Here is a 144179-nt window from a genome sequence, read left to right as displayed (position 1 = left end):
TAGCCCTTTAAGGATTGTTTTAAGGTAGGATTTGGTTACAGCTCCGCAGGACCTTGAGAAACCAGATCCATTAAACCTCATGTAAACTGGGCACCTTAGGCTGGACCATAAGCTAAAACATCACCACTATAGTGTTTTAAAGAGATGAACAGGATTCATTTCTTTAAATGCCAAGTTTGCTAGCTTAAATTTATGATGTACTGGTAAATATTTAATTTTTATACATAGACCTAAAATACAATTTTTAAATGAAATTAGTGATTTTTATTATAACCAACAGATATTAGAAGTTAATCTGGGGTTATGAAAACAGCTTCATAACTGGACTCTATTATCAAACATGAGGCTAAGATGTATATATGTAACCGATTTTGCCTAATTTGTACATTAGTACTGTAATATGTCTGGTAGATTGTTACACTTAATGCTCGCTAATAAATTGCATTTCCCTCTACCTCTGGGACTCGCACTGGATAATGGCACATTGGCAAACACATGCAAGCAGAAGCCTGTAAAGTACTTGCAGATCTGGGCTTGCCCTCTGTCACTGCTGAGAACCCTTCCACTACCACGTGGAAAATCCCAGGCAAACCTGCTGGAAACAAGTGCTCCAGCCAACAGCCAGCACTTATCTCCAGACATGTGACTGAGGCATGCTACAACAACCAGCCTCCAGCTTACCTGCTTGCTGGACGTAGCTTCATGAACTAGTATATGCAAATGCCTAAACTTCTTGCCTCACAGAATTGTGGGCTAACTAAGACTATGTTTTAAGCCACTGAATTCTGGAGTAGTTTGTTACCCAGCAAAGGATAATTCAAACAGTACATAAAAAATAAGGAGGACTAACTGCTGTAATAAACAGACTCCTAAGTACATAATGGCTTAAATACAATAGAAGTTTATTTACCATTCATATAAACAGTTCAAGGAGGTTTCAGATTGGTGCAGGGGGTTTTGTTGCATTCATTCGCTCAGGGACCCAGGCTGTCAGTTTTGGCCATCTTCAATGTGTGGTTTCCAAGATCATCTCAAGCACTGTAAACCGGATAGCAGCAGAGAGAGCACAGAGGACAGCAAATGGGAAGTTTTACAGGACCCAGTCAAGAAACAGGACATCTCTTTTCTATTCACATTTCACAGGTAGAATCCAATCATGTGACCGAGCCTAGCTGCACCAGTCTAGTTGTATGCCCAGGAAGATGAGGAAATAGTTTGATGAACAAGTCATAGTTTGTTGCTTGTTGGCTTTTTAGTAAATAAAAATCATGTCAGAACCAGCACGGCATAGTGGGGACACAGGCTGAGGGTTTAGAAAGATCTGGGCAGGACTGCAGTTCAATCCTTATCAACTGTGTAACCTGAGCCAATTACCTAATATATGTAAATCCTCAATTTATCATCTACAAGATAGGGAAATAACTGTCTTTAATAGGTTTTTGTGAGGATTAAAAGTAAAGTACTTGGTAGAGTGGCACATTATAGGCATTCAATAATTTCATAGCTATTAGCATTATTGTTGTAACTAAACTGAATGGTACGAGAAATCAAAGAGTATGGAGAGAGAGTTAACAGTGAGCTATTCAGATAGCAGTATTAGTCATGACACTTCCAAGTGTAAGTCATGAAAGGCCAAGTGTTATCAAAAAAAGAGGGAATTTATCAAAAAAATAGAAAGATAGGGTGTGGCTCTCAACATCAAAGGAAAACTTGCCTAACTGGAACATCTTCGAGGACTTCAGAGACTGAAACTCTTCTCCTTTTTCATATTAAATGCCACTTACATATCTTTGCTTCATTCTCTCCAATGATAGACACACTGTTTACATGTTTCAACAGCCTCCAGAATTGCTAATTTAAAAATGTGTGATAACAGAAATACCATTTGACCCAGGAATTCCACTCCTAGGAATTTACCCTAAGAATGCAGCAGCCCAGTTTGAAAAAGACATATGCACCCCTATGTTTATCGCAGCACTATTTACAATAGCCAAGAAATGGAAGCAACCTAAGTGTCCATCAGTAGATGAATGGATAAAGAAGATGTGGTACATATACACAATGGAATATTATTCAGCCATAAGAAGAAAACAAATCCTACCATTTGCAACAACAGGGATGGAGCTAGAGGGTATTATGCTCAGTGAAATAAGCCAGGTGGAGAAAGACAAGTACCAAATGATTTCACTCATCTGTGGAGTGTAAGAACCAAGAAAAAACTAAAGGAACAAAACAGCAACAGACTCACAGAACCCAAGAATGGACTAACAGTTACCAAAGGGAAAGGGACTGGGGAGGATGGGTGGGAAGAGAGGGATAAAGGAAAAAAGGGGCATTAGGATTAGCACACATAATGTGGGGGGCACGGGGAAGGCAGTATAGCACAGAGAAGATAAGTAGTGACTCTATAGCACCTTACTATGCTGATGGACAGTGACTGTATTGGGGTATGTGGTGGGGACTTGATAACGGGGGAATCTAGTAACCACAATGTTGCTCATCCAATTGTATATTAGTGATACCAAAATTTAAAAAGTGTGATTATGTTATTGTGGTTATTATTTTTAAAGAGCCTCTACCTTTTACATACAGTGCTTAGAGATGAAATTATATCAAGGGTTTTGCTTTAAGGTAGTACATTTTAAATACACTTGGGGAAGGGAAGGGAAGAGCACAGATGATAAACGTCAGCTTAAGTTGATAATTGCTAAAGTTAGGGGATGGCTACATGGGAGTTCACAGTAAGTTCTCCCTACATTTGTGCCCATTTGGAAATTTCCCCTAAACAAACAAAGGAAAACAAAAGCCAAGGCTGACCTCATCTTGGCTTAGAGATTCAGAAGCAGAGGGATTGACTTGATTGGCCCATCTTACATCATATTTTTTAGCTGATTTTCTGCTTTGGCAAAATGTTATGTAACTAAAATGGATCCACTGTCATGATCAACATTATCATCCATTTGGCTGCAGTCTTCCTGGATTCTGAGAGAAATGGCTAAAGTGATATGCAGAAAATCAGGACTTGACTCAACAACTTTTTCTTGACTTACTGATTGCTATAACACTTTCCCTTCTCTCCTCACATTGCATCACCTTAAGAAAGGCAGAGCTATTTTGGCACTGTTTTCATGTTTATGGAGTCCCAGGAGAGAAGAGATCAGAGAAAAACTCATGAGGACAGCAAAAATTACGGATCTGCTTTCTAGTGCTGGAGACAAGCTTTCAGAATAGTCACATGTGTATTGAGGGTATCTGACCAGAATATCCAGTACATAAGAGAGCTCTGGTCAGAAGCACAAAGTAGGAGAAAGAGGCTGAGAACTAGTTACTATTTCTTTCTCATTAAGATTTATTTTCTGAAAGGAAAAAAAATCAATTTCTCTTTATTACACTCAAAATGTGCATAGGTTTTGTAATCATGTTCTAAGAATTGGTTGATCTGATCTGTTATACTAATCACATTACAAATAAGGACCAAGGAGAAAGACATTAATAACGTTAGAAAAAAGTGTAGAGATACAGGGAGCAAGTTTCCTGGCCACAATCTAGTACTCTGTCCAAAGAGTAGTATATGAGGAATCTAACCTTTACAATTAAAATCTTTGCTAATCAGTCTCAGTACTCAAATCATGTTGTATCCAAATCAGATTTTTAATTTTCACAAATGTGGTTAATTGTCTTTTCCAAAGATGGACACCATACTATATCCCATTCCACATGACTTTTTTTTTTTTCACTACCATTGACATTCTTCCACCAGGTAGTGGGGTGTGACAGTGACAGCCCCAGCTGAGGCCCTAACCAACAGCCCCCAGCCACCCCCAGAGGAGAGATGGGCCTTCAGCTGCCTCCAGCCCCAACCCACTGAGTCTATCAGCTCCATCTGGTACTGCATGGAACAGAGATGAGCTGTCCCTGCTAATCCCAGCCAAAATTGCAGATTTGTCTATAAAATAAATGATGGTTGTTATCTTAAGCCACTAATTTAGGGATACTTTATACGTAGCAAAAATAACTTAAAAAATAAATATGACATTACTTAATTAGGAAAGCTTTTGACTTTCTGTATGCAGTGGAATGGATAAGTAAAATGTTGAATGAATATGACTAAAATGGAATATTTTGAAGCACTCATAAAGGGTGAAATAGATTTATATATAGCAGTATAGATTTCAAACACATACAGTGCAAAAATAATCAGAATGATATACAATAAACATACATTTTAAAAACACACTCAAAGCAACTCTCTATATTTTTCAAAGATTCATAGAATCTAATTAATATATAGATGGTAGAATAGAAGGTCATGTATTAAATATACTAGGGTATATGTCTATGGGAGTGGGAATGGGGAAATGGAGAAAATAATTATAAAAGAACCACCACCACAAACAAGAGAGTACTGTTATGTTATATAATTACTAAACTTAATTCACATTTCTTTCTGGGCACTTAGCTAAAATTTACTTCCCAGCCTCTTGTGCAATTAAGTGAGACCACATGATGTCATTCTAACCAATGGAATATAGGCAAGAGTGATATATGCTCTCTCCAGGCCAGGCCCTCAGAAAGGGAAAATGGTGTGGGCAGCTAATAGAAAGGCTGCAACATTCCATTCCCATGAATATAAACAGTAATCACAATGTATCAACAATGAGTAAGCAAGGCAACTCTGTGACCAGAGTGGAACAAGACAGAACACAACCACCCCGTGAGCATGTCTGACGCTAGAGTCAGACAAAACACTGCAACCATAAAAGTAATTATATGCCTCCCCGATTCTAACATGAATGATTGGTTTTTGCTTGCTCGCTAGTGGTAACTCTATCTCTGCTCTAAACTTACTGCCTCCTAGATAAAATTACCAAGGTACACAATTACTGAATAGCCCCAACTTCATGATAGCCCCCAAATCACTACTGGCCTCTACTTCTGTTAACCCTTCTTTCACCCAGCACAGTCCAAACCTAGTGCTTCCTCCAATCCTCTTCTAAGGATGCTCCTTGGTTCCTCAGCTAGCTGAAGAAACCATATTCTGCTTGACCTCAGCTGTGTTCATGGTGGTCTTGGTTGGTGAGCTCTGACCAAAGTGGGGCTTCCTGAGATTGGCTTAGACCTTTCCCTGCCACAAACTATGACCCTCGACTAGGAAATGGTGTGCAAACCTCAAACTCTAAATCTACATACTCTTAAGGCCACCCTTTCCAAGACAACAGCTGAATGTGAGCTCCAGATAATCTGTTGAGCCCTTCAGTGTTAGATTTAGATTTGGTTCCTAGGACTTTTGAATTCTGATCAGTTTGTACTGTTCCTTGAAGTTTGGCTTCTAAGCATTTAGGTCAGCATTCCTATTATCTGTCTAGCTGTCTACTCTTACTCCTCTATAAGAGAAAAGCCTAGTGAGGGACACAGACCAAACATATGCTCAACAAGGCTTGTTCTGATGGCTGACGAGCTCAGAACATGTCATCTCATCAAACCTGCATCCTTGGAACAAACTTTGTCTTGGGTCATTGTTATTAGTTTGTTAGAGCTGCCACAACAAATTACCACAAACTGGGTGGCTTAAAACAATAGAAACTGGCCACCATCATGAATGACACAGTAACTATCCGGACCAGGAAGTTCATGACCAATTGACTACTGCAGCGGAAACAGATGGTCATTGATGTCCTTCACTCTGGGAAGGCAACCAGACCTAAGACAGAAATTCGGGAAAAACTAGCCAAAATATACAAGACCACATCAGATGTCATCTTTGTATTTGGTTTCAGAACCCATTTTGGTGGTGGCAAGACAACTGGCTTTGGCATGATTTATGATTCTTTGGATTATGCAAAGAAAAATGAACCCAAACATAGACTTGCCAGACATGGACTGTATGAGAAGAAATAGACTTCGAAAAAACAATGGAAGGAACATAAGAACAGAATGAAGAAAGTGAGGGGGACTGCAAAGGCCAACGTTGGTGCTGGCAACGTGAGCTGGAGATTGGACAACAGAAGGAGTAAAGATTCTGCAGTGACTTTATCTGTGGTGATTGTGCAGATTTTTCATGAAGATTAATAAACTTGAGAACTTAAAAAATAAAACAAAAAAACAATAGAAACTGATTTTCTCACAATTCTGGACACCAGAAGTCTGAAATCAAGTTGGCAGCAGGACCATGCTCATTCTGAAGGCTCCAGGGAAGAATTCTTCCTAACTTCTGGTGGTTGCTGAAATTTAGTGTTCCTTGGCTTGTAGGTGCAGTACTCCAATCTCTGCCTCTGTCATTATGAGGCCTACCTCCCTGTGTGCATGTCTCTGTCTCCAAATCTCCCTTTCCTTATAAAGGCACCAGCCACTGGATTAAGGGCCCACCCTAATCCCAGAATGCCATCATTTTAACTTGATCCTTTTCCCAAATAATGTCACATTCACAATACGCATAATTTTTTGGAAGACACAATTCAACCCAGAAAAGTTAACTTTGAAGAAACTTTAAGAATTACTTTCTTTAGTTGTATCTTCCTGGAGCGTTTTGTTTTTGTTTTTGTTTTTGTTTTAAATGCATCCTCGTTAGCAACAGCTGGCCCTTGGCCAGATTCTGGAGACATGTAGTTCCATAAGCACATCAAGGCAAGGATCTCCTGAGGTCTTTTTAGTCTAAGTCTGCATTCCCTTCAGACCAAATACCTTTTCCTTCACCGTATCCTGTTAATGTTGCTAAGTCATGCACAGATCTTTCCAAGTGGCATACTTTCATCATGGACAATTAGGTACTTCAGTGATCACTTTGGAGAAATTTGACATGAGTAACATTGTTCATTTGATAGGCACTTTAGCATAAAAAGGAAATAAAATCTCTACTATCCAGTGGTCTGTTTCTACATTCCACCTGAAGTAGTATAATTTTGATACTGGTAGACTATGATCAATTAATTATGCAAATGTAGAATAACCACTAAAAAAATTATATGAAGATATATATATATATTAACACTATAAATAAATCTAAATGGAATACTAAAAAATGTTCAAGTAACTAAGCAGAAGATAGGAAAGATCAATGAAGAACAGAAAGAATAAATAGAAAACAATTAAAATGGCAGGTAGAAATCCTAACATACAAGTAATTATATTAATTGTAAATAGTCTATACAAATGAATTAAAAGATTGGCACAATGGATAAAAAAGCATTTTTCTGTCTACAAGAAAGAAAAAGAGACAAAATTACCAATATTAGGAATGGGAAGATATCATGACAGACCTACCAGACATTAAAGGGATAATAAGGGAATACTACAAATAATTCTATGCTCATAAATACAACTTAGATGAAATCAATCATTTCCTCAAAAGTTATGAACTATCAAAACTCACCAAAACTGAAATAGATAAACTGAACAGTCTCATAACTACAAAATAAATTGAATCAATAGTTAAAACCTTTTGATAAAGAAATCTCTAGGCCACATGGCTTCATTGCTGAATTGTACCAAACATTGAAAGAATAAATAACAGTACTTTTACACCATTTCTTCCAGGAAACAGAAGAGAAAGGAACACTGATAACTGAGTTTTTCAGGATCACAAGATGTAAGCCTACATAGAAAAATCAACTGTAGTCCTATACACTAGCAACAAACATATCCACAAAATTTAAAAACACATAACCACTTATAATTGCTCTAAAAAATAAAAATAGAGAAACCTATTGTGCTTATGGATTGAGAAACGTTTCTACATATTGAAGATGTCAATCCTCCCCAAATTGATCTGTAGGCTTAATGCAATTTTTTATCAAAATCACTGAAGATTTTGAACTCCATCTAACCCATAAAATTCTCTCCTATGTATGGAAACTGTTTCTAAATTTGTATGGAAATACAAAAACAAACAGAAAACAAAGCAAAAGTTGGTGGAATCACACTACTCGGTTTTCTAACAGTTAACATACAGCTATTGTAATCAAGACAATGTGTGTGATAACAGTGGAGGAGGAGATACACAGATCAACTGAAAAGAATGCTAGAAGTAACTCACCCAAGTACAGCCAACCAACTGATTTTGATAAAAGGGCAAAAAGCAAGTCAAAGAGAAAAGATTTTTTTTCAACAAAAGATGTTAGACTAGCTGTACATTCTTAGGTGTAAAAATGAACTTTGACTTAAACCTATCTGATACAAAAATTTCCTGAAAGTGAATCATAGAACTAAATGTGAAAAGTAAAATATATCCTAGAAGACAACATAGGAGAGAATTTTATGGGTTAGGTGGAGTTCTTAGATGTGACACCAAAAGCAAGATCCATCAAAGAAAAATACCAATGGAATTGAACTTTATCAAAAGCAAATCTTTTGCTCTGAGAGACCCTGTTAACAGAATGAAAATACAAGATACAGACTGGTAGAAATATTTGTAATTCACAATTCTGACATGGGATCTATATTCAGAACTCCCTAAATATAAAAGGAGGAAAACAAAAAAATTCAACTAGAAAATGTGCAAGACTTAGGCACTTCACCAAAGGGGATATTCAAGTGGTAAATAAGCACATGAAAAGATGTTCAACATCATTAGCTACTGGAAAATTCAAATTAAAGCCACAATGATATAACCACCATCTACCTACTACTAGAAAGGCATTAAAAAACCCACACTACCTACTGCTAGTGAGGATATATAGAGCAACTAGCTATCTCACACATTGCTGGTGGGAATATAATATGGTACAGCTACTCTGGAAAAGAGTTTGTCAGATTCTTATTAAATTAAACATAGACTTACCTTAAGACTCAGCAATTGTATTTTTGGGTATTTATCCTAGAGAAATAAAAACATATGTCCATATAAAAATCTGTACATGAATGTTTATAGTAGCTGTATTTGTAAAAAATAAAAACTGGAAACAATCAAATTGTTCACAAAATGTGAGTGAATAAAACTATAGTATATCCATATAATGGAATGTTACTCAACAATAAAAGGGAAGAAACTACTGATACATGCAACATGTTGCCTTCAAGGTCATTATGCTGAGTTTTAAAAAAAGCCAGTTTCAAAAGTTATATATGATTCTATTTATTTAACATTGTTGAAATGACAAAATCATAGTGATGAACAGATCAGTGGTTGCCAATTACAACTATGGTGAAGGTATGATTATTATAAAAAGGCTAGAAAAGGGTTTCTTTGTGGTGATGGAGAAGTTCTGTATTCTGAATGTTGTGGTAGTTACAGGAATCTATATATGTGATAAAATTTCATGGAACTACACATTGTTTAAAATGCATATAAAACTGATAAAATTTGATAAGGTCTGTAATTTAAAGTATTTTACCAATGTCAATTTCTTGGTTTGTTAAGGAGCTATGGTTATATAAGATCTTAACTTTGGGGCATCTGGGGAATGCTGGTTGAAGATACACAGGAATTCTTGGTACCATTTTTGCAATTCCATGTTGAGTATAAAATTATTATAAAATACAGCTAAAAAATTGGGAGGACAGTCTTCTAAGTACAATCCAGATTTGAAAACTTTCCTGAAAGACTCTTTACCTATAAAATATGAAAAATTTTTAATCTGCCTCACTTGTAGATCTGCCTGTTTCACACTTACCTTTTTACCTTTCCTCTCCCTTCCTTCCTCTTCTATCTTCAGAACTATCCATACTAACTTCAAATACCTTAGAATTACAACCTCCATATGAAGAGGTCCCTAATATTTCCTAACATGTCAACTTCAATCCTGGTCACATTCAGATCTTTGTGCCATTGTTAAGGACTTCCCAAATGCCACTTTGGCCAGTATACTCTAAACCTGCTTTACCTCTATCAAGCAGTTCTTCCTTTCATGGGTCCAAAAGATGCAAAAACTTGATATTATAAACAAAAAGTTCTCTGGAAACTTACACTCTAGCCAAAAAGATGAAGAACTAGAAGACTTTGATAAAAAAGATGATCCGCATGGAACTGTGGCATCCAAATTCCAATGATACCCTTAGTCCAACAAGGTGAATTATCTCTGATGGAAGGACAGAAACAAACCTTTCAAACTGACACAGGTTGCACTATATACAAGTCCTACAACTGCTTCTCTAATCATGAAATTATATTTGTCAGAATCATAAAATTATCAGGTGGGTTAACTTACTCCCTGTCTGATCTGCTTACTGCTGGTCCCCTCTATTTCCTGCCCCTGCAATTCTCCTTCCCTTTCTCTTGGAAGAACTTTAGAAATTAATCAAAAATCAAAAATTAACCAGAAAGTACTCTTTTACATATCATCCAGCCCAGATAAAATACAAGTGATTTTTCTTAAAGTCTTAAACTTTATACATACTGGCTCTTTAAATTTTTCTTGCTAAAACTAATACAGGAGAAAAACATAACTGTTTGAATAATGGCCCTGGTTACTTGGTTATAAGATCCAAGAGGAAGGAAAGTGAAAGCTTTTGACATTATATAAATTCGGAGTTTATGAATACAGAGGTTCATCATATATGAGAATTAGAGTTAAACTACAAGAGAATTCATGCAATATTCCTAATCATATCGCTTTGGAAAACTGGAACAATTTTACTTAAAAAACAGCTCTAGGTCTTCTCACTGATCTACCTTCAATGTAAAAATAATGTTAATGCAAAGTGCTAGTTTGTGCAAGACTTGGATTTAATGTTCTTATGATCTGAACTTTTGAAATCTTACATTGGTTTTATTGGTCAAGTTGACTTAGTCATGTGTAATTATTGTGCTACAAACCATAAGGACTTAGTTTATAAACTGAAATTGTAGTTTTCAGTTCTATAGTTAACTTTAACAATTTAGGTTAATAAACTGAGTTAACAAATAATCTTGAGACACCTTGGTAATTTCTAAGAAAAAAGATATAAAATCTTGATTGCTTAACATGGTTTTAATTTATGTTTGGCTTCTATTTTTATTATAGAATGACTGAAGAGTAGCTGAGTGCGAATACCTTTGAACACTATTTATTCTTGCCACCCATATGTAAGATACAAAATGGGTAGCCATGGAGAAAAAAATTTAAACAGATTTGGTGTTCTGGATTTAAAGGAAATAAAATGGGTTATTTTGGTTAAAGTAGGAACTAATAAAATGATTACATAATAAAGTTACAAAATAATGTATCTCAAACATATGAGATATTGATTGTGGCTTACCTTTTATAAAGGGAACTTAATTTTGTTTAGATGGTAAACAGTATAATATATATGTTTGTTTAATACATTCATAAAGGTAATTTTAAAGCTAAATTAAAACCTTAAATTTATATTTACATATTTACAGTTGTCTAAACAAATAAGAAGGAATCCTTAACTGCAAATCATCATTTGGAGGATATAATAGTCAAATTAAAATTCGAATTTTTCTTCTATAAAATGACCCAATTCATTTTCTGCCCAGATATGTTTCTTTTTAAAAATACATTATTGTGGATTTCTAGCTCAAGATGGCAGCATGAGTAGGGTGGCAGAAATCTCCCAAAACCATATATATTTTTGAAAATACAACAAATACAACTATTCTTAAAAGAGAGACCAGAGGATACAGTACAACAGCCAGGCTACATCTACATCTATGAGAACTCAGCATCTCATGAAGGGGTTAAGATACAAAGCCGTGACCTGGCGGGACCTGAGCACTCCCCTCACCCCAGCTCACTGGCAGGAGGAAAGGAGTTGGAGTGGGGAGGGAGTGGGAGCACAGGACTGCTAAATAACCAGCCCTAGTAATCTGCACCAGGAGCACAGACACACATTGCATGGTGTGCTGGATATTAGAGAAACGGAAGGGTAGGGTCTGAGATGGACACTGCGAGAGGATCCCTACAGCTGGCTCCCCTGGGACAAAAGAAAAGTGGGTGATTTTTAAAAGTCTTAAAGGGACAAGGGCTCAACAGCTGAAGAGAATCTTCCCAGAACACTCAGCCCAGCAGGCTGGGAATCTTGAGGAATTTTGGGCCTCCTTAACCCCTGGCGGGTAAAGCAGCCCCGAAGCCCCTCACGCCGATAAGCAGCCTGCCATTCATTCCCCCTGGCCAGCACTACAAGCAAACTAGCTGACTCACCACAGCTGCGGAGCAGCCGGAAAGAGGCCCTGCCTAGAGCAACCACACAGAGTAGCCTCCCAGAGCACAGTTAACCGGGACAGGCAGCGGAAGCTGCAGCAAGGTCCAGAAGGCAGGAAGGGGCACCGTTCTCACAGGAGAACACACCCGGCTGACTGTGAATTCCCGCAGCACTCTAGGCTAGCCTGAGGGTGGCCCTGCCCACAGCAGCTCAGGAGATTGTCCCAGAGTCTGCACCCGGTGTGTGCATAACCAGCACAGGCAGCGGAAGCTGGAGCAAGGTCTGGAAGGCATGAAGGGGCACCATTCTCGCAGGAGAACCTGGTGCAGCTGCAACCCCCCACAGTGCTCTAGGCTAGCCCGAGGGTGGACCTGCCCACTGCAGCTCAGAATATTGTCCCAGAGTCTGCTCTGGTGTGTGGGTGGACTGGCACAGGCAGCAGAAGCCAGGTCAAGGTCCAGAAGGCATGAAGGGGTACTGTTCTCTCAGGACAACACACCTGGTGTGGCTGCAACCCCCTGCAGCATTCTAGGCTAGCCTGAGGGCGGCCCTGCCCACGGCAGCTCAGGAGACTGTCCCAGAGTCTGCTCCCAGTGTGCGGGTAACTGGCACAGGCAGTGGGGAAGGGAAGGTGACCAACAAGCAGGAAGGGACTTTGTTCTCCCAGCTGAAACATGTGCCACCTGCCTGCGACCACTTCTATCACCTGAAAAGGCAGAAGAATCTCGTCCAGTCAAAAATTACTCAGAAAACCCCAGAGACAGGGCCTGGTGAGATAGATAAAACCAATCTTCCTGAAAAAGAATTCAAAATAAAAGTCATAACCATGCTTATGGACCTGCAGAGAAATATGCAAGAGCTAAGGGATGAAGTCCAGAGGGAGATAACAGAAATGAAACAATGGATAGAAGAGCTTAAGAGCAGACTGGATGAGATGCAAGAGACTGTTAATGGAATAGAAATCAAAGAACAGGAATACAGAGAAGCTGAGGCAGAGAGAGATGAAAGGATCTCTAGGAATAAAAGAATATTAAGAGAACTGTGTGACCAATCCAAGCGGAACAATATTCACATTATAGGGGTACCAGAAGAAGAAGAAGAGAGAAAAAGGGATAGAAAGTGTATTTGAAGAAATAATTGCTGAAAACTTCCCCAAGCTACGGAAGAAAATAGTCTCTCAGACAGTGGAAGCCCACAGATCTCCCAACCCAAGGGACCCAAGGAGGTCAACACCAAGATGTATAATAATTAAAATGGCAAAGATCAAAGACAAGAAGAGAGTATTAAAGAGAGCCAGAGAGGGAAAAAAGATCACCTACAAAGGAAAACCCATCAGGCTATCATCAGACTTCTCAACAGAAACCTTACAGGCCAGAAGAGAATGGCATGATATATTTAATGCAATGAAACAGAAGAGCCTTGAACCAAGAATACTATATCCAGCACGATTATCATTTAAATTTGATGAAGGGATTAAACAATTTCCAGAAATTCTTTAAATAAATAAAATTGAGAAGAACAAAACAATAGAAAAAATCAATAAAACCAAGCAAAAGTTGAGGAAATTTGCCTCCCACAAACCACCTCTACAGGGTATTTTAAAGGGACTGTTCTAGATGGAAGCACTCCTAAGACTAAATAGATGTCACCAGAGAAAATAAAATCACAGCAAAGAAAGCAGACCAACCAAATAGTAACTAAAGGCAAAAAATAAAATCAACTATCCATAAAAACAGTCAAAGGAAACACAAAAGAGTTCAGAATAAAACACCTAACATATAAAGAATGGAGGAGGAATAATAAGAAAAGAGACAAATAAAGAATCATCAGACTGTGTTTATAATAGCTCAATAAGAAAGTTAAGTTAGACAGTGAGCTAGTAAAGAAGCTACCCTTGAACCTTTGGTAACTACGAATCCAAAGCCTGCAATGGTAAAAAGTACATATCTATCGATAATCACCCTAAATGTAAATGGACTGAATGCACCAATCAAAAGACACAGAGTAATAGAACGGACAAAAAAGCAAGACCCATCTATATGTTGCTTACGAGAGATTCACCTCAAACACAAAGATATACACAGATTAAAAGTAAAGGGATGGAAAAAGATATTTCATGCAAACAACAGGGAGAAAAAAGCAGGTGTTGCAGTACTTATATCAGGCAAAACAGACATCAAAACAAAGAAAGTAACGAGATAAAGAAGGCCATTACATAATGATAAAGGGGGCAGTCCAACAAGAGGATATAACCATTACAAATATATATGCACCCAACACAGGGACACCGACACATGTGAAACAAATACTGACAGAATTAAAGGAGGAAATAGAATGCGATGCATTCATTTTAGGAGACTTCAACACACCACTCACACCAAAGGACAGATCAACCAGACAGAAAATAAGTAAGGACACAGAGGCACTGAATAATACACTAGAACAGATGGACCTAATAGGCATTTACAGAACTCTACACCCAAAAGCAGCAGGATACACATTCTTCGCAAGTGCACATGGAACATTTTACAGAATAGACCACATACTAGGCCACAAAAAGAGCCTCAGTAAATTCACAAAGATTGAAATTCTACCAACCAACTTCTCAGACCACAAAGGTATAAAACTAGAAATAAATTATACAAAGAAAACAAAAAGGCTCACAAACACATGGAGGCTTAACAACACGCTCCTAAATAATCAATGACCAAATTAAAATAGAGATCAAGCAATATATGGAGACAAATGACAATAGCAGCACAAAGACCCAACTCCTGTAGGATGCAGTGAAGGCAGTTCTAAGAGGAAAGTATATTGCAATCCAGGCCTATTAAAAGAAGGAAGAACAATCCCAAATGAATAGTCTAAAGTCACAATTATTGAAACTGGAAAAAGAAGAATAAATGAAGCCCAAAGTCTGCAGGAGGAGGGACATAATAAAGATCAGAGAAGAAATAAATAAAATTGAGAAGAATAAAACAATAGAAAAAAATCAATGAGACCAAGAGCTGGTTCTTTGAGAAAATAAACAAAATAAATAACCCCCTAGCCAGAATTATTAAGTGAAAAAGAGAATCTACACACATAAACAGAATCAGAAATGAGAAAGGAAAAATCAAGACAGGCCCCACAGAAATACAAAGAATTATTAGAGAATACTATGAAAATCTTATGTGTTAACAAGCTGGAAAACCTAGAAGAAATGGACAACTTCCTAGAAAAATACAACCTTCCAAGACTGACCAAGGAAGAAACAGAAAATCTAAACAAACCAATTACGAGCAAAGAAAATGAAGCGGTAATCAAAAAACTACCCAGAACAAAACCACCGGGTTAGAGGGATTCACTGCTGAATTTTACCAGACATATAGGAAAGACATAATACCCATTCTCCTTAAAGTTTTCCAAAAAATAGAAAAGGAGGGAATACTTTCAAACTCATTATATGAAGCCAGCATTGCTCTAATACCAAAACCAGACAAAGACACCACAAAAAAAGAAAATTACAGACCAATATCCCTGATGAACGTAGATGCAAAAATACTCAACAAAATATTAGCAAACCAAATTCAAAAATACATCAAAAGGATCATACACCATGACCAAATGGGATTCATACCAGGGATGCAAGGACGGTACAACATTCAAAAATCCATCAACATCATCCACCACATCAACAAAAAGAAGGACAAAAACCACATGATCATCTCCATAGATGCTAAAAAAGCATTCGACAAAATTCAACATCCATTCAAGATAAAAACTCTCAACAAAATGGGTATAGAGGGTAAGTACCTCAACATAATAAAGGGTATATACGAAAAAACCCACAGCCAATATCATACTTAACAGCAAGAAGCTGAAAGCTTTTCACCTAAAATCGGGAACAAGACAGGGATGCCCACTCTCCCCACTATTATTCAACATAGTACTGGAGGTGCTAGCCATGGCAATCAGGCAAAACAAAGAAATACAAGGAATCCAGATTGGTAAAGAAGTCAAACTGTCACTATTTGCAGATGACATTATATTGTACATAAAAAACCCTAAAGACTCCACTCCAAAACTACTAGAATATCTGAATTCAGCAAAGTTGCAGGATACAAAATTAATACACAGAAATCTGTTGCTGTCCTATACACTAATGATGAGCTAGCAGAAAGATAAATCAGGAAAACAATTCCATCCACAATCACATCAAAAAGAATAAAATACCTAGGAATAAATCTAACCAAAGAAGTGGACCCTGAAAACTACAAGACACTCTTAAAAGAAATTAAAGAGGACACTAACAAATGGAAACTCATGCCATGCTCTTGGGTAGGAAGAATTAATATTGTCAAAATGGCCATTCTGCCTAAAGCAATCTACAGATTCAATATAATCCCTATCAAAATACTGACAGCATTCTTCAACGAACTGGAACAAATACTTCTAAAATTCATATGGAACCACAAAAGACCCCAAAAGCAAACACAGTCTTGAAAAGGAAGAATAAAGGGGGGGGATCTCGCTCCCCAACTTCAAGCTCTACTACAAAAGCCACAGTAATCAAGACAATTTGGTACTGGCACAAGAACAGACCCAGAGACCAGTGGAACAGAATAGAGAGTCCAGATATTAACCCAACCATATACGGTCAATTAATATACAATAAAGGAACCATGGATATACAATGGGGAAATGACAGTCTCTTCACCAGCTGGTGTTGGCAAAACTGGACAGCTACATGTAAGAGAATGATACTGGATCACTGTCTTACCCCATACACAAAAGTAAATTCAAAATGGATCAAAGACCTGAATGTAAGTCATGAAACCACAAAACTCTCAGAAAAAAACATAGGCAAAAATCTCTTGGACATAAACACGAGCAGCTTCTTCATGAACATATCTCCCTGGGCAAGGGAAACAAAAGCAAAGATGAACAAGTGGGACTATATGAAGCTGAAAAGCTTCTGTACAGCAAAGGACACCATCAGTAGAACAAAAAGGTACCCTACAGTATGGGAGAATATATTCATAAATGACATATCCGATAAAGGATTGACATCCAAAATATATAAAGAGCTCACACACCTCAACAAACAAAAAGCAAACAATCCAATTAAAAAATGGGCAGAGAATTTGAACAGACACTTCTCCAAAGAAGAAATTCAGATGGCCAACAGGCAAATGAAAAGATGCTCCACATCGTTTGTCATCAGAGAAATGCAAAGTAAAACCACAATGAGATATCACCTCACACCAGTAAGGATGGCCACCATCCAAAAGACAAACAACAACAAATGTTGGCGAGGATGTGGAGAAAGGGGAACCCTCCTACACTGCTGGTGGGAATGTAAATTAGTTCAACCATTGTGGAAAGCAGTATGGAGGTTCCTCAAAAAACTCAAAATAGACATACCATTTGACCCAGGAATTCCACTCCTAGGAATTTACCCTAAGAATGCAGCAGCCCAGTTTGAAAAAGACATATGCACCCCTATGTTTATCACAGCACTATTTACAATAGCCAAGAAATGGAAGCAACCTAAGTGTCCATAAGTAGATGAATGGATAAAGAAGATGCGGTACATATATACAATGGAATATTATTCAGCCATAAGAAGAAAACAAATCCTACCATTTGCAACAACATGGATGGAGCTAGAGGGTATTATGCTCAGTGAAATAAGCTAGGTGGAGAAAGACAAGTATCAAATTATTTCACTCATATGTGGAGTATAAGAACAAAGAAAAAAACTGAAGGAACAAAACAGCAGCAGACTCACAGAACCCAAGAATGGACTAACAGTTACCAAAGGGAAAGGGACTGGGGAGGATGGGTGGGAAGGGAGGGACAAGGTTTGAAAGGGGCATTACAATTAGCAGACATAATGTAGTGGGTGGGGGCACGGGGAGAACTGTATAACACAGAGAAGACAAGCAGTGATTCTACAGCATCTTACTACACTGATGGACAGTGACTGTAATGGGGTATGTGGTGGGGACTTGATGATGGGGGGAGTCTAGTAACCATAATGTGGCTCATGTAATTGTAGATTAATGATACCAAAAAAAAAAATTTGAAAAAAATACATTATTGTGAAATCTCTATACTTTGGTGTACTCTTGAATTATTTTAACCCAAAGTTCCTTCCTTTTGAAAAAATTAATTATAACCATCATCGCTTATTGTTGTTTTTACATTATTAACCTGTAAAAATTTATTGCATATAGAGACTTCTTATGTTTATATATTGTCCCCTTGTCAGTCTTATTTGCTTTTCTCAGTTTGAGAATAATAAAACTACCAATATACCAGTATGTCTTTTACAAATAAATGATCTTTGGCTAGACTGGCATGGCTACAAGGTAACCTGTGATTTGCTTCTTTACCTTATAAAATAAATAGAAATAACTTGTTTGGTACTTCAAATTTTAACTAACTTAAAACAGCATTTTTCAAACACAGTTAAAAACTGACAAACTCTAAAAAGAATTTTTTAAAGTGATTTAATATCAAAGAAAAAATTACCTTTGAGTCTTGATGAAATAGACCCGTCCAGGAGATCTTAAGCTCTTGAGACTTAAAAATCCCGCAGAAGTGATGATCTTCAGGTGAAGACTGCTGACTCAAGACCCTCAGATTAAAGAGATGATGATGCAAAGCAGACAGTTTCTACCCAACATGGCAGAACAAGGTTAGTTTTCTGATTGTCTCGGATTTTCTTTTTTCTGCTCTACTGCTAATCTTGTTATTGTACTTTGGTGCCCCCTAGCAATCACCTATGGTTCCACAGAATGCTTTTACATATTGTCCCTGTTGTATTTTCATTCTCCCATCTTCTCTGTGATGTAACAACACACAAAATTCTTGTGTTTATCTCAACACATAGCTACCACTCTAAATCTCACTGACTGCTAGATTGTTTTCATCTCCCACCTGACCTCACTGGCAAAAATTGAACAGCTGTTAGTTTATGTATTTCAGACAGCAGGTCCCTTCTGATATTTTAATTTTTCTCACTTTTATTAACCCCAACCTTCCCTCTTTTAAAAATTGGAAATCACAGTAGTACAAACGTTACAGGCTCATTAGCAGTGGGAACAGATACTGGGGCTATGCTTGTGGCAATGTCAGTCTGTTCTCTTCACACTCAGCCTGATTTGGAAGAACTCTACCTTCTTCAGGGAAATCTGCTTGCCTTAAAGGATAAGTGGTTGGCTCCTGCCTAATGTGATGAGTGTAATTTACATTCCCAATGTAGTCGACTCCCAACCTTGTTTTCAACCAAACTTACTTTCATCCTTCAAGCAACATACCACAATTGTGGGACACAGCTAAAGCAGGGCATAGAGGAAAATTTATACTTTCTATATGAACTCTTTAAAAAAATAAAAGTGGAAGAAACATTGCCCAATTCTTAATGAGCCTTCTATTACTCTGATACTAAACCAAAGAAAACAATAAGAAAAGTGCCAAGAAAACTGCAAGAAATCTACAGACCATCCTTCATGGACATAGAAACAAAAAAAATCCTCAGCTAAATATTAGCAAATTGAGTCCAGAAATATATAAACATTGGTTCAACATTTAAAAATCAATGAAATTCATATCAGCAGATTAAAGAAAAATCATATTACCATGATTTTATGCATTCCTGTCACATGTACAAGGAATGTGGTGAGAATGAAAAACTGTATGACCATGGATAAAGCATTTAATAAAATTCAATTCATTCAGAAGAAATCCTCTTATGAAGTAGGAACAGAAAGCAACTCCCTCAATTTTATAAAGGGTATCTAAAAAAAACCTTACAGTTAACACAAACTTTATAGTCAAAGTCTTAATGCTTTCCCTGTAAGTTCAAGAACAAGCTAAGTTCTCAGCTGTTAGGACTTCCATTCACATCACACTGGAGAGTCTAGATGATTTAATAAGAGAAAAGGAAAGAAGGAACAATAAAGAAGAGAAAAGAAAAAAGAAAACAAGAAGTAAATAAAAGGTACATAGTTTAGAAAGAAATAAGTGACTTCTATTTGTGGATAGTATGATAACCTATACAAAAATGCCAAAGAATCTAAAAAAAAGCTACTAGAATAAGTGAGTTTAAGACAATCATAGCATGCAAAGTCAATGTACAAAAATCTATTGTTTTTATACAATAGCTGTAAACTGGAAATTTAAAATTTAAGAACAGTACCATTTACAGTAACACTAAAACCATGAAATATCTAGGTATAAATCTATCAAATTATGTGCAAGATTCATATGCTGAAAACTATAAAATAGTGAAGACATTTAAAAAAACTGAAATAAATGGAGAGATACTGTGTTCAATGGAGGGGAGAGTCAATATTTGATAAGACTATAAAAATTGATCTATAGGCTCAATGTAACCCCAATGAAAATCCCAGCAAATTTTTGCAGTAACTGACAAGCTGATTCTAAATGTATATGGAAAAGCAAGGAAACCAGAAAGACTAAAATATTTTTTAAAAATAAAAAAGAATAAAGTTGGAGGACTCACCCCACCTAATTTCAAGACTTACTACAAAGCACAGAGCTACAGTCACCAAGACAGTGTGGTAGTGGGGAAGGGCAGAAACAGGAAGAATAAAGAAACCAGAAATAAACCCACAAGTATATATACAGATCACAGATTTCTGACAAGATATAATCAGCGAAAGAACAGTCTTTTTAACAATCAGTGCTGGAATAACTGGATATACATATATATGCAAAGGAGAAAGGACCTCAACCCAATACTCTGCACCATTATTAAAATTTTAATTAGAAATGAATCAGACTAAATACAACACCTAAATCTTCTAGAACATGTGTCAGCAAACTAAGGTTCATGGGCCAAATCTTACCTGTTACCTGTTGTTACAATGATAATTTTCCTGGAACACCCACTCATTTATGCATTGGTATGGCTCCTTTCATGGTACACCAGAGAGACCCTACAGCCTGCAAGGTTTAAAATAATTACTCTCTAGCCCTTTACAGAAAAAGACTGAATGTTACCTAAGGAGCATGTATGTGGCTAACAAGTCTCTAGAATGAGCCACTGACATTCAGTGAGAGCTTAAAGAGAGAACAATGTGCACTATACTGAACCACTGTCGTCACTTGTACTACATTCCCTCTTATTTGAATATACATGTTAACTTTACAGATTTAACGTATAAAGTGAAATACATTTAACATTTCTCTTAACCAAGGATTTTAAGTGTCAGGATGCTGAGAGAAGCTTTTGATAGATAAGAACCCCTGGTCAATAAGGGATTTATAGAAAACACATGCAACAGGCACAACCTGAGAAGGAAGTAGCCAAGCACGGAGACAGTAAAGGACCATCCCAGTAGATGTTCTCCAGTGTTTCTAGAACAGTCTCTGTTCTAGTTATTGCTATGGAACAAACCATCCCAAATTTAATGGCATAAAGCAACAATAATCATATCACTCAGGTAGGTAGTTCTTACCCAGGGTCTCTTGTATGGTTGCAGTCAGATTAGCAGCTATTAGTTGGACAGCAACTGGAGCTGGAGACACCTAGAAGGCTTCCGCACAGCATGGAAACCTGGTTACACAAGGAATTTTCCTGAGGAAGGCAAGCAGAAGCTGTATTGCCTTTCCTAACCAAGAGTTGCAGTCATACAGCATCACTTCAGAAGCTGCATTAAGAAACAGGTTACTAGGGCCAGTCTATACTTGAGGAGTGAAATTGGTTATTACCACTTAATGGAAGAAATATTAAAGAATTTGTGGACATGATTTAAAACCAGCATAGTCCACCCTCTGGTTTAAAAACTACCAGGCAGACTCAGACAAGCATATAAATAATGATAATAAAAAGGCATTAGGCTAAGTGTGATGAAGTATTTACAAATTATTGAGGGGGGAGGGTTTACAATAGGTTAGCACAATCAGAAGCAGTTTTCTCTAAGAAAGGGCATTTTGAAAGGCCTTTTAGAAATGGTAGAATGCTCAAAAGCAAAAGTGTGAGGGAGAAATAATCTAAACATTCATTCCCTTAGATTGCTACAAAGGTCTGCAGAGAGAATATCAAATTTGACTGGGGCTTACGGTCTATAGTTAAAAGGTGTATGTGGTTAAAAATAAGAGTTCGGTTATAAAGTATCTCAAATCTGAGGTGTTAAAAGCTCCAAAGCATAATCCGGTGAGGTTTAAATGGGGCCTTATTCTCAACTACTAAGTGCCTAAACAAAACTAACTAGAAATTTAGCCCTGGAAACTCACCAAATTGACCTACAACTTAGGAGCTATTCACCCTCACTGATCTTGATGTGTCCAATCTGCCTTTGGAGATACAGGGGGGCTCCCAAGATCCTGGGTACACCTGTCCTCTCTCATTAGTTTAACCTATAGGCATCCCATGACCGATCAAGCAACCTATTTACCTTAAGACAGTGGCACTGATTGACTCCATTAAGACAAAAAAGGGTTTGATGGTTCTGATACCAACTATTTCCTAGATGAACATCTTATCAACCTTTGCCTTTATAACCTCTATATAAACTCCTGCTGGTATAGTCTCAAATTCTGTAGCCACGAATTCCGCTATTTTTAATTGTAATTTCAGAATAGTCACCTATCAATTATTTGCCCTTGGGCATCAAATCACATAACCTTCCCAGGATTCCTCATCTATGAAGATGAAGGTGAAAATCCCTTTCTGACTGTTGTGGTTAAGGATTAAATGCGCCAAGTATGCTAAGCAAGATGGTGGACAAATAGTGTCCCAAGATAGGAACTATCATTTTTATTAGCATAATCTCGTGACACAAAATCCTGATAAAAGAACTATCAAAGGGCTGAATATATGAATAGCTTATTAATAATTTTAATTTTATTATTATTAGGTGTGGTCAACCTATGCTCCTAGATTAGACTCCAGTTTCATGTTATATTGAACTATATTGCTTTTTAAATTTTTATTAATCAATTATTTTAAGGTATTATTGATATACACTCTTATGAAGGTTTCACATGAAAAAACAATGTGGTTACTGCATTCACCCGTTAACATGTCCCCCCCATGCCTCACTGTAGTCACTGCTCATCAGTGTAGTAAGATGGCACAGAGTCACTATTTGCTTTCTCTGTGCTACACTGTCTTTCACCTGACCCCCCCACACCATGTGCCAATCATAATACTCCTGAATCCCCTTCTCCTTCCCTCCCCACCACCCTCCCCCAAACTTCCCCTTGGTAAGCGCTAGTCCCTTCTTGAAATCTGTGACTCTGTTGCTGTTCCTTCAGTTTTGCTTCATTGTTATACTCCACAAATGAAGGAAATTATTTGGTACTTGTCTTTCTCCGCCTGGCTTATTTCACTGAGCATAAGATCCTCCAGTTCCATCCATGTTGTTGTAAATTGTAAAATTTGTTTCTTTCTTTTGACTGAGTAGTATTCCATTGTGTATAAGTACCACTTCTTCTTTATCCATTCATCTACTGATGGACACTTAGGTTGCTTCCATTTCTTGGCTATTGTAAATAGTGCTGTGATAAACATAGGGGTGCATATTCTTTTTGAATCTGAGAAATTATATTCTTTGGGTAAATTCCTAGAAGTGGAATTCCCAGGTCAAATGGTATTTCTATTTTTAGTTTTTTGAGGAACCTCCATATTGCTTTCCACAATGGTTGAACTAGCTTACATTCCACCAGCAGTGTAGGAGGGTTCCCCTTTCTCCACATCCTCACCAGCCTTTGTTGTTCCTAGTCTTTTCACTACTGGCTACCCTAACTGGTGTGAGGTGATAGCTCATTGTGGTTTTTATTTGCATTTCCCTGATAATTAGTGATGTGGAGCATCTTTTCATGTGCCTGTTGGCCATCTGAATTTCTTCTTTGTAGAATTGTCTGTCCATATCCTCTGCCCATTTTTTAATCGGGTTATTTGCTTTTTGATTGTTGAGGCATGTGAGTTCTTTATATATTTTGAATGTTAACCCCTTGTCAGATATGTTGTTTACAAATATATTCTCCCATACTGTAGGATGCCTTTTTGTTCGGCTGATTGTGTCCTTTGCTGTATGGAAGCTTCTAAGTTTGATGCAATCCCATGTGTTCATTTTTGCTTGTTTCCCTTGCTTGACGAGATGCATTCAGAAAAAAGTTGCTCATGTTTATATTCAGATTTTTGCCTGTTATCTTCTAAGAGTTTTATGGTTTCATGACTTACATTCAGGTCTTCGATCCATTTTGAGTTTAGTTTTGTGTATGGGTTTAGACAATAATCCAGTTTCATTGTCTTGCATGTAGCTGTCCAGTTTTGCCGACATCATTTGTTGAAGAGGCTGTCATTTCCCCATTGTATATCCATGGCTCCTTTATCATCTATTAATTGACCATATATAGTTGGTTTTATATCTGGGCTCTCTAGTCTGTTCCACTGGTCTGTGGGTCTGTTCTTGTGCCAATACCAAATTGTCTTGATTACTGCAGCTTTCTAGTAGACCTTGAAGTCAGGGAGCATAATACCACAGCTTTATTCTTCCTTTTCAGGATTGCTTTGGCTATTCAGGGTCTTTTGTGGTTCCATATGAATTTTAGAATTATTTTCTCTAGTTCGTTGAAGAATGCTGTCGGTATTTTGATAGGGATTGCATTGAATCTGTAGATTGCTTTAGGCAGGATGGTCATTTTGCCAATATTAATTCTTCCTATCCATGAGCATGGGATGTTTCCATTTATTGGTATCTTCTTTGATTTCTCTCATGAGTGTCTTATAGTTTTCAAAGTATAGGTCTTTCACTTCCTTGGTTAGGTTTATTCCTATGTATTTTATTCTTTTTGATGTGATTGTGGATGGAATTGTTTTCCTGATTTCTCTTTCTGTTAGTTCATCATTAATGTATAGGAATGCAACAGATTTCTGTGTATTAACTTTGTATCCTGCAACGTTGCTGAATTCAGATATTAGATCTAGTAGTTTTGGAGTGGAGTCTTCAGGTTTTATGTTCAATATCATGTCATCTGCAAACAGTGACAGTTTAACTTCTTCTTTACCAACCTAGATGCCTTTTATTTCTTTCTGTTGTCTGAAGGCAGTGGCAAGGACCTCCAGAACTATGTTGAATAAAAGTGGAGAGAGTGGGCATCCTTGTCTTGTTCCCAATCTTAAAGGAAAGCCTTTCAGCTTCTTGCTGTTAAGTATGATGTTGGCTGTGGATTTTTCATATATGGCCTTTATTATGCTGAGGTACTTGCCATATACACCCATTTTCTTGAGAGTTTTTAAATCATGAATGGATGTTGAATTTTGCCAAATGCTATTTTGGCATCTATGGAGATGATCATGCAGTTTTTGTCCTTGTTTTTGTTGATGTGGTGGATGATGCTGATGGATTTTCTAATTGTGTACCATCCTTGCATGCCTGGAATAAATCCTACTTGATCATGATGGATGATCTTTCTGAAGTATTTTTGAATTCGAATTATGAGTATTTGTTGAGTATTTTTGCATCTATGTTCATCAGGGATATTGGTCTTTAATTTTCTTTTTTTGTGGTGTCTTTGCCTAGTTTTGGTATTAGGGTGTTGCTGGCCCCATAGAATGAGTTTGGAAGTATTCCTTCCTCTTCCACTTTTTGGATAATTTTAAGGAGGTTGGATATTATATTAGATCTTCACTAAATCTTTGATAAAATTCAACAGTGAAGCCATCTGGTCCAGGAATTTTGTTCTTAGGTAGTATTTTGATTACCAATTCAATTTTGTTGCTAGCAATTGGTCTGTTCAAATTTTCTGTTTCTTTCTGGGTCAGTCTTGGAAGGTTGTATTTTTCTAGAAAGTTGTCCATTTCTTCTAGGTTATCCAGTTTGTTAGCATATAATTTTTCATAGTATTCTCTCATAATTCTTTGTATTTCTGTGGTGTCCATAGTGATTTTTCCTTTCTCATTTCTGGTTCTGGTTATGTGTGTAGACTCTTTTTCTTCTTGATATGTCTGGCTAGGGGTTTATATATTTTGTTTATTTTCTCAAAGAACCAGTTCCTGCTTTCATTGCTTCTACTGTTTTATTCTTCTCAATTTTATTTCTGCTCTAATCTTTATTATGTCCCTCCTTCTACTAACTTTAGGCCTCATTTGTTCTTTTCCTTGTTTCATTGTGAGTTTAGACTGTTCATATGGGATTGTTCTTCTTTCCTGAGGCAGACCTGTATTGCAATATACTTCCCTCTTAGCACCACCTTCTCTGTAACCCACAGATTTTTTGCATTGTTGAATTATTGTTTTCATTTGTCTCCATATATAGCTTGATCTCTGTTTTTATTTGGTCATTGATCCATTGGGTATTTAGGAGCATGTTGTTAAGCCTCCATTTATTTGTAGGCACTTTCATTTTCTTTGTGTAATTTATTTCTAGTTTCATACTTTTGTGATCTGAGAAGCTAGTTAGTACAATTTCAATCTTTTTGAATTTACTGAGGCTGTTTTGTGGCCTTTTATATGATCTAATCTTGAAAATGTTCCATGTGCACTTGAGAAGAATGTGTATCCTGCTGCTTTTGGGTGGAAAGTTCTGTAGATGTCTGTTAGGTCCATCTGTTCTAATGTGTTGTTCAATGCCTGTGTCTCCTTATTTTCTGTCTGGTTGATTTGTCCTTTGGAGTGAGTGGAGTGTTGAAGTCTCCTAGAATGAATGCATTGTATTCTATTTCTCCTTTTAATTGTTAGTATTTGTTTCACATATGTAGGTGATCCTGTGTTGGGTGCATAGATATTTATAATGTCCTCTTTTTGGATTGACCCCTTTATCATTATGTAATGCCCATCTTTGTCTTTTGTGACTTTCTTTGTTTTAAAGTTTATTTTGTCTGATACAAGTACTGCAACACCTGCTTTTTTCTCCCTTTTAGTTGCATGAAATATCTTTTTCCATCCCTTCACTCTTAGTCTGTGTTTGTCTTTGGGCTTAAAGTGAGTCTCTTGTAGGCAGCATATAGTTGGGTCTTGTTTTTTGATCCATTCAGTGACTCTACGTTCTTTTGATTGGTGTATTTAGACCATTTACATTTAGGGTGATTATGGATAGGTATGTACCTTTTTGCCATTGCAGGCTTTAGATTTATGGTTATCAAAGGTTCTAGGGTAACTTCCTTCTTCCTTACTATCTAAGAATCTAACTTAACTCACTTTGTATGCTATTACAAACACAATCTGAAGGTTCTTTTTTTCCCCCTCTTCTTTTTTTCCTCCCCCATTCTTTTTTTTTGGTATCATTAATCTACAATTATATGAGGAACATTGTTTACCTGGCTCCCCCCTTCACCAAGTCCCCCCCACACACCCCATTACAGTCACTGTCCATCAGCGTAAGATGCTGTAGAATCACTACTCGTCTTCTGTGTGTTGCACAGCCCTCCCCATGCCCACCCCACATTATACATGCTAGTCGTAATGCCCCCTTTCTTCTTCCCCACCCTTATCCCTCCCTTACCATCCATTCTCCCCAGTCCCTTTCCCTTTGGCAACAACATGGATGGAGCTAGAGGGTATTATGCTCAGTGAAATAAGCCAGGTTGAGAAAGACAAGTACCAAATGATTTCACTCATATGTGGAGTATAAAAACAAAGAAAAACTGAAGGAACAAAACAGCAGCAGAATCCAGGACCCACGAATGGATTCCTCCATTTTTTATATATTAGGTATCATATTCTGTACTCTTTGACTATCCCTTTTTATTATCTCTGGTGACACCTATTTAATCTTAGGAACACTTCCATCTATAGCAGTCCCTCCAAAATACACTGTAGAGATGGTTTGTGGGAGATAAATTCTCTCAGCTTTTGCTTATCTGGAAATTTGTTTAATCCCTCCAAATTTAAATAATCTTGCCAAAGTATTCTTGGTTCGAGGCCCTTCTGTTTCATTGCATTAAATATATCACGCTACTCCCTTCTGGCCTATAAGGTTTCTGCTGAGAAGTCTGATGATAGCCTGATGGGTTTTCCTTTTGTATGTGATCTTATTTCTCTCTGGCTGTTTTTAATACTCTGTCCTTATCCTTGATCTTTGCCATTTTAATTATTATATGTCTTGGTGTTGTCCTCCATGGGTCCCTTGTGTTGGGAGATCTGTGCACCTCCATGGCCTGAGAGACTATCTCTTTCCCCAGATTGGGGAAGTTTTCAGGAATTACTTCCTCAAAGTGACTTTTTATCCCTTTTTCTCTTTCTTCTTCTTCTGGTATCCCTATACTATGAATATTGTTCTGTTTGGATTGGCCACAGAGTTCTCTCAGTATTCTTTCTTTCCTAAAGATCCTTTTTTCACTCTGTGCATCAGCTTCTTTGTATTCCTCTTCCCTAATTCCTATTTCATTTATCATCTCCTCCACTGTACCTAATATTTTAATACCCTCCATTGTGCTCTTCAATGATTGGATCCCCATCCTAAATTCTTTCCTGAGTTTTTGAATATTTTCTGTACCTCCATGAGCATGTTCATGATTTCATTTTGAAATCTCTTTCAGGAAGATTTATTCAGTCTCACTCAGTTCTTTCTCTGGTGTTGAGATTTTGCTTTGAATCAGGTTCCTTTGACATTTCATATTTGTATGTGGCACCCTTTAGTGCCCAGAAACTCTACTCCCTGGAGCTGCTCAGCTGCTGGAGCTATGTCGGGGGTTGCAGGAGAGTGCTGCTGGTCCCTGGGGTGATGAAAGAGCTTTTACCTGTTTCCTGGCTGTTATGTCTGTCTCCATTGCCAGAACCAGTGGGCAGAATACACAGGTGTAAGTCTCTATGCTTTGTGTTTGTAGCTGCCATAGGCGGGGCTTCCCTCTGGCTGGCCTGACACCAGGCGGCTGCCAGTTTCTCAGCCAGGTGCAGGCTAATCAGGAGGCAGACACAGCAGGCTGTGTATGATTGTGGGGGACCTGAGAGCTGTATAGCTAGCCAGAGGGATGGAGCGCCTGAAGATCGCTTAAGTTCCCAACCTGCTGGGCAGAGTGCACCCGGACAATTTTGTCTACCTGTCCTTTCTCCTGAGCAGTAAGCTCTGTGCAATCCTTTCCCCTTTAGTAGCCCTCTTGCTGTTAGGAAGTCTGTCAGACTGCCTCCTCAGCTCAGCTGGATAAGAATTTCTGTTTTCCACAAGCAGCTGGAATCTCCATCTCTCCAGGTATTCTGCCTGTCTTAGCTTTCCAACCCCACTAATCACCAGAGCACCACGCAATGTACATTCATGCTCCCAAAGCAGATATCCATGGCTAGGTGTTCAGCAGTCCCAGTCCTCCACTCCCTCCCCACTCTGTTTCTCTTCCTCCTGCTGGTGAGCTGGGGTGGGGGAAGGGCTTGGGTTCCACTGGGTCACAGCTTTGGCACGTTACCCTGTTCCATGAGGTCTGCTGTTTTCTCCAGGTGTACACAGTCTGGTGCAGTCTTCTTTCTGGTTGCTCTTTCAGGATTGGTTGTATTAAATATATTTTCATTTTATATGTGGTTTTGTGAGGAGGTCTCTGTCTCACCTCTCATGCTGCCATCTTTAAATCTCTGCTGCTTTCTTTTTATTATTTCAGCGATATTAGTGCATTTATCTCACACAACAATTCAACAGAGGTTAACACACTGAAAAATAACCTCAATGATATATTTTTAAATATTTAGTCATTGACTTAAGTATAGGCTATTTTGTGCTAGAATTTGTTCTAGGTTCTAGGTATGTATCAATGAGTAAAACAGAAAAGATCCCTGATTTCATGAAGTCTGCATTCTGGAGGGAGAAACAATTAGTAAACAAACAGGGTAAGGTCAGACAGTGATAAGTGCTATGAATAAAATTAAACAAGTAGATAACAGAACAATGGGTGTTGTCTTCATTAGACAGTGATTATAGTCTACTTCATAAAAACAGGGTGGTCAGAGACAGCCTATCTTAGGAAGTGACATCTACACAGAGTTCTGAACATTGAGAAAGAGCCAACCATGTGAAGATCTGGAGGAATAGCATAAATATTGTATATTAAAAAATTGTGTCTCATTATTAATTCTTATTCCAGGATTGGCACAATAGGACTTAAGAAGCTTAAACAGTTGACTTTCTAAAAATAAAGCACAATCCACTGCTAAGACACTTATTTCTCAAATATACTGTGCAGAATATTAAGTTCTGTAATTTTTTTAAGTTGCCTAAGACTAAATATTTAAACATTAAAAAAAACTATATATAAAAGTATATTTGTATGTATATATGTATCAAAATATTTATATAAAAATGAATACTTACATAAACTTAAAATTAGTTAAAATCCTAAATGCGACCACAAAGGTCAACAACATAAAGCAAAAATTGATAAATGTAGTTTTTAACAAAAAGGTGAAAGTGATGAACAGAAAAAACACAAAATAAACATAAGGAAAATCACTGCCACAAATAAGATTCATAGACAAATGACAAACTGAAGAGCACATTTGCTATATTAAAGATTAATAGCTATAACATTTTAAAATATCTTAAAATATGCTACTAAGGAAAAAAAACAAAAACAGGCAATACTCATAAATAATTCACAAAGAAATACAAGTGGCCAGGACACTCATGAAGAAATGTTCAACTACAGTCACAATGAAAGGAATGGTAATGAAAATGGATTTTTTGCAAGAATAGCAAAGATGAAAAAATAGTGACTCAGTTTTGCCCTAAGTACAGAGAAATTTGAATTCACATGTCCTACTGGTGGGAGTGTAAGTTAGAAACAACTTAAAACTTCAGTCAAAGTGTTAGTGAAATTATAAATACTTCAATAATAGTATGAGGCTACCATCAAAACTATGAAGTAGATTTGTATTTAATGACAAAGGTATTTATGATATACTGTTGAATATGCAGGCTGAAAGAAAAAACATAGTTTGATACAATTTATGTAAAATTATGCACAAATTGATAAGTGGAAGTATGTTCACTAGTATTTACAGTGGTTATCAATAAACAGTGGGATTTAAGGTAATATTACTTTTTCTTTGCTTTATAATTGTCCCAAAGGAAGACTTTTAAAAAGGTGTACTAATGGCTAGCAATTCAAATACTTAACAGCAACCATCAACATGGTTTGAATTCTCACTTTGCTAAGCAAGGGGAAGTGCAGTACAGTATTTATGAAAATTGCATAAAGCCAAGACTGTGGTCAACTCTAATAGTGGAACAATTCTCAACTGAGGACTTTCCTATCATTTGTATTACACCATCATTTACTATATGGAAAAATGTAAAGTTACCCTAATACTTACAAAGTGGCATTACTTAATCTTTAGGTCATGTGCCATGGAAAACTTCCTACATTTCTAAGCCAAGAATACTTACCAGTTTCAAAATATATTAAAAATATATAGTTATCAAGACTGTGTGGTACTGGCATAAGGATATATATATATATATATATATATATATATATATCAGTGGGAGAAAATTAAAGAGTTGACAAAAAAAACCATACATTTATAGTCAACTGATTTTCAACATGGAAGACAAGATACTTCAATGGGCGAAAGAATCACTTTTTTCAACAAACAGTGCTAAAACAACTGGATATCCACATGCAAAAGAGCAAAGTTGGACCCCTCTACCTCATAATACCCACAAAAATTAACTCTGAATGGATACAGACCTAAATGTAAGGACTATAATTATACAACTCTTTGTCTTCCACTCTTATATATAATCTTCATAATTTTGGATGAGGCAACAGTTTCTTAAATGACAAGTAAAGCACAAGCAATCAGCCAAAGGAAAGAAAAAGCAGATGTGCTGGACTTCAAGGGAGAAAATATTTGCAAATCATACATACGATAAGGGTCTAGGATCCAGAATATGTAAAAGAATTCTTGAAATTTAACAAAATGATCATTTAAAAATGGGGAAAGGATTTGAACAGACATTTCTCCAAAGAAGATATACAAATGTCCAACAAGTCCATGAAAGACACTTAACAGAATTAGTTAGGGAAATGCAAATCAAAGCCATAATGAGGTATCACTTCACAGCCACTAGGATGGCTATATTAAAACAAAAAACTAACAATAACAAGTGTTGGTGAGGATGTGGAGAAATTAGAACCTTTATATATCTCTGGTGGGATTGTAAAATGGGGCAGCTACTTTGGAAAAAAGGTTAGCAGTTTTAAGAAAGTTAAATATAGAATTGCCATATGTATGACCCAGCAATTTTACTACTGGGTACAAACCCAAAGTAATTCAAAGCATGTTCACAAAAAGACTTGTACACAAATGCTCATAGAAGCATTAAGATATCAGATAGTGGTGGTGATTGCACAACCTTATGAATATACTAAAAACACTTAATTGTACACTTGGAAATGGTGGATTTTATGGTATGTGAATTATATCTCAACTTAAAATGTTTAAAAAAGAATGATGGCAAACTTCTTGTCTGAGACTACATGAGATGGAAGATAATGGAGCAGTATCTTTAAAGCACTAAAATAAAATAAAAATTACAATATAAAATTCTAAGGCTAGCAAAAATTTTCCAAAACTGCAAGCTACGACTTCAAGACTTACTATAAATCTACAGTAATCAAGGCAGTGTAATATTGGCATAAATATAGACATATAGGTCAATGGAATAAAACAGCCCAGAAACAGAACCAGTTACTGATCTTCAACAGAGATGCCAAGTTAATTCAATAGGGTAAAGACAGTTGCCTCAACAAATGATCTTGAATAAACTAGAGAGTTATGTGGATAAACATGAACCTCAGTATTTACATTCATAATACATATAAGTTAACTTAAATTGTATCACAGATCTAACTGTAAGAGCTTTAAGAGAAAATCTTTATGATTTTCTATGAGGCAAGGACTTCTTAGATGGGGCACAGAAAGTGTGAAAATGAAAAAAAAAATCAGTAAGTTGGACTTCATCAAAATGTTAAACTTTTGCTCTTTCAAAGACACTATTAAGAAAAAGGTAAGCCACTGACTGAAAGCATCTGCAAACATGTATCTGATAGAAGACATAAAAAGCTCTTACAACTCAGTAAGATGAAACACAACCCAATAAAAAAATGGGCAGCCCTGTGAGACATATTTTCTAATGGCATATTTTCTCCCCACAAAGTTAACAAAACTGTTAAAACAATAATTTCAGAACTTTGGAAATTGACCTAAGGCATACAGGAAGATGAGAAACATTCACTGACGAAAACCTACTTAACCTTAGTAAAAACAGTTGGAGTCTGGCATTTTAGCCTGGAGCAGCTACCTTCTACCGCTCACTGCTTCCCCACATACAATCCCCCAACAACTTCCGAAGTTCTGTGGCACTGCAGTTCTACCAGTGGGGCAGGCTGTGAGGACCTGTGGCCTTCGTGCTGGAGGGGGGTGAACTGATTTGGAGTAAAATGTGGGAAAAACTCATGCTCAAGGTTGTTGTAGGAAACACTATCAATCTAGGTGGCAATTAAGGAAGGCCAATGCTTCCCTGTAGCTAGCCTGAGGTTGAGATACCGATTGTGGCAAGAAACATAAACAGCAACAAAAATTTAAGTTATCTGGGGATTAGATAACAGTGACTGAGCCTCCAACATATCCTGGGATGGGATGGTATGTATGTCTGCATGCATATAACCCAGCAATTATACTTTTAAGTACTTACCAAGACAAATGAAAAATACTATGTTCACAAAGACTTGAAGGTGAATGCTCACAGAAGCATTATTTGTAATAGCCAAAAAAGTAGAAATAATCCAAATTTCCATTAACTGGTGAATGAACAAATTGGTATATCCATACAATAGAACAGTATTCAGCAAAAATAAGAATTATTAATACATGGGTGAACCTCAGAAACACCATTAGGTGAGAGAAGCCAGATGCAAAAGACCATTATTTTGTATGATCCCGTTTATATGAAATATCCACAAAAGGGAAATTATGGTCAGAGAATGCACATTAGTAGTTGCCTAGGACTGGAGGAGGGGGAAATGGGGAGTGATTGCTAACAATATGAAGTTTATTTATGGTGATAAATATTCTAATATTAGACAATGTTGAGGACTGCACACCTCTGTAAATATACTAAAAACCATGGAATTATATCTTTACATGCTGGATCTTATGGTATATAAACTGTACCTAAACAAAACTTCAACAAAGACACAGGAATGGCAAACGGGCATGTAAAAAGATACTTAATGTTATTAGTGGTTAGGTAAATTCAAATTAAACATGAGATATCACTACATACCCACTATAAAAATTTTTTAAATTGACAACATCAAGTATTGACAATAATGCAGCAAAACCCTCATGCACTGCTGGTAGGAATGTGAAATGGTACGTACCATCACTCTGGAAAACAGTTGGCAGTATCTTATAGAGTCAAAACAAGTATTAACCATACAAATCTGTAATTCCACTCCATACAAATTCCAAAATGTATTTATTCAACAGAAATGAAATCACATGTTCACATAAAGATTTATATATAAATGTTCACAGCCACTTTATTCATAATAACCCCAAACTAGAAATAGCCCAGATGTCCACCACTAGGAGAATGGATAGCCAACTGTAGTTATAGTCATACAATGGAATGCTACTCAGCAATAAAACACTGATGCAAGCAACACTGATGCCTCTCACAGATACCCTGAGCAAAACAAGCCTTACACAAATAAAGTATACACCTATTTCTAATCTAATAGTGGCACAAAGCAGCTCAGTGGCTGCCTGGGACTGAGGATGGATGGGTGGGAACTGACTACGAAGGGCTTGAGGAAATTTTTTGGGGTGATGGAAACATTCTCTATCTTGGTTGTGGTGGTGATAGTTACACAGGCATATATGTATCCAAACTCATCAGTTTGTACACTTAAAATGGATGTTTTTTAATATACACTTAAAATGGATGTTTTTTAATATAATAAGTAAATTATAACTTATTAGAGTTGCTTTTTAAAAATGTAAAGGAAAAAATTTTATTAGAAATATAATATCACTCTTCAGGAAAAAGGCCTCTCAAAAATGGAAATTAGTTAACAAATCTGTGTCTGGCATCTCCACTGCAGTCCTAGTTTGTAGTACTTTCATCTGTTTTCACCTTTGTTTTAGCAGTATTGTCACATTCCAGGGTCTGGCACAAGTATACAACTGCACAAATGGAGTATTTTCTGATGATTTTAATTATCTAATGCCTTGAAAGATCTGACACAAATGCTTACTTAAGAACTAGGTTTCACACACCCATGTTATTTATGTATTTGCCATGCAATTCCTGATTATCAACTTTTGCTAGGAATACTGAACCATAAGCTCCCTAAGAACAGAAACTATCTTTTTTTCTTTCCCACCAGTGTACATACACTGTCTCATACAGTATCTTACATACAGCAAATGTTCAATAAATATGTGCTAACTGAATGAACCAACACTTCAGTTCCCCCTGCACTCTATTCAGTTAACTCCCATACATTCTTCTTCAGAGTGAGAAGGCTTCTAAAGATTACCAATATAACTCTAAGAATGAAAACCAGACTACAGTTACTCCCATACCGTTTCCCACATGGCTTTCTAGTGATTGATGGGATTTAACAGAATGTTACTTTTGAACTATTAACTGCTACACTTCTCATTCCTTGATTCTTGGTTGCTTATGGCAACTTGCTCAGTGACTGACTGGCAGTTGAGGCTTCAGTAGGGAGAGGCAGTGAGGATAACACAAAGACATCGTTGCTTAATTCTGAGTCTCAAAATTGAGTTTTTTAAAGCTAGAGACAAAAGCCTGAAAGCCACAGCTTTTGATTTGTCCAAGCTATGTGCTGGAGGCAGAAAGGGCTTTCAGGAATCTACAAATTTTTGCTGTGCAAATCAAGCATATGAGTCTGGCCGAATCAGGCAGTTTATTCTATGAACCACAGAGCTGGGAAGAACACATAATGATACAGGAGAAGTTTTCTCATTCAAAAATAGCCAAGAGTTTAATCAAGCAGGGAAGAGAATTGGAGGGGATGTAAGCTAGAGCTTAGTTGCAGAGGTCTGAGACATGCTTGGCACTGGCCTCCCCAAAGGCTGACACCCTATTCTGGGTGTGTGTGAGAAAACCCCAAATAAAAGTTGTACACTGGCTATACAACAGGATCAGATCACAGTGATTCACTCAGGATCTCTGGCGTGGGGTCAAGGCTTTAAAAGCTGCCTCTGCCTTCCTTTCCTACCTCCTGAGTTGGCTGAATCTTTATTGACAGGTATTGAGAATCACTGGCTTATGGGGACCCAAAAGCAGAAGAGTACAATATCTGTCTTCCCGTGATGTACCCATCCTTGTAGACAAACTCCTCAGCAATCCCTCTCCGACTCCTTTCAACAGTGGGCTTCAGCACAGAATCCCCACAAAAACTAGGGAGCATCTTGCTGAAGACAGCTTTCACTTGACTACTGATCACTCTCAAGCTAGATTTTGAAGATTCTCAGTTTGTGAATGAGGGTCTGGTGGACAAATTTAGCAGTTTAGGCAGGGGTGTGGTGAAATACTGCTAGAAGGTCTGAAACTGAAGAAACTATCCCCGCAGGGAACACCTCAGACTAATGCTACTCATCAGCACTGCTCACAATTCCTGCTGCTCATTTGGCTAAAACTCCACAAACATACAACTACAGAACTGACTGGTTATTCAGAGCCTATGTGTCCTCACCAAAAAATTGTAATCACAACAAAAGCCAGTGATATCTGTGAAAGCACATGAAGATTCATTAGGCCATCAAGTTTTCCAAGGTATTTCCAGCCCTTTACACTGAAAAATTCAGAAACTTGGCCTCAATTTAGTAACAACATTGGACCAGCCTGATCATGATAGTAGCTAAATTAACTTTGAGAGACCCAGACTTCAAAAAATTTCAGGTAACGATAGATTGAAGTGGGAACCAACCTCCCAGAGTCATCTAGATCTGTGTCCAGTATGGTAGCTATTGGTCATGTATTACTCAAGTGCGTAAAATGTGAATAAAGATGTGCTTATAAATATGAAGTATACACCAGATTTCAAAGACTGAAAAAAAAAAGACATAAAAATCTCTCATTGATAATTTTTATACTGATTACATGCTAAAATGATAATAACTTGGCTATTTAAATACCCTCAGAAGGCTTTTAGCCTTTCCAATGTTTGAGTTCCAATAATGAATGAACTATATGCCATTTGACTTCCTTAATGGATATCCTCTGAATATTTAGATAATGAATACACTTAACAATTACAAATTTAACATTTCAATTATTAATGAGCAACTCTGAAAGGCTCATGACATACAGTTATTTGATATTTTTCTGAAATACAAATTTACATTAGTAACACTGTGCAGTTTGTCATCAGTTACCCAGCTCCTAAATGTTAAGCCAATCAGAAAGCATTTAAATGACAATCTGACCTTCTTAGGAAGATAATTTTTGGTCATGTACTTTTTAAATCTCATAAAATAATGAACATTCAATTCAAAAGTTCACTGAAAAGAACCACAGAAATAAGGCACTACATGGGGGATTTTAACAACTTCATCTTATAATTACAACACCATTAAGGTACTACAGAAAAATTGTTTTTCTACATCTTATGTGGGAAATCAAATCTTAAATCATGTGGTGATACTTATGAATATAAGGTTTTTTGACATTTTAGGACAATTCCCTTTTGGGTGTTCAGTTTCCATTATTCCCACAGGACTTGTTTTGTAGGAATTCCTGGTCTAGGAAGTTTCAAATTATCTACAGGGGCACCGCTGCACAATGTGGAGAAACTTGTGAAAGCTTGATTGGTTCCCATATAATTAGGGAATCTGAGGAGAACCGACTCAACTCCTTGACCTAATACAAGGATATCCTAAGGTTTCTTCTGCTGCTTCTTCAGAAACTAAATGTAAGCTTATCAATCCTCATTTTCTGTCCTTCACTAAACGAAGATCATGATGCAGACAGCAGCAACCCATAGCCTTCCAGGAACTGACAGGCCTCTCTGGCCCTCCTCTTTGCCTGGCCTGCCCCAGCAGCAGCAGCCACCAGGACAACAGGGTTCATCCTCTTGTCTGTTTGCTTCTACAAAGACTCTGCTTCCAACAGTAGCAGCTCACTTCTGTTGTGAAAGTGTAAGAAGACTGGTATAATGAAAGGGTATGGGACAAATGAACCAGAGAAAACCTGAAGAATGCTTCAGAGTGTATCTCAGCACTTCACCGAAAAAGCCTGGGAAAGCATGGCCCCATTGCCACAGGCATCTGAGTTTCAGGGGGGATGGGGGCAGTGATGGAAGAGGTCCAACTCAACCAACCTAGACATGGCTCATTAGCTCAGTGCTAATTCATCACACACTTATTGACTCTGCTGACAGTGTTGGCAACATCTGTGTCTCGACAAATCCTGGCCTCTTAATGGCTACACACATATACTATTCACTTTCTCACAACTTGCCAACTATTCCTGTCTGGCTTCTGTTTCAAGGCTCTGCCACAAGTTTAAGATTTAATTCCTTCATGTTAGAATTAGTGTTCTTTATCTGTATTTTCCAGGAGATAGTTCTGGCATAATCAGCTTCCTCAGGTAGAGATTATACTGTCCTTAAGATTCAACCCTATAAAATCTGGGAAGAGTACAACTCCCCAGAAAAGTTTTGGTCTTGTCTTTCATCCCTTATATCTAAATGATTACCAAGATGGCTTAATTCTACTTTCTGATCTTTAAGTTCTTCCACCTTTGCTTTCCCTATTGACATTGCTTTAGTTTTGTCCCTCATCACTTTGCCTAAATTACAGTAAATATTCTAAGAGGTCTTTCTGCCCTCTATAGTCTCATCCCTCTCTAATCTGAAGGGTAGATCTGATTATCTTTTTTCCTGTTTAAAATCATCCATAATTTGGCACACACATCCCTTCATGATATGTCACCTGTTTACCTCTCCAGACATAACAACTCTCCAAGAATGTCATACTTACTCGTGTGATGCTTTCTGCCTTGGCGATACCCTTCCCAAATGTGCTACTCCACATGTCCTTTTCTCCATGTCTCTTACAGCTATGATCTATTAGTTCTTAAAGACTTACTTAATCATCGTTTTGACTCATCTGAGTTTAACAACCCTCCTCACTACCTCCACTATACCGGGTATACATCTATCACTTGTGTGTTTGTTTACTTGTTTGCTTCACCCACTGAAGACTAAGTTCCTAGAGGTCATCTATCCTTGATTTGTATACTCTTGGTTCCTAACAGTCCACAGAACCCAGTAATGCTTAATATATATATATAATTGCTGAACTAGTAAATCTGTAGATATTAGCAAGAGGGAAGATCAGAATCCACAAGGTTCACTATTATACTTAGGCTTCTTGAACACATCAGTGAAGGTCTAAGACACTACTCCAATACTTCATAAGAATAACAAAAATTATTTATTTATAGATGGGCACAAATATTTTTATTGTTTATAATAACTGCTAACATTATTAAATGCTTACTATGTCTCTGTTGTATATAGGTACTTTCCCATTTAATCCTCACAACAACCTTGAGGTAGGTAGCAGTATTACCTCTTTGTACAGGCAAAGGCAAGGCACAGAGAAGCGTCTCACAAATGTCACAGAGATGGCAAAACCAGGCAGGCTGGTCCCAGAACCCATGCTTAATTAACACTATGCTAAAAAATCCAATACCCCTTAGCAACATGAAAACTGCCTTCAAAAGACTAATTATTCCCCTTTTTAAAATATAATGGAATGCTAGTAAATACAATCTAGATTTTAGAAGTTATGACTGCACACTGACAGACCATCACTCCCCAAAACTTGATAGCTCTCCAATCACATTTCAATTACAAAACTTACAAATGGGTTTTATACTGGTAATTTATAAGTACATCTTTACTTATGATTAAGATAATGAAGAAAGCTATCTTTTTTCATAATTCTCCAGTTTTATTGTAATGCACTGTCAATGTCTAATCAGAAGGGTGGCTATGACAAAGTTCCTTGAAAGCATTCTTCTTTTATTTTCTACTTCTAAATAATGGGAAAATTTGGCAAGATCATTTGGAAGTTTTATTTATTAAAATATCAACAATGAATTATTCCATTTAGGTTTAGAACATACTAACACAAGTTGTTTCTAATACATTTTCTGTATTTCTTATGATTGACACTTTTGTTACCTTATTTAACAGGAAAATATTTTCTAATAGGGGAAATTATGAACAAAGCAACAGAGGTAAATATCTATTATTACCATGATTTTTCAAACAGAGAAATTCATATAGTCTCTGCAAAGAAATAAAATGTAATGGACTGCTTTAAGAAAAATTAGTATCACCATCAAATTCCGAAATCTCTTTCATAGCTCCCTACAGGATCTGCTCAATGTTTATTATATGCACACAGGTGCTTGAAATGCTATTAACAAGTGAAGTAACCTTTTCAAGATGCTGGTACCAGGTTCACTGGTAACAGAGTCCCAGCAGAACTGTGAGTCTATAAAGACAAGTCATCAGTACCTATCAGTCTCAGTATGATTGAGGGAAGACATTAGAATTTAGTAATAAGATAAATCAGTCACTTCTGGTTCTAAGATTTGGGGGGGCTTGACAGATGCCTCACCATCCAGGGCAGAGCTAAGCAGCACAGTGTTGGTTAATAAATAATAATCACTTTAAAAAATTTCATTTATATCTGGGATGTGAGTTTATGCCATGCTGCTTGCTCTTTGCCTCTCTATAAACAAACAATCAACAATCTCTGTTATTAGCCACTGGTCTAAAATTAATGATGGCTCAAATATTTGAAAATATGCCAACTCTCCAAATATAGTAATGCTGCCCTTTCAACTGAAACTTACTATCAACATATCTGGTTTTCTTCGATGGCTTTTACTTCCCAAAGAGAATCAGCTGACTTAAAAGAGCAGGTATTTCCCATTCAATACAGGAATTTTGTGATCTGAAAAGAATATTCAGTTTCTTTGTTTAAGCACAGCCTTCACAGAATATGGTACTCAAAGTATTATCTGAGTAAATTATTACCAAAAAAGCTGTTCCTGCATAAGAATCACTACTAGGAGTATACAAAGTAACAATTTCTTCTAAAGAAATGTAGCAATTCAGTTTGAGAATGAAAAGAGCTGGGTAGAGAAGAAAAGTAGACAGTAAAACATAATTTAACTATCGTTATTCACAATATAGCAAATTAAAAAATCAGAAGTTACATACTTCAGAAAAAAAGGGAAATGGGCAAAAGACAAAATATTGGTATTCTAGAATTTTTTTTTGAACTTAGAAACTATCTCTACTGTAAACAGGGACATTTCACATATAACCACCCATTGTCAATATGTATGGGAGTTCACCCAGGATAAACCAAATTGTAAGAAAATGAGCTAGACAACTTCCTGCAACTAACAAATTTACTGGTATTTAAAAAGCAATATTTACCTCTACCACGTTTACAAAGTTCCCAATAATGTGATTTAGATGGAAACTTCTCTGTGAAGAGTAAGATGATTTTGATACTATTATCAATGCATAATGTGGATGTCAATCAGATGGTAAATTCAATTATTTTTAAATTTTAAAGACGTTTCATGCTTTATTCAGATGTAGCTTATTGTTAGAAATTTCCCTTCTTCAACACTACAAGTTAGTAAATAAAATTAGGTAATATTTACATTGAATTTACAGTCTTGTTTATTTAAAAGAATATCCCTTAGTCTTGCTATATTAAATGATTTTGCTCTTAAACTTCACTATACCTAAATTTAGAAAGTAAAGTAAGCTTTGGAAAGGAATCTGTCACTTTCACTAGCTCATTTAAACTGAAACCTTTTCAAAATACATATTGCAAATAAGCTGAGGGTGCTCCTCAGGCATTTTTGGGCTACATTCTAATACAATGTTTAGTGGGTGAAAACTAAAATAACTGTGTAACATTTAAAGAAAATATAAGACTTGCACTAAGAAACCAAAACCTATATAGTATGCAACAGTTAACAAGACTATTTAAATGTTTCAGCTACCACAAAAAAAGGTTGTAAAAATCATTATTTATATTTCAATTATAAAACACTGCTCTTAAAACATAATGTGTACCTGATTTATAATCACATATGAAAAACACAGATAAGACTATATACTTAGTCTAATTTGTACAGCAAAGAGTCAAAAGTAAGAGCATAATTTTACTATCTCTTATACAATCTGGCACACACACACAAAAAAAGACGAGGAGTCAAAATTGGCAATAAATCCATTATGAAGAGTGGCACAAAGTGAAATTTCAGAACATACTGCTTTCTATATACTCAAGGGTGATCTTATTTCAAAAAAGTATTTACAAAGATTCTAGAAAGCTATAGCCAACCTGATAACCTAGGCTTTCAATCCTTATCTCCATAATATTCAGTTGTCAGTAGTTTCAGCTATACATTTAAATATCTAATGTGATTTTATATCCTACTTACACTATTCAGTGTCTGCATATAGATTTACAAATATGTAAGTGACATTATATAGAATATTACACTTACAACATTTTCTGGAAGTGTAACTTTGAAAAAAAACTGGATCATCTGGGATTTAAAAATATTTTCTTTTAAAAATTCTAAATTCTTTTTAGGAAGTCATTTAATGGAGACTGAATTAAAGTAAAAAATGCTAACTTCTATAAATTTGAAAAGGGATTGCTATAAGTAGATTTAAGTAAATACTGTTCTAGACAAATATAATAATCAAGGAGCACTTTACACTAACTGACAAACACTGAACTTTCTTTGAAATCACAAGAGCTTCTGTTTCAGCAACTGCAGCACAGAACATTAATGACAAGCAGGCTAAGTGAGCAAGTGTGTGAGAAGTATGGTACAGGACAAAAAAGGAAAGGTGAACTTAAGCCAACCACGTTTTTAAAAGTCTATGAGTAAATTTTATCAGAAAACCAACTTCCAGGAGAATACTAACAGTTAGCTACCACAGCTATAGTAAATCTTTTCCTTTAGGAATGGAAGACAACATAATAATTCTAATCACAACAATATACTAGTAGTAGGAAAAATGAATGATTCACATTGTAAGAGGTGTAGAGTGTGTGTGTGTGTGTGTGTGTGTGTGAAAGCTTACAAAAGTGAAATGTGAAATAAAATGGATTCATATTAACATTTCATGATAACAAAAAAAAATTTAAGAAAAGAATATTTTCCTTGAGGAAGAGTATTTTCCATAACTGGTTAAAAAAGCACCTGTGAGACCGTGCTGTCAGCTGTTATAATGGAGGTTTTGGATTTTTATCAATTGCAGCATAAAAAAAGGCATTTCACAGCATAACTTCAGGGAAAATGTTATCTAGTCTAGAATTACACAGAAAGCAATTAAAAACTTTAAATTGGTAATACATACATTTTTCTGGGTAGCAGCAGTTGCTCCTGTATGCACCGTTTTAAAAAATAACAAAACAGAAGCAATAGAATAGGGAAAAATTTAAGAGTAAAAGTAGCAGCATTAAATAGAAAAGCAAATGTTTAAATATATTAAAGAAAGCTTAAAATAAGGGAACAGTACTGTGCAACTTTCAACTATACCAAATAAAGTGCACTGCTTAAATGTTTACTGATAACATTTTCCCTATATTGAAAACATGAAATCTACTTATTGGTATTTTTGATATTAAAAAAAAAAAGACATTCACTATTGTAGCCCTGATAGCTGTCTTCCAGTATTTTTTAACCATTCAGATGTATTTTGTGGAATATTTATTCACATAATTTTGTTTAATACATTTCTTTCTACATAAACTGAATTTAAAAGTATAACATTTTCAATTACAATAATAACACATTAATAAATTATAAATTAACAAAATCTTCATATTTGCTTTAAAAAAATCATTTATGAAAGGCTAACCTCCAAATTATCTGGAAAATTGAAGATGCAAATTATTATAAATCTGGCATCCCAATTAAATTCTGATCTTTAAAAGTATATAAAATGTACCTCAAATTATTCCAAGTTCCACTCAAGAAAATTTTCTTTTACCCTTTCCATAAGTTATTAAATTTACAACCTGCTAAACATTTTACCCAAACATGGGAAAACTGTCTGGAGATGCAAAACACAATAAAATAATTACATGAAAAGAACAAAAATACCCGTTAAAACAACGTTATTGTAGCTGGCAGCAATTAAAATTGGTAATTCATGTATTTTTTTTAAAAGTTGCATAGCTGCAAGATGATTCATTGCTGATTAACTGTGGAGCAGTTTTACTTAAGAAGAAACAACATATTTAAATAAATAGCAATTCAGTAGACAATCCTGGATTTAATTAATTAAAATGTAATTATGTAACTTGATTTACTCTTTGGACTGCATCCTGATAATCCTAAAACTTTAAGATATTAACATATTTCAGCTTTCCTATGCAGAAGTCTATTTTCCACTCTTAGGGGAAAAAAAAAAAGAACTTGAGATCATAGCCTACATTTCAGAGAATGTTTTACTGCTTGATTACATTTCTTGGTTTCACATTGAAGACTTTATAAGAAGTAAATTATGTGGGTCCTCAATTTAGGAATAGGTGAATGCAGAAATATCATGTTGGGGAAAATAGAGACCCCAAACAAAAAAACAAATCAAAACACAAGTAGTTGCACAGCTCTAAAGAACTTAAAAATCAACTTTTAGATCAGTTAACTTTGGCATCTCCGAGAGTTTATCAGTATTACCTATGTAGATGACTGTTAAGGGATGTGCAGCATTTTCAAACTCCCTGTGTGTCCTTTATATGCATGTTTGGTACAATGTGTTCTGTAGCAATTGTCCTCTCTTCAGCAGAATTTATTTTGTTGTAAGATTGTCCATCTCTGCTTTACCAAGTCTCACAGAACTCAAGATTTCTGGCTGAGTATTCCTGCGTTTTTGTTTGTTTTTCCAGAGACAGATCTTCATATCCTCTTGGTTTTTCAAGCATCTTGAAAAGACAAGAAAACCTGTGAAAACATAGATATTACGAAGGTTAAGCAAGTGGTCTATAATCAGAATACAAATAAAAACATCCATTTCCCCAGAAATATTTTTTTAGTGACTGTAAATTTTCATACATTTACTAACTCAAAAACTCCTAAAATCAGTGTTCTGCAAAAGAATCAATTAAAGCTTACAATAGATACAAAAAATAGCCACTATATAACAGTCACTAGCCCTTCACAATAAAGATGACACTGAAGTACAGAAAACACACACATATAATTTACTAATTTCTCCCCAAATGTCTAAAAACCTCAAATTGAAAATTAAACTACTACCTACCTAAGTCCTTAGATATTCATATATCGCTACTTGGGGCCAACTTTCAAATTCCTATGCTGAAGAATATCAGAAATGCTGCATTTGCTACTGCATTTTTTTTTTTGTTAATGTTTTAACAATACTAATTCCTCTTCATACCCATATACTTCTGAGACAGCAAAAGGGATAAGAAATATTTATCATTTGACAAATAAAAGCAGTCAGAACAGAACAAAAATGTGAAAGACTAAAGATATTCCAGTCTATACATTCTTGAAAATGACTGAAGACCCATAGAGCAGACTCCATAGATTGTGATTTCTGAGGGCAGCTGCTCCTAAACTCAGGTTCTATATACAAAAATAAATAAAAAGATAATACTGATACATAAGGTAAAGAAACTGAAATACTGTTTAAGACCAACACACATACATATTGACCTCTGAGATGAGATGAATGTTTCACATATCCCATCCCTAGTTTGACACTGAAGGGAAATTTTAGCCAATTGGGCCATGAAATAAAAAGCTGTAAAATTCTACCTCACACGAACAAGTTTATTGACTCCAGCAAAAGACAAATTTTACCCATAGGTGGAAAATTGTGCCATATTACTTTGATAAATAAAATACTAAGATAAAAATTTCATTTTATTAGCACTGGTTTTTAGAACTTCCCTAAAAATACGACTTGACTCTATAGCATCTTACAATGCTGATGGACTGTGATTACAATGGGGTGTGGTGGTGGGGTCTTGATAATATGGGTGAATGTAGTAACCACAATGTTGCTCATGTGAAACTTTGATAAGATTGTCTATCAATGATACCTTAATAAAAAGAATTAGAAAAAAAAATATTATAGTTTCAGCCAGTTTTAATTTATTGGCCATGGCACTGAAGACATTCCAAAGCATTCCCCTCCATAAAAAAAAAAAAATCTTTTTCACAATGAAATGAAAGCATATGTGCTCATATACTCAAAATACCACTCTAACACCACACTTTCCTTACACAGCCATCTTATCCCAATTCATATTTCAAAAGTGTCAAGATACGATCTGAATAACCTCACAGTAAAAGGTTTGAAAGCTGACAGTCTTCTAGTATCTAGAGTTTACCAAGGCTTTCACATTTCACATGCCATGACTCAACTGTTATTATGACAGAGGTCTCAATGTTAAAGTTTTTACTTCAGTTACTATAGCTACTATTCAATTATCTAAAATGTCCTTCATCAATATTCTAATCTGCTATTAAATTATCCTCATTAAGAGCAACAGAATTCCCTGTGTTTATTATCTCAATACCTCAAATTTAAGACCAGGAGTTACTGAAATAAAAGGAAGTGGGAGACAGCACTAGACTAGACCTCAGGGCTATTATCTGCTCTAGTTCCCTGCCTTCGGTCTTAGCCATTCAGAAAAGACTGCCATCTGTTACTGTCTTGAATCTCTGAACACAAAGACTCTGATTCCTGAAACAATTCCAGGATTGGCTAAAATGTTGACGTAAAAACCCAATGCTTTATATAATTTCTGCAAGACTTCTCAAAAAAGCTTTTCATATATATGAAGAAAGCAATTAACTATTTTTTCAAAGGCAAATGATGTATTTAATTCACTTCGTGGAACATAAAAAGCAATACTCAAGTTGAGGTTATCATTCAATTCACTGTACATTTTCAGATAATGCAGAATCATGAATAAGCTATATTAGAGCAGAACAAACACTGTATTTGGTTTAAAATTCACTTTTTTTCTTTTTGTCTACTATACAGAGAGAGGTACTGCATTATATGCCAAGGATACAAAGATCAAAGATTAAACTGAATGAATGAACCCATGAAGCAGTTATTTGAATAAAATGCTCCTACTTAATAACAGCAGAGTAGCTAACATGGACAGTGTTTGGAGCCAGAATGGATGGGTTCAAGTCCCACCTCTACCAAGGATCGAGCTATGTGACCTTAACAAGTTTCTTAACCTCTTTATCACTTAATTTCCTCATCTGCAAAATAGAAATGGTGAGTTCTGAGCTCAAAGGGTTGTTTTAATAATCAGGTGAGTTATTAAAAGATGTACAACTAAAAAATATATATATATATATATATTTTCAGTGTTAAAAAAAAAAAGATGTACAACTCTTAGAACAATGCCTGGCCATAATGATGGAATATAAATGCTAACTACTGATTATAATTACAGTATTATATTGCACTACCTAAGACCATACCTGGAAGTATGGATAAGAATATGAAATTTGATTTTGTTTGCTAAAGATGTTGGACTGTTGATACAACTTGCTTCTTAAAGTTATGGAACTTCATTACTCTGACCCTCAAGTTTCTCACTGGTAAAGTGGGATCATGACATTGTACTTCATGGTTTTTTTAAGGTATTAAACTAAAATTAAACAGTCTAATGTGTTTTAGAGTACCAAAAATGTAAAAGTTACTCAATATGTGCCTCTCTTCAGGAATCAAGAAAGCTGTTCTTCACCTTTTTTATGTGTGTTTTCAATACAGAAATCTAACACATCTGGAATACACACACACACACAACCCCCTTGATGAATAAATGAATGAATAAAAATGGTGGCTGAGAATGTATAATTCAGTTAACACTTTAAAAAGTAATTAGAACATGAAAATTACCTGAAACAGGAAGCTGATGCTTAATCTGAAGGGTGCTCAGGGCAAGATCTATTTACTTCAAACCATTCATCTATGCAGCTAGGAAAGAACAAAAACAGAAAAATTCAAACACGTTTAGTTAGATATGACAGTCATAATAAAAATGCTTAACTTTAATATATCTTCACAGAAAAATAATTCAGTATTTTAAATGATCACATTTGGCATATATAAGTGAAAGATAAGGACATGTTCATTGCATTATGATTATTCTAAGCAGTTAAGAAAATAATCTTTGCAAAATTATGCTATGAAGTACTTTAAACAGATCAACCATTACCAAAAGAAGTTACCAAAAAGTTTAATCAGAACAACCACTACTCTTTACCAATATTCAAAATTAAATGACAAAGCTGGACAGATATTTTTCTTCAAAATAGTTATTCATTTATGCAAATATCAATCTGTTTACACCACCTGTCAATGAAATAAAAAATAGCCTTTAAATGTAATTCTTGATAATACTGCATCATTTTCAAAGACCATATTTATATGTATTATTTTAATTCTATCCTGTTCTGTAATACATATACTTACAAAATTCTATTTGCACTTATAAACTATTTCCTGACTTCCTAGAAATTAAGTATCAGGGTGCATATAATTATCCTGATTGTAGATCTGTACTGTCCAATGCAGTACAAATCACATGTGGCTATTTAAATCCATTAAGATTAAATGAAAGAAACAGTCACCCTAGCCACATTTCCAGTGCTCAAAAGCCACATGGCTAATGGCTATTTTACAAGACAGCATAAAGAACATGTCCATCATCACCAGGGTCTTTTCCAAAACCCCAGACCCTTTTCACATAAATTGCTATCAATAGACATTATTTAAATATTATATTCCCTTGTCCCAACTCCAGAAAGTTCTACTTCACTGTGATAAATGATAAACCTGTCTTATCATTTGTATGAGTCTTTATAAACTTTTTTTATAAATGACAAAGGCCTTTAAAAGGTTAAGTAACTTGCCCAATAGCAAGGAAATTACCCAAGGATTCAAACTGTTGAACATTCTCATTGTTGACACATGACAAATTTCCATATGCTACAAAAACTAGAAGGTTTGGCTATTATGGTGAAGGGAGAAATTTAATATTTATCATTCTCATATCCTGACAGGAAGGTACGGAAGTTAAAAATGGACAAAATTAAAAGGAAATAAAATATCCAATCCACACGACATTCTTTCACATACCTAAAAAACAATCTTTCAATCTGTTTTCAACTAGTCAGTTTGTCTATATAGATTTATTGTAACTACTAATACTGGATTTATTTTTGCTTCTTTATTTTGAACTATTTACTGTTTTCTCTCTGCATTCCCTCACTCCTAACCCCTGCCTTTAAATAAAATTCCACCTTATTCCTTTTATTGACTTAAAAGTTACAGTTTTCTATTCTTTTGTAGTTATCCTAATTTTTTTACCTACTTTTTCTTTTATCTTAAACTGCCTTTTGCTTGAAACTTTATGACAAACCAGACAGGCTTTGGAGTCAATCAGACATAGCTGGAATCTCAGCTCTTCTGTTTACTAGCCATGTGGCCTTGGAGAGATTCCCTCTGGTCCCTCAGCTTATTTCCCCAATTGTAAAATGGTATCTTTACAAGGTTTAGATGAGAAAACCTATTTAAAAGGCTATGGACAATACCTGGGTCACAGCAAATGTTAACAAGTTAAGTACAATTTTGGATACAAACAGATGTGGGTTTAAATCTTAGTTCTAGCAGGAAAACAGGCCATTAATTTTTAAGAAATGGGGGGGGAGGGGGATTTCAATGAAGAAACCTTTTCAGCCCTAACTATAATGTTTGAAACTTTGAGAAAGATCTTTTACTCTAACATCAACTTGGTTAATGTAAACTTACCCTTTATGATATATGCATAGACAAGGCAGTCGTGCTATAGTATCTCCCTGCTGCAATTCTTCAAGGCATATTGCACATTCCCCAGCATCTTTACTCAGTACATCCTCTGGGAAAAGAGAGAATGAATTCAGGACAATAAACTGAAAGAAGAATTACATGAATGCTAATTTACAAAGAGTGGTAATTGGCACATTTTGTCAGAAATACATAAAATTCAGCACCCATATTTAAAATATTACTCATATAACTCATTGAATAATGTTTACCTTTACTTACGGTGTCTCATTTCCATCTACATTTCACTGAGTCATTATAGTAAGCAAGAACAGTACAGAATCCTCCAACTTGCAAAGGACTTCACTATAAAATTTTATCAGAAGTCAGTTATTTGTAACACGGAATTCATTTTCCTTCTCCTACTATGATTAGCATTATTAATTAAGTGCCCAAGATAGTTCAAAAGTTTAAAGTGTAACATGGCTGAAAAGATGTGAAAATGCTGTAATTTTTAAAATTGTAAAAAAAAAAAAAATTGGGTTAAGTTATAGAAATCACCCTGAATACAGAACTTTTTAAAAAATCTGCTTAACTCAAGAAAATACAATAAGGCAAAGCTTTTGTGTAGATTCTGAAGAAGACTTTAAGGAAACCTGACATTAGATGCAACAATTCTTCTCAACCCTTTTCCATGACAATATCAAACCTACTCCAGGGAGCAATTAGAGTGGCTTCCAAAGAGCTCTGCAGGATGTGCTGTTTAAAATACTCTGAAGGTAAAACTCTTTATAAAGCCAAAATTCCTTTTGGGGAAGGGAAAAAAAAAGGTTCTCTCAAGTTTTTTTGTATTGAAATTTTAATTTAAATTATATTTTATTAATACTAAATTTTAATTTTTAAAAGGATCATGTCAAAAATAGAGTATGTTAGCTAGAGATGCTTTAGACTCTTGAAATAAGGATTAACTAAAACATGCCATTAGTGCAAAGTATGGAGTAACTGTTGAAGGGCATACATTCACAGTAAGTTCAGAGAATGGAAAGCTAAAGCAGGACATGTAATATGAATTTATACCACAAATAAATAAATTATTGTTTTGGGAAATAAAAATCACATACGCTAAAGAGGAAAGGCTGCACCAATCTCCACATAAATGCCCAAAGAGCAAGGTAGAGACATTTTCTAAAACGAAGTATCTGTCTGGTAGTACCATACCTCTCATAAAAACCAACCCATGTAATTGTGCATGTATCTATAATACCTTCCGGTAGAAAAATTCACTGCATTAAGAAGTAGCTCCTCCTTTAGTTACTCATTTTGAGGCAGTGCCTTAAGAAGAAACACAGACTCTATTTGGTCTATTGAAGGGAAGGTACCAGCAGACAATTTACAGAAAGGCTGGAGGGGGTAACGGAAACTTCCGCAGAAAAAGGAAGGGCGTGGGGAAGAAGGATTTATAGTTTTGAAACCTTGGGAATATGGTTGAGGTGATTTTAGCTAACTACTGGGGAGCTCAAAAGATAATGTATCACAATCAGAGACTTAACCAGAACAAGATCTCTAGACAAGTTAAGGTGGGTAAATGTAAAATGTACCTTAAGAACCCCTCAAATGCTAATCCCCCATTTTTCTTTTCTTGACCCTGGAGGTTCCACCCACTATCCCCACGTCACCCACCCCCACTCTGACTCAAGTCTTTCTTCCTTTTCTTGATCTTCATTTTTCTCTAATTGTCTGGATAGCTTTCAACACAGCTTTACATTCAACTGCTTCCCTAACTAGTTCATAAGTGTACTGGAACCCACAAAATGGAGGCTACCCCGTGGCCCTGCCCACATCACAAATCTAAACCTAAATCAGCCTGTACTTACAGAAACCCCTCCCCTCACTGTCAAGGAAGCCTAAGGCCAACCACAACCCTCCAACTATAGCTTCAGCTAGAGCATCTGGATGTGGTGAACAGGACCTGCTAGCTTAAAAAAAAAAAAAATCCCTGGCCTCATGGCTTATCACGCCCGACTTCCATGTTTGTCTTCTAATCGTCTATATAACTTGCTCTTGCCCCAAATCCCTGCTTGCTAGGCACTGTACTCTGCCAATCCATGGGCTGTTTTCCCTCCAAGAAAGAACATCAAACTCATTAATACATTGTTTTAGTTTTGTCATTTAACACTAGGATGATAACAGTGAGAACAAAAAGAAAAGGATCTGATGGAAACACTGAATGATACAGAATTCCAAATACAGTATATTCTCACTACTTACATTTTTTTCACCAAAAAGATATGCCACATCTTAACAATGGATCTAGGTTCCACAAACACACTTTAAAAAATAAACTACTTTTTATCATGTCTAAGACATCAATGATTCTAACATGCACCACTAGCTTTATATACCATAAGAAAAAAATGCTATTAAATTATGACACAAATCAATGTTAAGATGCATCTCTTTTTTCAGAGCTGTTAAAGTATGAAAAAGTGTGTCTTAGAATTGATAAAGGTATCACATTTTCTACCTTCTGGAATATATTAACAATATATATAGATTTAAGCCTTAATTAACCATGAAAATCTCAATTATCATAAATTAAGAAAATGAGATTGACCAGCTTTTAAAAAATAAAAGTACTGCTACAATTTTTGCCATAAGTCTATTTAACAGATTCTCAGTATCAAATGAAAATAAGTAGAAATCTTAAGTACAGGCTTCTGAATGCATTATTCAGAGAAAAATAACTGTCTTATAATACTTTTATGCTGACCTATGACTACCAAGTCTCATTTCTTTACTGCAATTGGTTTTTAAAAATCTTTTAAGTGGGAAAATTTCAATTATATTAAAAGGCCTTGGTTTTATCCTGTTTATAAGAAAATTTATTTACAGTACAACAAACACAAATCCAAACTGCATATAATTAACAGAATGATATACATTTAAGAATATTATGCTTTGCAGTACTGTAAAAAGGTACACCTGTAAACAAGAACATCCCAAAAACATTGATATAACACTTTAATAAGCAGCAACCAATATCCATTGTAAACAGCTTCTAGAGAAATATCTCTGCTCAGAAAGTTAAAAGTTACTGTTAACACAGCCACTGCTCAACTGCATTTTGAGTTAAAAGACAGTTCACTCTTACTACAAAACCTCAGTTACTGCCTCAAATAGAAAATGTTTAATTTTCAAATGTGAAAGTCTTATTTACTATAGAATCTGGCTTTGTAGGTTTGAAGATATTTTTTCTTTCTGAAAATTCACTATGCAATTTGATTGATTTTTCCTGGCCTGGGAATTTCCTCAGAGTATTTCCCTACTACCCTACTACCCACCCCATTACGACACTATCCTTTCATTCAAAGAAAAGTTCTGAGGCTCAGTAATGTGATACACTCAGAGTCAAACAGGACCTGAAAATAACCACTGAAATTCAAGACACTGAAACACCTTCAAGACAGTTGGGAAAAGATTATTAAATATCTTGAGCCAATCAACTGAAAACATTAAGATACTACCTACAGGCAATAACGAGTCAAAGCTTTAGGACTGGAACAGACTGAGGGAAGACTACTAACTAACCAATACGGACTATTAGAGCAGCAGAAAAGAGAACACTAATAGATTTAAATACCACTAATTGGCCAGTCTGGATTCCCTCTCTGCCTAAGTACTTAACAACTGAGAAACCCTCAAGAATGTGAACTGGAGACTAAACGTGTTGTGTTTTCAAAAGTGTAAACATCTGTAACAGTAAACAATGGGCACCAGCATCACTTGGGTATATATTCTGTCTCAATAATAAAAAAAATTACATATACCTGAACTCATCCCTAGAGATATATGAAATATACACTTGCCTCAGAAACACAATTGCTACCAAGGGAACTGCATGTTAAAGTAGAAGGATCATAAGATTTAAAGTTTAAAATTTCTACTTAAAACTTCCATTCTCACTATTAGCTATGTAACCTTCAAAATGTTGGTCGACCCTGAATTTCCTTTTACTCTTCCTTAATATTAATAAGAGTACTCAAATTATAGAGGTGAAATTTTAAATAAGTGAAAAATACAAGTTACAAAAACACTATTCAAAATAGTAGTTTATATTATCATCATCAGAAAGTACTTTATAGACTTCCCCAAAATCAGAGTCAGTCATTTTTCTATTTTTTTTCCTTCCTATTTTGGTATTCTAGTTGTTTCAACTTTTCAAAATGTCATAAATACCCCCATGGCTACCAGACACTTTACATGGTTATTACTGACCAGTCACTTTTAGAGACCAATTAGATAGATGCCAAGCTGGGAATCACTCCACGCAGATGATACTCAATTTGTAAATGCCTGTCTTCATTCCACATTTAAAAGTATTATAAATGTCAATGCTTTTAGATGTATGTAAGTCTTTTATTAATCCTATGAGGTGACTAATGTTACCTCCATTTTATACATAAGGAAACTGAGGCTCAAATGAGTTAAATAACTTACCAGAAGTTACTAAACTAGTAAGTCCTAGGGTCAGGAGGTAAAATTAGGCTAAGTCCTTTTCACATTTCATGAATTTTGCTAGAAGAAACAATTCCACTTTAAAATAGCACAAATACTGAAGCAAATTAACTGTTTCAGCCAACTTAAATTAGAAATATTCAAGATGGGATGGCTATTAATTTAGAGGAGTTATGCCCAGGATGGGTCATGTGCTTTATCCTCTGGAGTTACTGAACTGTTTTAAAAATTAGTATCAAAAATGAGCTTACCCTTTACTGTTTACTTCCCTCTGCTAGGTAGGGAAAACAGTCCTAACAGACTTCTCTGTGATGACAGAAAATTTTTTATCCATGCTGTCCAAAAACGGTAGTTACTAGCCACATATAGCCTAAAAACAGTACTTGAAATGTAGCCAGTGAAACTGAGAAACTGAATTTTTTAAAATTTTATTTTGGTAAAATATGAAACCTTAAAATATATAGTAGATAAGAAACACACATTTTATAAACTAATTTAAAACTTCTGTAAATTGATATTTCACTTACAGTCTCAAGCTCTTAATTTGCATTGCCCCCTCCCCCAAAATACTTAAAATCCAAGCAGCCAAATAAGCAAAATTAAAATATTTAGCAAGTACAAGAACAAATCCATATAGTTATTGCAGATCAAGACAACATGAAAAAAGCAGACAGCCAAAATCCTTTTGGAAAAAAAAGAACAGTAGCAAGTAAGACCAAATTTGTTAGAGGCAGCCAAGAAAACTCCATGCGAAAATTTCATAATCATCATAACTTTATTTTCAGACCAAGCATCCAAAAAGGTATATGATCTTTTCAGCAAAATACAATGCCAAGCACTATTATGGATCAGGCATTTTACCTGAAGACTTATTTTTTGTTCTTGCACCCTCAATGATAGCAGTAGAAAACAAAAGCAGCTGAAATGTGAAATAATCCCTAGAAAAATCAAGAATTAAAAAAATTCATAACATTAGTAAGAAGCAATTACTCAAAGAATGAAAAAGTGGGGCTCACAGGTTTACTAATAAATACTTTCAGATATAGTTCTCTCCAATGGGCTTAAAAGAAGTTAACATAAATATTCTAGATTATAGATCCATAAACTGTTTTTCTACTCAACATTATAAGGGGAATTAGAAATGATATTTAACAGAAGGAAACTACCATTGTCACTGTAAGATAAATATACCAATAAACACATGGGAATAACCTTTATTAGGCTGTCTAAAACTCAAAGTTCCTGATCAATGTTGGTTAACTTCTACCATTTTTATAAACATTACTCTGGTTCAACTAGTAATTACTGGTTTCCTCTGTCTAGATGCTACTGAGAATTACTGCATCAATGCTTTTTTAAAATATAACTGAGGATTTACTAAACACATAGCCACTTTTCATCTGAATTGATAGAAACAATTTAAAATTAAGACTAATTCTTCAAAAGGAGACAGAACTTGTGACTCTTCTGATGACTCTGAAGGAGTATTTTGGAAACTGATGTTTGGTGTACTCTCCAAGAAAATACAAGCGGAACAAAATGAAACTCAAACTATAAATTCTAAAAACTAAAATAACAAAAGGAACACTAATTCAATACTTACAGACTTAGCTTTCTTGGGCCTTTCTGTTCCTAATTTGACTAAAAAGCTAGCTCATGATTAAGTATTTTATAAATTAGGTACCCAACCAGCTGCAAGAAGTCATACAAGTCACCTAAAAAATTATTAAATTATGAAATTATTCCCTAATTTTCAAATTAAAATAACTTTCCTATGCCCTATCCTTGTCACAGATTAACAAGCCAAAATTTAAAACCAATTACATTAATGTGCTAAACTCTAAACAACTACTTTCCTAAATGAGATGTTCACATTAAAAAGTAAAGATTTTTAAACTAAATATATACAAAAATAGGATATACTTTAAACTAAAGTATGAGGTTCATTTGTTTTTTTGAATCACTGGAGAAAGGAAATACCAGTCCTAAAAAACTCAAAAAGGCTGATTTTCAAATATAATTATTGTATACTTTTAAAATTAGATATATTAAATTATAATTTGGTTCTTCACAGCAATAAAAAAGGAGTCAAGCAATCTAGGTAAAATGATGGTGAAAAAAAGTGTTACTTATAGACAGTTCAAGGTTCAAATTCCAACTCCTCAAATTTAGGAATACAGTCGGGAATACCTACCTCAAAGGGTAGTGGTAAGACTTAAGTAAGATAAAGCCTGTTAAATATCTAGCATGGTACCTGACAAGGAGCAGGCATGTTCAGAATACTACCTATGTGATTACTGGCAAGAAAGACTCTTCCTCTGAGTTTGTTTTCTCCAATCTAAAGAAATGATGAAACCTGCTATACCTGTCTCTTAAGATTGTTCTGAAGAACTAATGAGATAAGGCAAATGAAGGCAGTATCATGGAAAAAGAACAGGCTTGGACTCTGAACAATGCACAAACCTCTATTTCACCTTCATTTTCTTCAAATAGACTGCAGGTCATAATACCTGTATTTCATGGTTTTTAATATGAATAATTAAAAATGCCAACTTAGATGGTATTACCTCATGCAACAATACATATTATGTCGGATCTATCATCATGAACTAGGATTCTATCACTTTGTTAGAATGAATTGGAGGAGTATTATAATGTGTATGTCTATTGCTTTTATTGATTGAGGCTGAAGTGTAATGGTCTTTCCCTTCTGCTTCCTCCTAAGGCTGTAAGATAATTAGCAGACTACTGATAAACATTGTACAAGGGTCACAAACTCAAATGCCTAAAGGGGGATAGCCAGAAAATGTTCAAGTAGCAGTTCATCTTTCTAACTATTTTATAAGAAAAACAAGTTCAGTTGTGGCAATAAATGTCGACTGAAATGGCCTTGGTTTAATAGGTAATTAGTAGGGATTAATAGGTAATCTGACAAACTGGTGAATGCAGTTCTATCTAAAAGGGGCAGTTGTTTCTATAGCAGAATGCCATGTGAGAAGGCCCAGTGTGGCCAGATACATATTTAAATCAGCTGCAAATTCAGGTTTTTAAGTGAAATTTCTCGTTCTCAAAATATTAACTCAAAAAGCATTTTTGATACTGTGTATGACAAACAAATAATGTCTTTGCCAATACATTGCAACCTCCATACTAAAAGAATTGTAAACATACACGGAACCCTGTATGTTTAGCTTATTCAGCACGTAGCACAGTGTTTTGCACACAATAAGTACTTGATAAATATTTTTTGAACAGCTAATGAAGCAAGAGATTGCAGGTGACAAAAATACCAAACAACAATGAACAGCCAATGGACAAAGAAAAAGCCCCAAAGCCAGAGGGTTGCTGCTTCACTGACTTGGGCACTTTGCAGTTTGGTGACTCAACTGAGCTCCAATCTTTTTTTTTTTTTTTTTTTAAGTGTACTGACCTCTTTATCCAAGAGAGCCACATTAGTCAATCAACCAGAAAACACAGACTATATCCAAGTTTGCCAACAAATACTTACAAGTTGATTAGTATGTACAAGTATTAAAAGTATGTATGCACAGGAAAGGTATTTACAATGTCCACTCCTTACATAATAGAAGAAAGTGTGAAACTCCCGTGTATCTGGAAAAAGCAAGCTGAGAACCAGCAGTTCTGACAATAACAGTCATGTAAAAATTAACAACTGAGACTTGTTCATTGATCCCCCTTTACCCTGCTACTAAACTACTAAAATAACAAACTAGTTGTTGGATAAAATTACTAGAGAATCTAAATCTATATTCTAAATCTAGAGTCATCTGAAACTTCAGGTAATGAAACTATATGAGTATTAAGAAGTGCAAGTTGAATGGTTTTTAAGAAAAATTGTTCTAAGGAAAGGGAAAATACTGACTCTGGAAAGATTTATTTCTTTTTAATGGACCTGCTCAAGGTCCCAATCCTTAAGTTGCCCAGACAGTCAGCAGTACGTGAATGAATCCCAGTGGGACAAGGGCTACCAGTCAGAAGGCTACTCTCATACTGAAAAGCACCCAAAAGGTGCTGAGGAACTAGGCTGAGGATACAACTCCCCCTGCACCTAAAACGGGGAAACTTCTTTCTTTACACCTTCAAAAAAGGCTTCAGTGTGTGCCCAATCTAATGACTACTAGGCTCAGAAGAGAAAAATATCTTGCGTTGTATATTCTATTTGAGAACGAAACAATATGACATCTATTTGTGTTGAGATCTTCATGTTACCTAAGTGCTGACATCATAAAACAAAGAAAGGTCATAAAGCTATTTAAGTACACATAGCAATGTGAATGAAGGCGAACCAGGCTGAAAACTGACATGATACCTCCTGTGTGTCACAACCAATGAATGGAAAGAAGAGAGGGAAGGAAGGGTGATGGGTGGTGATTTTACAAGTTCCTAGAACCAAACAGCATAATTTTCTTATATTTCAGAGGAAGGAAAAAAGAAAGGTTACTTCAAAAAACCAAATTAGTAATCTAGAATAAATATAAGTAATTCTAAAAAAACCCAAAAAATCATGAATGAAAACATAAGGCAGAGAAGACAAATCCAGGAGCTCTAATATCGAAATTACAAGAATCACAAGAAAACGGAACAGAGAAATATATAATAAATATTAGAAGAAAATAATCCCTGTGCTGCCCAGAAACTTGAGTCTTAGACTGAAAGGATGCATGAAATCTCAAACAGGATTAGAGAGGGGAGTAGGGTAGAAAAACACTTAAATAGATGCATCCTGAGGAAAACAAGTAAAATTTCCAACATTCAAAAAAAGAAATCAACCTGTAAAGCTTCCAAATGGAAAGAACAGGTAACTTAAAATGAAAAAACAGTGAGGTCCAACCAGTCCTCCTCATCTATACTACCACAATCTAGAGGGTAGAAAAATCTTGCAGAATTAAAGGAAAAATAGATAACTGAAATAAAAATATCTTATATTTAGCCAAGATAGTATTCATATGTGAAGACTAACAAAAAAGCATTCAGACATCCAAGAACTCATTAATTATATGAGCCATGAAAGCCTTTCTTAGGAAATTATTCATGGAAATGTAACAAAAGAAAATTAAACCTAGAACAAAAATTTCAGTATACAGAAAAAATGAAGAGTATAAAAAACAGCAGTGAGCAATTAAACATGGTAAGTGAAGTTTAAATCTAAGTAGAGAATACTTGATTGAAATTGTAATTTATGCATTTTCAAAACAAAAGCAGTATTCTACCAGCACAAATTTAATAAGACTGTAGAAGTCTAAATTATTTCATAATATGCAGGAATTGGAGATAGATGCGGAGAGGAAAGTAAACAAGAACGATATTAGAGGGAAGAGCAAAAGAAAACCCCTAGTTTTGAAATAATAAAATAGAAATATGTGTAAAGACACATAATTAAAACAACCAACACAGGAATAAAAAGATGCATAAAATTTTGAATTAATTTGGAGGAAAGGGGAAGCAACTTGATCAACCCAAAGAAGGCTGAGCAAGAACAAAATAAAATACAGAAATGCAAAATAAGAGTAGAACACCACCAAACTTGCCAACAATACAAGTGTATGTATGCTGAAAAGTATGACGACATACGTCCACTGGCTAGTCACATCTTCACACATCAATTTATTTGCCATGAATTAAAACAAACAGAAACATAAGGAAACACAAGGAAGCAACTGTCCTAGAACATATGCAAAGATGTAAGAGCTCAGGAGAGAAAAATGAAAAGGAAGAGAATATATAGAACCCAGGTGAAACTAAAGGAGCACAAAAAAAGAACAGTCATTTTTGAAATCACAGGGACACAGTGTATCAGAGACAAGAAAAATAAATTGGAAATGAAGACGTTAAGAATTGAAGAAAAAATGTTAACTATGGAAGGCAAGAAAAGGAGATCCAATTACATATCTATAGTAAAAATTAAAATTCAAGAAAACATTACAGGAACAAAAATACATCTGGGTCTATATATTTAATGGGTATATTGAATCCTAGAAAAAAACTAATCATGAAAAATCAACACTAGTTAAAATATACAGTAGTGGTATTGGTCATAAAAAATAAGAGTCCTTTGGGCACAACCCTGACAAAAACACTGTCAATTCTAAAAAGGAGGGAAATCAGGCTGGTCTCAGACTTCCTGATAGATTTTACACAAGACTGGAAGAACACTTATATCCTCAAGTAAAGAAAATGTAACTCAAAAACTAAAAACAGAAATACTATATGACCCAGTAATTCTACTTCTTAGAATTTACTTTAAGAAAACATACTACTAATCCAAAAGACATATGAACTCCTATGTTTATTGCAATATTATTTACAATAGCCAAGACATGGAAGTCACCTAAAGGTTCATCGAAGATGAACAGATAAAGATGTGCTACACATATACAATGGAATATTACCTAACCATAAAAAATAATGTGAAGACAAGTAGTGATTCTATAGGATCTTACTACACTGATGGACAGTGACTTTAACAGGGTGTGTGGTGGGGACTTGATAATTGGGGGAGAGTCTAGTGACCATATGTTGCTCATCTAATTGTATTTTAATGATACCAAAAACAAGAATGCAATCATGCCATTTGCAAAAACATGGACGGACCTACAAGGTATTATGCTAAGTGAAATAAGCCAGAGAGAGACAAATATCATGATTTCACTTACATGTAGAATCTGAAAACAAAACAAATGAAAAAACAAACAAAACAGAAGTAGACTCATCAACACAGAACAGACTGGTGGTTGCCAGAGGGGAGGGTTGGTGAAATATGGGAAGGGGATAAACAGGTACAAACTTCCAATTACAAAATAAATTAACCACAGGGTAAAACTACAACATAGGGAATATAGTCAATATCTTGTTGACAGATGGTAACTACACTTAACATGGTGAGCACTTAGTAATGTATATAACCATCAAGTCACTAGGTTATACACCTGAAACCTGAATATAATATTGTACATCAACTATATTTCAATACAAAAAATTATTTGAAGCAGCAAAACAGATTAAAAGCAGAAATGTAAATGATCAATTTCTGTAGAAGTAATCATCAAATATTATCTAATAGTGATCCTCCTAAAATGCATGAGGCCCAGACACTTCTATAAGGAGTTACATTAAACTTTAAAAGTTCACCTGATTTAAATGCCACTTGCACAGCTCCAGAGCAAAGAAAAAGGAAATCTGAATTATTTCTAAAGCTAGCATAACACTGACTCTAAGAGTCAAAGACTAACCCCCAAGCTAGTCCAACTTCATTTTTTACAAAAATCCTAAATAAAAATACTAATAAATACACTCTCAGCGATACAACAAAGGTAAAATACTAGAAGTGCTATCAGAAATACAAATGCACATACATCCCTGACCAAGCAAAGTTTCAAGGACTTTACTCCATAAACACACTCATAAACATACAAAATAACAGGAACAATTTAAACATCCATCAACAAAGGACTGGTTAATACATTGTGGTTCACCTACCTATGAAATATAAGGTAACTGTAAAGAATAATAATGAAGCTCATTTGGAATAATTTCTAAAATATATTATGAAAAAAACTCAGAGGTTCAGAACTATCTTCAGCATGGTATCACTGTGTAAAAAGTGTGGGGGCAGAATCTATATATGTTTGCATACGCATTAAATATCTCTGGAAGGATCACAGGAGTCTGTTAATGGCTATGTCTGGAAAGGGGGATGGAGGGGCTGCGATGAGAGGGAGACTACACTAGAATCCTTGAATCTCTGTTTTGGAACCATGAACACATATTACTTACTCAAAAACAGAATTAAAATTAATTTTAAAGAAAAAGAAAGGGATGAGCAAGGATAGCAGGCAAATGCAAATAAAAAGAAATTGTTGGGAGACAATTCTCTGTGGATCTCTAATGTTTCTGCATGTCCTGGATTATCTTTTCAAGGATCTTTGTATAGCAAACTACCTTGGAAGAGAGAGACAGTATTCCCTATAGAGCAAAGGGCAGATTCTGCTTACTTCCACAATAAAAGCTTCAAATTCCCTAAGTTCAGGGTTCCTCTTTTGTATGTAATGCAGCTCACTGAGTGTGTAGGTATCACCAAGCCCTCTTGACAGCACCCTATGAAACTGGGGCTTGAGGAACTGGCATATACAAAAATGCTCATTCTTTAGCTATTGCTATGAATAATAATAATAAATCCTTTGATTCTATTTACTTCCAGAATCCATGAAACTGTGGCAGGTTAACCTGTTAGCTTGTAAGTAGGGTAAGATCTCAGGCCCTTCATAGTGTTTGACAAGCGTTAGTCAAAATAATATTAGATAAGGCAGAATATTAGATGAAGCAGAAAAAGTATACTTTATACTTTATAACAAAAAAAGACGCAGTCCAAAGGAAAATAAGTCTTAAGTATTTGTGCAAATAACATAAGTTATGAAATATGTAAAGCCAGAAGAACTGATGCAAGGCCAGTATTACCAAAAGGAACTTAAAAGACTTCATAAGAAAAAAATAAAACTACAGCCATAAAGAGGATACTTGAACAAATTTCTCCCCAAATGTGCCAGACTAGATAGGCCAAACATAAGCAGGGATACAAAGTATTTCAACAGTACAAGTATATTGGAAATACTTATATGAATACGTATTTAAAAATAACAATTAAATTTTTTATTCTACAGAAAACATATGCTTCTCTTACAGAGTTCAATGTGCTCAGATACAAAAGAAACATCAATTAATTTCAAAAACATAAGCTTTTAGGGACACCAGTCCCTAATATCAAGATCAAAATGACTTCCCATTACATATCCCTCCCCCCCAAAATTTATCTTCAAAATTAAGAAGCATTTTTGTTCTGGTTAACCTTGGAATCAAAGATATTAAAAATTGAAATGAGAAACCTAGAAATTAACAAAGAACATTTCCTACTAAAACCTCAGACATAACTTAAGTTCTTAAAAGAAAAATATTTCTATTTTTAAAATACTTTTATTATTAAAATTGAGGAACTGGCATATAGTATACATTATATTAGTAGCTTTATTTACAATCCCAAATAGTTTCTTTGAAAATATCAATATATGCCTAAGGTACAGAAATCAGAAAACAAAAACATACAACATTAGAATGAAAAACCCAATTTATAAAGATATTAAAAAGATTAAACTGTAAGAAAATGGTATGTACGATGCTAAGGCAATTAATTAGGAAATTTAAAGGAAAAGGATTTTCTAGTAAAATACAAATTCAAATAATTCCAGATCAATTCATTTTACTAACATAACCTTTAGCTAGCACAAATTTGGTAGCAAAGTTTTTAAAGAGTAATAACCCATGATCAAACAGTTACTTACATCCAGCAACATTTAGAAATCAACACACATCAACTAATACATAAGAAAATCAACAGAATTTATCAACAAATAAAAAGGGGAAATTATTTAATAAACTTAAGGTTTCTTTTGCTTTAAATAAAAGAGAACGAGAAGAAAATGACATATACAACAAATATGATTTACCAAAACTCTAAACAAGCATCTATTAAACAGTGAAACACTGAAGACACAGAACAAGACAGACATGACCACTGGCACCACTATTATCTACATCATTTTTAAGCTTCAAATTAATGCAAAACAAAGAAATAAAATATGTGCTTGAACACTTGAAAACAGTATCTTCACTTGCAGATGACAGTTATATATCTAGAAAATCCAAGGGATTCACCTATGTCCTGTAACTTCTCTTCATACCATCAAACCAGTTTGAAATTCAAATGGTAAAGCAAATGCCACTCAAAACAGTAACAAAACTATAAAACACTAGATATAAAATTAACAAGTTTAATGCTAAAGATATAGGTTCGTAATAAATCAAAACAAATGTAGAGACCAACCATGTTTCCTTATAAATTAAAAACATAAAACAGCATTGAGAAAGTGTGTACCTGAAACTTATTATATATCAGTTTTACCTAAAATAAAAATGAAGTCTGTGATATATCCGTAAGGTTGAAGGCACTGGGGAGAGGGGTGAGCAGGTCAGACACTGATGATGTGCCAAAGTGCCCAGCTGCTGCCCTCTGCCAACCTGAAAAATGTGCCTTAGGCTAGCCAATCCTTGCGCAGCTGTAAATCTAAGCTCTGCCTCCCCCTACCTTCTTGAAAATCTCACTGCCTGTCTACTTTCGCCTTGACTTCCCTGGCCTGTGACAGGAAGGCCATGGAACCTCGCCCGGGGATATTCAAATAAATTACCTGGCCCTTTGTTGCCTCTCTTTGCCTGCTTATTTTGGCTAAAATTTATCTTACAATATCTTTCCTAGGGTTTTAATAAAGGGTAAAACAACTCAGAGTACAGTTGGTCTTACATTAATGAATAACCAATTATACTTTATAGTCACTCATCGGTTATCTGTATATAATATAAAATGTCTCAAGTTAGAAAGTAAGGCTTTCTAATAAGAGCCCTCACTGTGAGAATCCCACAATATAAAACCTAACAAAATAAACTTACATATTCTCTCTAAAACTTGGGGAAGAGAAAATTATAGTCTTCTGTTGCTGGGGCTTGCAACAGTGGCTCTTATTCCCCTAAGTCCCTTTTATCCATTATTATAATGTTTATAATAAACAGATTATTTATGTCAAGTTATATATGTGCACATACAGTATGTTTTAGTGTGTCTTGGGGGAACCTAAAATCATAGAGCACATACGGCACATGAGAAAGTTTGAGAAGAAAATTCTTTGATATCACAACAAATGGCAATATTAAATTTTTTAAAAAATCAGAAATGTACCGTTTGCCTCTTAGGATGAAGATGAAGTCTCCAGGTTAAACTATTTTTACTCTTCTGTATTGACTAATTGACTGGTGGAGTCAGAAGTATTTATTTCATATTCTGGGTTATAATCCAATACTCTGCTATATTAATTTTGTTGTTCAAATTGTTCATTTGGAGCTCTTTCAGTATGGCTCCTATGACCCCCTTTGACATGCCTCGTTTTTGTAACTTTTGAGCACCTCCTTGCTTTCAGACAAGATCTCCAGGCTCTTCTTTATTTTCTCCGATCCAGCACTAGAATAAGTCATTTCTTCAAGGAGCCCTGGTTCTTTCTACTGGAGAATGGCATTTAGAAACCAAAACCTGGGTGCTGGGTGTCAAAGATTTTTTCAGTTATAAAAAAGTTTCTCGAGGAGGGGATCAAAGATGGCGGCGTGAGAGGAAAGACAGAGGCTTCCTCCTAAAACTGGATACAATTAGAAAATTTAATTGGCGCAACTAATCCTGAGAGCGCAAGAGAAAAGAAGGAGGCATCAGACTGCACACACCTGGAGAAAAGAGCAGGCCTCAGCGAACCGGGTAACGTACCAGAGCTGTGACTCCGCGGGACCCGAGCCCTCCCCCATCCCAGCCCACAGGCGGGAGGAAGAGAAACGGGGCAGGGACGGAGTGGAAGGCTTGGGACTGCTGAATACCTAGCTCTGGATATCTGCTCTATGAGCACAAACCTACATTTCATGGTGCTTTCTTGAGACTCGCATGACAACCAGGTCGGAAAGTTAATACAGGCAGAGTTCCTGGGGAGACTAGGATTCTGGATGCTTGTGGAAAGCAGGAATCCATATCTGGCTGCTCTGGGACAAAAACTTATACCTGTGTGACCGGCCCACTGGCTCAAGGCAGTGGAGACAGACACAGGAGCCAGGAGGCGGGAAATAGCTCTTTCCTACCCCCAGGCACCAGTACCGCTCCCCTGCGACCCCCCACATTGCTTTAGGGGCTCAGCAGTTCCAGAGTAGAGCTTCTGGACACCAGAGGACGCCATTTCCAAACATGAAACGCCAAAGGAAACTTGTCCAGAGTAAATTTATTAATACAACTCCTGAGAAAGTTTTCAATGATATGGACCTCATGACTCTTCCTGAAAGGGAGTTCAAAATAAAAATCATCAACATTCTAATGGAGGTATGCAAAGACATCCAAGAACTCAGGAATGAATTCAGGTCGGAGATCCAATTGTTGGAGAGCACGATGGAGGGTATTAAAAGCAGGTTGGATACGGTGGAGGAGACAATAAATGAAATAGAAACTAGAGAAGAGGAATACAAAGATGCTGAGGCACAGAGAGAACAAAGGATCTCTAAGAATGAAAGAATATTGAGAGAACTGTGTGACCAATCCAAGCAGAACTATATTCGCATTATAGGGCTGCCAGAAGAAGAAGAGAGAGAAAGGGATAGAAAGTGTCTTTGAGGAGGTAGTTGCTGTAAACTTCCCCAATCTGGGGAAGGAGATAGTCTCTCAGGCCATGGAGATCCACAGATTTCCCAACACAAGAGACCCAAGGAAGACAACACCAAGACACATAGTAATTAAAATGGGAAAGATCAAGAATAAGGACAGACTGTTAAAAGCAGCCAGAGACAGAAATAAGATCACATATAACGGAAAGCCCATCAGGCTAACATAAGACTTCTCAGCAGAAACCTTACAGGCCAGAAGGGAGAGGCATGATGTATTTAATGCCATGAAGCAGAAGGGCCTGGAACCAACATAACTTTATCCGGCAAGATTATCATTTAAATTTGAAGGAGGGATTAAACAATTTCCAGATAAGCAACAGCTGAGAGAGTTTACCTCCCACAAACCATCCCTGCAGTCCATTCTGGAGGGACTGCTATAGATGGAAGTGTTCCTAGGGTTGGATAGCTGTCACCAGAGGTAGTAAAATCACGGTAGGGAGGGTGGAGCAGCTGATTGCGAGGCCAATGCAAAATTAAATTGACTATCCCCAGTGTCAATCAAGGGATAGACAAAAAGTACAGAATCTGATACCTAATATATAAAGAATGAAGGAGGAAGAAAAAGGAGGAGAAATAGAAAAGAACCTTTAGTTTGTGTTTGTAACAGCATACTAAGTGAGTTAAGTTAGACTCTTAGATAGTAAGGAAAGTAACCTGGAACCTTTGGTAACCACGAATCTAAAGCCTGAAATGGCAATAAGTACATACCTATCGATAATCACCCTAAATGTAAATGGACTGAATGCATCAATCAAAAGACATAGAGTCACTGAATAGATAAAAAAACAAGACCCATCTATATGCTGCTTACAAGAGACTCACCTCAAACCCAAAGACATGCACAGACTAAAAGTCAAGGGATGAAAGAAGATAGTTCATGCAAACAATAGGGAGAAAAAAGCAGGTGTTGCAGTACTAGTATCAGACAAAATAGACTTCAAAACAAAGTAACAAGAGATAAAGAAGGACATTACATAATGACAAAGGGCTCAGTCCAACAAGAGGCTATAACCATTATAAATATATATGCACCCAACACAGGAGCACCAGCATATGTGAAACAAATACTAACAGACCTAAAGGAGGAAATAGCATGCAATGCATTCATTTTAGGAGACTTCAACACACCATTCACTCCAAAGAACAGATCCACCAGACAGAAATTAAGTAAGGACACAGAGGCACTGAACAACACACTAGAACAAATGGACCTAATAGACATCTATAGAACTCTACACACAAAAGCAACAGGATACACATTCTTCTCAAGTGCACATGGAACATTCTCCAGAATAGACCACATACTAGCCCACAAAAAGAGCCTCAGTAAATTCCAAAAGATTGAAATTCTACCAACCAACTTTTCAGACCACAAAGGTATAAAACTAGAAATAAATTGTACAAAGAAAGCAAAACGGCCCACAAACACATGGAGGCTTAACAACACGCTTCTAAATAGTCAATGGATCAACAACCAAATTAAAATGGAGATCCAGCAATATATGGAAATAAATGACAACAACAACACAAAGCCCCAACTTCTGTGGGACGCAGCGAAAGCAGTCATAAGAGGAAAGTATATAGTAATCCAGGCATATTTAAACAAAGAAGAACAAACCCAAATGAATAGTCTAACGTCACAATTATCAAAATTGGAAAAAGAAGAACAAATGAGGCCTAGAGTCAGCAGAAGGAGGGACATAAAAAAGATCAGAGAAGAAATAAGCAAAATTGAGAAGAAGAAAACAATAGAAAAAAAATCAATGAAAACAAGAGCTGGCTCTTTGAGAAAATAAACAAAATAGATAAGCCTCTAGCCAGACTTATTAAGAGAAAAAGAGAATCAACACACATCAACAGAATCAGAAACGAGAAAGGAAACATCATGACTGACCCAACAGAAATACAAAGAATTATTAGAGACTACTATGAAAACCTACATGCTAAGAAGCTGGAAAACCTAGAAGAAATGGACAACTTCCTAGAAAAATACAACCTTCCAAGACTGACCAAGGAAGAAACACAAAATCTAAACAAACCAATTACCAGCAAAGAAATTGAAGCAGTAATCAAAAAGCTACCCAAGAACAAAACAGCCGGGCCAGATGGATTCACCTTGGAATTTTATCAGACATACAGAGAAGATATAATACCCATTCTCCTTAAAGTTTTCCAAAAAATAGAAGAGGAGGGAATACTCCCAAACTCATTCTATGAAGCCAACATCACCCTAGAAGACCCCACCAAAAAAAAAAATTACAGACCAATATCCCTGATGAACGTAGATGCAAAAATACTCAACAAAGTATTAGCAAACCAAATTCAAAAATATATCAAAAGGACCATAAACCACGACCAAGTGGGATTCATCCCAGGGATGCAAGGATGGTACAGCATTCGAAAATCCATCAACATCATCCACCACATCAACAAAAAGAAAGACAAAAACCACATGATCATCTCCATAGATGCTGAAAAAGCATTTGACAAAATTCAACATCCATTCATGATAAAAACTCTCAGCAAAATGGGTATAGAGGGCAAGTACCTCAACATAATAAAGGCCATATATGATAAACCCACAGCCAACATCATACTTAACAGCGAGAAGCTGAAAGCTTTTCCTCTGAGATCGGGAACAAGACAGGGATGCCCACTCTCCCCACTGTTATTCAACATAGTACTGGAGGTCCTAACCATGGTAATTAGACAAAACAAAGAAATACAAGGAATCCAGATTGGTAAAGAAGAAGTTAAACTGTCACTATCTGCAGATGACATGCTCTGTACAACCCTAAAGACTCCACCCCAAAACTACTGGAACTGATATCGGAATACAGCAAAGTTGCAGGATACAAAATTAACAGACAGAAATCTGTGGCTTTCCTATACAGTAACAATGAACCAATAGAAAGAGAAATCAGGAAAACAATTCCATTCACAATTGCATCAAAAAGAATAAAATACCTAAAAATAAACCTAACCAAGGAAGCGAAAGACCTATACCTTGAAAACTACAAGACACTCTTAAGAGAAATTAAAGAGGACACTAACAAATGGAAACTCATCCCCTGCTCTTGGCTAGGAAGAATTAATAATAGTCAAAATGGCCATCCTGCCCAAAGCAATATACAGATTTGATGCAATCCCTATCAAATTACCAACAACATTCTTCAATGAACTGGAACAAATAGTTCAAAAATTCATATGGAAACACCAAAGACCCCAAATAGCCAAAGCAATCCTGAGAAAGGAGAATAAAGTGGGGGGGATCTCACTCCCCAACTTCAAGCTCTACTACAAAAGCCATAGTAATCAAGACAATTTGGTACTGGCACAAGAACAGACCCACAGACCAGTGGAACAGATTAGAGACTCCAGATATTAACCCAAACATACATGGTCAACTAATATTCGATAAAGGAGCCATGGACATACAATGGGAAAATGACAGTCTCTTCAACAGATGGTGCTGGCAACTAGACAGCTACATGTAAGAGAATGAAACTGGATCACTGTCTAACCCCATACACAAAAGTAAATTCGAAATGGATCAAAGACCTGAATGTAAGTCATGAAACCATAAAACTCTTAGAAAAAAACATAGGCAAAAATCTCTTGGACATAAACATTAGCAACTTCTTCATGGACATATCTCCCCGTGGGACTATATCAAGCTGAAAAGCTTCTGTACAGCAAAGGACACCATCAATAGAACAAAAAGGTACCCTACAGTATGGGAGAATATATTCGTAAATGACAGATCCGATAAAGGCCTGACATCCAAAATATATAAAGAGCTCACGCTCCTCAACAAACAAAAAGCAAATAATCCAATTAAATGGGCAGAGGAGCTGAACGGATAGTTCTCCAAAGAAGAAATTCAGATGGCCAACAGACACATGAAAAGATGCTCCACATCGCTAGTTATCATAGAAATGCAAATTAAATCTACAATGAGATATCAACTCACACCAGTAAGGATGGCTACCATACAAAAGACAAACAACAACAAATGTTGGCGAGGTTGTGGAGAAAGGGGAACCCTCCTACACTGCTGGTGGGAATGTAAATTAGTTCAACCATTGTGGAAAGCAGTATGGAGGATCCTCAAAATGCTCAAAATAGACTTACCATTTGACCCAGGAATTCCACTTCTAGGAATTTACCCTAAGAATGCAGCAATTCAGAGTTTGAAAAAGACAGATGCACCCCTATGTTTGTCACAGCACTATTTACAATAGCCAAGAAATGGAAGCAACCTAAGTGTCCATCAGTAGATGAATGGATAAAGATGTGGTACATATACACAATGGAATATTATTCAGCCATAAGAAGAAAACAAATCCTACCATTTGCAACAACATGGATGGAGCTAGAGGGTATTATACTCAGTGAAATAAGCCAGGCGGAGAAATACAAATACCAAATGACTTCACTCATCTGTGGAGTATAAGAACAAAGAAAAAACTGAAGGAACAAAACAGCAGCAGAAGCACAGAACCCAATAATGGACTAACAGTTACTAAAGGGAAACAGACTGGGGAGAATGGGAGGGTAGGGAGGGATAAGGGCGGGGAAGAGGAAAGGGGTTATTGTGATTAGCATGTATAATTGGGGGGTGGGGGAATGGGGAGGGCTGTGCAACACAGAGAAGACAACTAGTGATTCTACAACATCTTAATATGCTAATGGTCAGTGACTCTAATGGGGTTTGTGGGGTGGACTTGGGGTAGGGGAAAGCCTAGTAAACATAATGTTCTTCATGTAATTGTAGATTGATAACAAAAACAAAAAAAAAGTTTCTCATACCAAAAGAAGCATTACAAGAAAAGGCCTAAGAGTTAAGGTGAATCTAAAAGCACATATCCTTAACCCCTTTACACTAAAGGGATTAAGATAAACTGAGCACTCAATGAACAGTAGTCTGAGATGCTGAGAGGTCAAGAATCCTGGAGATTCCCCAATCCCTCTAGCAGAAAATGGAAGAAATCAGAAAATTATAAATAATATAAATATTTAGATACCAAAGGAGTAGGACTATCTAGAATATTTTTATTACTTTTGTTACCTTACTTTAATGCACTGTTAAAATGTTAAGAATTAAGTATAATTCCCCAAAAAGGGAGAGCCACTGTGTGAATATTGCCTTCTCATCTTTGAGGCAAATCCCAGCCAATGTTTCAAATTATGCCGGACAAGGTAAACTTAAAGGGGGAAGAAAAAGCATTTCTTAAAAGGTTATACAAGTAATAAATGGTCATTGAAAAAATATTCACAAGCCATTTTTTTTAACAGTCCTCTCTAGAATCTTTATTGAACTCAACAAAATATTCAATGGCCCTCTGCAGTCTTACTCTTCCCTTTTGGAAAAATCCTTAAAAAAAAATCTCATTTCATAATTTTCATGTTTGCAAAGATCATTATCGATGGCATACTGTCTAGAGTAGCTAGGCATTACTCTCTTACAATGTCTTTACCCCAAACCGAGCTACTCCACTGCCAATCCTCAAGTCATCTGTGGCTCCTTGTTGGAGGAAGTCATCAAGAAAACAGACCAGCAGCTGACCCAAGCAACAGGGAATGCCTCACTGCCAACCGTCCGTCCTTGGATGTGATTTCTGCTTGCCTTCCCAGCTCCTACAAGCTGCCTAAGGATGCAGGCTTGAGATAGAAATTTTGTGTTGAGACTATCTGGGCACTATACCTGACTGAACCCAGTTAAGGACCTCTATATAAACTTTAACGATTTGGCAGCCAGGTACAAAGATCTACTCTACTTGTCTTTCAGCCACCCAAGACAAAACTCTTAAGTAAATTCCCTTGCCTATTAAAACACAACAATCTGGATTAATCTACTTTTCTTATGTCTCTTCCTGCCCTCCAAGTACCGGGAGGGCAGCTTCAAATTATACCTGTGAAGCTCCCAAAGAGGTTGCAAACTAACACTTCTCCCTCCCCATTTCCAGGCATCATTTAACTCAATTCAATCTTTCTTTATAATGCTTCTGACATCTGTCTCTCTCTCCTTCCAGTACATCATCTACATGAAATTTCCGCAGAAAATATACCATTTTAAAAACTGACCTTTGAAGAAATTCTTTTCCTTAAAAACACTTTTGCATTTGAACAAAATTAACCCTCTGTGTTCCAAATGTAAATTATTTAAAACTGCATTATACAGCCCTAATTTATCTTTTCACCTGCAATTCTCTTTTATCATTCTCCCTTGCCCCAAAAGCTACCTGCATAGTTTTAAACCTGCCTTCCATTTCTCTCCAAATCTTATGAATCCTCTCAAGGTTAAATTGAATTATGCAAATTAAATGTCTAAGCAGACTATCTTTTACTATGTATATAGATAAAAAATGTTTTCTGAAAGGGCAAAACTGTTAACAGGCATAGGCTGAGTTCTAGTTTTGCTCTTATATAATAGAGGAAACATAAAAATGAGATAAATTTGGAAATGTATTTCATTAATACTTGTTAAAATTCCTTTAAAATGATAGTTTACCAATACATCTTAACTAAAGAAAGAACTGTGACCAGGAAAAAACATCTCCTTCATTGAGGACAGCTAAGTTGGTTCAATTGGTTTCTTGCTCTCCAAAAGTTTTTTTTTTTAAGGTCTTGGTTTTGCTGCTGCTTCTGATTTCTCAAAATCAACATTATGAAAGTGACACAAGGATAATGAGAACACAAAGAAGGCAAGACTTAATATCTATAAACTGGCGAGACAAATTAACAACCAGTACATAAAGAAAAAAATATGCCATCTGCTATGATATAAACAAGTTAGAAGAAATACACATTTGGGGCTTTGCTCCTGGGGAACCAGAACGCTTTCATATGCAACAGAGCAAGGCCCCAAGTTCCATGAAGATCTAAGCTCCTTTATTTGGGACCTTGCCCTAAGTATCTCGTCATCTGGCTGTTAATTTACATCCTTTACAGTATCCTTTATTAAACTGGTAAACGTATGTGTCTTCCTGAGTTCTTTGAGCCACTCTAGCAAATAAATCAAACCTAATCAGCAGGTCGTTGGAACCTTCAATCTGTAGACAGTTGGTCAGAAGCATAGTAAACAGACTGGGGCTTGCAAACTGCCTTCTAGAGTAGGGATTGGAGGCCAGTTTTGTAGGACACAGGCCTTAACCTGGAGAATCTGGTGCTTTCTCCAGGCAGATAGTGTCAGAACTGAGTTGAGTTCTCAGATAACCTGCTGGTGTTCAAGAATTGCTTGGTGACTTGTGTGGGAAGACCACCCCCTCCTCCCACCCCCCACCCCCACCCACCCCACAAACATGCTGGAATTGGTTCTGAGGAACCTTACAGGACCATTTTCCTTCTCAAATTCTATTAATGAAATGAGAAATGGAACCTGAAATGTACTTCAGATGTATCAGAGCTTCTTCTCACTGAACTATGTATTTTTATTTCAATTTCTATTCTATGTACCTTTTTTAAAATAATATAAGCCTTAAGAATGTGTCCTGAGCAGTTCCTGTGTGGAGACCTCCAATGAGTCCTACACAAGGGTATAAAGGGCATATAAAAGTGTAGGCAAAGGGTCTGTTTGTGTTTATACAGAGGATCAAAGCCTAATTTGGGCTACCCCAAAAATGAACTAAGATACGATATGAAAAAGAACTTCCAACATCAGCACTCTCTGGAAGACTCGTGACAGAAGATGATCATCAAAAAACCCCAACAAAGATGCACGCACTGCTACAGCTGTAGATGCACTCATCCCACCAGTTCCTGGACTGCCATGGGAATGAGGAAGGAGATATCTAAGCTGGCCTGTGCATACAGTAAAACAACAAATTTGACTGGATCTATACTGTTGGAACTCAACCAAGAATTAGGAGAAGTGCAAATTGTAGTGCTCCAAAATCTTACAACTACAGACTATTTACTGTTAAAAGAACATTTGGGATGTGAACATTCCCCAGGAATGGGTTGTTTTCATTTGTCTGATTTCTCTCAGACTGTTCAAGTTCAGTTGGACAATATCCACCATATCATAGATAAGTTTTCACAAATGCCTAAGGTGCCTAACTGGTTTTCTTGGTTTCACTGGAGATGGCTGGTAATTACAGGTATGCTTTGGTTATGTAACTATACTCCTATTATGTTAATGTGTGTGCGCAATTTAAGTAGTAGCTTAAAACCTATGCATGCTGAAGTTACTCTACAAGAAGATATGTCAAAGAAATAATCAATCTTCCCATGTTTCCCATCAATCTCCCGCCTGCTACTTCTATAGCTTTTCTTCTTCCTTCCTAATTACAACCCTTAAATAGAATTCGTGCCTCATATCAAATTTACCAAGTATCATAATTCTTCCAAGTGGTAAAGATACCTCAAGACAAATGCTGGGCATAGAAGCCACAGGGCATAAATCTGCAAAGAAGTAAAAAGCTAACCTTTTCAAACAATAAGGCTTCTCTCTCACTTACCAACTTTACATTTCCCTGTACGGCCCAGGAAGATGACTGGTTAGCCAGACACGGGTAAGATTCCTCAAGGGAGGAGCAACCTAAGACAGGCACAGTCGCAGGGGGGCCATCAGGTGAGAAATTGGGGATCAACAGAGGTGAGGCTTAGAACCTCAACCCCCCCTGATCTGAGAGAAATCTTCTGCATATGTGGATGTTTTATTGCCCTTGTCTAGCTTGGATTAACACATAGTCTACAGGCACACACCTGATCATCTACATTTGCTCTCTTACAACACTAAACTATGTTTTCTACCTTTATCTTGTATCTACCTACCACTTCAGCATTTTATTAAAAATAATAATAATAAAGAGAGAAATGTGGTATCCACATATATATCAAGTATAAAAATCAAATGAGTATTCATATTGGAACTGACTGTTTATAGTTCATAATGCATGAGCAAAACCGAAAGTTTCTGTGATGACTGCCCTTGTACTGTTCACCATGTAACTTATTCACTATGTAAGAATTTGTTCTCCATATAAGAACTTGTTCGTTATGCTTCAGAAGATTGGAGACTGATGAAAATTAGGCTTGGGATGGATTAATGATTGTGCATTGAGCATTGACTCCCCTATACAGAATTTTATTGTTGTTAACAACCATTTGATCAATAAATATGAGAGATGCCCTCACAACAACAACAACAAAAAAGTACACACTTCCAATTGTAAAATAAATAAGTAACCGGGATGTAATGTATAGCATAAGGAATATAGTCAAAATATTGTAACAACTTGATATGGTGATAGCTGGTACGCAGAATTATCATGTATATAAATGTTGAATCACTGTGTTGTACACCTGAAACTAATGTAATGTAATACTGTGTGTCAACTACCCTGCAATAAAAAAAAAAAAAAGGAATCCTGAGACTAACATATTTACTCATATATAGTCAACTTTCTGCAGTCTATATAGAATACAAAAGGATACATGCTTCTACAAAAATTAAGCAATCTATCCTCAAATTTAGACTTCAGATTTCAGCTGTGTAAGCCACTGTTACTTATTAAAAAGTAGGAAAGTATTTTCTCATTAAATTGCACCTTTAAATTATATCATATGAGAGTAGATAGCTTTCTAGTTATCCTCCCAAACCCAGTTCTCCATATATTACAGGAACTATTATTGCTGTGCAAGGCTTTTATATATTTAATTTGGAATTAAACAACTATGGGCTTTTAAATTAAAACATCAAATTAATTTTAGAATCGTGTTAAATGTGGCACTTCTATATGTTTACCTCTCAAAGGCAGTATTCCTTAGTAATAACAACAGGTCTCATTTACTCAGCACTCACTATCTACAAAGAACTATGCTGATTTCCCATCTGATTCTCATAACTCTAAGAAATAGGCATTATTTCTGGTCCTAAATTTTAAAGAGGGGAAACCAAGATTAATTACAGTCATTGTGACAGGATAGGATTGGAAGTCAGCAAGTTGAATTCAAAGTTTGTACTTTGTACAAAACACTGTTCTTTATAACATTTTAAATGCAAATTGGTGCTGCTTTTGAGCAGCTGTATGTTAACAGAAGGGCAATAAAATTGAATTTAGTGCTATATAAAATAGGTCTAAGATTTTGGTAACTGGGGAAGACTGGCAAAAACTGGTAAAAATTCCTTGTTTGACCATTTCTGACCCATTACCTTTATAAACACATGCTAAATTTTAAATTATTACACAAAACAAGGATTTCTGAAATGCTAACACAAGTGGAACAGAGTCAAATGTTATTTTTCAGGTTACTTTAACATTTCTCTTTTTAGCTGACATTTGGTTTATGGTGTCTGAATTTATTTTTATTTATACTACTCAGGATGATAGAGCTCCTTCAATCTGAGAATTCCTGTCTTTCAGCAGTTCTGGAAGGTTCTATGAGGAATAGAGCTGGAGAGAGGAGACACTTGCTGTAGTCCTATGATTAGGCCTCATTCTTTTTGCAAGCCCATGCCTCTGGAATATAAACTCCACACGTGTGTCTCGGTTCTTTCCTCCTCTATCACATAAAACAGCATGGCTAGAGTGGGCTGGAGCTGAGTACTTACCTTGTCCCATATCATTGTTACCCAGTTCCCTCAGAGGCAGGCCATGTTGAGAACAGAGTTCTCTGGCAAATTTCAGAATGGTAGCTTTTCTCCTCCCCTGTCAGAAGCAGGAAGGGATTTTTTCCAATATTTACCATGGTGGACTCCTTGAGTAAATCTTACAATACTGTGGGATTCCCACTATGCTTGGGTTCACCTGTAGTTTTAAATTCTCAGATTTGTCCACACTGAGCCCTTAACAATCGATCCATTACAGTTCAGGCTTTCCTGTCCTGGTACTGGTTCCCACTGTGGTTCTTGCTATCAAGTCTCTACAGCAAGAGTTGAGCCTCCCCATCTTTGTCTGTCATTACAATCTTGAGGTTGACAGTTTGCCCTGTCCTCCCATCTCTAATTGAGCCAAGAAGAGTTGATTCATCAACTTTCAGCTTTTTATTTATTATTAGGACAAAATGGCTACTTCCAAACATATTACATGTAGAACTGGAAACCAGAATTTAATTCCATCTATTTTTCTGAAATTATTATATGTATGGTGGCTGCTCTTGCTCCAGGCTCCATGCCATGTACCTCTCTGTTTTCCATCACTCACTCTCTCTGCTATACTCTGTGTAATTTTCTCAGGTCCATCTTATACCTCACTAATTCTCCTTGCAGCTCTACCTATAATCCACTGCTTAACCTATTCACTGAGATTTCAATGACTCATGTCTAAAGAGTTTAACTTGTATCTTATTCACAATGTCTTATCTATTCTTCCTTTTATAACTAATGATTTCAAATAAATATATTTGAAGTTCTTGGGGTGGTAATTCTTACCACACCTGCTGACGCTCCATGTATATTTTAATTTTTCCTCACAAGTTTACCTTTAATAGAAAGCGACTGTATTTTCCTACAGGAATCCCATGTGGATTTTAGAACGGTTTTGCTTTTGTTTTGCCAACCTCTTCTGGGATATCATCTATTTTGAAAAGTCTATAATGAAGTATAGTATAAGGGATTTGATACTTTCTACTGCCTTTAATTTCACCAGCATGGCATAATAGTCAATTTATAGTATAAAAACTAATTTCACTTCCATGGGGTAAATGGTAATTTTATGCCAGGAGTCTCACCTCGCCTGATTCTAATATTGCCCACTGTATACATATTTAGCCTATGTGCATACCTCTTGGTGGCAGGATGTTTACTGCCAATAGAGAGCCACCCTGAGAGAACTGTCCGTCAGGTAAGTACCAGCCCAGGAGAGGGGTCCAGAGGAAACACACATGCACCTGGATGTAATTGGTGAGGTATTGGCCAACAGAGAGGCACCCCCCCACCCCACCAGAGTTCCGCCGGATGCTAGGGGCCAGGGAGCTGAGAACTTAAGAAACAGAGAGCTTAGGAAGCAGGGGAGAGCAGCACCATAGCCAGCAGAGACTGAGACGGAGACTGTTTTTGTCATTTGTACATAGCTGGGTGACCACCATGAGAATAAACTTGGTATGAGCCCCTTTTAACCCCTAACACTCTGTTATTGTTATTTGGTCTCACCAAATTCATAGTGAACTTGTCTTGGAGAAGGGAAATCCCTTCTCCCGGAGCAACAACTTCAATGTTGCCCCATAATGTAATATTTACAAAGTCATTTAACACTACAATTAGGAATCCTCATTTATCTTAAAACTGAACCTTAGAAACCACCAGTGCAAATATAAGAACAGAAAAGTCAAACCAGATAACAGAAGCCTTCCATGGAAGGCAAAGTTCATACAAACTCAGGCAGTAATAAGCATCTGCTTATTTAAAATTCTGCATGGTGGTTTGTATTTTTTAACCTCATTTATAAGATACATTCCATTTTCAGAAAACATCCTGAATTCAGAAAGATTAAAATGTGGACAGGTATCTTAAAATCTAGGAAGTGTAGACAGGAAGCAAGTTTATAACTTACAATGAGAATCGCAACCGCTTGGGAAAAACAGACAATATCTACTGATGGTGTAAATATGTTCTTTCCTGCAAATATACTTACACAGAAAGCTGGGTCATTAGAAGGCTGTTTGTGCACACTGGAATCAAAGGGCTAATTGCTCCAATCTGCAACATTGAGTGAACATGGTGTGAGGACCAAGGGCAGGCTGCCCCAAGATGTGCCATTGTGACATGCAGGTTATTTCAGAGTTGAGAACAATCAAGGCCCAAAAGACTCAAAAAGAAAATTTGGCCTCCCACTCCTCAACTGCGTAAAAATTATTTAGATGGAAGAACTGCTCCAGGAGGAGAGCTATCACCACAGACAGCTGTATTATAATGTAAACTAGGGGTAGACAGGGAGGAATGTGGTAAATCTCATAAAATTTCTCTCTGTGCTCCACTGTTTCTGTGTGGCCCATCAAGTATTTTGTCAAACATTTACTTTTTTCATATTCCTGTGAATTCCTTCCTTTTTCCTTTGAAATCTCAGATCTCTACACCTTTCTCTTTGATTAAGGATGACATATATACCTCACCCTCCCTATTTTGGGAACCCATGCCTATCGCTTCCCCACACCTACATAGTTTAACTTTGGGTTTTTTCTCCTGTTAATCTGTCTCATGTCAGTCTGATTCTTCGACCAGCTAGAAGAATCTTGAGGAGTAGAGGAAATTTCTTCCTCCCCAACAATGGTAAGATACATTTTGCCAAAGACAGCACAGAAGGTGGGATCCTTTTTCATCACTTTCATTACATTAGTTTCTTTCCAACTTCATCTTTCTTCAGAAATATTTACTTTACCACACTAGTAGTCACATCTACTCTGTCCAGAGTCAATCTTTCTGATTTTTAAAAGCTCTGCTTTTATTCACTACATGAGTTCATAATCAACTCTCAGTAAAAAAACTTATTTCAAGTTACATCTCCTCCAGGTACAATGTACACACAAGTAGTACCAACTACAAATAAAGATTTCTTAAATACAAATATTACTGCTCTGTGGAGAAAATGGGAATTTCTGACCAGGATTCGCCTGGCCTTAAGGGCACCCATTGTGTTTACACATAAGAGCCTGTTTGCACATTCTAGGGGATGTCTACCAGGGACAGAGTGGCTGGTCAGTCACAGGATTACCCACCCAGAGGAGTGGAGAGGAAACATTCATTCTCTCCTCCCCTCAGTTCCTGGTACATAAACTGGTCAGGCGTCCACCAGTCACCAGAGACCCACCTACAGAGTTCGTCCCAGTGCTAGGGGAAGGGAAGTAGAGGGGCTGCTGGTGAGACAGGGACCATGGATATAGTCAGAGTAGGGTGAGGGCCTCCAGAGGGGGCAGGGTGGGATATTTGCAGTCAGGGCAGTATAACTACATGCAAGGAAACCCCCCTACTAAAACTCTATGTTAAATATTGAGCTCTAGAATCATTCTTCAGTGACATCAGTTAATATTCCCCAGATAAAAAAGAGTAGCACATGTTTTATTATGCTAATCATTTGTAACCATGTGTAAGATTCACTTTAGCATACTAAAACGCACAGGCCTATGTGCTGTCTTTCCTCCTCCAGATCTGACAAGGTGATGATTTTGCAAACTGAGTAACTAACTTAGCATGCAGACCCAGCTGTAGACAGCATGGTAAAAGGCAGGAAGAATTCCATCTTAAAGATAAGATTGCATTTTAACACCCAGGAAGTTCAAGAGGCAGGATTCTTTAGCAAGTAGACAATACCTCAGCCCACCTTGGGGGCTGGGCAGGCAGCCTTTTGATATGCTCCCAGACCAAGGCACCGGTGACCCAGAGAGAAATCAAGGCAGGAAATTCCTTACAGTTAAGTTAATTTTTAATATTCAGGGACCACTTAACAAGTCCCCACCCCTAAGTTTTTTCATGTTCTCGAAAAATCCTCAACTGCCTATAAAACCCCCTAGACAACGCACCAACGATGGACTTTCTGGTCCCCTCTGGCGTGAGCCAGGAGCTCTGTCCTTTCACTTTATCTCTAAATAAAAGCCTGTACCTTGCTCTCCTACCTTGACTGTTTATGAAGCTCATTCTTCGGCTTGGCAAACAAGAATCCCGGCATCACTGGGAGAGCAGAGAAAGGAAGCCTGGCAGGGAAACTAGGAGAGAAGGAAGGCTGGTGGAAGAAAGCCGGAGCAGACAAGAGACTTGAGAGACCTACTGCCATGAGAATAAACCCCCTTTTACCCTCAACTTCTTGCCCTTGCCTTATTTGGTCACATTGAATTCATACAAAACTTGCCCTGGGTGGGGAGCCCCCTCCTCCAAGAGCAACATGCTCTCAATCACAGAAGTCTAAAATAAAAACTGAATTTTATATGATGCAAAACTTGTTATGATCCAGTGAAGCTTAAAGACCAATAAAATCAAGACAAAGAATTGCTAACAATATTTATTTCAATTCTTGATTCTGGCTTATTTGAAACGTTTTAGAAGATGAGAACAAGAAAACGAGAGACTAAGCTTATAAAATTTATATTAGTTCACAGACTACACAGTTACTAGATCTATAAACAAACAATAAAGTAAAGAGGAAAAGTATATGAAACAGGCAGTCCCTAACTTTAGAGCAGTCTATATACATGAACACTCACTGTGGAATTCTGAACTTTTTCCCATCATGACAAAATACCACCTGCAATAGACAACCACTCACATCATTTTCAATCATTCCCTGCCATGATTGCCTTGGGCCTCCTACCTGAACCTCTGCTGAGCCAGCTGCCTAAACCCTAAGACTTCCATCTAGCTAATTCTTTTCTTCAGTTACCTGAACTTGGGTATTTGACATAGTGTTACAGATTAATGAAAAAAATAAGGAAGTTGTAGGCTAACCTGAAAACCATTTAGAATGTCATTTCTGTATGAATTTGAAACGATAAATCACCAACTTAATACTCAACCTTCTGGAATTCACCCTATTTTAGAATTTGACTATGAATATATCCAGCCTAAAAAACAAGCCCAATTATTCTTTATAATGCAAATGTTTATAGACAATGTATATTATGAAATAAGTTTCAAAATTTCAGATCTACCTACTTTAGGAAAGGCTGACAAAGGTATAAATTAAGCACAATGCTGAATAAAATTAATCTGTTTGAGCATCAATAATTTAGAGGCCCAATCTCTCTGATATTTATCTCCTTATGGATCAACTTCTATGTATTCAAATATGAAGTTGTGAGAAGTCCAGGTGACTAAAATGATTCTCTCTGAGGTTTTCTGACTCATCTGGTTTTAAACTTTAATAAGCCTAGATGCCTTGCTTAGGCATTGAGAGGACAATCTGCACACAGATTTATCATCTGTAATAGATGAGATTTGGGGGATTGAAGGTTAGCAGAATATCCTAACCCAAAATATGCCTCTTTGACATAAGAATTATTTTAAGATGACTGAGAAACAAACAGCAGACACAGGAAAAGCTCTGAACAGAGATTAGAAGTTACTATTTTGGAAGGGAAATTTACATTTACAAAGGAAATCTCCATCTGAAAAGGTGTCTCCCTTTCTCACCTGGAAGAGGTTAACACTAAGTCACAAGACAGTATTACCAGAGAATCCTATCTATGGAGAAGGCTCCTATGTAAATCTGCAAAACAAACCTCTTGTTTAAACTTGTACCCTCCCATAACAGGCCACCTCCCCACCCCAACTCCCACCCTCACTTTCTTGTCTTTAGCTGAAGATGGTATTTAAAAAACCCACATTCTAAACCATCTCAGAAATTTGCTGATTTTTCTCTGGTTATCTGCCATATATACTGTGAAAATTTTAAAAAGGAAACCTCACTGACATGGAATCAGGAGGCCTGCTGGGGAACCTCTCATGCCTATCACTCCCTGCAAATCTCAAATCCCATCAGAAAAGACCAGATGCCATACTGTTTTAGCTACTTCACCAACCAGCAGGAAGGTTTCCATCCTGCCCCCTGCAACAGTCCAGCTAATGAGACTGTCACAACTCAACCAATGAGAAGTCATGACACATGGGACTCCAAGTTTACTCTAATGAACCTTTTTCCTTATAACAGCCCTCTTAACTCAGCCATTTTCCTCTATAAAGGAGTGTTCCTTTCTTGGCTCTCTGAACACGCCTATGGTTTTGTTGTAACTTTCATGTCCCTAACTGCAATTCTCTGCTATTCCCCAATAAACCTGTTTTTGCTGGTAAATTAACCAAATAAACCAATTTTTGCTGGTAAATTAACTGACTATTGTTTTTAAGGTTACCAACATGTTAATAAACTTGTTTTTCTCTTGTTAATCTTTTATTACAGAGATCTCAACCAAGAACTCAGAAGTGTAGAGGGATTATTTTTTCCTCCCCTACAGGGCTCTGATTTCAAAACAGGGGGGTGTTAGAATTCCCATAGATTTTGACAGAGAAGCACATTACCAGTCTGCCACCTTTCTCTAACCTGACGCAGGCAACCTAAACTCTTCTTCCTTCTACCCATAGTTGGCCACTGTCCAAGTTTTAAATTTCAAGAACCATATATAATTTTTATGGAGAAGCTGTTTTTGTTTCTTGTTGTAAATGTTTATAGACAGTTAATATGTATGCATTCAACAAGTTAAAAAGTTTCAGATCTGCCTACCATAAAGCAGGTAGCCATTTTAGAATATGGCTGCAACTTTATTTACTTTTTACATTAAGTTTACTAACTTCTGAATTGGAATACTGTCAAATATTTAAGACCTGAATAGTTAGTTTTTACAATATCCCCAAGCAGAAGGTTACATATTGGTTCTTTAAGATACCATCTAAGTAAATGATCTAGTAGAAAACTTTAATGCCTTGGGCATAATTAGGTCAGGAAATTAAAAACTGCCAAATATCAACACACAAAAAGACTGTATTCTAGATATATTACACAAAAATATATACTAAGCCTGTGTGCATATACATTATGTGGTAAAGGAAATATACCTGTGCTTTCAAAATTCAAGGCCAGTCTTAAAATTTAAGGATATTTACTTTAAAAACACTTGTAATAAACATACAATTATGGAGGGTAATGAGATAATGAAGTATGAGAAATGAGCCAAGCCACTTTTATGTTAAATTTTAAACCTGAAAGAAAATCCTTCTTCTTTCATAAATAAATTTCAACTAGATTATGCAAAAGAGTTGATTCACTTTCATAATGCAAAAATGAAATAATCAACACGATATAATCAACAAATACATTTACTATTCAAAGGAATTGCTAACAGTTACTTTTCTCATCAGAAAATGAATGGAAAGAGTGCTGTATTGTGACCGCTCTAACACTGTGACTGAAGCACTCCCCACCAGAGATTTCTAAATCAGTTTGCAAAAAGTTACTCAAAGTAACATGTTCAATATTAAATTTTACAACTCTCAACATTTTTGTATTCTGATGTGAAATCTCAAATTGTTAACTAGGTGCTACCATTGATTAACCTTTGGCTGATCCTAGGCTGTAGGACCCATCTGTTTATTCATCATTATATCCCAAGTCCCTAATGCTAAACCTCATACTTGACAGGTATTCAAAAGATATTTATTGAATGAAGTCAGCCTTTCAGTTGGTTTATTGGTACTCAATTCTATTTCAAACTAAATTTTACATTTGAAAAATCTGAAAATTCTTACAGGCTTTTGAAGTTTGTCTTTCTATTTATAAAATTCTGGGAAAAGCTCCCATTTTTTTTTCTTTTATTGTATTTAAAATCAGAAATTAAATATTTGATTTTTTTTTTCAAGTCTATTTTAAAATGTACTCAGACTACATTGAAAATCCTAGGGTTTTACGTATCTAGAGTTTGTGGTCAGGGAAGAATGGCACAAAGTACCAGACCTAATAAAATACTGGTAAGTAGTCCTTCTTTGCCTTTTATATTTCACCTGAAACATGAAGTTCATAAAATCTAAGGTGATTCTAATTTAAAATATTTTAAAAGCATTGAACTTACCATTATAGGTTATTCTTGGCTTTGTTAAACACATCACAAGATGCAAATCCATTTCATCTGAGGGTACAAATTTTGAGCATACAGGACACTTAAATCCTAAAGAATAAAAAAATAAAAAAATCCATGTTACTTGACTATTCTGAATACCCACCCAAGTTTTTCTTAAAAGCATGGAAGACAAAGCTTTTCAGACTTCAATATTATACTTACAGTAACATACTACTTATGTGAACTTAAGTTGGTAAAAAAGTTTGTGACTGTACTGAATTACCTCCATTTACAAAGACCATCCCATTTCAAACATAACAAATTCAAATGAGGAGAGTTTGCTTCACTATAAAACTCATCATTTTCTAACGTATGGGTCCAATCATGCTGACATTTGTCTCACTTTTTAAAATTAACCTGAGCTTATAATTTCATTACAGTAGCTTTGTATTCTGACTGTCCTTGTGGAAATAATCCTTCCCACCTTGGCACAGTACCATCCATATGAGTCACAAGGTATTATAGGTAGACAGTATCTTAGACACTTTCCTACTCCGACCTTTTACAAATTTATCTGATTAAGTGAAGCCCTTTCAGAACAGCAAAATCAGGTCTAGAATCTAAGACTCCCGACTTCCAGCAGAGTCATCTGTCAACCATACCATGCTACTAATGTCACAACGCAAATAGAAAATAGCATCCAATGGGGCAGATTTATCTATCAATTTTGGCACTTAAATTATTAGCTAGTTTCCTACAATATTAAATCTGCACTCCTAAGTATCTGCATAAAGTACTATATTAAAAATAAATTACTATACTGAAGGGGAGAATATGTTCTGTGTTCAGTTCAAACCTGTCACCCCTCACTTACCAACAGGTACTGTCCCACCCATGGTTCCTTGCTGCCCCACTGCTTCCTCCCCAGCACCACTGACTGTATGAGTAGTGCTGACCACCAGTTCTAAGACAGCCAATTTATAGTTTGGCTAGGAACAACAAATCAGAAGTGGAAGAAAATAATGTTCTGGGCCAATCCATATGTCTGGGAAATACGACTCAGAAACAAGATAGTACATTGGTGAGCTGTAAGTAGCTGAAGCAGAAAGTTCATAGGTAGTTGAAAGAGACTGGAGTGTCCATCCTGGCCCACATGTAAGCTGAACTTAGAAACTATCACCAAGTGGAAAATGGTTCACATGGAGATCTTGGAGCAAATGCACAGAGAGGAACAGAAATGCCATGAGAGACAACAGCTCATGAGAAGGGTAGTAAGAAAGACTAGTTAGTCCCTAACACTGGCTCAGATTCTAGCAGCTCTCTATTTCCCATAGCATGGTCTTATAGGCACTCTCCTCCATTTCTTGGGACATGAAACTCACTGCACCCAAGTAATTGAGACTAGAATCATACCCCATGCAGCCTTTTATATGAAGTAGGATAAGATTTGGCATGGGTACTTAATTCAAGTTTTCAACTTCTTAAATGAAATATATATGACTTTGAACACTCTTTTCCACAGTGTTCAATGCATTTTAAAGGAAAGGAGTGAAGGTATATATGGCTAAAATTGCAATATTTCCAGAATCTCTCACCTGGACTTAGTCCATCTCCATATCTAAGTGTTTACATGGGGTGAAGAGAAGCTGTGCTCTCCGAGACAACTGGGTCCAGGGCAGAACACAATGTGGGCTGTAGTCCATTGGTGAGGCCTCTGCCTGCCAGGAACACATTATGTGACTGAGTCCCAAGGCAACCTGGAGACCGCATGGCCCTGGACATTTTGATACATGGACCAACAATGGCTGGCCCTTCTGGCACCGTGGAGACAAGCCTGGAAGCTGGCCTCCTGTGTGTTAACAGCAGAGTGACCCCCAGAGGTCAAAGTAGTGTAGACCCCCAAAGGTCACAGCAGTGCACCCAAACAGCTAGAAGGTAAAAACACTTTGCAGGGAAGTTGTGTCTATTATTCTGGCCAGTGCCTATGTTTCCAGTAGCACTATACCTACCCCATTGCTGCCACTGTCCCAGTACAGGACCACTTTCTTGTATGCATCTTACCTGATGGACAAGAGTTGCCTATGCTGGTGTTCATCTACAGTCTCTGTTGCTTGGGCCTGTCCCCTGGCTGCAGCTGCTGCTTGCTGTGCAGAGCTCCCTACCGATTCAGCTGCTGCCCTCCTGTGGAATGGATGTGCTATGGACTTAATTCAAGTAGGACTTTGAACCTAGCTGGATCCTCAGGCTTGAGGATTATCATGATTTCATTGCTAACTGTATTTCTGTTGTTACTGTATGTTATTTGCCTGGTTACAGTGCTCCAGTTTTCTTGCATAGGGGCCACTGCAGAAGATGGGAACAGAGTAGATTGTACAGCAAGAATTCTGGAGGTATGAGCTGTGGGTAAAATTACAATATTCCCAGAATCTCTTGCCTGGCCTTAGTCCATTTCCATATCAATATGTGTCTACAGAGGGTGGAGAGAACCTGTTCTCTCTTTAGTCCATTCTCATATCAATAGGTGTTTACAAGGCAGGAGAAGCAAGTGTGCACTGATTGAGTGTGCACTGAGCTCCGGGAGTAGCTGCAGGAGAGGGACAGAGCCAGGCTTCTTGTAAGCAATAAACAGGTTTCTCCCACTTCTGCCTCTTGCCCTCTTTTATGTCCTGTTTAACTTCAGGGAAAGGAAGTTCTTACAATTCCAAGCAATAGATTGTTAGCTGGTCTTGAAATATGAATGATGCTTGGGTGTCTCTTTGTCTCTTCCTGTTTTTTCCCTTGACTAATTTCAGATTCACTGGTTTATTCACCTTGTGCTAGTAACACAGTTTTCCCCGCAGAGCTAGAGTAGGTTTACTTCTTCTTCTTGAAAGCCACCAAATAAAGTTTTATAAAAAGGCAGAAGATTCATCTAAAAAGAAACTACAAAATAATTATTATCTCCAGACACAGATATACCAACACAGCAAAATTTGGATTAAACAGGAAGAGACAAAGAGACACCCATGCATCATTCATATTTCAAGGACCAACAATCCTTTCCTTAGATTTGTAAAAACTTTGTTTCCCTGAAGTTAAACAGGACATAAAAGAGGGCAAGAGGCAAGCAATCTGTAACTACTGAGCAGAATCATCCGAGTACTGGCACATAAACTATAAATAATCAAACAGCTCTCAAAGTCAAGTCAAGTCTAAGGAAAGAAAACTGTAGGTACAAAGAACAACCTGAACTTCTAGTTAAATGTAATAAATTAATGTGTTCTTTCTCCTCCCATCTAAAAATTCAATAAATGAATGACACAGAGGCAAATGAGAAGAAAATAGATGAAGGAATTCACAGGACTAAGAAGTGAGACATCCTCAGTAAATGCAGAAGTAAGGCAAGTCTTACTACATAATTCTTGAAGGACACAGGAATCTAAACCCGCAGTGACTTCCAAGGACAATGGGGAGGCATGAGGTTAAAAACTAGACTGACTGAAAGACTGAATAAAAAAGATATGGATTTTTTTTCAAAAAGATGGCGGCGCGAGAGGAGAGACACAGGCTTCCTCCTAAAACTGAATACAATTAGAAAATATAGTTGGCACAACTAATCCTGAAAGAGCAACAGGAAAGAAGGATGGCGTCAGACTGCACACACCTGGAGAAAAGGGCAGACGTCACCGAACGGGGTAACGAACCAGAGCTGTGGCTCCGCGGGACCCGAGCCCTTCCCCCAACCAGCACACCGGCGGAAGGGACAGAAACGGAGCAGGGAGGGAGTGGAAGGCTTGGGACTGCTGAATACCTAGTTCCGGAGATCTGCGCTGGGAGCACAAACCTACATTTCATGGTGCTTTCATGAGACTTGCATGACTACCAGGTTGGAAAGTTAACACAGGCAGAGTTCCTGGGGAGACGGGGATTCTGGCCACTGGTGGAAAGCAGAGATCCATATCCGGGTGCTCTGGGACAAAAACTCATACCTGTGTGCCTCGCCCACTGGCTCAGGCAGGGAAGACAGGCACAGCAGCTGGGAGGTGGGGAACAGCTCTTTCCTCCCCCCAGGCACCAGTACCGCTCCCCTGCGACCCCCCACATTGCTTTAGGGGCTGAGCAGCTGCAGAATAGAGCTTCTGGACACTAGAGGGCACCATATACAAACATGAAACGCCAAAGGAACCTTGTCCAGAGTAAAATTATTAATACAACTCCTGAGAAAGTTTTCAATGATATGGACCTCATGACTCTTCCTGAAAGGGAGTTCAAAATAAAAATCATCAACATTCTAATGGAGGTATGCAAAGACATCTAAGAACTCAGGAATGAATTCAGGTCGGAGATCCAATTGTTGAAGAGCACGATGGAGGGTATTAAAAGCAGGTTGGATACGGTGGAGGAGACAATAAATGAAATAGAAACTAGTGAAGAGGAATACAAAGAAGCTGAGGCACAGAGAGAACAAAGGATCTCTAAGAATGAAAGAATATTGAGAGAACTGTGTGACCAATCCAAGCGGAACTATATTCGCATTATAGGGCTGCCAGAAGAAGAAGAGAGAGAGAAAGGGATAGAAAGTGTCTTTGAGGAGGTAGTTGCTGTAAACTTCCCCAATCTGGGGAAGGAGATAGTCCCTCAGGCCATGGAGATCCACAGATTTCCCAACACAAGGGACCCAAGCAGGACAACACCAAGACACATAGCAATTAAAATGGGAAAGACCAAGGATAAGGACAGACTGTTAAAAGCAGCCAGAGACAGAAATAAGATCACATACAAAGGAAAGCCCATCAGGCTAACATCAGACTTCTCAGCAGGAAGCTTACAGGCCAGAAGGGAGTGGCATGATGTATTTAATGCCATGAAGCAGAAGGGCCTGGAACCAAGATTACTTTATCCGGCAAGATTATCATTTAAATTTGAAGGAGGGATTAAACAATTTCTAGATAAGCAAAAGCTGAGAGAGTTTACCTCCCACAAACCATCTCTATAGTCTATTTTGGAGGGACTGCTATAGATGGAAGTGTTCCTAAGGTTGAATAGTTGTCACCAGAGATAATAAAACCACAGTAATGAAAGTAGAACAGCTAATTACGAAGCAAATGCAAAATTAAATTAACTATCCCCAAAGTCAATCAACGGATAGACAAAAAGTACAGAATTTGATACCCAATATATAAAGAATGAAGGAAGAAGAAAAAGGAGAAATAGAAAAGAACCTTTAGTTTGTGTTTGTAACAGCATACTAAGTGAGTTAAGTTAGACTCTTAGATAGTAAGGAAAGTAACCTGGAACCTTTGGTAACCACGAATCTAAAGCCTGAAATGGCAATAAGTATATACCTATCGATAATCACCCTAAATGTAAATGGACTGAATGCATCAATCAAAAGACATAGAGTCACTGAATAGATAAAAAAACAAGACCCATCTATATGCTGCTTACAAGAGACTCACCTCAAACCCAAAGACATGCACAGACTAAAAGTCAAGGGATGAAAGAAGATAGTTCATGCAAACAATAGGGAGAAAAAAGCAGGTGTTGCAGTACTAGTATCAGACAAAATAGACTTCAAAACAAAGTAACAAGAGATAAAGAAGGACATTACATAATGACAAAGGGCTCAGTCCAACAAGAGGCTATAACCATTATAAATATATATGCACCCAACACAGGAGCACCAGCATATGTGAAACAAATACTAACAGACCTAAAGGAGGAAATAGCATGCAATGCATTCATTTTAGGAGACTTCAACACACCATTCACTCCAAAGAACAGATCCACCAGACAGAAATTAAGTAAGGACACAGAGGCACTGAACAACACACTAGAACAAATGGACCTAATAGACATCTATAGAACTCTACACACAAAAGCAACAGGATACACATTCTTCTCAAGTGCACATGGAACATTCTCCAGAATAGACCACATACTAGCCCACAAAAAGAGCCTCAGTAAATTCCAAAAGATTGAAATTCTACCAACCAACTTTTCAGACCACAAAGGTATAAAACTAGAAATAAATTGTACAAAGAAAGCAAAACGGCCCACAAACACATGGAGGCTTAACAACACGCTTCTAAATAGTCAATGGATCAACAACCAAATTAAAATGGAGATCCAGCAATATATGGAAATAAATGACAACAACAACACAAAGCCCCAACTTCTGTGGGACGCAGCGAAAGCAGTCATAAGAGGAAAGTATATAGTAATCCAGGCATATTTAAACAAAGAAGAACAAACCCAAATGAATAGTCTAACGTCACAATTATCAAAATTGGAAAAAGAAGAACAAATGAGGCCTAGAGTCAGCAGAAGGAGGGACATAATAAAGATCAGAGAAGAAATAAGCAAAATTGAGAAGAAGAAAACAATAGAAAAAAAATCAATGAAAACAAGAGCTGGCTCTTTGAGAAAATAAACAAAATAGATAAGCCTCTAGCCAGACTTATTAAGAGAAAAAGAGAATCTACACACATCAACAGAATCAGAAATGAGAAAGGAAACATCATGACAGACCCAACAGAAATACAAAGAATTATTAGAGAATACTATGAAAACCTATATGTTAAGAAGTTGGAAAACCTAAAAGAAATGGACAATTTCCTAGAAAAATACAACCTTCCAAGACTGACCAAGGAAGAAACACAAAATCTAAACAAACCAATTACCAGCAAAGAAATTGAAGCAGTAATCAAAAAGCTACCCAAGAACAAAACACCCGGGCCAGATGGATTTACCTCAGAATTTTATCAGACATACAGAAAAGACATAATACCCATTCTCCTTTAAGTTTTCCAAAAAATAGAAGAGGAGGGAATACTCCCAAACTCATTCTATGAAGCCAACATCACCCTAGAAGACCCCACCAAAAAAAAAAATTACAGACCAATATCCCTGATGAACGTAGATGCAAAAATACTCAACAAAGTATTAGCAAACCAAATTCAAAAATATATCAAAAGGACCATAAACCACGACCAAGTGGGATTCATCCCAGGGATGCAAGGATGGTACAGCATTCGAAAATCCATCAACATCATCCACCACATCAACAAAAAGAAAGACAAAAACCACATGATCATCTCCATAGATGCTGAAAAAGCATTTGACAAAATTCAACATCCATTCATGATAAAAGCTCTCAGCAAAATGGGTATAGAGGGCAAGTACCTCAACATAATAAAGGCCATATATGATAAACCCACAGCCAACATCATACTTAACAGCGAGAAGCTGAAAGCTTTTCCTCTGAGATCGGGAACAAGACAGGGATGCCCACTCTCCCCACTGTTATTCAACATAGTACTGGAGGTCCTAACCATGGTAATTAGACAAAACAAAGAAATACAAGGAATCCAGATTGGTAAAGAAGAAGTTAAACTGTCACTATCTGCAGATGACATGCTCTGTACAACCCTAAAGACTCCACCCCAAAACTACTGGAACTGATATCGGAATACAGCAAAGTTGCAGGATACAAAATTAACAGACAGAAATCTGTGGCTTTCCTATACAGTAACAATGAACCAATAGAAAGAGAAATCAGGAAAACAATTCCATTCACAATTGCATCAAAAAGAATAAAATACCTAAAAATAAACCTAACCAAGGAAGCGAAAGACCTATACCCTGAAAACTATAAGACACTCTTAAGAGAAATTAAAGAGGACACTAACAAATGGAAACTCATCCCCTGCTCTTGGCTAGGAAGAATTAATAATGTCAAAATGGCCATCCTTCCCAAAGCAATATACAGATTTGATGCAATCCCTATCAAATTTAAACAACATTCTTCAACGAACTAGAACAAATAGTTCAAAAATTCATATGGAAACACCAAAGACTCCGAATAGCCAAAGCAATCCTGAGAAGGAAGGATAAAGTGGGGGGGGATCTCACTCCCCAACTTCAAGCTCTACTACAAAGCCACAGTAATCAAGATAGTTTGGTACTGGCACAAGATCAGAGTCACAGACCAGCGGAACACAATAGAGACCCCAGATATTAACCCAAACATATATGGTCAATTAATATATGATAAAGGAGCCATGGACATACAATGGGAAAATGACAGTCTCTTCAACAGATAGTGCTGGCAAAACTGGACAGCTACATGTAAGAGAATGAAACTGGATCACTGTCTAACCCCATACACAAAAGTAAATTAGAAATGGATCAAAGACCTGAATGTAAGTCATAAAACCATAAAACTCTTAGAACAAAACAGGCAAAAATCTCTTGGACATAAACATGAGCGACTTCTTCATGAACATATCTCCCTAGGCAAGGGAAACAAAAGCAAAAAATGAACAAGTGGGACTATATCAAGCTGAAAAGCTCTGTGCAGCAAAGGACACCATCAATAGAACAAAAAGGTACCCTACAGTATGGGAGAATATATTCATAAATGACAGGTCCGATAAAGGGTTGACATCCAAAATATATAAAGAGCTCATGCACCTCAACAAACAAAAAGCAAATAATCCAATTAAAAAATGGGCAGCGGAGCTGAATAGACAGTTCTCCAAAGAAGAAATTCAGATGGCCAACAGACACATGAAAAGATGCTCCACATTGCTTGTCATCAGAGAAATGCAAATTAAAACCATAATGAGATAGCACCTCACACCAGTAAGGATCCCCACCATCCAAAAGACAAACAACAACAAATGTTGGCGAGGTTGCGGAGAAAGGGGAACCCTCCTACACTGTTGGTGGGAATGCAAATTAGTTCAACCATTGTGGAAAGCAGTATGGAGGTTCCTCAAAATGCTCAAAATAGAAATACCATTTGACCCAGGAATTCCACTCCTAGGAATTTACCCTAAGAATGCAGCAGCCCAGTTTGAAAAAGACAGGTGCACCCCTATGTTTATCGCAGCACTATTTACAATAGCCAAGAAATGGAAGCAACCTAAGTGTCCATCAGTAGATGAATGGATAAAGATGTGGTACATATACACAATGGAATATTATTCAGCCATAAGAAGAAAACAAATCCTACCATTTGCAACAACATGGATGGAGCTAGAGGGTATTATGCTCAGTGAAATAAGCCAGGCAGAGAAAGACAAGTACCAAATGACTTCACTCAAATGTGAAGTGTAAGAACAAAGAAAAACTGAAGGAACGAAACAGCAGTAGACTCACAGAACCCAGGAATGGACTAACGGTTACCAAACGGAAAGGGACTGGGCAGGAGGGGTGGGAAGGGAGTGATAAGGGCAGGGAAAAAGAAAGGGGGCCTTATGATTAGCATGTATAATGTGGGGGGGAGGGGCATAGGGAGGGATGTGCAACACAGAGAAGACAAGTAGTGAGTCTACAGCATCTTACTACGCTGATGGACAATGACTGTAATGGGGTTTGTGGGGGGGGGACTTGGTGAAGGGGGGAGTCTAGTAACCATAATGTTCTTCACCTAATTGTAGATTAATAATAAAATGAATTTTTAAAAAGATATGCAGATCCCCAACCCACAATATAAAGCCAAGCAACTGTAGTTCCCCAACTGTAACAGGAGAATGAAGGTTTACCACAGGAAAAAAGACCCAAAACAAACTCACTTGAGGAAACCAGGCACAGCAATGGGAAGGAAAGAAAACAAGGGAATAAAGATCTACACATTGAAAAAGTCCCCTCCCACCCATCTCCTTTTCCAACTCTACAGAGAAACTGTTAATTCTTTTTTCTTTTATTTTCTATTTTTTTATATATTTTTTATTGAAGTATCATTGATATACAATCTTATATTGGTTTCAAGTATACAACACAGTGCTTCAGCAGTTACCTGTATTATTAAATCCTCACATCTTCTAGCGTAGCTATCTTACAACATAAGAAAATGTTACAGAATCACTGACTCCATATATTCTCTATGCTGTGCCACCATCCCCATGACCAACTTATATTATGACTGAGAATTTTTGTGCCCTTTTATCCCCCTCACTCCCCCTGCCCCAACCTCAATGGAGACACTGAGAATTTTTCAACAATTATTTCCTCCAAGAGACTTTCTATCCCTTTGTCTCTCTCTTCTTCTTCAGGTACCCCTATTATGTGAATATTATTTTGTTTGGTCACACAGCAGTAGATTCTTTTCTTAAATCAAAAAGATCCCATAGAAGGAAACACCAAGATCCTTGCCTGCTGATAAGCTCTAGTCTTAAATATAAAGCTCCCAATCAGCTTTTTCAGCGCCTCTCCCATAAACATAACACAACAAATGATAAAATTTTCCATGGTTAAAACACAGCAGAAGCAAATTCAAAATACAAATGAAAATATTTACAACACATACCACAAAAGGACAATATTCTTAATATATAAAGAACTCTTAAATATTGACAAAAACCAAATAACCTGTTAGAAAAACAGGCAAAGTTTTAAACAGACATTTCACCAAAAGATGTGCAAATGACCCTTAAGCAAATAAAAAACCAGTGTCAGAATAAAAAAAGTGTTTTCCTCTCAAGTTCTTGTTCTTTTTATTCTCATTTTAGTGGGTTTTAGGGGAGAGGAGAGAGGAACACACATTTATTTCACTGTATTTAACTAGAAATCCAGACGGTTCTTTGCCCATACTGTTTTCTCTCCTTAGGCTTTACTTTATCACTACATTGAGATACCATTACTCATCCCAGATTGGCAAACACTCAAAAGCCTGGCAATACATTGTTGGTAAGGATGTAGGGCAACAAGTACTTTCAAATACTGCTCGTGGGAGTGCAAAATTGTACAACTTCTACAGAAGTAATTTGGCAATATCTAACTAGACTACACACTTATCTTCTGATCCAGCAGTCCATCTCTAGGATCTCACCCTGAAAGTAGGTCCCCAACAACACAAAACAGTACATGCAAAGGTAGAGGATTCCAGAAACATGGTAGAGTAGGAAGCACTGTGGAAATCTGCCTACCCACCTAGAAAATCATTGCACTTAGTGACCTCTGTGTGAGATAATGAACTAGTCTGGAACTCTGGAGTCTATTGAAAGCTTACAACTTTCAGGGGAAGACTTGGACAGCACATTGTGGTTAATTTCAGCTCTTAGCACAGCAGCAGCTACCCTTCCCCAACCTGCAGCCACATGACAGGCAGTGATGTACCTGGAGCAGCTTGCACACAGCTTTCAGGATGCAGGGTGGTCAAAAAGACCCTGTTCTTCCCAGTACTGGGAATCTGTGTTCTGATCCCTGACTGCTGCTTCTGATCTAGCAGATACAGACACAAGAAAGGCAGTAGTAGTTGCAACTTCCCTATTGTTCTAAGCCCTCCCGACTCTGGCTGTAGACCTCAAGGGGATTTAAAGGCGACTACACCCCTCTCTTCTCCCCTTCATTTTTCTATTTTTCCTCTTTTGGAGCCAGACATCAAAGACCAGGATTCAAAAGCAACTGCATATATGGGGAAAATTAGAAAATGTGCGTGCTCGTGGAAAGTCTCAGAAAAGATCTGAGATGACCTTAAGTGTATACCTGAGGCTGATGATCCTCAGAGACAGCCTACAACATCCCCCCAAAACAAGAGAAAAAAAATAACAGAGCCTGGAGAAGGTGGAGAATCCGATTTCCAAAGTTACCATATTATTTGATTCAAATGTCTACTTTTCAACCCAAAAAAAAACAAACAAAAAACAAGACATACAAAGAAAAAAAGTAGGGCCTTTTCAAAGGGGGAAAAAAAAATTAAAAGAACTGTACTTGAAAAACACCTGATGACAGATATATACTAGGCAAAGATCTTTGAATGTCTGTCTTAAAGATGTTAAAAGAATTAAAGGAAGATTTGGAGACAGAAAATGATGCGTGAACAAAATATTAATAGAAAACCTAAACAGAAACCAAAAAGAAATTCTGGAGCTGAAGACTTTAATGAAATGAAAATTTCACTAGAAGAATTCAAAGGCAAATTTGAGCAGGCAGAAGAAATAATCAGTGAATTTGAAGACAGGACAATGTAAATTATCATGTTTGAGGAAAAGAAAAAAAGACCGGGGAAAAGTGAATAGAGCCTCAGAGACCTATGGTATTCCAACAAGCAGACCAACATATGAATTGTGGGAGGCCCAAAAGAAAAGAGAATATTTTAAGAAATAATGGCTGAAAACTTCTTAAATTTGATGAAAGACATAGATATAAACACCTAAGAAGCTCAACAAACTCCAGATAAGCTCAAAGAGAACCACATTAGTATACACTATAATCAAACGTTCAGAAGAAAAAATCTTGAAATCAGCAATAGAGAAGTCAATCACCACAAAGAGGGCCTCAAGAAGATGAAGCAAGTTTCTCAAGACAAACCTTGGAGTCCAGAAGGCAGTGGGCTGATTTAAAGTGTTCACAGGATAAAAACTAAGAATCCTATATCCAGCAAAACTTCTTAAATGTGAAGGGAAAATTATGGAAATCACATATAAATAAAAGCTACAGTAGTTATTACCACTAGACCCGCCCTAGAAGAGAGGCTCAAAGGAGTCCTACAAGGTGAAATAATGGACAGCAGACAGTAACTCAAAGCTGTATGGAGAAATGAAGACCCCAATAAACATCTTCAGGTCAAGGGGAACTATTTTCAAGGAGCTGTACTGGAGGAACTGTACCTGAGAAGCTTTATCCATATCTGGACCTCACTTGGTTAAGTTCTGGACTTCAAATTGATGCCTTAATGGAAGGAGACTGCATGAGTTTTGGGAAGGAAGTGATTACATTTTACTATAGAAGGGACATGAATTGTGGTTGCCAGAAGACAGACAATGATATATAGTCTCCAAAGATGGTTGCTGTCAATTTCATGCATCCTGCTCCTCACATTAAGAGAAGGAGCCTAATTATCCTCCCCTTGAGTCTAGGTCAGCTTTAATGACTTGCTTGATCAAGAGAATGCAGAAGTGATGTTCTGAGACTTCTGAGATAAATCTTAAGTCTCACAGCTCACCTTTGGGCCTCCTTGGATGCTCGTTTTGGGTTATTCCCTCTCAGAACCCAGCTGACATGCTCTGGGAAGCCCCAGTCACCTAGAGAAATCATGGGCAGGCATTCCAGCTCACAGTCAGAGTTGAGCCCTGAGCTGACAACCAGCACCAACTGATAGGCATGCTAAGCGGGCTACCTTGGATAATGAGTTACTTTGAACTATCAGATGGCTCCAGCCTCAACTTTTACCTGCAACTGTTTGAGAGGCTCCACATGAGAACATCATCAACTGATCCCAGTCTCACTCATAGAACATCAAGAGATAATAAATTTGTTTTAACTAAAACATACACAGTAATTTACTATGACAATCTTTGAAATAACACAGTATGAGAAACACATAAGAGATCTAGTGAACAAACTATTATGCATTTACACAATAGAATATTACAGTTATAAAAAGGAAATATAAACTGATGTGGAGAGATATTCAGGCTATATTAAGTTTAAAAAGTATGTGAACAAGAATGCATATGCAATGCTAGTTATTGTGCAAAAAGGAAGATTAAATAAGAACACATGCATGTATATCCACAAAAAGAAAAACAAGGAAGGATATACTTCAAAGTAAGGTTTACACATACATGTTACCTACAGGTAGTAAATGAGAATGTGATGAAAAACAGGGAAGAAGGTACTCCTGAGTCTACCTTTTAATGAAGTTTTTGACTTTTGAAAAATATTAATGATATTCAAAAATAAAAAACAACAATTTGAGGACAATCCCTACTAAGACTAAATATAAATGGAAAGATACAAAGAAAAAATACACACATACACTTAGCTCCGTCCACTGAAAGGGCTTAGAAGCAATGACACCTCAGTAGCAAAAGACAGACCCAGCCTCCATATCTTGGGTTTCTAAATGTCACTTCCCCCATGAAAAGCAAATAGGAGTCCTTGGAGAAATGACTGGTTCTAAGACTGGGGCAGGGACAAGGTACAAGGCACAGGGTGGGTCCAGAAGACTAGAGTATCTTGTGCCAGATGAAGGAAGTGCTCTAACGCCAACATGGATACATAAAAGGCACAGAAGCCAGCTTGGAAGAGCTTCCCCTGTTTGAATTTGGACAATCTGAGAATCAAAATGGATAGTGACATAACATAGTATTTTCGATTTAAAAAGAATGCAAAGGTACATATGGATAATCATACTTTCTGAAAGTATCAACTCAAGATCATTTAACAAAAATTAAAAAGTGAACTAACATCACCTTAACTATTCCAAGTTAGCATCACCAACAAAGGAACAAGCTGACATCTGTATTCCTGATGTGACTCACTGAGAACATGATACTTACATATGTTTCTGCAAATGTAACATGAACAAATTATGAAGACATTTGGGAAAAGCCTCCAATATGTAAGATGTGTACACCAAAACAAACTAATAAAGGGGTACTATGATAAAATGGTCAACACAAGAAACAGAAGAAAACTTCAGCATTGCCAACCCCAAAAAGTCTTAAAGGATTTGTTTATTTTTGTTTCTCTTTATTAGTTTTGGTATCCATTTTATATGTTGGAGGTCTTTTCCAAATGTCCTCGGTTGTCCCAAAATTCAAGATGGTATTATATCCATGAAAAAAAGAGGCGATAAACTAGGAACAAAGAAGCAAAACAAATGTTCTTGAAAATTAAGCTTTTGATAGAAATTAAGAATTCAGACAGCTGGAATATTAACTTGAGGTAATGATGTCAAAATGGCAATAACAATTAATACTTAAATTATGTACCAGTATATTATCTAAGAACTTTGGATGAATTAACTCATTTATTCCCATATCCTTTGAATTAGGTACTAATATTAACCCTATTTTAACTCTGTTTTTACAGATGAAAAACAGAAACAGTAAATAACATAGAGAAGCTCACACTAGAAAAGGGCAATGCTGGAATTCAAATAGGCCTTCTGGCTTCAGAGCTTAAGTCCTTAACCATTATTCTATAACTCTTTTTTAATCTTCCAGAAAGTTGAACCAAAAGTCAAATGGGAAAGTTAATAAAATCAGAATACCAATCCAGGTGGTCTAACATCCAACCAACTAGACACAAATTTGAGAAAAAAAGGAAGAAACTATCAAAGACGTAATTACCCAAACTGAAATTCATGAGTATACAGACTGAAAGAATACACCCATACAACAAATGAAAAACAGTCGTATCAAGGTACATTCCTATGAAATAAGGGAGCACTGGGGATAAGGAACAAAGTCTTCAAGTTTTCAAAAGAGAAAAGATCAATGTAAAATATCTAGAACAGTTTACCAGACTCTTAAGCTTTTGTCTTTTGTGAGTCACCTTAAATATTTTAACATCTTAAATATTCAACCAGACTTTTGGAGAGTCTGGTTCAACTGTTTTTCAAAATCAGAACAGCATTATTAGTCTTCTCAATAGCAACACTTGAAATAAGACAAATGAAGCAAACAACTTCAAAATTCTGAAAGAAAATTATTTCAATTAGACCCAAACTATTACATATTCACACTTGATTGATAAAAATATTTTTTCCTGATAAGCAAAGCATCATTTTCCTCTTTATGCACATTCTCCAGAAATTTCGAGAGCACATACTCCAATAAAGTGAGAGAGCAAACAGAGAAGAGGAAAACAAAGAGAAAGAAAAAGATCAAGAAAACAAGATTTCTCGTAGGATAGAGATGAAGGGCAGTCCTTGGATAACTGTGTTGTAGTCTAGAAGATATTAGTCCAGACTGGAAAGAGAGTAGAGGGCTCAAGAAGGGAGAGAAAGGAGGAGGGAGAGAAGGAATGCAGGGGTGGGGAGAGAGGAGGGGTAAGCTGGAAGTGGTAGGTAGTGAATGGATAAAGTTTCTTGACATGTTTAACTATGTGGAAAACAGTATTGTACTCAGACAGGTTTATGATTCTTTGGCAATTCTGCAACTTAGAAAGTTAAGGAAAAAGGCAAGGCAATTATTAACGATGAGACAAATAAAGAACAGGAAAAATAATTCATAGTCATAATCAGTATCAATTTAAGCAAATTATTTAAAAAGCCATTCAAAAGTTGGGAAGATAAAAATGAAGACAGGTGATGTATATAAATCCTCATGTTACATAATGGCAGATCAGTTAACATCTAAAGAAAATTAAAAACAGGAATGTAAGCATACAACTTATATATAAATATGGGAGTAAATGTTATAGACAACAGCTACAGGCATTGTCAGGAAAATAAAAAGTGGGAACAGGAAAATAAAGTGAAACAAGAAAATAATGGTTTTATTTTAAGATTAGAAGTACTTTCTCTTTATGTACATATATTACTTTGGTTTTATTTTAAAACCCACTTTAAAGGAAGATATGTCTAAATAGCATAGGACACATTAACCTAGTGAAAAATATTCTGTGAGATGTAATTCAGTTGAAGCTGCTGGTGGCCCCAGGTAATTTCCTCTGCCCTTTCTCCCACAGTGTCCTTCACTTACAGCATTCTCAACTAGAACTGACTCCACTCTTCCATGAATAAAAAGAAAGGATTCAATATGGAACCTAAGCATTAAATCTACTACATAAAGACAAAAATGTTTAAAAGGCAGATGAATTAGACAATTAAGAAAATTAACTCAGGAAACAGAGCTATCGTAATTCAGCAAATACAATAATAAACTTGTAACTGAAATAAAAACCACAGAAGAATCACAAAGAAATAGAAATAGCTAATGATAACATCCCTGACAATGAAAACAGACTTATGAGAAACAAAACAGAGATGACAGTGATTTGAAAGCAGATACAATTTATGGAAAACAAAAGGCTAGTTGGTTCCCTCAAAGAGAATGTAATCAAAAGAGTGGAACAAAATTATTAAAGATAGTAAAAAAAAAAAAAAGAATCCTAGTGAATTATCTAGACAGAAAATGTAAGACATCTACAACTGATAGGTGAGATTGGAAGAAATATAACAGGTCTCAGAAATAGCTATAGAATAATACACAGGATTAGTTGGGATGCATTTTTTGGTGTTGGGTGGTATGGTGTGGAGAGGGGATGTCTTCAAAACTTTAGCAGGGGAAAAACATGGGCTGCAAGAAACATGTATCCTCAAATATTCAGACTCAAGACCCAACCAAGACATTGATCAAAATAAAGAATTCAGGAATGGACAAGCTATGGTGTTTTACACACACACACTCACAATTACTTAATTGAAGTGTAAGCAGTAGGAATTATTGCCTTAAAGACATAGTCACCAAATGGTATTCAGGTGTCACCCTTCTCAAGAAATCTTTCTCCAAATGTTTCACCTCAAAGCTAATTTATTCATTCATTCCTTTAATATTTCTATTGTTCTTTGATGATACATCCAATACTGCAAGGTGGCACATGGCATTGTCATTACTTATTAATGTGTCTCTTATTAGTACTAATGGTATAGTGAAAATACAGACTTTGAAATCCAAAAGACCTGAGTATACATGCTATGTGATCCTGGAAAGGCACTTAAGCCCTCCAAACTGCATTTCTTCCCTGGAAAATGTTGGTAATATCACTTATATGTTGGCACTCTGGTGAGAATTAAAGACTACAACAACGTATGTGCCTGAAGCGTTAAGTATTCAATGAACAGTAGCTATTATTTACTGAAATTGTTATTATTCACTTATTCTTTGTAAGTTCTTAAATCACTCAAAAATGACATTCTGTGATGATAAAATTTAGGACCTTTAGACTAATGGAAAACTTCCTGTAACAAATCAATGAGACATGTCTGCTGTATCAGTTACTTTATATAGTAAAATAAATACTATCACACTAGTAAATGTAAATATCTTGTCTGTCCACTGTTGATGACTAAGGCAAAAAGATTCTTTACACAGTGGCCCAACCCTACTTTTACTCAGTATTTGTACATTGTTTCCTTCTGCCACAAGGAAGATGGGATTGATCCTACAACTGTTCCTGTAAATATACCTATCAGCAGGAAAAATGCTCTCAAACACTACCAGTGTCCAGAAGAAAGAACAGAAAGATAACCTGTACTGGCTGCTGTGAAGATACAAAAGATGCCAGGTTTTAGGACTCTTCTATTTCAACCTTTATAATAATCCAAATATTCTGCCTCTCCCCCAGATGCCATCAACCTACTACAGGCATACGTGGTTTTGTTTGCACTTTGCAGATACTGCATTTACAAATTTAAGGTTTATAGCAACTCTGCATCAAGCAAGTATGTAAGGTCACTTTTCCAACAGCATTTGCTCACTTCATGTCTGTCACATTTTAGTAATCTTTACAGTATTTCAAACTTTTTCATTATTATTATATTTATTATGGTGACCTGTGATCAGTGATCTTTAATGTTACTATTGTAATTGTTCTGGAGCACCAGGAACCACACCCACATAAGACAGTGAACTTAGTCTATAAATGTTGTGTACGGACTGCAGATGCAGTGGAAAGAGCAAGAGAACTAGAATTAGAAGTGCAGCCTGAAGATGCTCCTGAAGGACTGTCATCTCATGATGAAACTTGAATGGATGAGGAGTTGTTCTTTAGGGATGAGCAGAGAAAAGTGGTTTCTTGAGGTGGAATATCTCCTGGTGAAGATGCTGTGTGTGTTGAAATGGCAACAGGGACTTAGAGTATTACATAAACTTAGTTGATAAAGCAGTGGCAGGGTTTGGGAAGACTGACTCAATTGTGAAAACCAGTTCTAGTGTGGGCAAAATGCTATCAAACAGCATCACCTGTCACAATGAAACTGTGAAGAGAAGAGTCAATTAATGAGGCAAACTTAATAGTTGTCTTATTTTTAGAAATTGCCACAGGCACCCCCACAACTTTCAACAACCACCATCTTGATCAGAGCCACCAACATCAAGGCAAGACCTTGCACCAGCAAAAAGATTACAACACTAAAAGCTCAGATGATGGTTAGCATTTTTTAAGCAATATTTTTCAATTAACATATACATACTTATTTTTTAGACATAATGTTATAGTACACTGAAGAACTACAGTAAGTATAAACATAACTTTTGTGTGTACTAGGAAACCAAAACATTCATTTGACTTGTTTTACTACAATGTTTATTTTACTGCAGTGGTCTGGAACCAAACCAGCACCTCTCCGAGGCATGCCTGTATTATCCTTACTGGCTATCAATGTTTTCTACCAAAGCTGGCATTCCAGCTTTCCCAAAAATCAAAACTAATATAACTCTACACTTTCCCTTAAACAAAACTCTATTCTTTCTGGTCTCAATAAGGTAGTTTGACTAATACAATTGATAAATGTAAACAATTTCTAGAAGGAAATGACCAACCAATAAGCTTAAAACTCCCTTAGGGTACAGTGCACTAAATATAACAAAGAATGGAATAAATCAATAATAGAGGAGTATGTTCAGGAGAGTTTTCCAGCAGCTGATCTCCATCTGCTACACCAAACACTCCAGGTAATAGCAACTGCCATTTCCTATCTTCAATAATGGAACTGAAGCATATTAAGCAGGAGTCTACAGACTCTCTTGGTTTAAACTGCTCACTTAAAAGAGAACAGCAGTCTGAGTACAAAGAAATCAAAAGTGACAGAACTCAGCTCTTCTGACCCCTAAGCTATCAAGCTTTCTATCACAACATCCTGGCCCTTGGTCATCTTTTACATTATTGTACACCCTTATTTTCCCATACTTTGGGCTTTTCATAAAACCCGTTACCCTATTTGGTGTAGCCAGTTTAATCTTTTTCCTTCAATAGAACATATCCATTCACACCTCTATGCCTTTGCTCTTAAGCCAATGTACCTTGCTTTTCTCTTACTAAAAATCCACTCCTATCCCTTCAAGCCCAGACAAATTCTTACCATCTCAAGTCCTTTTAAGAGAACTCATATTCTCTGATATAATGAGTTTATAAGAAATACATATTTGGTCATTCATATGACCAAATACTTATTTCCCAGGTAGGTATATTTGGTCTTCACAGTTCCTTAGAACACTGCAGTCTTAAAGGTGAAACAGGTATTTTGTCCTGTTAATGAGACTTTTGGACCCCCACCCAAGGGCAGGGGCTGGAGCCTGAATCAGCCAAAGGCCAATAATTTAGTCAATCATGACTGCAATGAAGCCCTCACAAAACCCCCTAAGAAGAGCTTCTCTCTCTTTGCTCTGTTCGGTTGGATCCTGCTTCTTGTTCGGAGAGAGCTTCTAAGATTGGGGAGCCAGGCCCTAAGCTCCACAAGGATAGAAGCTCCTTTATTTGGGACCTTGCCCTATGTCTCTTCATCTGGCTGTTAACTTGTATCCTTTACAGTGTCCTTTATTAAACTGGTAAATGTAAGTGTTTTCCTGAGTTCTGTGAGCCACTCTAGCGAATTAGTTGAACCTAAGGGGGAGGTGGTGGGATGCTCCAATCTGTAGCCAGCAGGTGGGCTTGCAACCAGGGTCTGGAGTTGGGGGTGGAGGGCAGTCTTGCAGGATAGAGCCCTTGCCCTGGGAATCTGGTGCTGTCTCAGGCATACAGCATCAGAATTGAGTTCTCCAACACCCTGCTGGTGTTCGAGAATTGCTTGGTTTAAGTACGTGTGGAAAGACGCCCTTCCATATACTTACACACACTGGATCAGGTCCGGGTACCAGAATGAAGTTATACTACTATTACTGCTGTGTATGACACTGTTAGTTATACATGTATGTAGGGAAAAAATACACCATTGAATTTGGTGTTGGGCAAGTGGAAATCACACTGTCCTACTAGTATTCCTTTTATTGCTACCACTTATTTGATGTATATCATCATCTACAACATTTCTTCTGTGTAGACCTTATCTCCCAAATGTGGTAATATCTGTGGAGAGAAATTGTATATTCTTCTAAGTATTCTATCCAATCACCCTGCCCCAGAATCCAGCTAGACCTATAGTCAAGACTCAATAAATAATGTATACATGAATGAATGGTATAGTTGGCCCAAGTGTTAAAGATGCAAGAGGGGCACGAGTGAAGGGAGATTAGGGAATTCTAACTACTGGTAATTTTAACTGTAGCTAATAGAGTCCTCAGCATTGCTGGCAGGAATGAATTGCATTTTCTAAAAAAAAATTCCATTTAAAGGTTAAATTGTTCTAAACATGCCAATAAAAAGATGGGTGAATAAATCAACTTCCATAAATAAAGTTTTATAATCTATAACATGACATACAGCAAAAGGTCTGGCATGTAAACTGAGAGAGACATTTCATCTGCCAGTAGAACCTGTTCAGAGTTTGGCAAATATAGATAGGATTATCTGTCATGAAAAATTTCCTCAGCAAATGCAAGCCAATTTACCTAAGTAACCACAGACAAGAACAGCTGCAGCTACCTATCTTCTCTCCATCATTGTTTTCTAATAGGTAAAACATCTGCCATGTGAGAGAATACACTCAAGAAACCAAAGGTAAACACTTAAGTAAGCCCTGTAATATTTTAAACTGACAGCAACTTATTAAGGTAACAAAAATACCTTAACAAAAATAAAAATGGCAGGATAACAAATGTTCCCACAACACAATATAGCAGAATACATTTTAACCTTATTCAATAAGCATTACTTTTCAGATTGTTTAAATATTTAACTATATAAATTATCAAAAACAATCTTTGGAGAATGTATAAAACTGGCATCATATACATAAATCTGTGTAATAAACATTCTGGAAAAGCTTATTTTTTATCAGGATATTTTAAGTTCATTAGGGAAAGTCAATTTCTACCATATACCCATTTGTGACTCTCACTTTATTCTTTTTCATATATTATTTTTCATTTAAAAACTATTTCTAATGAAAATAGGAAGAGGTAATGAATGAAGCAATTTTAAGTGTAAATCACGACCTGATTTATTTTTTGTAGTCCCAAAGTTATTATTAGTATGTCTATGATGACACATAGAAGACACTCAAATATTCGAATAAATGAAAGGCTATTCCAAGTGTTATTTTTTAATGTTAAATATCAGAACACTGATTCATAAAATGTTCTACAAGGGTTCTTTAAATATGCCCTGAATGTTCTTTGTAGTTTAAAAAAGGGTGGGAAGTAACTTCTTTTCCCTCTTCTGGTTACTGATTCAAAAAAATTAAAATAAAATACTTACGGGACTTGACGTTTTTATATGCTTTACACTAGGTGCACCTAACAATCCCCTCGGTGTTTAAAAAGAGCTACTTCCCCATGTTCACTGTAATTACTTCCACACTATTGAGATGTAACTTTATGACCCAGTGAATGGGCCCTAAGAGAGCATCTATTCTAATCTCCTCTTAGAGATAAGAAAAGGCAGTGAAGTAAAAAATTTTGCCAAGTCAGAAATAGCGTCAGAATAAGGGCTCTCTGCATTACATTCTGCAATCCACTCATCTACCAGGCCTCTCTCATAAGCATCTGTAAACCAGCAATTTACAATGCCTTATACATAAAAATGTTATAACCATGCAACAATGGTTGCATGGGGCATCTATTCTGAGCTTCTTTCATGGCAACAGAATCCAGGGTATCTATTTTGAGCCTGTTTCAAGGAGAGGTGATATACCTTGTGAACAGTGGTAAAACTCTACAAAATGAATGGCTAGGATTAAGAACACCAAGGAAGAATCACAAGCAAATCAAAATCCATACTGGGATCAAATCCTGGACATCTTTTCCCATATTTGGGAAACTATTAAGAAACCCAAAGACATGAAGTATTGGAGATCAAAAATTTTCCTCCACTCAATTGAAAAAAAGTTTTGTAGCCACTGTTTAAGTCATAAGATACAAGAATAACATGCATAAATTTTTATGTCTTCGGCTTATTCACAATCTTAAAAGCAACTTTTTTCTTCAGTATTTTATTATTCCTTGTATTGTCTTCTAGCCTATCAATCAACTTTGTGTCAATTTTTTTCCCTTGCCCCCAACTTACTCCCCCAAATATTCCACTAGCTTTCTCATTCCATTATCTTGCCTTTTTTATTGTTCAGATTTAGATACATCTACAAACCTGACAGAGTAACTATGAAATATCTTAATGGTGGCCACAGCAGAGAATACTTCCCTTTACTTTGGGTGAGTCCTATACTACATAAAGAAAATAATTCTGATTCTGAAAACTATAGCTTTATTAGAAAATAAAGGCCTTCAGCAACATGGGTACTTCCCTGGGAAAACAATATAAATATTTCTCTTTTAAATTCGAGTGAATTTAGAAATTAATCCACCTTATGTAAGAATGCCCAATAGGATATGATGTGATTGTTTTTTTATTAAACATCTGGAAAAGGGCTAATCAAATGGTTATTCAGAATGGTAGAAAAGTAAACTATGGTAGTATGGGGCAGGCAGCTCCCATGGATACTTAAATAAATTCCATGCAGCAACATAAACAGGATGTCCTTAATTTATAGTATGAGTCAGTACGCCAAAAACAGTGTAAGGACCTAGAAATCAGTGTTTAACCAGTACAAATGAGCCTTGTAAAATTCAATATATTGAACATCTTCTGTCATCACTGAACTTCGAAATGGCCACAAATCCCCACTGGGGACACGGGTAGTAAAGCAGGGTACAGAATGACCAAAACATAGACAAAGGGAGGTAGGTAGTTTTTAATCCTTCATTGATGGAAACAAGGTTACAATTAGAATAGGGGGAGGATGATTCAGTGCCAAGGTTAGTCTCTACATTCTTGGGGGGGGGGTGGCAATTTTTAGAAACTTAACTAGATATGTCTTAGTCCATTGGGTTGCTATAACAAAGCATCAGAAAATAGGTAGCTTATAGAAGAAATTTATTTCTCACAGTTCTGGAGATCATGGTGCCAACATGGTTGGGTGAGGACCATTCATCCTGGTCACAGACTTCTCACTGTAAACCTTATACGGCAAAGAGAAGAGGGCACTCTCTGCAGCCTCTTTTATAAAGCACTAATCCCAATGATGTTAGCTCCACCCACCTGACCTAATTCACCTCCCAAAGGGCCCACCTCCTTAAAACCATCATCTTGGGCATTAGGTTTTCAGCATAAGGATTTGGGGCAAACATTCAAACCACAGCACTATGCAAGGCACTTCTGGAACTGAGCATGAGCTTCACAGTAGTCAGTCTATTTAATTTCATAAATAGGACAATAGCCACCACTCTGGAATTTCCTTTCAGCTGGGGGTAGGGAAGTGAGGGAGAGGATGTAGTAATGTCATTTGCCCTGGAAATTCAAACACTAGGAGGAATGCACCTTTGAGCCACAGCTTCTCATCCAAGACCCAGTACAGCTGTACAATGCTCACTAGCCTGTGGGGTCACATGTAACATGTGTAATGTGAGCTCAGCCACAGCTCTAGATTTAAAAATAAAACTATGGATTTCAGAATTATTACAATAAACTCTAACCACTGCAGTTAGTAACTGTTTACACTCCTTAGATTAACATCTGTACCAGCCACAGCTAAAATTCTCAATAGCTCAATGTCCCAAAATAGCTTCTGAACATACATGTTTCCTATTTCCTGAGTTGCAGATAACATATTACCAAGTTTAATAATGAGCTCTAGAACTCAGTATCAACTTCAGTAAAGCCCACATGGCTTATAAATTGTTCATAACCTGTTTCATTTCAGGGTCTCTAAGATATACATATTGTTCCTATCAGCTCTGTATTTGTTGTCTCACTGTTTTAGCTATTCCAAAAAGTATTCACTAAAGGTTCAGCTGAATTTTATGAAGCTCTTAAGTCTCTTTAAAATGTAAACAAAATTACTGCTTTTAAGTGTGTAGTACCCAGATTTCATCAGACTTAAAACTATAGGCATAGCTATAGTCCTAATAGAACTATTATCAAATTCCTTTAGAACTTTCAAATATTCAAAATATTCTGCCAAATTCAAAAATACGAAGAATGATTGTAAAACATATGTCCTTCATGTTTCACATCAAGATATCTATTTAGTTCACAGGAGCAGGCTGAAGCAAAGTAGACAATAAATATTTATTGAATGAGCAAACAACTATATCATCCCTCTGATACATCTTTCCTTACAAGTGTGGAGGTTTTTCTCTTTCCACATGTGGGTAAAATTGTAACAGAGTATGTCGCTTGGCTTTATTGAAGTTGCATATCCTCAGGGGTGGAGAGAAGTTCATCTCCATGTCAATGGGTAATTATCTGGGCAACCAAGGGCGTTTCTGAACCTGGGAGTTAAAAGGGAGAGGCTTGTTTGCTTGCTTCTTCAGGAGCAGAGGAGAGAGATGGCCCTGGACTGCAGTTAGTAAGCAATAAATGGGTTTTAAACTTTATTTCTCCCTTTGACTTATTTCAGTCTCTGGGGACTTACACCACAATTCTCTCCTTAGTGTTCAAATTAACAATGGCAGCTCTGAACAGGTAGCTAAACGACATTTTTAAAGCATGGCTCAGCATGTTTCTCCTCTTCTCCCCTTCCCTCTCTTCCTCCCTCCCTCTTGCACATGAACATGAACACCCACACACAACATGTTGATTTTACTATGCTGTCAACTACCAAACTTATACCCAAGTCAAAGTTAACATAATATGTAAAACTTAATTTTCTAACAAGTAGAAGATAGGGTATAGGGTTGAAAACACAGAAATTGCAATACTTGTTATTTTCTTAATGTAGAAATATAGTTATTTGGTGGACAACAGCCTTTCTACTAATGTTTCAGGTAGACAGACATTTAAATGGTTTAATGTTCCACTCTACCATAGGAACATGAGGGACAAACCAGAAAGGGGCACATACTGTTCTGATAAATAATCATAGTATAAATTCTAATTGATCACACAAATACATGTTTTTTTTTGTTTTAAGAACAGGGAACAATATGTACATTACATTCTTAGAGGACTTACTTTTTAATAAAATTTAAAAAATTTTAGTGTACTTTGTTTCTAAAGGAGATAATCTTTTATTACTCATCCTGATCAAATAATCTTAAAATCTTAAATGACTCCATTCACTCACATGGAATTAGAGACTTATGAAAGGATTCCTCAAGAATAGCTTCCTAGAACAAAAGAAGAAAAATTAAGAGCTAACTGAGAAGGCTTAAAGAACAACAGAAAGTACAAGGGCTTGATATACTGCTAAAGCAGAGCTGTTAGAACATAGGTGGGAAAACAGGAAGACAGAGCAAAGAATAAAAATTATATATCCTCTTTTCTACTATTGCATTTCTCTTCTGTCTCTATACTGTCCAAAGAGAAAAAAAACTTTTAACTTAATGCCAAAAAAGTTGAAAGAAAAATACTAGGCCACAAATAATACACACAGAGAAAGTATGCAAAACATTTGTTTTTTAAGCTTTCAGAATTAGATGTAAAATATATTTGTGCCATTCTAGTTGTATCTTACACTTAGATGAATAAACCTACTTTCCCCCATGTCTGACTATACTAATTTGAAATGCAAGACAAAAGTAACTAGTAAAACAAAAAATTGTAATTTAAATAGCTGCCAGATATGTTTAAAATATAATTTAAACATTGTTTTCCATTAAAGTAATATGGCTTTGATGTAGAGATTTCCTAATATTAATAAAGTGATTCACAACTCTGTGTAGTTAACATAAATCTACTTATCACAAACACAACATTCTTTACCAAATAACTGTTTTTAGATAACTAATCAAATGCAAAATGTACCTAACAAAATTTGTGGATTTTAAAAAATGTTGTTTTGGCAACTGGGGCTTTAAAATCTTAAATATATTTGGCTAAAATTATTGTTACTGTCAACATTTTTTTTTCTTTTACAGCCACCATGGCAAGAGGTAATTATGAAGACTAAATATACATTAACAATTTACTCTCACAATTAAAATTAAATCTTAATTGTAGCAGTTGGGCACCTGACTATAATTACTATTGCTCTAATGTAGATAATAAAACTGCCCACTACATTTATATTCAAGTAATAGGACTCAGTGTTGCCAATATTTCCTTGTACCATGTATGCATATAATCCTTATGACTTATGTCAAATTTGCTTTAGAATTAAAGGGCTGGTTCTATAAGGGTTTTCAAATTTAGCAGAAGATGTGAAATCACTAGGATGTGATATCCCAAGAAGAGCAAGGTCCTAAATGCCAAACTCCTAAATATGAATCAATCTCCCTACGAGTATACTACGACTCAGCTCCACTTTCTTAACACATCTGTACCTAGTCTGACAAAAGTTACTAACTTTCTTTCCCATGGGGGCTGACCTCTGGGAACTACTTCTCATTGGTATGGTGTTAATTACCTTCTTAAAGATAAATTCTATTGGGAATTCACTCTGCATTAAATATTTCCCCAGACATACTGAGTTTGCAGATAGTTACTTGTTTATATGTGTATTCCTCTCTCTTGGGTCCTCCCAGCTTACAAATGGAAGGATCAAATAATAGCATTATAGACTTAAGGATTTGTAACTCCTTAGGATGAAAGGAACCAACATCAAATAGTCTATTTGCTATTTATCTGAAACTTCTTGTAAAGAAACTGCAGTAACTCTGGCAAACTATGGGCCCATGGGCTAAATGTGACCTACTGTCTGCTTTTGTACAGGCCTTGAGCCAAGAATGGTTTCACATTTTTTAATGGCCAGGAAAAAAAAAAGACTATTTTGTGACATGAAAATTTTATGAAATTCAAATCAGTGTCAATAATAAAGTTTTACTGGAACATGTGCAGCATTTATATACCTTCAATGGCTGACTTCACATACAAAAGGTGACAGAGATCAACTGGCCTAGAAAACTGAAAATGTCTAACTCTCTGGTCCTTCACTGAAAGTTTGCTATCCCCAGAGTTAAGTCATTAAGAATTGTTTAAAATGTCTAAATATTTGTTTCAAAAAGGGTAACTAGGAAAACCCCTTTGAAAAATTTTGGTTATGACAAAAATTAAAAGATGCCAATGAACTTGATTTAAAAAGTTTAGGCTATGAAAGAGTTAAGTAATGATGATGGTCCAGTCAGGCCAGAATTATCACTGCTTCCCTAAAGCCACACCTGTTGAATCTCAATCCATCACCAACGAGGTAGATTTTACCTCCCAACTCCCAAGTATCTGTCAAATTCAGCCACTTCTCTAGACATCCTCCACCACCCGAGTTCTAGTCCTAAAAACACAAATCTGATCTTGTCACTCTCCTGTTTAAAGCACACACAGTTTTAATCATTATATGAAACCTGTCTGTTCCTCCCCAACTCCAGCCACATTTCTTTCAACCGCTACGTGTTTTTTTAAAGTAACATATATTGTATAGTTTACCTGCAGTTTCCTGATCAGCATGATTTATTATTTAACTAAGTTGCTATAAGGCAAAACCAACCAAAAATTACTGACTGAGCACCTTTAGTGCTGCTTAATAACATGCAATGTTGGAGTATTTAATTTTTGCCTTCCCATCTACCCTCAAAGTTACTATACTTTCACTTTTATCCAACAATGATCAACATAGTAGACCCACTCAAAAAATACTGCTTGATTCATTATAAAACCTTGAATATGTTCTTAACTCTACTGCAGGTTTAGACTGGATGTGATTCAGGGTATTGAACTCGGCCCAACTCAATAGCAAGCCAGTAGCAGATGTAAAAATTGTGTCTGGGCTCTCATGGGGCTGCTTCTAAGAATAAAAAGTCAGAATTAAGTCTCTTTTAGCCATTGACACATTGAGTTTCATCACAGAAGTAGTACGTTTCCAAGCACTCAAAACATTTTTTTTCCCTAAAGATAAAACCTAGGTTAGTCAACTACTTTAAGAAACTTAAATTTCTGACTCTGTTGGTGAAAGAAAAAACATTCAGTTTGATTATCTAATTGAATGCATTTTAAGAGTGCAGAGACTGTTCAAAGATTTTAAGTTCATTCACAATCTCACAATATCCCCAAAGTTTATAAATTGTGCTTTGTCATTAATTTAGAATTTTTACATGTTTAATACAATGTTGCTTCTAAGTTTTTAAAATAAAAAAGGCCCTCAGTAATGAAGACATTATCGCCAGATAAAGAAAACGGCATTTCATATATGCACATTTTAAATATTGGGGTGAAATGATATGGTATCTGGAATCTAGCTTAAAGTATTTCAGAGAAGAGACCCAGATGAGGCAAATATGGCAAAGGATAATGAACTCATAAATGTGGATGATGGATTTATGAAATTTAATAGGTTACTATACTATTTCTCTCCATTTCCGAGTACTTTTCTGACAACTTTTCTAATATTTTTAGAAAATCTTCAGTAAATCTAAAAAGCCAACTTTTTGCAGTAAATCTGAAAAGGCAAAATTCAACAGCAGTTAAAAGTGAACTCAGAAATTAGTGAAATTCTTATTAAAAAAAAAAAACTTCCAACAATACCAGTTGTTACAGAGAATTCAGACAATATCACAAACCTAAATGAAAAGTGATACACTATACTGGAAAACTTTTAAAAGATATGCATAACCTATGATTCAGCAATTCCACTTCAAGGTATATATCCCAGAGAAGTGATTCTCAAACTTGAATGTGAGTAAGATTCATCTGGAGAGCTTGTTTCATTTTCCTGGACTCCAAAGATTGATTCAGGAGGTGAGAATGGGGCCAACGAATGTGCATTTCTAACAAGCTCCAATGGTGCTGGTCCGAGGACCACATGGTGAATTAATATTGTCCTCCAGAAATCTGTGCACATGTGCTCCAGATCACATGTTAAATATTCAGCAGTAGAGTGTTATGAACAACAGCAGTGTTCATAATAGCAAACTGGAAATAACCAACAACGGAATAGTTGAATTGTGGTGTTTTCATATATTCATGACTGGAATGATGAAAATTAACCACAGCTACTGAAGAGTAGTAAAATACGCCACCCCCAAAATCTTCAATTTAGTATATTATTTTGAGCAATAGGTGACTGAAAAACAATAAACCAAGGAGAGGCTTTCTCTCAACTCCCCTTCCCTGCCTACAGGCATATCCTTCAAAAGGAACTCCATGGTCATAAATCTCCTCCCTGGGAGTTTCAAGACTGGCTCTTACCACAGGAGAGGAGACTACAAGTGAATACCACATTTAGACAAACTTTGTCACAATAATATTTCTCCCATCTATTCTTCTAAGGGCCCAGTCATCTTTCCTAAAAATCATGTACTCTTCCCTGAGGGGCCTACATCCCCCTTTCCCCTTTTCCTATAAAATGGTATATAAGCCTGAATTCTAAGATATCTTGGAGAGTTACTCATTTTCCCTTGGGTATCTCCTACATATATATGAAATATACATGTTAATAAACTTTGTTTTTATCTCATTAATCTTCTATTATGTAAGTCTCAGCTAAGAACTCAGAAAGGTAGAGGGAAAATTATTTTTCCTCCCCTACACTCCACACAACATAAGTGAATCTTAACAAAGGTAATACTGGGGGAAAAGAAGCAAGACCCAAAATAAGAATATGATTACATTTATTTTGTGGTGGCAAAATCAAAGATATTCTTTAGAACTATAAATATAAATGGTTAAAAAAAAAAAAAGACATGATTATCATAAAAGATTATGATTATTCTAAGAGAAAGAAAGGTTTTAGGAAGACACAGGGAAGGGTTTCAGGGTACCCCAAAGGTTCTACTTCTGGACACAGGTGATAGTTGCACCGATACTTGTTTTGTAACATTGTATTCTTCTGTTTTACGTATTTTTCTCATGTGTAACAAAAAAAATTTCTTAGTAACATTCTTTGATGACAGAATTTTATAAAAATGATTTCTCTCAGTTTATTATGCAAATCTAAGCATTAAATCTAGCTCATCCTTTTAATCAATTAATTATATTTCATAATCTAAGTTTAAACAAATAAAAATTAGGCTTGATAAATGCAAATTTCATTAAATCAAAATACAAAGTGATAATAAGTGTAAATGTAATAACCACATTGTTTTTCTTATGAAACCTTCATAAGAGTGTATATCAATGATACCTTAATAGAAAATAAATAACAAATAATTAATTAAAATAAAGTTTTGAGACAACAGCTTGACAACAGATATGCTATGATAAATCCAAAAAAACATATTTAAAAGGCTCAAATATCTTGACATTTGAAACAAAAAAATTAGGCAACACACTGACAGAAAACTTAGCAGTTAAGAGTCAATGGATGAAAAAACTATTATTTAACAGACCTGGACTCCATCTACAGTTCTGCCCAAAGATAACAGTAATTATGCTTTTAACTGTGCACAGAACACCTTACACATATTTAACTGACAAAATCTGGGAAGATTCCAAAACACTGTAGTAAAAATAAAAGTGCAGATGTGAGGAAGATTTTCCTCCTTTCCATCCAATGGAAAGGGTTTCCCCAACCCCTACTAAAAATAAAATAAACTAAAAAAACAGAAGTAGAAAGGAGGAGAAAAAGAGAGTGCAAGCTCCAAGAAAAACATCACTATGAAACACACAAACAATGGATGCTATCTGACACAGCATGCAATGAACACAGGGTACGTACCTCAAAACTAAAGTTTTATCAGTCTACACACAAACAAGGCAACAATGAAAACCTGAGAAACCACAGAGACCATCTGGAAGGTACAAAGTTTTCACCAAGATAGATGAGGGTAAAAAATTCCTCACTAGGTCAAAAACTTTGTAAATCTTATTTAAATACTTACCATTAAACTACTGGTTCCAGAAGGAATAGAGGTAGCAGAATAGGAAAAAGAGGGAAAACCCAATCAATACTAAGAATACAAAGTGGCAATATAGTATCAATTTTAGGCCCTAGAACAGCAAATAAAATAGAAGGTTAGGCAGTCAACTTTCTAGTAGTCCTGAGAGGTAGGTTATCAATGTTCCCTTCTGCCTCTTATTCTTGTTTTTGTAATATTAAGAGCTTATTATTTGGATATAGAACCACTTAACAGCTGGCTATTCTAGAAGGCAGTTTTGGGAAGGAAAAGGTAAAGTCTGTAGTCTGTATTTCTTATTATGGCCACTTAAGCAATACACAGTTTAAATGACTAAGGGAACCAAGAATCCTTTTCTTACTACAAGTTGATTCTGTAGCAACCGGACTATTTAGTATTTTAGTAAAATCACTTATGTTTATCCAGAACACACCTACAGAACTAAAGTAGCTGTTCAGCATTTCAGCAAATACATACGTGGTTTTACTATTTGCAAGCATGGCTGATATCTCCTATCCTGAACAAATGAAAAGTGACAATACTTAATCACCTTACTTATATGCATCCAATATGCCATAAAAGATTGAATTTTACTCTCTATGACTTTGCTTCAACCACTTTTATTAAGTATTTCATGTAATCTTTTACTTACTACTAGTATTCATACTATTTAAGGCAACTCGTAGATAGAATTTACTACTTTGATAATGAGAATGTTAGCACACATTTGCAGAGCACTTTAAGTCAACAATTTGCTAAATGCTACATTATCTCATCTAATCTTCAAAACCACTACATGACTTAGGTGTTGTTATAATCACCACTTTAATATTGAGGAAATAGAAGCTCAGAGTTTAAATGATTGGCCAAAGTCACAAAAGGCCTGACTGCAGATCCAAAAACTTAAAACTATACTATGTAGATGATAGTAAGCAACTTAGAATAATATTTTCACAGTATTTTAATCTCATATTCTTTCCTATAAGTGCTAAAAATATGACAGATAAATGTAACATGAATCACAAGTCTTAAGGAAAATTTGCCAATTCACTGATTTTCTAAAGTAAAGGAACATAAAGACACAAAAGATATAAGTAACAAAACAACAATATTGCAATCTTACAAAACATCAAATTCTACTCAAGTAAAAAAAACTAGAGAAGTAATGTTTCCTAGTGTTAACTGGTCAATCTTACCAGTTATAACAACTAGATCTCACACACATATACGAACATACCCATGTTATAAAGATCAAAAGAAATATATTCCTTTTTGCTACAAGGAACTCAGTAAGAACTAATGGCTTTCAAGAAAGATAAATTCTACATGGTTACTTGTTACAAAGAAAGATTTTAAGGATGCCTTTAAATAACAAAAGGGGGACAAATTTGTAAGACTACAGTCTACATACAAGTAAAAGAAGGCACAGCTTCCTTTAAGCTTAAGATATTTTTTAAAACACTGGAACAGAACTAGTATAAACAGTTCATTTCCCTAACAACAATTAAAGCTTTATACATATGACTGTAGGATCCAAAACTTCAGAAAAAAGTACATTTACAGTGATGAAAGGCAATCACAATCTCAAACAGCAAAATGTTGTTATGCCCAGTGGTGTTCTGGTAGATGTTTTTAACAACTGCTCTCTCAAGGAAAAACAAAACCTGGACTTTTAAAATATTTTCCATTTTCCATGGTGTAAACTGTCTATGTCTGATTTCAAGCTACCAACATTATTAATCACTGAACACAGAACTGGGAAGAGATGAGTAGCAGTACACCAATAAGGCAGTATTTCCACCATATAGACACAACAGATGCCCATAACCTCAAGAACACAGACAACAGTAAAATGTAACAAAATAACTAGGAAGTGATGAGTTTTGAATATTTACCATATTTGCTTAAAATATAATTTATTTAATTATAAGCTTATATAATTTAATTGTAATGATGGTTGCCAAAATCTTGAATAATCAACTCAAAGAAGGGCTGTTTCCAGCATACCACTGGCATACTGCTCCCTTTTAATTCACCCCACTCTTTAAATTAAAATTTTAATTTACCATCATTTTTCTATTACATGTTTTGGTGGATTAGCAAGGAAGAAAGTTTTAATATCTTAATCAGCTCTCTCAATGATTTCTTTTAAGCCTATGTGAATGTTCCCTAAAACCACCTATTCTTGCTGTTGAGCAAACCCCATTCCCCAGCCCCTAAATATAAGAGGCTGGTAACATTAACTCATCATTTTCCCTAGTCTTCACCACAGAAAAGTGAAAGTCATATTTGCTGTAAACATAGTTCCCCCAACAGAAAAATGAAAGTTGCATTTGCTGCAAACATACTTCCCCCAACCTATTCCTTCCACCGACAGTTTTTGCCTGACAAGCTGTTTTTAAGTTTCCTAAAAGACCAGAACACTTTGCATTTACACCAGTATCATTTACAATCCACATCACCTGCAATGTTATTACTTTACTTTTTCCTAATCTGACAAGCATAAAGTGCTATCACATTACTCCTATGGTTTGCATTTCCGTAGAAAGCAATCTGGCAAAAATCTCTGGAATTTAGTAATAGAAAATGCTGTCCCAGGAATATAGTGGAATAGGTATTAAGACCAATTCTTTTAATAGAAACAATTCAAAATCCAAGATTTAAAAAAATCTTAAAAACATTAATGAGCTGGTAAGAAAGCTACAAATTCTTAGGCCAGAAAAATCAAAGAAAGCTGGAAACCCAAAGCAGTAAAGTGAACAATAGCAGTAGCCTTTTGCCGTAACCTAGAAGGCTATGATTTCACTATTAGTTAAGTTAGAAATAACCCTCCTCTCCTTAACACCACCATCAGGCAATTTCAAGGAAAATCCAACGAACTTTGACACTGGATGGGGAGGTGTTGGAAAAATCACCACTGAGAATTTGGAACCACAAATAGAGCTCTTGCAGCTTTAGCTGTCTAAATTTGTAATTCCTAGGTAGCCTAAAAACGCTAAGCTGAAATTCTCACTTTAGCATGTATCATAATCATGGGGGAGGCCTATTTAAAAACAGATTGCTTTCACCCTTCCCCTGCCAACTTTTTCGTAGAACTGAGGTGGGCCCAATAATCTGTATAGTAAATTCCCAGGTAACGCTGATACTGCTGATCTAAGAAGAGCACACTCTGCCAGGACTACGGATGGAGAGTGATCCCAGTGGTCCCTGGCTCTTAGAGGAAGCAAACATTTTATGACAAGGGTGACAATGCTGTTCAGAAGATTCATAAACTGTGCTGAGACAAATGGTTATCCATATGGGTATCCAAAGTTTGGACCTTTACCTTATATCATACACAAAAATCCTTTTCAGGGTATTAAAGTCTTAACACAGAAGGCAAAACTATAGTACTTTTAAGATCTGGAAGAGTTTTAAAATTAGAAAAAGACTCCTAAATGTGACATTAAATAACTGACTTCTGTTCATCAAAAGTCTCCATTAGGACTGACGTGTGTGTAATCTGCTTTAAAGTATTTCAGGAAAAAAAAAAGGGGTGGTGGTGAGATAGACTAAAGTATGGCAACAATCTTGATAAATGCTCTATCTGAGTGATGACAGTTAATTATTTTTCTCAAACTTTATGTGTATTTTTCCTTTCACTCTTAAAAAGCATTAAGCTGGAGAGGGGCGGAAGATGGCGGCGTGAGTAGAGCAGCGGAAATCTCCTCCCAAAACAACATATATCTATGAAAATATAACAAAGACAACCCTTCCTAGAATAAAGACCAGAGGACACAGGACAATATACAGACCACATCCACACCTGCGAGAACCCAGCGCCTCGCGAAGGGGGTAAGACACAAGGCCCGGCCCGGCGGGAGCCGAGCGCCCCTCCCCCCAGCTCCCGGCGGGAGAAGAGCAGGCAGAGCGGGAGGGAGACGGAGCCCAGGCCTGCCGAACACCCAGCGCCAGCCATCCGGGCCAGAGTGCAGGGCCCTCGATACTAGGAAAACAGGGCAGCAAGAACGGTGAGCAGGTATTGGAGGCCGGGTGTCGGAGGACATAAGAAAAGTGCACGACCATTTTTTTTTTTCTTTTTTGTTTTGTTTTGGCGAGCGCTTTTTGGAAGTCTTAAAGGGATAGGGACCCCAATACTAGGGAAACAGGGCAGAAAGACCGGTGACCAGAGGCCTGAGGCTGGCACCGGACAATAAAGAAAAACGAACGACCACCTTTTTTATTTTTTTAATTAAAAACTTTTTTTTTTTTTAATTTAAAAATTTTTTTCTTTTTCTTTTTTTTTTTTTGGTGGCCACTGTTTTGTTTTGGCAGGTGCTTTTTGGAAGACTTAAAGGGGCAGGGCGGGTCACTTAATCCAGAGGTAGGGAATCCGGGGATCTCTGGGCACCCTAACCCCTGGGCTGCAGGGAGCAGGGAGGCCCCTTACAGAGATAAATAGCCTCCCAGCAGCTCCTGCTCCAACGTGACTCCGCCATTTTGGAGTAGCTGCCCGAGCCAGGCCACGCCCACAGCAACAGCGGAGATTAACTCCATAGCAGCCGGGCAGGAAGCAGAAAACCTGTCTGCGCGCGGCTGCGCAGCACAAGCCACTAGAGGTCGCTGTTCTCCCAGGAGAGGAGGGCCACAAACCAACAAGAAAGGAAGTCCTTCCAGCTGTCACTCATCCCAGTTCTGCAGACTATTCCTATCACCATGAAAAGGCAAAGCTACAGGTAGACAAAGATCACAGAGACAACTCCAGAGAAGGAGACAGACCTAACCAGTCTTCCTGACAAAGAATTCAAAATAAGAATCATAAACATGCTGACAGAGATGCAGAGAAATACGCAAGAGAAATGGGATGAAGTCCGGAGGGAGATCACAGATGCCAGAAAGGAGATGGCAGAAATGAAACAAACTCTGGAAGGGTTTATAAGCAGAATGGATAGAATGCAAGAGGCCATTGATGGAATTGAAATCAGAGAACAGGAACGCATAGAAGCTGACATAGAGAGAGACAAAAGGATCTCCAGGAATGAAACAATATTAAGAGAACTGTGTGACCAATCCAAAAGGAACAATATCCGTATTATAGGGGTCCCAGAAGAAGAAGAGAGAGGAAAAGAGATGGAAAGTATCTTAGAAGAAATAATTGCTGAAAACTTCCCCACACTGGGGGAGGAAGTAATCGAACAGACCACGGAAATACACAGAACCCCCAACAGAAAGGATCCAAGAAGGACAACACCAAGACACATAATAATTAAAATGGCAAAGATCAAGGACAAGGAAAGAGTGTTAAAGGCAGCTAGAGAGAAAAAGGTCACCTATAAAGGGAAACCCATCAGGCTAACGTCAGATTTCTCAACAGAAACCCTACAGGCCAGAAGAGAATGGCATGATATATTTAATACAATGAAACAGAAGGGCCTTGAACCAAGGATACTGTATCCAGCACAACTATCATTCAAATATGACGGTGGGATTAAACAATTCCCAGACAAACAAAAGCTGAGGGAATTTGCTTTCCACAAACCACCTCTACAGAACATCTTACAGGGACTGCTCTAGATGGGAGCACTCCTAGAAAGAGCACAGCACAAAACACCCAACATATGAAGAATCGAGGAGGAGGAACAAGAAGGGAGAGAAGAAAAGAATCTCCAGACAGTGTATATAACAGCTCAATAAGCGACCTAAGGCCGTAAGATACTAAAGAGGCTAACCTTGAACCTTTGGTAACCACGAATTTAAAGCCTGCAATGGCAATAAGTACATATCTTTCAATAGTCACCCTAAATGTTAATGGGTTGAATGCACCAATCAAAAGACACAGAGTAACAGAATGGATAAAAAAGCAAGACCCATCTATATGCTGCTTACAAGAAACTCACCTCAAACCCAAAGACATGTACAGACTAAAAGTCAAGGGATGGAAAAACATATTTCAAGCAAACAACAGTGGGAAGAAAGCAGGGGTTGCAGTACTAATATCAGACAAAATAGACTTCAAAACAAAGAAAGTAACAAGAGATAAAGAAGGACACTACATGATGATAAAGGGCTCAGTGCAACAAGAGGATATAGCCATTCTAAATATATATGCACCCAAAACAGGAGCACCAGCATATGTGAAACAAATACTAACAGAACTAAAGGGGGATATAGACTGCAGTGCATTCATTCTAGGAGACTTCAACACACCACTCACCACAAAGGATAGATCCACTGGGCAGAAAATAAGTAAGGACACGGAGGCACTGAACAACACACTAGAACAGATGGACCTAATAGACATCTACAGAACTCTACATCCAAAAGCAACAGGATACACATTCTTCTCAAGTGCACATGGAATATTCTCCAGAATAGACCACATACTAGCCCACAAAAAGAGCCTCAGAAAATTCCAAAAGATTGAAATCCTACCAACCAACTTTTCAGACCACAAAGGCATAAAACTAGAAATAAACTGTACAAAGAAAGCAAAGAGGCTCACAAACACATGGAGGCTTAACAACACGCTCCTAAATAATCAATGGATCAATGACCAAATCAAAATGGAGATCCAGCAATATATGGAAACAAATGACAACAACAACACTAAGCCCCAACTTCTGTGGGACACAGCAAAAGCAGTCTTAAGAGGAAAGTATATAGCAATCCAAGCATATTTAAAAAAGGAAGAGCAATCCCAAATGAATGGTCTAATGTCACAATTATCGAAATTGGAAAAAGAAGAACAGATGAGGCCTAAGGTCAGCAGAAAGAGGGACATAATAAAGATCAGAGAAGAAATAAATAAAATTGAGAAGAATAAAACAATAGCAAAAATCAATGAAACCAAGAGCTGGTTCTTCGAGAAAATAAACAAAATAGATAAGCCTCTAGCCAGACTTATTAGGAAGAAAAGAGAGTCAACACAAATCAACAGTATCAGAAACGAGAAAGGAAAAATCACGACGGACCCCATGGAAATGCAAAGAATTATTGGAGACTACTATGAAAACCTATATGCTAATAAGCTGGAAAACCTAGGAGAAATGGACAACTTCCTAGAAAAATACAACCTTCCAAGTTTGACCCAGGAAGAAACAGAAAATCTAAACAGAACAATTACCAGCAACGAAATTGAAGCGGTAATCAAAAAACTACCAAAGAACAAAACCCCCGGGCCAGATGGATTTACCTTGGAATTTTATCAGACATACAGGGAAGACATAATACCCATTCTCCTTAAAGTTTTCCAAAAAATAGAGGAGGAGGGGATACTCCCAAACTCATTCTATGAAGCTAACATCACCCTAATACCAAAACCAGGCAAAGACCCCACCAAAATAGAAAACTACAGACCAATATCCCTGATGAACGTAGATGCAAAAATAATCAACAAAATATTAGCAAACCGAATTCAAAAATACATCAAAAGGATCATACACCATGACCAAGTGGGATTCATCCCAGGGATGCAAGGATGGTACAACATTCGAAAGTCCATCAACATCATCCACCACATCAACAAAAAGAGAGACAAAAACCACATGATCATCTCCATAGATGCTGAAAAAGCATTTGACAAAGTTCAACATCCATTCATGTTAAAAACTCTCAGCAAAGTGGGAATAGAGGGCAAGTACCTCAACATAATAAAGGCCATCTATGATAAACCCACAGCCAACATTATACTGAACAGCGAGAAGCTGAAAGCATTTCCTCTGAGATCGGGAACTAGACAGGGATGCCCACTCTCTCCACTGTTATTTAACATAGTACTGGAGGTCCTAGCCACGGCAATCAGACAAAATAAAGAAATACAAGGAATCCAGATTGGTAAAGAAGAAGTTAAACTGTCACTATTTGCAGATTACATGATACTGTACATAAAAAACCCTAAAGACTCCACCCCAAAACTACTAGAACTGATATCGGAATACAGCAAAGTTGCAGGATACAAAATCAACACACAGAAATCTGTGGCTTTCCTATATACTAACAATGAACCAACAGAAAGAGAAATCAGGAAAACAACTCCATTCACAATTGCACCAAAAAAAATAAAATACCTAGGAATAAACCTAACCAAAGAAGTGAAAGACTTATACTCTGAAAACTACAAGTCACTCTTAAGAGAAATTAAAGGGGACATTAACAGATGGAAACTCATCCCATGCTCGTGGTTAGGAAGAATTAATATCGTCAAAATGGCCATCCTGCCCAAAGCAATATACAGATTTGATGCAATCCCTATGAAACTACCAGCAACATTCTTCAATGAACTGGAACAAATAATTCAAAAATTCATATGGAAACACCAAAGACCCCGAATAGCCAAAGCAATCCTGAGAAAGAAGAATAAAGTAGGGGGGATCTCACTCCCCAACTTCAAGCTCTACTATAAAGCCATAGTAATCAAGACAATTTGGTACTGGCACAAGAGCAGAGCCACAGACCAATGGAACAGACTAGAGAATCCAGACATTAACCCAGACATATATGGTGAATTAATATTTGATAAAGGAGCCATGGACATACAATGGCGAAATGACAGTCTCTTCAACAGGTGGTGCTGGCAAAACTGGACAGCAACATGTAGGAGAATGAAACTGGACCATTGTCTAACCCCATATACAAAAGTAAACTCAAAATGGATCAAAGACATGAATGTAAGCCATGAAACCATTAAACTCTTGGAAGAAAACATAGGCAAAAACCTCTTAGACATAAACATGAGTGACCTCTTCTTGAACATATCTCCCCGGGCAAGGAAAACAACAGCAAAAATGAGTAAGTGGGACTATATTAAGCTGAAAAGCTTCTGTACAGCAAAAGACACCATCAATAGAACAAGAAGGATCCCTACAGTATGGGAGAATATATTTGAAAATGACACATCCGATAAAGGCTTGACATCCAGAATATATAAAGAGCTCACACGCCTCAACAAACAAAAAACAAATAACCCAATTAAAAAATGGGCAGAGGAACTGAACAGTTCTCCAAAAAAGAAATACAGATGGCCAACAGACACATGAAAAGATGCTCCACATCGCTAATTATCAGAGAAATGCAAATTAAAACTACAATGAGGTATTACCTCACACCAGTAAGGATGGCTGCCATCCAAAAGACAAACAACAACAAATGTTGGCGAGGCTGTGGAGAAAGGGGAACCCTCCTACACTGCTGGTGGGAATGTAAGTTAGTTCAACCATTGTGGAAAGCAGTATGGAGGTACATCAAAATGCTCAAAACAGACTTACCATTTGACCCAGGAATTGCACTCCTAGGAATTTACCCTAAAAACACAGCAATCAAGTTTGAGAAAGACAGATGCACCCCTATGTTTATCGCAGCACTATTTACAATAGCCAAGAATTGGAAGCAACCTAAATGTCCATCGATAGATGAATGGATAAAGAAGATGTGGTACATATACACAATGGAATACTACTCAGCCATAAGAAAAGGGCAAATCCAATCATTTGCAGCAACATGGATGGAGCTGGAGGGTATTACGCTCAGTGAAACAAGCCAAGCGGAGAAAGAGAAATACCAAATGATTTCACTTATCTGTGGAATATAAGAACAAAGGAAAAACTGAAGGAACAAAACAGCACCAGAATCACAGAACTCAAGAATGGACTAACAGGTACCAAAGGGAAAGGGACTGGGGAGGATGGGTGGGTGGGGAGGATGGGTGGGTAAGGAGGGATAAGGGGGGGATAAGTAGGGGGGTATTAAGATTAGCATGCATGGGGGGGTAGGAGAAAAGGGAGGGCTGTACAACACAGAGAAGGCAAGTAGGGATTCTACCACATTTTGCTATGCTGATGGACAGTGACTGTAAAGGGGTTTATGGGGGAGACCTGGTATAGGGGAGAGCCTAGTAAACATAATATTCATCATGTAAGTGTAGATTAGTGATACCAAAAAAAAAAAAAAAAAGGGGGCAGTTCCTGTGTGGTATCCTCCAATGAGTTCTATACAAGGGTATAAAGGGCATATAAAAGTGTGGGCAAAGGGTCTGATTGCGTTTATACAGAATATCAAAGCCTAATTGGGCTACCCCGAAAATGAACTATGATATGATATGAAAGAGAACTTCCAACATCAGCACTCTCTGGAAGACTCATGCCAGAAGATGATCATCAAAAAACCCCAACAAAGATCCATGCACTGCTACAGCTGTAGATGCACTCATCCCACCAGCTCCTGGACTTGCCATGAGAATGAGGAAGGAGATATCTAAGCTGGCCTGTGCATACAGTAAAACAACAAACTTGACTGGATCTATACTGTTGGAACTCAACCAAGAATTAGGAGAAGTGCAAATTGTAGCGCTCCAAAATCTTACAACTATAGACTATTTACTGTTAAAAGAACATAAGGGATGTGAACATTCCCCAGGAATGGGTTGTTTTAATTTGTCTGATTTCTCTCAGACTGTTCAAGTTCAGTTGGACAATATCCACCATATCATAGATAAGTTTTCACAAATGCCTAAGGTGCCTAGCTGGTTTTCTTGGTTTCACTGGAGATGGCTGGTAATTACAGATATGCTTTGGTTATGTAACTATACTCCTATTATGTTAATGTGTGTGCGCAATTTAAGTAGTAGCTTAAAACCTATACATGCTGAAGTTACTCTACAAGAAGATATGTCAAAGAAATAATCAATCTTCCCATGTTTTCTTCTGCCTGCTACTTCTATAGCTTTTCTTCTTCCTTCCTAATTACAACCCTTAAATAGAATTCGTGCCTCATATCAAATTTACCGAGTATCATAATTCTTCCAAGTGGTAAAGATACCTCAAGACAAATGCTGGGCATAGAAGGCACAGGGCATAAATATGCAAAGAAATAAAAAGCTAACCATTTCAAACAATAAGGCTTCTCTCTCACTTACCAACTTTACATTTCCCTGTATGGCCCCGGAAGATGACTGGTTAGCCAGAGACGGGTAAGATTCCTCAAGGGAGGAACAACCTAAGACAGGCACAGTCGCAGGGGGGTCATCAGGTGAGAAATTGGGGATCAACAGAGGTGAGGCTTAGAACCTCACCCCCCCTGTTCTGAGAGAAATCTTCTGCATACGTGGATGTTTTATTGCCCTTGTCTAGCTTGGATTAACACATAGTCTACAGGCACACACTTGATCATCTACATTTGCTCTCTTACAACACTAAACTATGTTTTCTACCTTTATCTTGTATCTACCTACCACTTCAGCATTTTATTAAAAATAATAATAATAAAGAGAGAAATGTGGTATCCACATATAAATCAAGTATAAAAATCAAATGAGTATTCATATTTGAACTGACTGTTTATAGTTCATAATGCATGAGCAAAACCGAAGGTTTCTGTGATGGCTGCCCTTGTACTGTTCACCATGTAAGAACTTATTCACTATGTAAGAATTTGTTCTCCATGTAAGAACTTGTTTGTTATGCCTCAGAAGATTGGAGACTGATGAAAATTAGGCTTGGGGTGGATTAATGATTGTGCATTGAGCATTGACTCCTCTATACAGAATTTTATTGTTGTTAACAACCATTTGATCAATAAATATGAGAGATGCCCTCACAAAAAAAAAAAAAAAAAAGTATACACTTCCAATGGTAAAATAACAAGTAACCGGGATGTAATGAATATAGTCAAGATATTGTAACAGCTTGGTATGGTGATAGCTGGTACCTAGAACTGTCATGTATATAAATGTTGAATCACTATGTTGTACACCTGAAACTAATGTAATGTAATACTGTGTGTCAACTACCCTTCAATAAAAAAATAATTATCTACAAAAAAATAAATAAATAAAAGGGGAGCAAGGAAAGCACTGCTTCAGGATCCTCTCAGATTTTACACTGTGTCTCTTCACTTGGTTGGTCCTAATTTATATCCTTTATAGCAAAACTACAATCCCAAATAAAATTTTCCTGAGTTATACGAGTTATTCTAGTAAAATTATCGAACCTGAGCGGTCATGGGACCCTCTCAACGTTGTAGTCAGTTGATCAGAAGGTTAAGTGGTCTGAGGACAACCCCTAAATGGGGCTGACATCTGAAGTGAGTGCTACCTTCTCCAGACAGCGCCCTTAAACCTGTTGAGTCTGACACAAATTCTAGATGGTTGATATCATAATAGTATCCATCTGAGAAAAATCTGTACACATGTACAGGTTCATAAAAATGCTTAGTACAATCCTGGAAAAGTGTAAACATCCTAAATCTTACCAATAGGAGAACAGTTAAGTAAATTATGGTACATGCATATTATGAAACAGTAAGTATGCAGCATTTAAAAAGAGTTACACTTAATATATCCTCCACATAAAAACCTCCCAAACCATTAAAGAGAATAAAGCAGGTTTTAGAAGAATATAGTATGACAACATTTAGGACAACAGCCTCCATTGCAAAACCACATACAAAATGAAACTGTTTCTCTATATACTCTTAAGTATGTAAATGAATTCATTAAAAGGTCAGGAAGTACAATTTAAAATATGATAATCATGACATCTGGGGAAAGAATCGAATCAATAGACAGCACTGCAAGTGACTTTCATTTTATCTGAACTCATAGAAATGGATTCATAGTTCTTGTGCAATTAAAAGAAGAACTTCCAGGTAAAGATTGCCTGAACACATTTATCAGCCTCATCTCAGTCCAAATATCCTACAGTAGAATCATTAAAAATTTTTAAGGGAGTAAGCCTATAAAAGGACTAAAAAATTTTTTTTAAAAAACGGAAAAATTATACTACAGAAAGAAATGAGTAGTAACTTTCATTGCAGAACTAGGAAAGCAGAGAAGCAACCTTATTTATAGCAGGCATAAGAAGAGAAACCAGATTCACTGTAGGTCTGTGTAAGCAGCAGTTAGGAGTTCCTCCCTGACTTCGAGCAACTAGGCAACTGTTCCACCCCAACCCTGGTGTTAGACAGGAGGTTTGTTACTTGGAGAGAGAAAAGTTTTTGGACTTGGAGACAACAGGAATAGCTAAAGGCAGACGTACCAATTGATACTGACAATGAAGATTAAATTACTGCACTGAGTGTTAAGACTCCCAACTTTTCTTCTCACTGTGCTTGTAGGACACTGGTATAAGAATGTACGTCCTCCAGGCAAGAAAAGAGAAAAGCCATTCTGGAAAATATGAGCAGCCCAAGAGAAAAAGACAATAATTTAATATTCCTAAGAAAAGGGCCCAGACAGATAACCCTACATGCACAGAGAGCTTCAAGTCAGATTCTTAGTGCCTTAAAGTATAAGTTACCATCCAAAGATAACCAAACATTTGAAGAAAGCACCTAAGGAAAGGCCAAAGGCAAACAGAGAAAAAGCAACTGGAAAGAAACTGAATAACCAGTAAGGAGAAAAAAAGCATATGCATACACACATATGCACAACCATTAATGTTCTTAGAAAAAGATATGTACCCACAAAACAAGAATGGAATGAAGAAATTCACAATAAACAAGAAAAGCTCTTAGAAATTAAAAAGCATTAGAAACCAGGATCAATTAGAGGGTTATAAGATAAAGTTGGGGGAATCCCCAAAAAATAAAAAGCAAAGAAATGAGAGAAAACATAAAACAAAAGATCACTTAAGTGTCCAACACTGAAATAATGAGAAAAGAAAATGGTAGAGGACATAATCAGGGAAATCATTCAAAAAACTACCCAAAATTAAAGACAAGAGTTAGCAGATTTAAGGGACTGCCAAATATGCAGTGCAATGGATGAACATAGATCCAAGACATGTAAGAATAAAACTATATAACCCTTGGTAAAAGAAGATCCTAAAAACTTGATGTGGGGGGCAGGGAGGTGAGGGCAGGAGAAGCTTCATACAAAGGATGGAAAACCAGAATGAAGTCAGTATTCTCAATACAACCACCAGAAGCCAGAGAAACTAACAGAGCAACACTTTAAAAATTCTGAGGGAAAATAATTTCCAACCTAGAATTCTTACTAGAATGCTTATCAAGCCAAACTACCAATCAAGAATGAGGGCAAACATAAAATATTTTCTTTCAGACAGTGAAGTCTCAATGTCTTTTAATTTATACACATTCTTTCTCAGTAAGACATAGGAAATTATATTTCACTAAAAACAATGCAGTGCACACATACTCCACACACACATGCATACTCTCTACAGGCAAGGAACTAGATTTAATCTGAGATGCAAATGGAATCCTCAGCATGATAAGGAACAGAGACCTCATGTGATAACTAATTCAGCATGGAGCTGGTCAGAAGGACCCAGCAGAGACTTTAACAAGAACACAAAATTCACAGAATAAGTTGTTTATGAACAAACTGAGAGATTAACAGGAGAGAGAGGAATGGGAACAACACATAAAACAAATTTTTAAAAACTACAAAAATTTTTTTGTAGTTAAGTAAAGCAGCCAACTATGTACAGGATTCTGGATTAACAGAAATTTAATTAGGTTCCATACACTTACAACTAACATAACATATAGAATAATTAACATTTAAATTGCAGTAACTGCATGTAGTTCATCAACTTCTGGTTCTCATCTCCAAATAACAGCCAAGGAAATTATCTACCCTACATACTTATGATACTCAAATGAGTAAGTGCTTATCAAATCACTTTCTTAACTAATAAAAATGCTAAGATTTTCAGATTCTGCCCTGGAGAAGAATAACATTTAACAGAAAGACTAACCAGCCTGAAGCTCCCACCAACTATGCCCCCGACTATCCCCTTGACCATCTCCAACCATCCACAAAACATTCAGATTGACTAAGAACATTCTGTAGCACATTCAAATGGTTATGAAAGAGCTATTAAATACAGCATAGTATTATTTCTAAGACAATTTTATGATTGTCCCTATTTGTACAGTCCATATTATATCTATCTTCTTTGCTTCAGAAATTCAGTTTATCTATATTTACTTTATACAAACAGAACCATCATATCACTTCTTCCTGGAGCAACGTTTTCATATGACTTAAATAAATAATAATTTTGGTGATCAATTACCTTATCAAACACATTCTGAAGAACACTGGATATTTACAAGGTTTTGCCACATGACTAGCACAGTAAATACATTGTAAAGCTTAATTCAAATAGGGGAGATTCTTGGAAATAGATGTGTATTATAAAAATAATAAAAACTAAAACTAAAATTTTGGGTTATTGTTGCCAAATCTGAGAAGCTGAAAAGATTAAAGTAGATGGTCTTTATAAGAAGTTAAGTACTCTTTGTACTCTATACTTTAGTAAGTATAGGGAGTGGTATATGAACCTTGAATGTTTCCATTTCTAGCAGAGGGGTTCAAATGTTAGTTAAAAATGAAAAGGTATATAAGTACCTTATGTAGAGTACTTTAACCTTCACAATACTACAAAGCAAGTATTCTTTTCATCCTGATTTTAGAAATGAGAAAGTTAAGGTACAGAAGGGTTAAGTAACCTGCTTCAGATCACATAGTATGGATGGACTCAACGCTGGCAGCCTGCCCTTTCAGAGCTGAGCTTTTCCCAGAGCAAAAGAATATAGCCTGTACATACAGAGATTCCAGCTTCTTCACTACAGTGATTGATTTGTGGATAGACACATGACTTAAATCAGAGTCCTTCTGTTGGAGGTGGAGGGAAATACTCCCTTCAGGCCTCTAAGATTGCATGTGGATGGAAGTAATGGTGAGCCTGCAGGCTGTCAGTTTAAATACCTTTTACATTTAATAGAGGAAAAAACTAGTTAAAGCAAAGGAAGAAGAGGGTGTGGGACCACACACAGAATTGGTAAATTTCAACAGCAGGGACCCTGGTTCCTAAACTTGTTTGTTCCTTCAATTCTGTAAGCTATCCTAGGATCCTTTCTAATAATTTGAGACAATGTCTTTTTTCTCCACTTAATGCTATTTTGAATTGTGTTTCTATCATTTGTAACAAAAAAGTCTTAAGACTCTGTGACCACAATACATGTAGTTAAAACTAGAAATAACAAAAGGGCGGCAAGAACAACAGTATATTTACCACCTAAAAATAAAAATGTTAAAGCTGCACTTTAACTCCAGGTAAAAGAAAAGAAATTAAACGTAGCTAACAAAATTATTCCTCAATAGAGCTGATTTTAAAAGAAAAAAAATGTACCTAATAACAATGAAAATACTAAGTATATAAAGCTATAGGAAATCTACTGAGGAGTAATCATAGTCTTAATGCTTTTATCATTAAAAAAGGAAAAATGAAAACCAAATGAACTAAGCAACTAGGAGAAAGACAAAATTAACTTTACAAAAAGAGAAACTAAGGTAAAAACAGAACAAATGAAATAAAAATCAGTAATAAAAATAGTAAAATTTATTGATCAAACCAAAAGCTGGCTCTCAAACAAATTACATGTAATAATCCATTATGTTTCTCAGTTTACATGCATACAAATAGGATAAATTAACTATTACAGACTAACAACAAAATGGTCAGAATTTATTAAATTTAAATGATGGAATGTACTTTTTTTCTATATACTTATCTATTGTTTAAAAAAAAAAGCACTCAATAGAGATTACTCAAAACTCATCTACCATTCTGCACTCACAATTATTGAAAATCCATGGGGAGAAAAAAAAAGTTCAGATAGCCCTAAAATTTATACCTTACTTGAAGAAGTTGCCCTTTCTATAAAGGGCAATTCAGCAATAAAGATCAAATGCCTTGAACAAATGCTTAATCTTTGGTTCTAATGATCCTATGCCTATGACAAATATCTAAGAAGTATATGGAGAAATGTAAACATTTACATATCAGGATTTTGACAGCAAAAGTATGTTTAATAGTACCAAACTTCAAACACAGAAATTCTTGACTCATTCTTTCACTCTCACATCTCCACATCTGATCCAGGTGGCTCTTCAAAGAATGGCATATCTGGACTCTGGCCTCTCCTTAACACCCCAGTGGTAAGCACCCTGGTCCAAGCCACTGTTAACCCTTGTCCTGATTTTTTGCCTTTGACTCTTACCCTCTAGACTCTCCTCACACAGTAGCCAAAGTAATCCTTTAAATACCCAAATCGGGTTATAACAATCTGCTCAAAAAACTCTCAAATCCTCCCCATCTATAAAACAAAAGTCAAAAAACCAGGCCAACTGTTATAAATATTTTACGATTCTGCCCCACCCCACTCCTTTCTGCTCTCATCTCCAACCACACTGGTTTAACAGCTGTTCCCAGAATGTATCAGGCACATTCACTGCATTCATACTTGAGGGCCTTTCTAGTTATTGCTCTTTCTGCTGGGTATATGCTTTTCCCCTAGGGATCCGTCAAGGCTTGCTCCCTCCCTCTGCTTGAATGTCACGTTATTAGTGAGGTTGTCCCTAAAACACTTGAACAGGACAAGCCTCCACCCAACAATCTCTATCCACCTTCCACTCCATTTTTCTCCATCACACTCTATACCCTCTGACATACTATATGTATTTTACTTGTTTACTGTCTCCCCCAAGTAGACGATAAAGCCCACGGAAGCCGGAATGTGCCTCCTTCACTTCTGTATTCTTAGGACACTGCCAGGCAAAACAAAGTAAGTCCTTATTAAATTTGAGTGAATTTTGGAATTTAGTGACTTGGCAGCCACTAAAAATGTTATTAAAAATTTGATCTGATGGAAGAAACTGATGACGAGAAAAACACGTTATCAAAGAATATGTAACCCATGGATCAAAGAAGAAATTACAAGGGAAATTAGATGCTGTTTTTAACTGAATGTTAACCAACACACTTCAAAATTTGTGGGACTCAGCTAAAGCAATTCTTGGAAATTTGTAGCTTTAAAATCTTGTATTAGAAGATCAGAAGTTTGAAATCAAAAGAACATACCAAATGTCCCAAATTTTGCATCTAAAACATATACACACACATATATATATATGAAAAACAGACATTTTATTATGGTTATTTCCAGTGGAAAACTGTTTAAGTGATTTGCAATTTCTTTTATGTGCTTCTCTGTTATTTCTATATTTTATTTTTCTCTAATGAACATGTATTAACCGTATAAGAAAAAACATTTAAAATAACTTGCTTTCCTTGTGGTTCAATTCTAATCACTGGTCTTCTACTCTGCCTATTTCTTAAAAGTCTTGCTCCCCAGGATTCCATACTTGCTCCTTCCTCAACTTATATCCATCCCTTTGTAATCTTACCCACTTTTTGGCTTCATTTTGAATCTGCAAATTGACAATTTCTAATTTTTTTGTAATGTCCTAGAGACTTATTATTTTCAACTGTTTAAATGATGATTTACTTGGAAATCCTACAGGCACTCAAAATTTTAAAGAAAGCCCCAAAAGAACTCATATATATATATATATTTCCTAAAACATATTCTTTGGTGGTGGTTGTCTTTTTTTTTAATACTTCAACATAACTGCTCACAGAAATACATTCTGTAAGGTTAACAGAATACAATTTAACTTATCCTACACAATTTGGACCAAAAACTCAGTACATGGTTTAAGTTGAAAAAAAAAAAAAGATTTGCAATCTGGTTTTTCATCTTTTACAAATGTATACAAAAGACCCTCCATCAAATGCTGCAAAAGCAGGCAGCAAGAACCTTGAGAAATTAACCTTTGGTTTGTCTCTGAAAAATAACACATATTCACTGCACTGTAACAGTTTATCAAGTTGGTGCAACATAACATTGTTCAACATGTTTCAATGCCAGTTTATAAAGTTCAGTAACTAATGGATGTTGAAAAGGGTAGAGAGAGCCTGGGTACACAACATGTGAAACTGTAAGCTATCTGATTTAGTAAATACTGCATGTAGATTGCTAATCTACATATACCAAAATTCAGATAATTTCTTCAATCTTAATTAACACTATCAGCTCAGTTCATCTGCTGAGGTCAACAAGGAAACTGCATACCAGCTGCTTTCCTGACTTGTGCAAAGAAGAAAATTAAGTTTCTTCCCCAGCTTTTCAGTACAGAGCTGATATTATACTACAGGCAAGGTATTCTTTCCATTGTCAACATTATGGGGTGACATGCGAGTTGAGGTCTACTTGGATTTAAATTTGCATTAGCACTCAAATGCATTCCTTCTTTATTTTTTAATGTTGGTTAGTGACATCACTGTGCAATCAGGTTCTCAATCTCATCGTTTCTACCTTAGAAATCTCAATCAAATCCAACTTTCCCTCTCCCCCAACGCCATGATTTTAATTTAGGCATCTTCCACCAATTATATTCTAAAAGAGTCCTAGCTTATCTTCCTGCAACCACTCTCCCTTCCTAATCTGCAATGTAATCATGATCAGGTCTGTTGTACATAGCACTGAAGGCTGAACATTGTATTACTCTCAACAAATTGTCATCCACATAAACTGACTGCAATGGCCTGATCATACTACCATGTTTTAAAACTTAGTTAGATAAAGCAAATTTGTAATACTCTAAAATTCTTCAATGACTGGCCCAAACCTATTTTTTCTAGTTTCATGTTCTCAATCACTCCTCCTTACATCCTACAATCCATGCACATTTACCTTTTCAGATCACCCTACCAAAATTCAAGGCTTTCAAGGATTCTTCTGTCTGGAGTGTCCTCCCTGCATGAAACTTACAATTCCTTCAAATGCAGATCAAATGTTACCTTCCTCTGTGAAACATTCCTTCCCATACCTCACAAAGCATTCTGTTGATAACCCTATTATATAGCACTTGTTACAGGGTATATTAATCTCAAATTCAACCAAGAGCTGAACAGGAAGAAGTCCCATGTTTGTACCACTGACAACTACAATGCCCAGCTTCTAAAAGGGGTTCAATTCATATTTATTAAAGCAACACTGCCCACATCAATGATTATAACTTCAAAGTAAATTTTTAAAAAATGATTTTAAAAATAAACAGCACAGTTGCATGTTTAACTTGTCAACCTAAGCCTATAATCAATGTGAATGGCAGACAGACTTTAGGTTGGCCACACATCATCCCTGCCTCATGGTACTTACACTGTTCTGTCTTACACCCTTCAGTGACTTACTTGTAACCAAGGAATGCAGCAAAGACAATGGCCTATATGTGATAATATATGTACAGATCTGTATAAGAGTGTTAATGAACATCAGCTCATCTTGCTAGAGCCGGTCCTTTGCTGGCTTTAAAGCAAGCTGCCATGAGCTTAACCACCACGAGGAAATGCATTCTGCCAACAATCTAAGGGAGCTTGGAAGCAGACCCTTCTCCAGTCAAGTCTCCAGATTAACAACCAGCCCTGGCCAACATCTTGAATACAGTCTCGCAAAAGACCCAAGCTAAGCTGTGCCCAGACTCCTGACCAGAGAAACTGTGAGATAATGTTTGTTTTAGGCAGCTAAATGTGTTAGTCATTAACCAAAGGCATTTCTAAACCCTTTGTTCACACAAAGGGCATGTTTTCTCCAATTTTTAAACAATTAAGTGTAGAGCAAATTTAATTCATTAGTTAATACCAGTAAAGTATATGCAAAATTTAAACATTTAAGGAAGTACTTTGCTACATAAAGCAGTTCCTTTATTTCTTTTTTAACCACAAGCTATTACACCCAATTGCATACAACCAGTATACGTGATACGTATAACTTTAAGTCAATTCTCCTTATAAACACCAGGTAAATAAACTTGAAAAAAACTGGTATCTAATTAATGGTATCAGTAACCAGAAAATAAATAAGAATCTACTTACAGGTTACCAAGTGAAGCAATCAAGTTGGAGGGGGCAAGAGACACTATTAGTGAAACAACAGAGCTCTTACTAGCTTTGCAGCTAGCAAAGCCTCAATAGTACTGAGGGTTAAGCAGCTCTCCTATCAGATGATGCCCAGCCCAATACTAACTGCTCCTCCCTCCTGCCCAGCTTTCACACTGCATATCAAGAGAACTTTCAAAATGTTCCCAAAACAGACACTTTAGCATAGTAAGGCATACAGCATTTTCAAAGGCATCTCCTTCTACGGTGTTTAAAAGATATGAGAGATTACAAGTGAGAAACATAAATCACCAGAGTTGTTTTTCTGGGGGCGGGGGGTGACAGGGGTGGGTATTGTGTCATTTTTCTTAGGAAGAAGCAGACACTTCTGCCACACCTCATAAAAGTCTTCAATTGAATGAAAGAACATTCAGTAAAAGAAGTAGACTGATCACAATATCCCAAATTCAAACACTTTGGCACTAGATACTGGTAAGAAGTAAGGACTGAGAACAATGGGTGATTAATGAAGATAAGTTAACACCTTAAAAACCCCCATCTACCTTGAAAATTAAATCAATCTGCCTAGAAATACAGACTTTTATTTTACATACTCAAAATTTTAAAAGATAACTCACACTCCTTCAATAAGGAAGCATGATACCTAAGCAACAGGAGGCCTGGAGTAAAAGACTACTGAAATACTCACATAATACAGCCCAACAAATACAAGCCAGTTAAGAGAGGCAGCCAAAAGCAATCCAGTATCACTGCTTGTTTAATCCATTTTACATTTCACTGGATATAAGAGAAACCCACACAACTTCTCTAGAAATAATCTCCATCCAATGGTGTATTTCTATATTCCAATTTACCTCCTCCATCCTTGCTGAATCATTAAAGACTATTTTACCAACCACAATAAATGATTTTATGATCATGAGATACTTGATAGTGGAAAAAAAATAGACATAATATACAGCCCCCCAAAATACTCTTTAAATACCACTAAGGCTTTTAAATATTAAACTATACCCTTAAAATTTTGTTTTTAAACAAATAGAGAAGTCTTTTGTTCACTTTCATAGTATTTAAACTCAGCAGTCTGAAAATAACTAAAACAAGAAAAACCTACTACACTTAAAAGTTCCTGTATTGTAATCATATTCTGATATCCAACAACTCAGTTCTAGGAAATTCTAGGAAAATTTTATAAACTGATATATCTGGATTAAGCACCTCTTCTGGTTCCCTCTAGAATTGTTAGAATATACATAGTCAAAATGCATATCCAAAATAGAGTAACACATAAAGCCAACAGAAATACTCATTCAATTCATTGTGACACAACAGGTTACAGAACAATTCAACTTGCTAGAATACTAAATTAAAAAAACAAGTGGTACTGTTTAGGTTTTCCTAGTCTATAAATTATATAACCACCACATGAGAATGGTAGTTTTAAATTTAATTAGTATATTTTCTTATTAGAGATATTAATACTACAAATTAAAGGAAGTTTTACAAAATTACAGTGAGAACTTTCCACTAAGAAATACTTTTTCTCAATTTTCAGCTGTAATTAGTATGTCCAAAAATTTGTACATTTTGTAACCGAATAAACACCTTAATACTATATGTACTAAAAAATCAAGTCAATGTGAAGTATAATCAAGTTTAATTTTTAAAATAATAATTGGCATAATCTGACTCCCTAAATCTCAGGATGCTGAGAAACATGCTTTTATTAAGTTTTCCTGATGAACCCACCCACTGAAATATAAGTAAAAATCTCATTTAAGCAAATGCCACTAGAAAGATGTGTTTTTACATAAAGTGTATTCCAACTCCCTGTCTCTACTAGTATTTAAGTTACTAGCTCTTTGATCTGTTCAATTATATAAGAACAGGTAATTTCTCTGATCCTCTTCCAGCCTTTTCAACTGGGTTCATCTGAATCAACAGATTATTTGAGTGACTGTTTTCTAACATTTCCCAAGAATGATACAAAACTAGAATCATTCTAAATGTATAGGAGAAAAAAAACAATTGCATACAATAGATGCCCTAGGACATTAGGGCTCCATTCTCCAGGGGCCTGGTTAAGAGAGCATGCCTAAATTCCTTCAGTATATATTGTGTTGCTACTAGGCCCCAATCATAACTCCGAACAGTATTAAAAGAACTACGTGCACAAATCCAGGAATGCAGACTTTTTAAAAAGATAAATGTTTTACCTCTCCAACTTCCAGGAGCTAGGTCTTTTTCATTTGCTAATTTATATTAATTAATACCATGGGTGTCAACTATTTTCCTAATGCTCTGAATGGATCAATTATTTTTAAAAAGTAAACCTATATACTCTGTTAAAGGGAATCCTCAGCCCTTTAAAAAATATATAGTAATCAGATAGTAAAGAGAAAAGAGCTATTATTTTGAAAAGCCTTTTCCTTTCCCCCCTTCTTTAGAAAGCTTTTAAATATAGGTATCTTTTGATGATCTTAACTATTAACAGGAATTTTCATTTTAAAAAGATAAATATTTTTTTATCCTTTATTCTTGCACTAACCTGCCATTACTCCTCTATGCGGGGACTTCAGCATCTTCAACTGTATTAATTATGATCACATCACAGTAAGGACAGCACTAGTTCAATTTTTTTTTTAATGGCCCAGCTTTAGCAAACATCAATATTTCTATTTACATAGCAAAAATTACTTCATAACAAATAATTACAGTAAGGTAAAGAACTGTTCTAAACTGAATGTGCAAAGCAGTATTAAAAAGTGTAAAAAACTAAACATGACATTCCTAATATTAACTTATGCCAACATGAATGCTGTTAGTACAGAACATTAGAACAGATAAATTACATTACTGAACATTCCACTTCAACTCCCCTCAAATTTCTCATATACAGAAACGTAAGAGTACAGGGGGCATAAAAATGGAGGAGGTGGTGCTTCCACTTTTCATCTGTGTTCAATTCTGAGTGAATGTAGTATCACATGACATAACGCAGTGATGTGGAAGTGTTTACCTTCTACAGTCAGTATCTATAACCAGACTTCTATTTCTTTTCATGAACTGGGAAGGGAAGGGCTCTTGATTCACTTACTATTAACCATTTTGAGGCAAAGCAGATCACCATAAAACAAACAAAATTAAACTGAAGAGTTCGAATTCATTTTCCTCAAATCAACTGCACCCTTCTTCCTGTTTCTACATAAAACCACAGCATTTTGTTGTTAAAATTCTCCATTTTTCACAAGTGAGTTTTCCTGAACTCTCATCACCACTGCTTTTCAAAAGCACCTAGGCAGAGTTGTGATAGTCTCTCCCTTGTTTTAAATGTGTTAAATGCCCTGCCCAAATTAAACACAACTCGCATTAGCCATTATCTAAAGTAGCAGTCGACTGTGGTTAAAAACACATTCATCCAATTAAAGTGTCCGTGGCAGGTGGGACTATTTACACAGGCTGAAGAACTACGTTTTTACATTAACAGACAGTCCAAAGAAGCCAAGTCCCTCCTTTTTCAAATGCTCCTATGTTCATCTGAGACCCTCTGACTTTTGGCCTTTAAAAACTGCCTACCACTTAAGTCCCCAGAGATTTAGCAACGGGTCTTTTCCTGACTTCCTGATACGAAAAGCCACCGACATGAAGGCTGCTAAGTTGGTTTTAAAATAGTATTTGCTCCATTCACCTCACTGAGAAAACAAGGGCTTTCTCTACTGGGTTATATTATAGACGCTATAAGATGAGGGTGCAAACGATGCCTAAAAACCAAACAATGAGTCTGGGGGTAGCGGCGCTCCAGGGCTAAGTGGCATTTTTCCTCCCAGGACGGGGCACCGGGCCGCGCCGCAAACCCCGGCACTCAGGCCGAAGGGGAAAAGGAGAAGGGTAAAAATAAGCGTGGCGGCGGCCCACGTGCCGCCCGCGGGAGGCAGGGAACCAGAAGCCGGGGAGCCAGGGAAGGGGCCGTACCTCCAAACATGTGCGGCGAGAGGTGAGCTGGTAAGGAACCGATCACCAGGCGCGGCCCGCCGGAACCCCCGCCCGCCGGCCGGTCCCTGCCGCCGCCGCCGTCCTCGGGGCTGCTGTGGACTGAGTCCTGCGAGCCATATGGGCCGCTGCTGCTGTTGGGGATGCTGAAGGACGACTGCGCAGCGCGGGTCCCCGACGCCACGGTCCCCACAGCCCCACCAAGGGAGCGGCTGCGCGGGGCGGCCGCGGCGGCGCCCGAGGCGCTGGGCTGGTGAGCGCCGGACACCTGAGCCGGGCACCTCTCCGCGGCCTCAGCCCGCGCCCCGCCGCCGCCCGCGGTCCCACTGGCCCCTCCGGCGCTGCTGGAGGGTAGATCTGAGCCCGAGTACGCGCGGGTGCGGCCGTTAGCAGCGGCCGGACCGCTCTGCTTGGCGCCCATGTCCGCCCTGCCCCTGGCCGGGCCCGCGCGCAGCGCCCGGAGTGCCGGGAGGGCGGGAGCGAGAGCGCAGGACCGAGGCGCCGCGGCCGGCCCAGAGAGAAGCCCGCACGTCCAGGGCCGCCGCCCGGCGCCCCGAGGGGCGGTCGGCGCCCGGCGCGCTCTTCTCGCGGGCCGCTGGCGAGGCCGGCGGCCTGACGGGGTCGCAGGAAACGAGGAGAAGCGGAGAGGAAGGAGGTCCCGGCGTCGGCGGGTGTCCCAGGCTGACTCCGACGGAGGGGCGGCTCAGGTGGCTGTTCGACTGCCACTGGTTTCGGTTCCAGTGCGCCGCGACGAGCCGCTCTCTGCCGCCACCGCCGGGCTCTGAGCCCCGGGCCTCGGCACCGCCTCCTCCCGGGCGACCGCGGCTACCGCCGCCATCCTGCTCCCACGGCGGCTCGCGGGTGTGTGGGAGGCGCCCGCCCAGACTCCGCCGGGGCCACCTTCCCTCCTCCCCCAGCCACCCAGCTGTTATCAGCGAAGAAAGAGGAAAAACGGGTGGTGCGTGAGGGGAGGATAAAGTATGGGGGCGGCGCGCGCTTCCCAGCAACCGTCGCCACGCTCCCCCCAGAAGGACTAACAGGAGGGGTCTGGGCCACGAAAGTGGGGGTACCCGCTAGGGTAGGAGGCTCCCCGGCCCTCGCACCGGAAGGCCAGGGGACAGCACGGCTCCAGAGAGCGCCTGGGCCCGAGTGTTTGGGTCTGGAGCGGTGGCTCCGCCCCCAACCCTCGCGCCGCCAGGCTAATTGGTTTCCGCTGGTATGGCCCCGCCTCGCCCGACAGTGGCCTTTCCTCCCCGGCCCCGCCTCTCCAAGGTACAGTCGTGTGGTAGGTGCTGCCGGTCGAGGACTCGGTGATGGACAGGACACTGGTCCCGCCCTCTCCTTCAGGACGCACCCCCTCCTCCACTGCGGGGCCTAAGCCGATTGGAGGGACGGAGCCCCTCCTGACGCCAACCAAAGGAGGCCCCACCTCCTGCACGTGGCCTTCGGGCTCTGGAGAAAACCTTGTGTCCGCATTTCACCTTTACCCGGCCTCGGCTGAAAATGGCCGAGTCCTGTGTCCTGAGTTTTTGAGTTGGGGTGGATGTTAGTCTCCTCTTGGTGTTACAGTGTGTCTTTTAAATAAAACAGATGCTGAACAATGCTGATAAGAGACTGAGACCAGTGAAAACAAAAGAAATAACCAAAAAGGCAGAAGCCAACCTGATCTGAATTAGATCTATCCCATTAAACACTCCGACCATGGAGGAAGCACAGTGCGGGAAGACCTTAAGATAATCAGCCTGACCTTCAGTTACAGGACAAAAACCGTAGCGCAGAGAAAGCTGCACCTGATTTAGTCGACCTGGAGTCTTAGGTCTAGATCTAAATTACATGTAGGGAGCAAATTATTTCACCTTTCTGAACTTCAGTTTCCTTACCTGGGATGTTTGTATTTATTCCCAAAGGCACCTGCCAGCATCTTATAATTTCTCTAAAATAGAATTAAAAGTTCTCCTGGGTCCATTCCTAACTGACGTAGTATCTTGGTAGCTGTCTTGCCAATGGGTTTCTGCCCCAGGCAAGTTCAGTATGGATTCAATGTGACCAAAGAAATGACGGTAAAACGTTCTTGGAGTGAAAGAGTTATACCCAACTTTATTTCCACCGTGGCAGGTCAATCACTAAACTTTTGTCCACTCAGAGCAAGGCTGCATGCAGCAGGCTGGTCTCTCTGCCTCTGGGCCCCTCTGCCCACATAGCCGTCCTCTACCACCATTCCAGACTCTGCTCTGCTCTCCTGCAGCCTTGCAGTCATGCCACCGATTCACCCAGAGCACTAGGCAGAGCTCTTTAAGAGTCAACAACAACGTACAGCCCACACATGTGTAGTGAGCTAGCCAACCAGGGCCAGGTGAGAATCCTGGCCACAGCATTTTATACAGAGTGGCAGAGCATGGTCTGAATATCCACTGGACAGCCTGCTCTGACCCTACAATTTGAAAATGCCTAAATTGACTTCTATATAGATAATAATAGCAACTGTTGTTTTTTTGTACAAACTACAGAAATACTTTGTCTTTTTTTTCCATATTTGTAATGAGTCATTTATGTAATTGTTTTTATCACTCAAGCA

The 144179-nt window shown here is 36.9% G+C and overlaps 1 protein-coding gene and 1 pseudogene across 2 annotated transcripts; one reads left to right on the top strand and one right to left on the bottom strand.

The window, feature by feature from the left end:
- The first annotated feature begins 5580 nt into the window (after positions 1 to 5580).
- LOC130684300 (40S ribosomal protein S24-like) lies at positions 5581 to 6099 on the top strand (annotated as a pseudogene).
- Positions 6100 to 40133: 34034 nt separating this feature from the next.
- ZNRF2 (zinc and ring finger 2) lies at positions 40134 to 142031 on the bottom strand. 2 transcript variants are annotated; one of them, XM_036897335.2, is made up of 5 exons: positions 141587 to 142031; positions 85249 to 85344; positions 49942 to 50047; positions 48028 to 48105; positions 40134 to 45074 (listed from the first exon to the last, which is right to left on the bottom strand). In XM_036897335.2, exons 1-4 carry the CDS (start codon positions 142023 to 142025, stop codon positions 48048 to 48050), a joined length of 699 nt encoding a protein of 232 aa, XP_036753230.2. In that variant the 5' UTR covers positions 142026 to 142031; the 3' UTR covers positions 40134 to 45074; positions 48028 to 48047. The 2 variants fall into 2 exon arrangements, with proteins under 2 accessions (XP_036753230.2, XP_057360610.1); XM_057504627.1 differs by lacking the exons at positions 40134 to 45074; positions 48028 to 48105; positions 49942 to 50047 and adding an exon at positions 54314 to 55388.
- Positions 142032 to 144179: the final 2148 nt, after the last annotated feature.

Source organism: Manis pentadactyla, chromosome 7, assembly GCF_030020395.1.
Source record: "Manis pentadactyla isolate mManPen7 chromosome 7, mManPen7.hap1, whole genome shotgun sequence".
In the NCBI taxonomy this organism is placed as follows: Eukaryota; Metazoa; Chordata; class Mammalia; order Pholidota; family Manidae; genus Manis; species Manis pentadactyla.
This window is presented reverse-complemented; position numbering and strand designations above follow the sequence as displayed.

What these genes read in the sequence shown, in the direction of transcription:
- ZNRF2 (XM_057504627.1), bottom strand. Translation starts at nt 142,025, where the DNA reads ATGGGCGCCAAGCAGAGCGGTCCGGCCGCTGCTAACGGCCGCACCCGC. An exon ending in CTCGCCGCACATGTTTGGAG is followed by an intron (nt 85,345 to 141,586) that starts GTACGGCCCCTT and finishes TTTATTCTTTAG; the next exon opens with GATTTAAGTGTCCTGTATGC. An exon ending in GCCAAGAATAACCTATAATG is followed by an intron (nt 55,389 to 85,248) that starts GTAAGTTCAATG and finishes TGATTTTTCTAG; the next exon opens with GGATTATTTCACATTTCAGC.